Source organism: Lutra lutra, chromosome 7 (assembly GCF_902655055.1).
Source record: "Lutra lutra chromosome 7, mLutLut1.2, whole genome shotgun sequence".
NCBI classification, from domain to species: domain Eukaryota; kingdom Metazoa; phylum Chordata; class Mammalia; order Carnivora; family Mustelidae; genus Lutra; species Lutra lutra.
The window spans coordinates 39228586-39372764 of NC_062284.1; the positions used below are offsets into that span (position 1 = coordinate 39228586).

The 144179-nt window shown below is 41.7% G+C and overlaps 1 protein-coding gene across 2 annotated transcripts; it reads right to left on the reverse strand.

Annotated features, from left to right (window-relative positions):
• Positions 1–13267: 13267 nt before the first annotated feature.
• ALDH1A2 (aldehyde dehydrogenase 1 family member A2) lies at positions 13268–110553 on the reverse strand. 2 transcript variants are annotated; one of them, XM_047738081.1, is made up of 14 exons: positions 109777–110553; positions 68094–68198; positions 67774–67914; positions 64767–64896; positions 52535–52596; positions 50354–50482; positions 50114–50227; positions 27271–27373; positions 25388–25572; positions 23847–24011; positions 23022–23179; positions 22628–22702; positions 15025–15111; positions 13268–13757 (listed from the first exon to the last, which is right to left on the reverse strand). In XM_047738081.1, exons 1-13 carry the CDS (start codon positions 109891–109893, stop codon positions 15039–15041), a joined length of 1557 nt encoding a protein of 518 aa, XP_047594037.1. In that variant the 5' UTR covers positions 109894–110553; the 3' UTR covers positions 13268–13757; positions 15025–15038. The 2 variants fall into 2 exon arrangements, with proteins under 2 accessions (XP_047594037.1, XP_047594036.1); XM_047738080.1 differs by having other exon boundaries at positions 13268–15111; positions 109777–109966; positions 110278–110552.
• Positions 110554–144179: the final 33626 nt, after the last annotated feature.

The window sequence follows — 144179 nt, forward strand, 5'->3', positions numbered from 1 at the left end:
ATCCACCAGTAAACACTCCCTAGTGGGTGGCTCTGTTCAACATCCCTGGACTCTCCTTCCTGACCACAGAGAGCCTGGCCCAGACCAGTTTGGTGGCTGTGGGGACCTTCCTGCCTCCTCAGCTGAGAACATAGACGTCTGACTCAAACTCATGTAGAGCACATCTTCCAAAATCTTAATGACCTTCAAAATAGGAAAGAATTTAATTGGAGGGTATGGGAACTTCTCTCCTAGAGTAGGGCTTTAAAGGTTACCAAAACATTTCTGAACAATGTGTTGAATAGACAAGACTAAAACTGTGGTTTAGTTTCCTGAAAAGAATTCCTGACAAGCTAATTTGTTACGAAGTCCTTGATATCGCTGAGGGTAAGTGGAAAAAAAATAAAGGACAAGTGTTTCCAATATGTATGTGGCTTTGCGCATTAGTTTTATTTTGTTATCTTTGAGCGAGAAATGAAAAAAAAAAAAAAAAAAACCCAAATCAGAATCCTGGGTCATCATGGCCCTTGGGATTGAATGAGTTTCCAAGGTGGTTTTATTTTCCCTAGGTTTTTTAAGGTTATCGATTCTTCTTGTGGGCGAGCCTTATAACTAGTTTGTAAGAATAACAGTTTCTTGTGGGAACAAAACAGAACAAACAGGCAGCCAAAGAAAGTGTTCTGGGCATTTTTCAGTTTTGTTCTCTGCAGTCCTTTAGGCTTAGCTGATTTTACAAAGGCTCTTGCTTGGGGGAGGGGTCTTGTTATCAACCTCTTGGCCAGAGCCGCCCCCCAGTCCTCCAAAAGGGCCCAGGTGCAGAGTCACACTGCGTAGCTTTTGGGGGGAGAGGTGATGCCTTCCCACAATGTTACCCTTCTAGAGGTGTTACCATCACTTCCCGAGAACCTTGGCTACAGTTTAAACATTCAAACAGGGCGCCTGGGTGGCTCAGTGGGTTAAGCCACTGCCTTCGGCTCAGGTCATGATCTCAGGATCCTGGGATCGAGTCCCGCATCAGGCTCTCTGCTCCGCAGGGAGCCTGCTTCTTCCTCTCTCTCTGCCTACTTGTGATCTCTGTCTGCCAAATAAATAAATAAAATCTTTAAAAAAATATAAAAAAAATAAACATTCAAACAGACAGGTGATTCCCTCCCCCGCACCTAGGCAACCCCGTCCCTGACAAGTTTCCTTGGGTTCGGTAGCAATGATAACCACAATAATAATATTGTAATAAAAACTTCAACATAACAAACACTTATTCAGCACAAGGTGGCAAAAGCCTCTTCTAAGTTAGTGCTTGCCTCCTTCACCAACTTGTCCCAACTTGCTACGTGTTCTTGCTACAAATGGGAACCTCGACAACATCTTCTGTGTTAGAAAATCTGTAGATCTCAGTGGTAGGCAGGCAGAGCAGAACTGACTGGACACAGAACCGTGATTTTCAATGATTATATTCTGCCAACCCTCTCAGCATTCCCCAAAGCTCCTGATTCTAATTCCACCACTTAAAGCTACTGTAGTACAGGTGCCCCCCTGCCCAGCTTCTGCAGAGGAACTCAAAACCAAGGATGTGCTAGACCAAACCCAAGGGACTGTGAAATTTACCATGTCCACGGGACTATAGCTCTCCTGAATACTGATCTATTGATTCATTTTTATTAATTGCTACCATTATTAACAACCATTGCTACATTATTAAGCATTTTACACATTTTCCTATTCCACTCTCATGGCAACTGTATGAGGTAGGTAATCTTATTACCCCATTTTTCAGGTGAGGAAACTAAGGTTAATTCATTTTCCAAGGGCACACAGCTAGCGAGCAGCAAAATACTTTAGAATTCTCTTCCTTTGTCCATTGGAGAAGCTCTTCATGGTACTAACAGAACTGTTACTAATAGTGACTAACTCCATTCCTGGAATTAGAGTGCGTCAGATCTGAATTTAAGAGTAGACATGTGATGGGTGGACACCTATATCACATACACAACCATGGTTTCCAGCCTCTGTCTGACAAGCTCCTGTCCTCACCTCCCCTTGACAGGCCCGGCATGGTATTTCTTCAGCACACACAATTGAGGGCTGGGAGGGGACATGGCTGCAGGCTCTGAGAGTGCCTGCGGGCATTCCACCTCCCTCCGGGCCACTAAGGAGCATGAGCTAATGGTACTAACAAGGGGCATCTGGAATTTGTCCAATTTTACTCGCATCTTGTGTTGTTTGTGAATGAACCTAACTGGAGACTGAGACTGGAATCTCAGCTGTTCAACAAACAGTCCCTTCCCTTGGGTTTGCCAACCCATGGGGTCTTGGTCATTGCTACTTGGCCACCTTCATGGGAATCTTTTTTTTTTCTTTTTTTTTTTTTTAAGATTTTATTTATTTATTTGACAGAGAGATCACAAGCAGGCAGAGAGGCAGGCAGAGAGAGAGGAGGAAGCAGGCTCCCTGCTGAGCAGAGAGCCCGATGCGGGGCTCGATCCCAGGACCCTGAGATCATGACCTGAGCCGAAGGCAGCGGCTTAACCCACTGAGCCACCCAGGAGCCCCTTCATGGGAATCTTTGACAGTTTCTCACTCTAGGTCACCAGCCAAGAGGAACTGAGAAACGTTCTACATCATCCCTCCGTACATCGGACATATGTGCTTGGAACTGGAAAGAGAGAGGTCTTCCCAGGGTCCTGGAATCACTGCATTTGGCTCCAGATGGGGTAGGGACGGGAGCAGTCTCTATTCTTTGCAGCTCAGGAGTGTTTGGGGTTGGAGAATTTCTTTATGTTGCTCAGCATATAAAATATGAAGCCTATTACATATCTCTGAAAAGAGACTGGGGAAAACACACTGGAAAAGAGATGAAGCAACTCACAGCCACTTTGTAAGTAACATCTGCTTCAGGAGAAGGAGAAGGAAGGACAGAGACCTGCTCTTGAGGAACAAACCCAAAAAGCAAGGAGCAACGACCTTGAAACCATTAAGAGGCGCTCCTGCTCCAACGGGAAGGGGACCCAGGCCAGGCTGGTTTCAGGTTCCTCTTTGCTACATAGATAAATGGCCAAAGGAAACATTATCTAAGCAGTTTCACATCAAAGGCTACATGGCAAGCTGGTCTTCCTTTTAATCGGGCCAATAACCAAGTGAGAATGAGACAATGTGCGTGTTTAGGAAGAGGGCTCATGCGGTTCTGGAGCGGACTTTCCCATGCTCTCATTCCCAGCCGTCTCCGCCAAGGAGTGGTTGTTGTGCAAGATACTCGGCGCGGCACCGAGCCCGCGGACCTCATCATCCCCCCATGCGGTGTCTGAACAATGTGTTGAATACACAGCAGCGAAACCGGGGGAACGGTCGGAGTCGCATTCACCCCCCTGGCTCCCAGCCCCCTCGAGGGAGGCATGAGTGGCCTGCCTCCAGGACAGGAGTCCTATCTGAGAGTCAGGGTCTACCTGATGTCCTCAGAGCTGGGTGAGAGAGGACAGATTCCGGGGTCTTAGTAACTGATCAGCAAAGCAAGAGTCACTCTATTATGATATTTTCTAGGTCAGAGCTGCATGTGTGGCATGACGTCTCGGAGCAGCTGAAGAAACAGATAGTCCATGAGGTTTTGATCTGCTCACTGTACTGCGGGGTAGGCGGGGCCGGAATGATCATCTCATGGATCCCACAAGGAAGGGGAGGCCCCCCCAAGGGAAGTGACTTACCCAAAGACACACATGGCACAAAGGCACTCCAACGGATTAGTGCTGATCCCTTCTCTGGCCCTTGAGGGCAATGTGCTTTCCACTCTTGCCGCACCCCAAGTCAGCTAGGTCTGTCACTCCGGATGACCACCATGACGACAGGGAAAAGGGCCTCCAGGACCCTTCCACAAGGAGAAGGAGAGAGCCGAGCAGTGGGCCCCCAGTTGGGAGTTACAGCATTGGCCTGTGCCCTGTGCTCCCGTATCCGTGCCAGCGCCTGGCGTGAGAAATGTTCTGGGGGGAGGGGAGAGCAGGGGGCGCGCTTCTTAGGTCACGGGTCGGCAGTGCTGGCTCTTCCCTGACAAGCTCATGGCGACCCCTGTGAACAGTGACAGGACTTTGCAGAATGTGTATATTCCAGTGTCATTCTGGCCTCATCTGTTTCCCACTTTTCTTCTTTTCTCCTTCCGTTTTTAATTCATGCAATGTTGTTGTTTCTATTATTCCTGTTACAGTTTTAGCATTGTGATTAACTTGAAATATTTGGGGGATGTTAGTCAACAACAATTAAAAAAGCAACCTAGAAAAACTAAGAAGTGACTTATATAAATACATGTAACTGGCAATGAGCGTTTCCATTCTGCCCCTGCAGAGAATGCAGCCCATAGGGTAATTAAAGGCCCTAAAGATTTCCCCAGCAGTCCTGCTGTCCCTCCTCTCTGCACCTTCCCCAATCCTACCCATGTTTTGATGCTTATTCCAAGGCCAGTTTCCTCCTCCTGACCTCTGCCAGCTAATGAAACTCTAGTTTCTTCTAACTGAAGGTGTCATGTATTGATGGGGAGCTCAAGTCCTCTCTCTTTCCATGGGGCTCTGGAAATTCAAAATCTGCTAATGCAGGGCTCCTCCAACCATCCCCGTCCTCTCAGCCTCTCAGCTGCCTACCCTTCTTGAACTCTCTGCCCTGGATTTCTGGGGTGTACCTCTGACAGGATTTCCTCCCAGTTCTCTGCCCACCACATCTATTTTTTTTCACTCAGTTCCTCCTCCTCAGGCCAGTAGGGATTTGCATTATCTATACGGACAGCCCTTGCTCTTATGGTCGTGTCCCTGTCCAGTCACCTGAGGCAGGTTCCAATTTCTTATCTCCATCTGCCTGCGAGTCTGTCCAGATATCCCTCTATCACCCCCAAAATTACATATCTAAAGCCAGAAGTCAAGATCTCTCCCTAGAACTCTGTTCCCTGTGTTCAGCTTCTCAGTTCCACTTCCTTCTCAGCCAGGCTTGAAGATGTACTCATTTACTTTTCATTTTTTCATATTCAGTCATTGGGTTCTGGTGACATCCCCACTGGTTCCCTCCTCTCCAGCCTATGACCATGCAGGATCACACCAAACTCATCCTGTCATCAGTCTGCTTCTCCTGCTGTTACAGAAGCTGGACTGGGTCCTGAAGGAAGAACCAAGCAGCACTTGGAACCTTTGGAGGATCAGAGGTTTATTTAACACCGGTGGGGTCGGAGAAGAGTGATCTCCAAAGGTCTGAGCCCCGAGCACAAGCAGGGAGGGTAATTTACACCCTTCTACTTCTGCATACTTGGTACACCTTTGGTGCGTGTGGCAAACAGGTAGGGAAGAAGAACCTGTAAGGGCTTTGAGACAGGGACTGGAAATTCCCTTGCTGTTTTGGTCAACTATCTTAGAGGACAGTTTTGTGTTTTTATTTTTTTATTAATAATTTTTTAAAATTTATTTTCAGCATAACAGTATTCATTGTTTTTGCACTACACCCAGTGCTCCATGCAGTCCGTGCCCTCTCTAACACTCACCACCTGGTTCCCCCAACCTCCCACCCCCCCACCTCTTCAAACCCTTCAGATTGTCCTTCAGAGTCCATAGTCTCTCATTGTTCACCTCCCCTTCCAATTTCCCACAACTGCCTTCTTGTAACTCCCCATGTCCTCCATGCTATTTGTGGTTGCCAAACTGTGGAAAGAACTAAGATGCCCTTCAACAGACGAATGGATAAGGAAGATGTGGTCCATATACACTATGGAGTATTATGCCTCCATCAGAAGGGATGAATACCCAACTTTTGTAGCAACATGGACGGGACTGGAAGAGATTATGCTGAGTGAAATAAGTCAAGCAGAGAGAGTCAATTATCATATGGCTTCACTTATTTGTGGAGCATAACAAATAGCATAGAGCACAGTTTTTTGCTTATCATTTCCCCTCTTTGATGCCCCTTCAAACACCTAGTTCAAAGGGCATCATTGTCATCTATTATGGGCTGATAGCCCTGCAAGGCTAATATCTGGATGCTGGTGTTTTCTATGAGCTTTGCAATCCATCCTAAGTTTCCTTCCTAAGGTTGCCCAATAAGCAGTAACAGTAATAAGTTTCTGGGAGAAAGCCCAATCAGAAAGGGCAGTAGCATAAAGTCTGACTCATTAGGTGAGGGGTATCTCACCGATGATAGCCAGGGACCACGACGAACAGACGTCCATCAGTGGGTGGGGTCTCGCCAGAGGTGGAGCCGAAGTGGGTCCGTAGGGTCTGGTTGGGCTTTCCACTGGTGTGATTCATACTACTGGTGAGCCATCTTTACTCTACAGTGGTGGACCCGTGGGATCACACCTGAGACCTTGAGGGCAGTAGGGGTAGTTAGAACAACTAACTAACTACTAACTAACTAACTAGTGTGGGGCCCGGTCCACTGTGGTTTGAGGGGGTCCTTTCAAAAGCTTCTTGGAGATGCGCCTTGAGAGTTTTTCCCAGGGATTGGAGGTGTTGGGACTCTTCTAAGTCTCCAATCTGTCCGAGTTCTCCTCTAAGCCTGCTTATTATAGGGGTGGCCGGCCATAGAGCCTTTGAGGTGAATTGTAGTGAGGTAGGTGTACAGCCATGAGAAGACTAATAATTTCCAAATTGCTCCATGAGCATGTTGGACTAGGGAAGCATATTTAGAGTCGGTATAAATATTAGTTCTTAAGACTCTGGCAATTGCCAAGCATGAGTAAACACTATAGCATACTCAGATTTTTATTTCCTTTTTCATAAAACTACTACCATCAGTAAACCAATTGTCATCTGTATTTTTGATAGGGGAATCTTTTAAATCAGTTGACTAGAATAGATAAGATCAATGACCTCCAACAGTTATGCTCTATAGAAGCACAATGTTCAGGTCCAGGCGCACGGGTAGCTGGATTTAAAGTTTGACAGGTTTTGGGTGTTATTTTAAGCATTGCCTGGTATTTAATAAGTCTGCCTCCCATCATCTATTGGGGCCTTTGATCTCTTGTCTGGCTTAGGTAAACATTATTCAAAGACAATCAGAACTAAATTTAATATCCACAAAGGTGTGTTACTGAAACATATTTTTTTTTCTCTGTAATAACCCTCATTTCCGGAGATAGCCAAATAAGATGAATTTGTTTGAAAATTTGTTTGAAAAAATTGTTTGAAATTTTTGTTTGAAAAAATTGCTTGAAAATTGAAAAAAAATTGTTTGAAAAACAAGTCCAGTTTTAACAGACGGCATCATTATTTATATAAGCTCAGCAAGAATGATTAACCATATAGATCTTTTAGAATCTGCTTTGCTGAAACTTCCATAAGGAATCTCTAGGTCAAACGTTTAGTAGCCTCTCCAGGCCAGAAGCCAAGCCAAGTACTTGCCATCAGACATGCCTGCAATGCCTGTAGTTTTAGGTGGCTTCATCTTCATGATGTCCCCAATATATCCTGAGGTTCCTTCACCTGCCAGGGAGTGACATTCTTTACTCACCTGGTGAGGCTGCTGGGAACTCTGTAAGCAAAGTATCAAGCCAACATTTCCAAGGGACTTTATGGTTCCACATTTCATAAAGTCAATCTTAGTTCATTAAAACTGTTTGGTCGTATCTGAGTCTACACGTTTCTCAAATAAGACATTCCAGTCAAAGCCTTGGTAAAATAACCAATGTTTTCAATGGTGTCCTGTTACAAGGAGAACAAATTCTTTTTTTAAAAAGATTTTATTTATTTATTTGACAGAGAGAGAGATCACAAGTAGGCAGAGAGGCAGGCAGAGAGAGAGGGGGGCGGGGGAGCAGGCTCCCTGCTGAACAGAGAACCTGATGCTCGATCCCAGGACTCTGAGATCATGACCTGAGCCCAAGACAGAGGCTTAACATACTGAGCCACCCAGACGCCCCACAAGGAGAACAGATTCTTATTGAACTTACACAAAAAACTATGATTGCCATGGAAGAAAGAATACTTATTACTGAGACTTTTGAATTTTAGAGGGTTCAGGTAGAGAGAAAAGTTAAATACTTCAATTTGTTTACAAATGAATACTTCATCACATTTTTTTAAAGTCACAGATATCTTAAGAGAACTTTTTCTTAATCTGGTAGAGTAAACATTAGAGACCAGCAATGTTTCAAACCAGAGTCACAACACTATAATCATCCTTCCAGTTCATTAAGACCCATGTTACTAATTCTTTTTGAATGAAACTTTTAGTTAATTCTGGAAATTTTTACTCGTTTCGGTTTTGATCTTAAAGATACTGAATACATGTTTTTGTCCTAAGTCCTGAACTTCCTTGAAGATGAAACTCATTTTGCAAGACAGTAAGAACAATTATAAATGACAGAAACTCAGAAATAGACATTACCAATGATCCAGCATGAGAGTTCACCATGATACAACTGACGAGGAAGCTTAGTGATTCTGTGACACACAACACTTCAATAGTCGGAACATTGAATGATGCTCTTGTATTAGTACATTAAACTTTAGGAACTGCACACTACCTCCAGCATAGTTCTAGCACCCACCCAAATATAACCCAAGTCTTGTCATTTATTTAACAGTACTTCCAGAGTGACTTAGCATACCAAATAAAAGGCCTAATAAGTTAAGAAGACTTTACTTATAATTTAAATCTTGGGAAATTTGTTAAAACCTTAGAAAGTTTTAAAGCACATGCTTAAGTAGAATTAGGGATGTTAAAGACCTGATAAAGGCAAAACATAGAAACTGGTTTTGGGGGGCGGCGAAGAGATAACAACTATTTACATTTTCTTATCAAAAGCAGACCAACAAATGGAAAGAAAACTTTGTCTTTTTGAACAGAGAGAAAGCAAAATGTCAATCTTACAGCAACGTACTTTGAAACCCATTCATTTAACTTTTAGTCTGTCCAGACCAAATCTGAAATTCTGTTCCAAAGTTTTCCTCCACAAACCTTCTACGTCATTCCTTTGCATTTAGATTTTGTCCCAAGCCATTTCTTTCCAAAGAACCATCTCATTTAGGACAAAATTACCTTCTTTTACCTTCAACAGAAATACATTTCCATTCCTTATATCTTTTTTATGTATCTCCTACTTTTGTGCATACAGAATTGTTTCCCTTATTTCCATCAGTCTCAGTTACAGTTAGCAAAGTTTTGCATTTTTGCACTCTTAGAAACCTTAGTTGCCAGTGAAAACTTAGTAACCACTTGTGAACTGTTACACCAGAATTCTTTAGATGGCAAATTTAGGAATCAGTTAAGCACAAAACATGTTTACCAACAGATTTAAATATCCTTAGTTTCTCTGCAATAAGAAGTCAAAAGCACAAACCCATGTCTAGATGTCAATGATTTAGCACTTTATCTTATTTGGGAAAGACCAAGATGCCCAACGAATACCATTTACATCCAAGCAAAACTTTAACGTTTCAGGTCATCAGAGACTTTGAATCCTATCTTAATAATTACCCATGAACATTTTGATGAGACAATTAACCACCATTTTTGTCATCTTTTTGCTGACAAATTGCAACAGAGATAACATGAGGTTATTTGACCTTCAGTAAACCTTGACAGAATAAAAGTTTCACATTTACTGCTGATAACTTAAAAGACATGTCTGTCTTAATTAAACCCACAAATTTAACTTGGTTTAAATACTGAATTATGTTCCACCTGGATCCTCCCCATGGCCAATTTTCACCCGAGACACCTGGGGAAATCTGGAGTGGGCGGTGTTAGGTCCAGGGGGTGCCCTTCCTGCTCCTTGACAGCGAAGGGAGGAGCCACGGTGCCTGAGGCACCGTGGATGGTCTAGAAGCCAGTCATGCAGGCTGTGCCCAGGGAGGTGCAGAAATGGGAGTGGGGGCGGGGGGAGGCAGAAGAGACAAAGTGCCGCCAGAGGGCAGAGAAAGGGCTCCTGGTTCAGGAGCTCATCAGCTCCAACAGAGGAGCAGATGCCATGTTTTCCTGCCAACAAGGGAGGATAGGCAGTTCTTGTCGGGCCAGAGAAGACAGGGAATTTCCCAGAAACAGAGGGAGTTTCAGCAGCTGCTTGGGAATATTCCTTAAGGTCCCTGTCTTGAAGGACGCCTGGGACCATGGCCTGAGTGGAAGGCGGATGCTGAACTGACTGAGCCCCCCATAGCCCCCCACCCTGTCTTTTAAACATAAGGATGAGAGCTCCTGTTATTTTACTTTCTGTTTCTGTCAGGATCAGGTTTCCTTGGGCTGTCAGAGCTGCTAAATCAGCAATCTCCCCACAAAGGCCACTTGCTTAGAAGAAGCAGGAGCACTGTCTTCTGGCAGCTCAGCTTTAGGACCCCGGTCCGGAGGACTGCGGTCCCGTGCTTCCTGATGGGTGCATCCTTGTCTAGAGCTCATCCCCGCTGCTGTCCCCGATGCCCCGGGGCTGGGCCTCCCTGATAGGCTTTGGTTCCTTACAGCCCTTGGGCTTTTTTACTTGGGTTACAAATATCCTACTTCGGGTCCTTCCCATTAGCACAGAATCGGACTCCTGGGGGCAGAGTTTGGGCTATCTGAAGCCAAGAATCAGTATATGGGAATTGGTCAGAGCGTCTGGGAGTCCCGACCATAATTTCGTAAATGACCTGGACAGTGGGTAGGTCTTAGGGCCCCTCGGAGGGCCAGTTGGCCCATTCCAGTTCACGTAATGTGCCTAACTTTCTAGGAGACGTTTTGATCCCACAGTCTCCTGAGAATCCCTTCTTAAAATTTTTGAGCAAACAGTCTAAGACCCTAGGTTTTCTCTGCCCCAATCCCGTGGTGATGTTTCCCATGTGCAGTGGTGCAGAGACAGACAAAGGGTGGGTGCCCCTCCCAAGGAGAGACCAGTCTGATGCCTGCCTGTCCGCCCTCCCGGAGGAGACTTGGGTGTCTCTTAGCCGTAGGGAGTCCGTATAAACCCCAGACTGGCGCCCCGAAGGTGCTCGCCGTAGGCCCTATGAGGTCACCACGGAAGCAGGTTAGGGCCCACTCGGACTCCGCAGTCTCAAGACTGTGGAGCCACAGAATCAGTCTGCCTGACAAGCCAGGCCAAACTGCACATTCACTCAAGCATTCACTCCAGAAGTTATTACAGTTCCTCCCCCAACTCCCACCCCCGGAGGCCCTACCTGTGAGACCTCTACGAGGTCTCTGGGAGGTGCTAAGTCTTCCCTTCCACTCTGACAGGTGCGCCTGACTGGGTCCTGGGGCCCCAGGACTTACCGGGATCCAACCTCCGGACCAGGTCCTCACCTGTCAAGTCTCGTTTGAGTCTGGAAGGACCAACAGAGCCAGTGGGTCCCAGCCCACCTGGCAGGAGACTGCGGAAGATTGCGTAGGGCCACCTTCTCCGTTCTGACCCCTTCCATCACTGTCCCGTCGTTGCCCCCAAACCAGTGGCAACAGGCCAGTGCAGTTGGGTTTCCGGGTCAGGGAACCAAATGTTAGGGAACCTGGACTGGGTCCTGACGGAAGAACAAAGCGGTACTGGGAGACTCTGGAGGATAGGAGGTTTGTTTAATACAGGAAGGCTCGGAGGAGAGTGATCTCCAAAGGTCTGACCCCTAGCACAAGCAGGGAGGGTAATTGACAAGCTTCTACTTCCGCATACTTGGTACTTCCGGCGCTCACAGGAAACGGGGTAGGGAAGAAGAACCCGGAAGGGCTTTGAGACAGGGACTAGAGTTCCCTTGCTGGTTTGGTGGACCATCTTAGAGTACAGTTTTCCCCTTATCACTGCCATCCACTTGGCTCCAGAACAGTAGGCTCTAAATGTTGCTTTGTTATTCTCCCATCCCCAAATCACTGGGGACCCCCCCATTTTCTGTAACAGTACCAGGGAGCTCTGGCTGACCCCCGGGGCCATCGGCACTCTGAACACTTGCCCACACATGGTGCCCCCACCCAATCTCATGATCACATGACAGTGCCGCCCCCCTCCCCCAATCTCTGGGCCTCTGCAGATTATGGTTTCCCCAGAGTGCTGGCTTCCTGCTCCCTTGCCTATGGGAAATACATTCAGTCCTCAAGCCTAGTTCAAAATCCACCTCCTCTGTTAGCCTCTCCGATTGTCCTCTTTTCTTGGGCATCTTCCTATTTTATTGTGCAGTCCAGTGTATTCACTGTTTCTTTCTGTTCCTTAATCCCTATAATATTCTTGCCCTTTATTATCTAAAATGTGATAAAGCATGAGATCACCAATATGAAGGCATTGAGGGTGTTTTGGAGGAAAAGGTACAATGGAAATCTCAGGGGTTAACAGTAAAAAAGAGACCCCAGATATATAGTGCCGATGGCAAATGATGGACTGTCTCTGGGTTAGTTTCATTAGTGACATCTGTAATGCTGCCACTTGCCTTTATGTCGGTACCGTAAAGGGATGAGGTTTGCGGGACTTTATGCTTTGAAGAACCATCAAATTATGTCTATCTTACGCTGGGTTCCTCTTTTCTATAAGCTCTACGACCACCGGCCAGAGGACTTTTCAATAGTTACTCTATGCCCATCTCATTCTCGTTTTCTTCCTGGTGGCTCAAGGTAATGGACATGAGGTAAAACACAAGGAGCCCACATCTTCTGTCTCAGAGTACATCCCAGAGCCCTGAGGACTATATGCCCCAGGTTCACTTTGTTCCTCCAAGGGATGAAACAGCAGCAGCCAGAGAGCAGAACGTCTCGCCTCAAGTCGGATTCCTTTTGTGGCCAGCTCGTTAGTTTTTGTTTTGTCTCCCTGGACCAGGACTCAGGTGGAGATTCCAAGCATTGGAAGCAGGGCATGTGCGGGTCTAGAAGGGAAAAACCGCTCCTCAGAAGCTCAACTCTGAAAATGCGGAGAGAACAAGCTCTGCCTGCTAATATAGTCACGACTTACAGCTTCCTTTCTGTAGCCGCAAAAAGAGGGCATCAGGTTGTCAGCTTTCGACTTCATCTCCCCATGGTAAATAAAAGTTAAGCTACTGCCAAGTGCCATCATCAATGCGAGTTCCGTCGTGTAGCCCATGACTAGGATCAGGCCCTAAACACTCCTTTATGTTTTAGCTTTCACGGAGGCTATTTTGAATTAAAATAGTCGTTTCATCAGTTTCCTACATGATTCTACTTGTTGGCCGCGTAAAACCGCATGTGTACTCAAATTTTAAGCAGTGTCAGAAAACAAGAAGGTTGTTTACTGCGTTCTATAAAAATGCTTTCCCAGACTTCTGCTCAGTAACCAGAGAAAACCACACAGCTGAAAAACCCAGCAGCTGAGAGAAGGACCCAAGTGTGCTCAGTGTGACGCGAAGATTTATAAACACAGCCACGTAATCCCAAGGAGTACACAATATAAATGCTTTATTGCTAGCACAGAGGTTTCTTTTTAAGTAAATTAAAAGAAATAAATCTTCATTTTCACATTCTATATTGCAGTTGAAAGGTAACTAGCTGGTTAATGGACATGTTCACTTGGACACACGCTAGAGGAGGAGAGCATGACATTCACATGGGAGAACTCAGAAGCGTGGCGTCTCTCGAGGCATCGGGCCACTGAGTGCATTGTCGTTCGTAAATAACAGCGGATGGAGATTTCTTTTAAACATCATGAATAGACGAGACTCATAAATAGAAAACCGGTGTGGTTAGAAAGCAGGAACCCATTACATACAGAAGGCTATATACGCGTTGCCCATATTCCATGTACTCTAGGTTATGGTTGGTACTTTTAAATAGATGATCTTCATCTAGGTTACAGGCTGGGTTGGATTCAGCAACTGGAAAGAGTGAAGGAGGAAAGGAAGCTGACGCTGTCCATCAGCTGCTGATGCACTGGAAAGCAGAAGGAGAAGTGTGTGGCTGGAGGAGAGGGAGAGGGGCTGCTTTGTGTCCCCCACCTCGGGAGGCCTGTCGGGAGGGAAACCCACGTGTGGACGCGCCACTGGGCGTGGCGGTGGGGTGCTGGTGGAGGACGGCAAGCGTGGCATGCTGCAACTCTGCAAATGGCAACAGAACCTCCAGGCTGGGCCGGATTTTCCAAGGTTACTGCCAGTGCATTCAGGGCATGATAGGCCAAAGTAACACCCAGAGCACTGGCAGGATCGGGGGCTGTTGCAGCGGGGGCAGGGGGCAGAAGCGGCTGCCCAGTCCCACTGCAGAGATAATTCACTTCCTAAGAGTTGTCAGCCAGTACCAGAAGTGAACTTATTTCTCTAAGGCCCCCAGCATTACCTGGTACCAAATTCTTGAGCTGACTCAATTCGTTTTGGGGTTGATTGTTAAGAGCATTGGAAAAAGATCTTATCAGTCTATGAAAAACAACCCCCTTCCCGCCCCCGCTGCCTTATTCCAGAATCACCCAGAAGATAGAACACACACACACACCCACACACCCTAAAACCAAACGGCAAGCTCAGAAGCTGTGAACTACATGTGATCTCTGGGTCTGCATCTTTCCTGATCTTTCACTCGTGTCTTTTATGGATGTACGAAAGCCAGACTGGGTCGGGAACATCCCGAGCTCTCAGTTCTTGGTACATCTGCAGTGTACCAGCTCCTGGCAGTCTCAGTCTGGTCTGGCTCTAACTAAAACCATTTCATGTTTTGCTTTGAAGAAGTGGATAACATGAAATGGTAATTTGGCTGCAAACCCTTGGAAAATTGTTCCCGGCCCGAACATCTGCCCCAAATGAGCTCAGCTGAGATCTCCTTGGAGGGGTGGGAAGGGGGGGGGTGGCGAGCAGGGAGAGCCTGGAAGGGGAAAATGGAGACAATGGAAAGATGACCTTTCCTCAGGAGGAAAGTTCCTTGTGACAAAAGGCATCAGCCCATCGCTCTGGAAAGAGAGACTGGATGTTCCCGACAGCGACTCCTCCTGCCTGCTCCCCGCTCCCCCAATATTTGGTATCGTTAAGGTGATCCCTTACGGAGTGCCAGGAGACCGTGCGCACATGCTCTGCTTTCCTTATGCAGTGACTGGCCTGGCCTACAGGTCATTGTTTACATCTTTAAATAAGGACCGAGTATGGACTTTGGATTCCTGAGAGCCGGGCCCCCTAGGGAGAGCAGAGAGGGAGGGTCCTGCGGGCTGGCCTCCACCTTCCTCCTCCGCCTTCTTAGGAGTTCTTCTGAGGGATCTTTACAGTCACTGTCTTCACCTCGGAGTACTCTCGCAAGCCGAACTCCCCCCTGGAAAGCAGAATTAGGCAGTGTCAGACACCTGAGGCCGAGGCAGCCTGGCCTGAGTGATGGCAAAGGCCCCAAGAAGGGGCCGTTTAGCACCTGCTAACAGCAGGCCATGGGGTTCCCATGAGGAAATGTCTAATGAGTGGACAGCCCAGCCCTCCTCGGAGAGGCAGAGAGGGCCTCCATATCATGAGCAGTGACCATTTCTTAAAGTCAAGGGCTGATCTGTCTTCACAACATGGCGCAGGAAGGGGCAGCAGCATTCCCAACTACTCAGAAACAGGCACGCACGTTAGCTTGAGCCTGTGGTCATACAGACCCTGGACCTGGGGGTACACTGCAGACAGCAGAGGCCCAGGTCCAGACCCCCCGCTGTTGTGTCTCTACCACTGGGAGTAATGGCTCTAGAGGACAATGGTGTGCTTTCCTCCTCTGAGGAAACCCACTCCCGCCACGAGACACCCCCGATGTGTCTGTGTTCTAGTCACTCTTCCTGGTGACCTAGTCCACTTTAGCTCAAAGAAAAACCAGAGATTTCCAGGCTGGGATCCCTTCCCGTTTGTTCTAAATTCCTTTCCACTAGTCCTTAGACTTAACACATGGACGTGGGGACCCAAAGACCTGGACAGGGAAGAACACGGATCACCAGCAATGCCTCAAAAAACCATCCTGATGCGTGCTGCCCACAGCCCTACAGAGGCAGGGAAAAGAGGGAGGAAATCCAAGTAACTGACTGCAAAGGAAGTGGCCCCCGAGACTCTGGTTAAATGTTTATGGGGTGGGAGCTGGGTCCCCCGTCTCTGCAGGAGCCAGGAGATGCGCCTTCCTGGCCCTCTGGACAGGCAGCGTTGGTCTCCAACCCTCAGGGGGCCGGGCTGCAGCCAAGCCTGGTGGCTGCCATGCTCCTTTCTTTCTTCTCTCTGTCCTTTCTCCTCAGGTCATCTCATTTTAATTGCCCTTGCCCCCTTTTCTTTATTTCATTGTAAAGTCAAGCACATTTCCCCAATTTTCTCTTTTAAAAATTGACCCCCCCCCATTCTTTTTAAAGTCACTGGTCCATGAGGCTTTTTCTGGCTGTCTCAGTAGGAGGAACGCCTCCTGCCTCTGTGTTCACAGAGCACCTGGGCGCCAGTTATCACAACGCTGTCCCTTGGGAGGGCGAGAAGGGCTGCCTGAGTGGCCGTCTCTGCCCGAGGACTCAGAGCTTACTGGTCCTGCTTCGTGCCCTCCACCAAACCTCGTGAAGAGCCCACAGCTTCAGGCTCAGGTGGCCCTTGTGGGAGGGAGAGAGGGAGGGAGGGCTTTCAGCCACCCTCCCCTTCCCCAGGTCCACTCAGTAGACAGACATACCACCTCTTTCAGGAAAAAAATAAAAGGACACTTGGAGATGTATTTGAATAAGAAAATATTAATAAAGGCTGTCTTTAAAAACAGGCAAGTATGGGGCACCTGGGTGGCAGAGTTGGTTAAGCAGCCAACTCTTGGTTTTGGATAGGTCATGAGCTCAAGCCCAGCGCTGGGGTCTACACTTAGTGTGGAGTCTGCTGGAGAATCTCTCTCCCTCACCTCTTCCCCGCTGAATCTAAAATTAAATCAATCTTTTAAAAAGACCAAAACAATCATGTGTAAAAAGTAACTGGGCTTTACAATCAAGGCCTGCTGTGAGCGATTCATTCTGCTACCTTCCAGGAACCCTATGCTCTGCACAAACTTCCAATCACTTGGCTAGCAGCAGCTCTGAGCACCAAGGTCACCTAGGTTGTCATAACCATGCCCTTCCCCGCCAAGACATCAGAGGCAGCCAAGGAGAGAGCAGGGTATGTGTGCTCTTCTCTTATCTGTGTTGGCTGTCTTGCTTATGGGAACGAGAATAAATCCAGGACTGCCCCACTCAGTAGAAGTTTCCCTCATTAGTTCCTTCCAGGCCCTGAGTCTTTATTACCAGCTTAGCTCTGGCTCTTTCTGGACTCCTTCCTTCCCTTGGGCAATTCTGAAAGTGTGTCTTCATCACGGACATCATCTGCCTCCTGTTTGAAGTGCGGTTACTCCCTTCTGGTTTCCTGGCTTGTGCACGCACATGGCGTAGACCCTGAACCATTTCCTCCCACTCAGATCTCTAAGTTGGTTTGAGGGGTGTTAAGGAAGCCTTACAGAGTCAGAAGTGTGGTGGTGTGGTTGCTTTCAAGTGTGAGTATTGGGTCCCGTAATCTCTGGGTGCATGATGTAGAAAATCACCCTGCGCTGGGGGAGCTCCTCCCCTGTGTCCTGCAGAGTCATCAGCCACCACGGTCGGCCCACAGCCTGCTCCAAGAATGAAGAGCGGCCTCTCATCTGCCGTAAAAGCAAGGTTGGAGTTGGGGGTCTGCAGGCGGGCATCCCACTCAGCTCTGCCACTACCTGGTGCTGTGACTCCAGGCGAGCCTCCTCCTGGGGCCCGGGCGTCTCTCAGGCATCAGGAAGCCTAAGGGACTGTCCTTGGAGCTTGCTTACGTTGTGGACTCCTGACCATCCCCATCAAAAACTCTGCCTCGGTAGGTCTGGAGAGGAGCCTGGAGATGGTGACGCAGGTGGTTGTTTGGACCACCCTTTGAGAAGCACTGCTGGGAAGTCTCTGAGGGCCCCCCGTTTAGATTCTCCTGCTAATTCACCACCTCATTCTGGGGGCTTTCTCTCCAATCTAGCTTAATCCAGTTAAATCCCACAGTTACAGGAGAACCGTACTATAGTGCAAATGCAGACACGTCTCTCCTGCTGCCCCCCAATCTCTCCATACGGTCACCTGCTGGGTTCCACAGAGTGTCAGGGTGGAGGCACACTCGGACGCCTGTGTTCCTGCTTCTGAGCCAGACTGGGTTATATTCCCTGCCACCAACCAAACCCGGCAGACCCAGGGGCAAGGTAAGGTGCCTCCAGCCAGTCCCTGCAGAAAAATCACTCCTAAAACAAAGAGGGATTACTGTGTAGGATGTATATTTCACTGCTCTTTTCTTTGCCTTACAGCAACATTTCACGGAGCAGGGGCTCCAGACCACCTGCACCAGAACCATTCCAAAACCTGTTAACAATGCAGATCCTCTGCCTTAGCCCAGATTTACTACATCCAAATCTCTGAGAGTGGGTCCCCAGACAGGCATGCTTGGCAAGCCCTTCTGTCCGACCGCAGGTGACTTTCTGTGCATGTGCATGCTCTGTACATGCACATGGGCACACACACATGCATGCAGGGGCACACGGGTGGGAACGCACACACACACACACACGTGCACACATGCATGTCTGTATGTGCACACAGGCACACACACATGCATGCACGGGCACACAGGCACACACCCATGCTCTGCACATACACACAGGCACACATGCATGCTCTGCACGGACACATGGGCACACATACATGCATGCATGGGCACACGGGTGGGCATGCACACACATACACATGGGCACACACCCATGCTCTGCACGCACACATGGGCACACAGGCATGCTCTGCAAGTATACACGGACACACACGCATGCTTTGCACATACATATGAGCACACAGGCATGGATGCATGTGCATGCAAACTGGGAAGCCCTTATTTAGAATATACTAATAATGCTTCTCATCTTCAAAGCCTGTGTCCTCAGTTTTTAAAATGAGGTTTTTTAGAACCTCAGAACACGAGGCTCTTTCTATGTGCTCCCTATGTGACATTTACGTTATAGCTTGTCTCAGAGAGGCTTAAAAGAGGTAAGGGAGGGGATGGGAGGAGTGAAATGTGGAGAACTGGCTGCAAGGCCAGACTGAAGTGAGCTGCCCCCATCTCTGACCCTGGGAATCAGGCCAGCCCATCGGGCAACCTGTAGAGGGCAGCCCTCCACAGCGCTCTGTCGGGGAGAACACCGGGGCTCCCACAGCCTGCTTGGAACTTGTTTCCAGAAAGTGCTACTTCTCTTCTCTGTGCCTCTTAGAGGTGGGAAAAGGGGTGCCAGGGACCAGAGCTACATGGAGTTTGCAAGGCCAGGAGATAAACAGTACTGTCCAGAGGCGGGGAGTTTCTGGGATTGCAGTAGGTGCGAAGGAAGAGTGGGGGACCAGGATAGGGCAGGTGCTTTTATTTGAAGCCTTGCGACCACTCTAGGCCATTTAAGGAAGAAAAAAACATGTTTGGAGAGCAAGTAGGGACAAATTATCCAATGATTTAGACAAGATCAAGTGAGTCTCATCAAAGAGCCCTGTTGCCTAATTATTTTTAAACTGCACTGGGAAGGCCAAGTCACTACAGCACCAACGCGGTAAGTGGAGAAAGACTGCTTTTCAGTCTCTTGGGCCACTGTTCTCCATGTGGTTCTGACACAGCCAAACTGTCTCCTGGACCATCTCTCCAGGCAAGGGGAAGGTTGCTAATGGGGGTAGACTGGACCTGGACAATGTCTCAAGCCCAAACCCTGTCCATGCTGAGGATCCAGGGCGAGCCTGGGACAAGCTCCATCCAGCGGCAATTATTTATTATATTTTATGCCCATGATTCACCCTCTTAATGATCTGTAACAAAACAGCGGGAACAGCATTCCCAGAGCCAGGGACTGTCCCAACATTTCAGAGACCAGGAAGGCCCAAACACAGAGGCAGCACACAGAATATCAAGTTAAACGCATCCTGAAAGGTGGGAGCAGGAAGTGAAGGCCATATGCAAGTTAGGAAGAGACAGCTGTAAGTACACGAAACTTTATAAAAGCTGAAGAGTACTAATAACTGAGCAAAGGGGATCCAGAGTGGTTCTGGGTTCTGGCTGTAAAGCAAGTGGGAAGCACTGAAGGCCAGAAGCAAGACTCAAGCAAGAGCGATTTCCCCCTGGCATTCCCAGGGACAGAATGGAAGTTGATGATGCGGGCTGAAATTCAGGCAACATTCTGCCATACTTCCAAAGAAAGAAATGAGGAAAAAGAAGGATCACCTATGTAACACTCATCTGCTTGACCTCTACATTTCTGGAGGTTTGCCAGACACTGCTGGATATCTGAACACCGAATCCTACCATTTTATCCTCAGGGCGACCCTTTGGGGTAGGCACTATAATTATTCCCATTGTGGAGATGAGGCTTAGAGAGATTAATGAGGCTTATTCCCATTTTAGAGAAACAGAGTTTTAGTGGGATTAAGTAATTGGTCCACGGTTGCATAGGTAGTAAGTGGTAGGACCAGGATATGTATCTGAAGCCGTGTGACTCTAGAAACTCTGCTCTTAGCCTCACCGCTATGCTTAATTTATAGGTTAATGCCTAAGAGCTAGAAATTACCAGCTGATGTATCTGAAGCATGTAAATCCTCTATGCTGGTCTTACGGGTTCCCTGTACTTTGTCCCAAACACCATCCTTATTTCTCCCACAATGCCTCTACACCCTCTTTCTCCACTCCTACCTTGCTTTGCCCACCAAATTATTCCCCTCTCTCCTATTCCCCTCTCTCCATCTACCCAAATGTTCCTCTCCTTTAAAGGCCAATTCAGATCCATATATTCGACCCTATCCAAAGGTTTCCCAGGCTTCTACAGCTCACAATGATCTCCCCCACCCCTGAACTCCTCTATAAATCACGGCCTTCTCTGGAATTCTTCTACTTCTTTCATTGTTGTATATTTCATTTATCTAGCAAAATTTCAAGTGCTTTGATGAGCCATATATCATCCCCCACGAGCCAAGCACTCAATACTTTCTAGCAGACTGATCATGAACCGGCATTGGCTCACAAATGGACGCATTCAATAACAGCAGAGGGAATGGACATAAGAATGTTTCCTCTTGGGCATCACAGGATTTAAGAAACATGGAGCCAGCCCCCGTCAAGAGGAAGGAAAGTGGTATATTTAGTTTTTTGTTTTGTTTTAAGAGACAGTGAGTATGAGCAGGGGCAAGAGGCAGGGGTAGGAGAGGAAGAGAGAATCTCAAGCAGACTCCACGCTCAGTGAGGACCCCAATGCGGGGCTTGATCTCACAACCCTGAGATCATGACATGAACTGAAATCAAGAGTTGAACACTTAATCGACTGAACCACCCAGATGCCCCAGGGGGAAAATGTTTTCATTTTTGTTTGTTTGTTTGTTTGGTTTTTGTTTTTTTTATTAGGGGAGTGTGTGTCAGCTCAGGAAGACCCTGGTTACCATCCACACTCTGAATGCTGCTCAATCCCCTTATATATGAAGGCTGCAAATAACATCTCCTTGACTATAGTTTTCCTCTGCTACATTCCCTTTTTCCAGGCCCTTTGCCTCTCAAGAGGACTCTGCCCAGCTCTGATTCTGTCCCTTCTGAGTCCTGCCCCAGGCCCCGCTGCTTCCTTGGCTGGATATCATCGCAAACACTGAAACCTACGTTCAAATCTCACATCTGCCATTTACTGGTTGTGTGACCTGGGCAAGCTGCTTCGCTGGTCTAAGCCCCAGTTCCCCCCCTGAACCAAGTGGGATGTGAAGGGGAAATGTATCTATCCCACTGAATCATTGTGAAACTCAAATGAGACAATGTTAGGAGAGAAGCTGATGTATAGTCACATACAGAGTGGGCGTTTAATGAATGATTCTTATCACTGTTATTGTAAAGCCCTCGTGATGGGTCTTCTTCCTCTAGTCTTTGCCAGGACATCCTCTACCTGCCAGAAATCTCGGCCTTAAAACCTCGGCTATCTCCTCAGCTCCCATGGAACGTCTAAGCCCCGTGAGACTGGTTTAAAACAACCTTTTCACCTGTGTTTTCAGCAAGCTCCCTCTAGCCATCCTACGTCCAAACCTTTCCGTCCCAGCCTCAGAGAACCTACAGGGGCCGAGAAGGTGATTAAGGGAGGGGCTTGGGCTTGTGTAAAAACGAAGGGCTACCAATATGTAGGCCCCAGAAGCAACAGGAATGGGATTAAGGCAAGTTCTAGAGCTCACAGCTGCAGCAATTTTGCTATGGGGGAATGAAAATAAGCAAGAAATCCGTATTTTACGGAAAGCCTCTTCCTTTTTTGAATGTCAGTTAAGGGTTTTAAAAGGTTGTGAGGCAAAACGAAACATCTCTGCTGGCCAGATTTGCCATTGGGCTGGCAGTTGGTGACCTCTGTTTTAAACACCCCAAACTCCCTGATGTTCTGTATTTGTTGTGCCTTCATGCCTTTGTTCCTGCTCTTCCCTCCACGTGGAAGCACTGCCCCTAACACAGTGGAAAGTTATTTGCTCTGGGAAGTCTTCTCTGATCCCCATCAGGCAAAAACGGTAGTACTTGCAAGATGTTTGGCACACTTCTATCACGAAAGTAGCCCTGATTTCATGAAATAGATGGTACATTAATTTTTATCCATCCCCACGTAAGGGAAGGGAGTTGTGTTTTATCCGTCTTTGTGACACATAGCACAGACCTTCGTTTGCAGAAGTATGTGCTCAACAACGTGTTTGTGGAATGAGTGGGTGAGTCAGAGAGTTCCAACAGTCGTGTGCATACTTCTCTAGGCTAGTATCTGCCATCCCGGTTTCTCTGCGGCCCCAGCAACTTTGGACACTTACATTTCTCTCCCATTTCCAGACATCTTGAATCCCCCAAAGGGGCTCTGGGCATTTAAGGCATTGTAACAATTGATCCTAAGAGAAGAAAACACAGTACCATGAGTATGAATTCTGCTTGCACTGAAGTAGTCCCATCGTCATAGTATTTCTTTAAAAGTTTCATTTTCTAATTCCCTTTCTTGCATATGAAATATTTATCATTTAAAATTGACTTTTATCTCCTGGCCTAGCCAGTAAGGAGTGCATATCCTTTCTCAGGGAAGGCTGCTTGCTTTCTGTCTTTCCCTTCCCCCCAGAGGGTAAGTTTCTGTCCCTTGTGTTCGAGATTACGAGGCCCTTATACCGCCAGGGGCTTGCGTTACGGCCAGAACCCTGAGGCTGATTCTCATCTTACCAAACAGTCCCAGCCTGCATTGCCGAAGACACTGTGAGGGCCTTGTTGATGTCATTAGTGAAGACGGCTGCGACGAGTCCGAAGTCTGAGTTATTGGCTCTTTCGATAACTTCATCCATAGTCTTAAACCTCAGAATTTCCTGAACGGGGCCAAAGATCTGCAACAAAATGGTTTGGGCCACCATGGGGTGGTTGCTCTGCCACCCCCTGACCTGCTCTGCACATTTCAAAGTTTACTCCACCTTCATTATTTAAATGACACTGACGTTCAGCGTTCAGCAGCACAGAACTGTAAAATTGCCCAGACTCTGCCTGAATCGTCTAACTTTAGAGTTCACGTAGCGCCCCCTACCCTCCACCCTCCCATGCAACCCCCAATTCCGCTGTCTGTACCAAGGCTGCCTTCTCTGTGAGTCCCCAGCCACTGCTGCCGAACTCAGAGCCACCCCTCCAGACGTTGGCTGATGTGCTCTGGTCCCTCGCCCACACAAACGTGAGGTGGCTTGGATGCTTTCTCCTTCCTGGTGAGCAGCTTAGGAACCCATGTTTGAAGGAACTAGCCCATGGGCAGTGTATTACTAAGGCCAATGATGGGCTCTTACGATTGTCCTTTTGGCTAATATAATTGCAGTCGAGGAGCATGTCACCTGTCTCCATCTAGCTTACTTGCTTTCTGATTTAACATTTTCTTGAAAATGGGATTTGCACATCACTGTCACAGAATGTCTATCAAATATAAAGAGACCAAACCAGAATATCATCTACAAGAAATGCTCTGGAAGCCATCCCAAGAAAGGCAGGGCTTTCATCAGAACTCCATGTTACCTCCTCCTTGGCAATGCGCATGTCATCGGTGACATTCGAAAACACTGTGGGCTCAATGAAAAACCCCTTCCGGCCCAGCCCTTTGCCTCCACATTCCAGCTTGGCACCCTCGGCCACGCCACTCTGGATGAGTTCCAGGATCTTGTTGTATTGTTTCTTATCAATCTACAAAAGAAATTTCCCATGACTCTGTGTAAAATCCTCTATGAAAAGAGAAAGAAGTGTGTACTCAAGAATCTTTTGTGATTTTTTTCAAACTCCATTATATCTAGTCATGTCATAGGGAACTGCTGCCACTTAGCCTTTGTCCTCTGAAGAAATGGTGACTTTGCATGCTTTAACCCAATATATTGAGAATTCCATTAAAGGCCCTGCACTGAGGATAGGGCCAAATCAGCAGTACCAGATGCAGAATTAGGCAATGTTTCTAAATGATGGAGGAACTGGCTAATTGATTATTTAAATCAATTGATATTATTTAAATCAACTCATTATTTAAACTGACCGCTCTAACCAAATAAACAGTTCCCCAAGCTGTACTGATACTAAAAGATGAAAACAAGGGTAAGCTCTACATTGCTTCAAATCCTACTGGGGTGTATTTTTAACGGAGCTCCTATTATACCTTTAGAGGAAGGGGTTAAGTATAAAGAGCAAGGACTAGCTTCCTACTCCATAAAATAAGGTTAGTCTGGCCTCCCCCAAGTTGCAGTCCTTGCTCCATTATGATGGCAAATACAAAAATCTAAATTCCACTTGAGTATGAATTACTCGGCTGGAACATCAGTCATCTTTCAAATGGTCCCCAAACCTCAGAGATGCTGTTTCTTGTCAGGAAGACCCATACACTAGAGATTCAAATGCAACCTGATCCCAATATTCTTTAAAAACTCCCAGACTCTATCTAGTTTGGGATTCAACCAGAATTCTATCCAGAAACAAACCTTGATGATTGTGAAGAGCCTGCAGAGCCAAACAGTGTGGACTGCAGGGCCTTCTGTGGCCCTCCCCAGCACACCGCCTGAACATGCAGAGTAGAGCTAACCACAGCAGAGGGCCAAGTAGCTCTCTAACTCCCATGCATATGTGGGCCCTAAGTAGGTCAGGCTGGTGGAGATTCCTTAGCCACGGATGAATGGATAATGGTTTCTGAGAAAGAGAGATACCCTTTCTCCTTGCCCGTGGCATTTGTAGGGATGTCTTGAAGGCCAGTGGTTAGGACTGGGACTGGGTTCTCGGGTCAACCTCCATCTGGTCACATGCAAGTCTTTCTTTAGAGCTAAAAGACTCCCAGTTACCCTCAAAGTCCAAAGTATCTTTGAGGCAAATTTAATCCCTTAATGTTTCAGAGGTGACATTTAGAAAAGGAAAGGGAAGCATGAGGAATAAGCAATGTCTCACCAGCTACAATTCCAGCCACTAAGATGAGGCGGAAGGGAAAGGAGGGGGCGGGAGAAGGAAGTTGTCTCTGGGGTCCCAACAGAGTGTCTGGGGCTCACCAGGGATTAAGAAAAGAAAGGGAATGTTTATGATTTCCCTACCTGCGGTCCCTGCTCTGTGGTGGGATCAAAGGGACTCCCCACGATGCGCCTCTTGGCCCGCTCCACACTCCTCCTCACGAACTCTTCATAGATGGACTCCTCCACAAAGATGCGAGACCCGGCGGTGCAGCACTGACCTTGGTTGAAGAACACGCCCTGGTGGGCCTGCTCCACAGCGTAGTCCACTGCAAGGGAGAGAGTGGTGTCCTCAGTGTGGTTCACCCACAGAGGGCCCATCCATGCAGCCCCCTCCCCTCCCTCACCCAGAGCCCCAGGAGTAATGCCCCTCTCAGCCCACAGCATAATGGTGAGGAGGCAGCACGGGGGAAAGCACTGGATTGAGAAGACACCTTAGTTCAAGTTCTAACTAGATCCTGACGTGACTTGCTACGTGACCTTGAACTTGGACGACTTTACTTCTTTGAGTCTGTTTCTTCTTCTGTAGGAAGAGGGACTGGACCACACCATCTACAACAGGAGTGTCAAGTTCCAAGGGCAAGGGCCTGGGCAAATAATGTAGTGGCATGAATCCGCCAGCTAGCAAAACGGTCTGATGGAGACTCAGAAGGAAAGCCACATTTGGCTGTTGCTATGCATGAATGTAAGCCACTGGTTGCCAGATTTCCGATTTTAAGAAAAAACAGAAATCAGGATTTTTCATGTATAGTGTTCATATTTTAAAGTGCTATGTGACATTTCGACAGGGAAACATATGTATGCCCTGCACTGGGCCTAGGGACTGCTAACTTGCAATCTCTGATCTATAGAGAACCTTGTAGCTGTATGTTTAATTAGCATTATGGTGAATTAAATTGTAAAAGAAACGGATCTTCCTGAAAGACACCCAAATATCCTCTGCACTTACTGTAACTGTATAGCAGCACATAACTTTCATCTCAGAGCTTATACTTCAAGATACACTAGCAAATCTGGTGTGTGCTAGTTGCTAAATGACTGACTGAATCAACCGTTCCTTATCAGTCCATCAGTCCTGTCAATGGAGGAACTACTCCTCACGAGAAACTTAGGTTTGACAGTTCTGATCCCTCTTGACAACCAGCATGAAACTGATGCTGAACTCTTCACGGACTCCAAAGCTGGGGCTGGATGGCAAGCAATCTGCTTTCTGCTTTCTGACCTCCCAGTGGTGAAAGGGACAGCATCTCAGTCTGGTGGGATGAGAGGGAGAAAAAGAGGGACCAGAAGAGATTTTGAATTTTTATTTCCTGGCATGCTTTTCAAACCATAAAGACCATCCCTGTGCAGAATGGCTGAGAGGGCATCCTGCCTGAAGACATGGGGTTTCCTAAATTACTGCTCTACACCGCCAGAGGGTCCTACCTCCAAGGTGTAAGCACCTGACTGAATGTGCGTCGTCATTCTGGCTGAAAGTCACGGACACCGCAGAGGATGGGGGGACTAAAGAGAGGAGGAGTTGTGGGTTTGGGAAAATGTGGCAAGACTAGTGAACTAGAAATTTTTTTCCCATGGTCTACAAAGCCACCAGACACAGTTGAGTAGTTTCAGATTTCTAGAATCTAGGCAGAAGATATTTGCGGTGTTGGGAGGCTTAGACCATTGCCCTTCCCACCATGCAGCACAAAGCAGGCCTTCACCTCTTCTACCCTGCCCTGCGGCACCACAAAGTCAAAGGGGCTCAGGAGTGTCTAGAAAACAAACTCTGCTCAACTATCAACTGGCAAGCCCTCTTCCCCAGTACTAAACCAGCTGCCCCTTGGGAAGAAGTGTCCAGGTTCTTCTACTTGAAGCTTCTTCTTAGCCTCACAGATCTTTTCCTTAGTGTCCTGTCAAAAGTGGAGATACAACAGAGAGCACCAAGAGGCAGTGTACAGGGACAGGGAGGAGATCTGTTGTTGACTTACAATCAGCATCAGCAAAAATAATATTGGGACTTTTCCCTCCAAGTTCCAGAGTTACTCGCTTCAAGTTACTTCTTCCAGCTGCTTCTTGGATAAGCTTTCCAACCTGAAAGAAAGGAAATGGAAGGAGGTTTTGCACACCTAGCAGCTAAGATGGCCTGTGGCCAAAGCCAACTGGAGGCAATGGTGAGAGGCAGCAGGGATGGATCTTGCAAGGCAAACCAGCCCCGTGGATGATGCAAGAGTGGCTCCTGTGGTCAGCTTGGGTGGACAAGATACAAGTCAGCTGGGACACAATTTAATGTCTGTGCCGAAGTGAGCTGGAAGACTGCTTTAGTTTCACGAAGGGAAGAGAACTGAAAATGGGTTTTAATCTGGAATCTTAATCATTGAAAGGTTTCTCTAAAGGCAACTGGGAAGCACAATGTGACTAGAGGTTTTCCACCACTGTTCTGTGGCTTTTAGCTTTGGACTCTGCTCTTCCCCTTACACACACACACACACACACACACACACACACCACAAGCCAACTGGCTCCACATGAAAGGCATGATGAATGTAAAACAAACTTCATGGATTTATAAAACTGCCAGGTATGACTTTAATCACTTGGTTCAAAGAAAATATAGATGTTACACATTGGCCTCTACTTAGTTCTATAAACAAGAGGAGTCCAGACAGCTGAGATCTGTCTATATGTGTGCAATGCCTATTGACTTAGAAGCCAAGCAGACAAGAGGCTGGGTTGGAGATGGCATTTACCAATGTGTAAACTCGCATTTGTAAGGAAATTGGAAGTGTCAAAATGGAAACAGGGATGTACCACCTACAGCCTCCCTTCGAGGAAGAACACACTGATTGTCTCAGTGAGTAGAAATGCTGCCAACTTCTCCAGAGTCGGCCTCAGATGAAGGGTGTGTCCTTGTCCAATAGATTCCCTACCCTGGGTGGCCTATCCACTGGTGGCGGGTGTATAAAGACCCTCACTTTCAGCTCACCACAGCACGGCTCCAAAGGACCATCTGTGGTCCGCCATGCTGCCTGTTGTTGGTGGAAGCTACCAGGCCTGCATTGCAGTTCAGTTTCCCCTTGTGCCCACTCCCCTTCAGCAGGGATCCCCCATAAATAATCTGCATGGCAAACTCCATTTCAGCAACTGCTTCTGAAGACCTGAGCTGTCACAGGTGCTGCTCTACTATGGGGTAGAGGTCCCGTTACAGAAAAGGCCAAGTCCCCATAAAGCCCACATGGGCAGTTTGCTCTCACTGAGATGAAAAATGCAACCTTTGCCTGGAATCCTACTGAAAATAAAACATTTGAAAAGCTTGGAAAAGAGACGTGCTACATTTCAGCCCCTCCTGAACCTTGCTGAGATCCTCAAGTAGGGCTAGTAACTCCTCAAGGCTGCGTAGTCATGGTTGAAAGAAAAGGCTCCGGAGCCTGAAGTTCTACTGACTTTATCACTTACCAACTGTTTGACCTTGGGAAATTTATTTAACTTCTCTGAGCCTCAGTTCCCTCCTCTGTAAATGGGGCTAAAAATAGTATCTACCTCAGAATGCAGTTGTCTTGAAGATTAAGTGAGGGTACTTGGCCCTTATAACCCAGCCTGGTACACAGTAAGTACCCACACATGGTAACTATACATGGGTGGCAGAAGCCGGGCCTTTCTTCTTCCTTGTTCAATGCAGAGAAATAGAGCTGACTGTAAAAAGAGTTACTGCTGCTAGGCTTTCCATGCAGGTCTCCCCCATATCCCCCAAACTGCCTGTGCATATCAACTGCTTCAGGAAAATACTGGGGAAATGTTCTGACTTCCCTCAGTCTCCAATATTACTCATTCACTGGACTAAATGCTTTTAAGTTTTTATTATTATTCTCCCTCATGGCAAAAAAAAAAAAAAAGAAAAAAGAAAAAAAGAAAAGTAGAAGATATAGTTTCATTCTGAGGAACTCTGTGGCGGAAAGATAGTGATGTCTCTGAAAGAGCTAGAATTTCTAGAAACTAGAGAGTTTCTTAGTTTGCAGGACAATGCTAGTTTCCAAGGGGTGGAAAAATACTAACACGTAGCCCTAAAGATTACTGGGCAGGCATTAGCCCCCCAACCAGATGGCCCCTCTCCTGCCTTGCCAGCTTGTCTCATCTGTCTTCTACCTCACGGTAAACTCCCTGGGAAGACAAGCTAATAAAGACCTTGTTCCCAGGGAGACATCCTCCCTTCTCCCTCTTCTTCAGGAAGAAAATACACATATATGACGGAAAGGAGAATCTGGCTCTCTGTTCTGGCAAGAGAACAGCAGTTAGGTGAAAATTATGACTGAAGCCTGAGATCTTGAGTGAGAGTTTCAGGAAAACTGCACGCAAGGGCAGTTGGGAGAGCAGCACTGTGGGGAGTCCCTGACCAGGTGATCCCCCGAGACCGCCGATTCTAAGGAATTCTAGGGTTCTTGGCTCTCTCTGCCCTGATGGAATCCGTATGAACTGATGGTGACTCATCTTAAAGTCCAGGAAGATAAACAGGCAACTGCTTTCTCAAAAAAAGGCAACCAGCGGAATTCACGAACTTATTATTAGTTATAATTTTAAAAAACTAACATTTACTGAGTCATTCTGTGCCAGACATGTGCATGTTTGAGCTCATCTAGATCTCTTAAAAACCCTTCACAGCAGGTACTATCTCATTTTAAACGGGACCAAACTTAAGAGCTGGAGGTCAACTGGTCACTGGCAGGTCGGGGGCAGAGCCTGTCACATCCCAGGGAGACGAACACCAGGGCACAGCGGGGGGTCACTCTCTCAATGCCCCTCCCTTCCTCTCCTCCTGCTCCCCTTCCTGCCTGCCTTTCTGTATGTACTGAGCACCTACAGTGTGCCACACGCCACCAAAACCTTGTCCCTGAACTCCAAATTGATTCCAAAGTGACTAGGAATGTTACCTTTTGTAGATACAAATGATGGTCACACACCATCAGTTGCAAAACTAGCATTCTGATTTCTGATCGACATTGAGAAACAAACAAAAAGCACAGAGAAATTGCAGGTTTCATACACAGTAAGATGCTGAATAAATGTTTGGGGTTCATAACGGCAGTGATGGCCCAGCTGGCATCAGGTTTTTGTTACCCCTACCCCCTGCCATTAATCAAAAAAGTTCTAGGGGTTTGTGTGTTTTGCCACTGGGAATGTTGTCCAGTGATTATTTTCATGGCTACGGTAACTATACAAAAACCTCGCTCAGTCTATGGTCATCAGAGAATACCTAAGAATAATTTTTCCTGTGTCAGTGGTTTGCCAGCCTTTCCTTAGAAACCAAATTCATGCTAAACACTGCAAGGCAAATCTCAGATGAATAATGCCTTTCCTCTTCATCTTTGGAAGAAGGTCAAGTTGCAGCTCAGCCTCAAGAAACAACTGGATGTGTGAGGCCACGGGAGAACCATCCATCTGGAGGGGCCTCAGCACCAGACACTGAGAAAAACCCAGTTTTCACTGATCCTCCTTCGTTCAACACAGATTCCTGGTTCTCCTACTTAGTGCCAGGTGCAGTGCAGTGCACAGGCCTGTACCAGGAGCAGACTGGCAGCTAAGAGGACTGCATTATAAACCTAGCAGGCACTCAGGAAGTGAAGCTTTGAGAAGCTTGGAGAAAAAGCTGGGTCAGGTTCAACATTAGATCCCAGCCGATGGAATTAAGGTTTTGCAATACTTTGTTACGAGCTAGAGTCTGAGGGCTCTGGTCCTTATGCACAGACCTGGGCTTTGGAGAATGTACTATTGCTCATGAATTCTCTGTGTGGGAGGACAGAGGTTAAATGACCCCAGATGGGAGGCCCTCCTCATGATCACTCCCAAGAAGGGAAAAGAGATGGTGGAGAGAAGAGATACAACTCCAAGGCAGGAGATCCTTAATAGGGCAAAGTAATGCTTAAAAACAAAGAGTTCAAGTGAGAACTGACTCCATGTCGGCTTACAGAATATGACAGGTCCTGTGCGAATGAGCCTAAAATACAGAGGCTTCCAGAATTCCAGTCTATGGGGTTAGACAATTTCAGAAAGAATGAAATACAGGCACCACGCCAAGGCCTGGGATTGACTGGCCCTCCCCAGAGGAGAAAGCAGTGAGTGGCATTCTCTGGGGACGCGGGCCCCTGGTCAGAAGGCAGAAGAGCCTGGAGACACAAACGGGGCTTCAAGACACACAAGCTCTGGGAGGGGTTAAGAGTCAAGTCATTAGGGTGCATAAAACAAAGTCCTATTCCCATAAAATAGGCAACGTCTCCTGTCCTATGGCCAGCAACCTGGCAAATCATGAGCATACTGAGGGCTTGGGACTGCAGTGGGGCCCACAGGAGTGGGGAGACCGAGGTACTCCCAACTGCGGCTTGGCTCCTAGCTCCTACTGCAATGTGGGAAAGCCACTCTGGGGCCTTGAACCTCAGCTTCTTCACAGGCACAATGAAGGCACAGGCCAAGCAGTTAATGTCCGTGGTACTCGAGATGGCTGGAAGTGTTTAAAAAGACACATAGAGGTCCTGGAGCCCCTGCTCGTTCTGAGAGTCTGTCCACAATTCTGCATTCTTCTTGCTCATGGAGCAGAAGTAGCTTTCACACAAGTACCCAGCTGCACTGAGTGATGGGACAACCTGAACTTTTTTCCCAGTTTCCTGCACAGAGCTCATTATGAAAGAGCAAGTGACACCATTCCTGCCCTGTGGTTTCTTAACGTTGCAACCCCTGTAGTCCACTGGATCTGTGTATCCCAAAGAGGCGCAAGGGTGCGAAGTAGGGGGTCCCCCACATGCAATGGGACTGGGCTAGCTCTCAGCAGGAGTGCTGGCACACATCAACTCTGACTCCCACCCTTGTTTTGAATAGGCTTCCAGACTGATATGAGGAGTATTCCTGGAAGAGCCACAATGGACCAGAGCATGTTCACGGCAGCACAGCCAGGGAAAGAAAGGCAGTTTGGTGCTTTGCAAGGGAAAGGGTTATGTGGGACAAAATAACACATGAAAGGCCTTCTTCCTGTGCACTCTTTGCTCTTTCCCATGTTGCTTCCTGAACAGAGTTTCTGAAGTTAGGTAAACTTTTCTTTTTATTAATTACTGAATTGTCCATATTAGATAAGTGCTTTCTCAGAAATATTTCTTTTTATTAGTAATCACACGTATTAATAAGGGTGGATTCTTTCTCAGAGAAATGCCATGTTTAAAAAAAAATAACAAAACAGAAACATCTCAGTAAACTGGTTGGAGATGCCTGCTTTTTGGAATACATTTTCATTTCTTAAACCCCAAACAGATTGACTGTATGCTTTTTCCCTCCTCTCCTTTCTTATTTTTCACTGTGCTACTGGCTAACCATGATGGAAATAAGAATGCTGAAAATATGCATAATTGGCTATTTCTTGTCTTTCTGAAATATCTAGAAATAATAGCTCAAATCAGTCTGTTCAGATTTCCACCAGAAAGTAAAAAGACCAAGATATTTAAGCAGCTCCTTTAATTTCAGTGTAACAGCAATTTCCAAACTTTGTCCATCTTGGCTTATGAAAGCCAATATGGTCGCTAACCACCAGTTCCCCATCACACACCGGCCTCTCCAGCCACATGAAACCACTTGCCTTTCGTTGTACAAGCTGTTTCATCTGCCTAAAATGCCCTTCTTCCCCTTGCTTGCTGATAAACTCATTTTTCCAGACCTGCTTCTGCTACTTCTGCTGTAAAGCTAGCTTTCCAGACCCACCTTCCCTAAAAGTCTAATCCTCTGATCCAAAACAACTCTCACCCTGTTCTTGTCTAATAGTTGTCTTCTAGACCAAATCTGCGAGCAGAGAGACACTCTATCTGACACACATATGGAAGATTTGTTGGGCAACTGCACCAGAACATGACACCTGTTCTCAAGGTCTCTAGAAATCAGAGACTAGGAGGGCTTTAGGGAAACAAGTGAGCAATTGGAATATAGGATGCCTATGTCCAAGGTAGCTGTATTCTGCTACAACTCACAGAATAATCTTGGGTTTCCCTGTACTTATCTTTGGCTTAAATTTCATCTTTTTAATGAAGGGGGAATGACTTCATCTACTACTGACTGAACAGTTCCTGGGACTTAAAAATTTTTTCTACGTCTAGGCTCTTCCTCCAGAGATTCTGATTATTTTACTCCAATTATTTTTAAAAGTTCCCCCAGAGCATGCTTTTTTAAGAATGGATTTATTTATTTGAGAGAGAGTGTGCATGAGCAAGAGTGGGGAGAGGGAGAGAGAATCTCTAGCAGACTCTTCACTGGGCATGGAGCCCAACATGGGGCTCGATCTCATGACACTGAGATCAGGACCTGAGCCCAAACCAGGAGTCAGATGGTTAACTGACTGTGCCACCTAGGTGCCCCTGTCCCAGAACATTCTAATGCACTGCTAAGGTTAAGAACCAAGAGATTCAAGAATCTTTAAGGGCATTTCTCCCACACTTGTCTCTCACCTTGCATCATTCATTTCTTCTCCTTTCTAGTTGTGCAACCTTACTGTTTGCTAAGCACATACTGTGCGCTGTTTGTTGTCATAAGCGTTGTTTAATCTCCATGTTTCAGTGAGGCAAAACTACCCCATTTCATAGTTGAAAAAAAAAAAAAAAAGTGACTCTGGGAGGTCCAGAAATGATTTGCTGATAGGCACCTGTGAAGAGGCGGAGCCAGCCCTGGACTCTGAACGCCCATCCCACGCCTCCAGTCCTTCCTGCCCATTACAGTTTCTCTCTGTGGCTCCTGCTTTCTTCTCCAGATGCCCTCCTGGGGGTTAAGTTCCCTCTGCTAGGACGAGAATCCCAACCCAGCTAACAGGCCAGATCAGCTGTCTGGTACACTTAGCCGTCTGTCTATTAACTACACAGGACTCTCCCTTTCTATTTCAGATAAATAAAAAAGGCAAGATTTTGTTTCTTGGTTTGCTTTGATAGGAAGACACCTGGAGTACTCAAGTCAATGGTACGATATTCCCACTCACCAGGTGAGCTGAATAAAGGGCTGGGCATCTTGGGGCATCTTGGGACCTGCTCATTATCATCCCCAGCTCCCAGGAGGGGGACCCACTGCAGAATAAATAAACAATCTTGGCAAGCAAGCAGAGGCCACAGTAGACTTTTTCTTAATTCTCCAGTACTTGAGTTTTGACTTAAGTATTAAGAAAAGGAAAAAAAGAGAATTTAAAACCTGTATATCCAGAGGCACTGACCCATCGAACTGGTATTTTTGGTTCAAGTTTTTAGATGGTTTGTTTGCTTGTGGACTCATACCCCCTTAGGAAGAGGAGCATTAACTTTTTTAAAAAAGAGTGAAAACTCCAGCAGGCTGCCTCCCCCACCAACGGAGAGGTGGTGAGGCTATGAGAGGGTGAGAGTGAGAGAGAGAGAGAGAGAGAGAGCGCTGCCCCAGTTCCTGCCTCCAGCAGCAGCAAGGGCGACAGCACCGTGCGACATGACATTCCTCCCACTTAGGAAGTGAGAGGAGAACCCCGGCTGCGTGAATGAGACGCAGTGCTAATACAGCTGTTAGCTACAAACATTTGCTTGGCACGAATCAGTCTGGACTCTCCTGTAGTTTGCTTTGATGGTCTCTCTACTATCTTGTTGACTAATGATGAAATCATGGTTTGTTCATCTAATTGAATAAAGAAAACACCACACCAAGCAAAGTGCAAACTGCCTTCCTGTCCTTGCTTGAGGTTGTTTATTGACTCTGTGTTTATAAGAGCCCTTTTATATTCACTTATTAAATATTTACATGCATCGCTTATGTACTTAGCTGTATAAGGAGAAATTAATCCGGTCTTTAATCTGAGGGAACTGTTTGTTTTTCAAAGCCCTTTTGCTAAAGTAAAATGGAAAGCAGCCACCTCAAATAAGCTTCTTGTTACTGCTGCAGACATTCTGTGATGTCCCAGTAAGTCCCCTCTCCCTAGGGCAAGCAGACCAGGAGCCATGTTCTACTCTGTATTGAAGTGACATGTTTCCTCTGGAAGAATCTACACAATTTCCCAAGGAGCTACAAAGTTAAACAACAATAGATGAATAAAGAAGTAAAAAGCAAAACAAAACAAAACAAAACAACAACAAAAAAAAAACGGATGAAAGCAAGCTGAAAGGGAGTTTGAGAATTACGGGATCCTTTGATTTGCCGGTGAACGTTCTCTACCCACCACCATTAATATGTGTAATTGTAAGTTGGCCTTCATATTCTAGACAGATGCTTCTCCCTCGGGTCTTCTATGGTCTATCAGTGGTATCAATCTGAAGAAATTAGGAGATATTCCAGAGGCCCGAGGAGTGGTTCTCCTGCAAGTGAATGCCAACCTCTCTAGGGAGAGAAAGAGCAAATAGAGACCAAGTTGGAAGAAGTCAGGGAAATTTGCTCCATGCCCACTACAATGGGCTGGCTCACTGCTCTGAGTATTCCCAAGGGCAAAACTCCTCACAGGGCCACCTTCCACTTCATTCTTGTTCTCAAATTCTCATCTCTCTCTCTCTCTCTCTCTCTCTGTTCCCTCCATTGAAGATCTGCATCTATGAAAATTTCATATTTAGTTTTCAATGATCTCCTGTTAAGATAAAGAATTTCCTATGTTATATAAAGTTACAGTAATGAAAGGAAATAGTGTGGTACTGGTGAAGGGACAGACACATGATCAGTGGAACAAAACAGAACTAGGAAAAGACCCATACAAATAAGAACAGCCGCTTCCTGGGAAAGGCGCAAAGCTGATTCAGCAGGAAAAAACTGTCTTGAAATGGTGCTGGAACTCTTATTATCGACTTAAAAAAAAAAAGTAAAGAAGACTGGGGCACCTGGTTGGCTCAGTGGGTTGAGCCTCTCTGCCTTTGGCTTAGGTCATGATCTCAGGGTCCTGGGATTGAGCCCTGCATTGGCCTCTGCTCAGCAGGGAGCCTGCTTCCCCCTCCTCCTCTGCCTGCCTCTCTGCCTACTTGTGATCTTTCTCTTTCTCTGTCAAATAAATAAATAAGTAAAATCTTTAAAAATAAATAAATAAATTTTTAAAAAAAGAACTTAGTTCTTCACCTTACAACATGCACAAAAATTAACTAAAAACAGATCAGAGACCTAAATGTTAAACATGAAACTATAAAATTTCTAGAAGGGAGCATAAGAGAATATATTTGTGGTGTTAAGTTAGGTGAAAATTCCTTAGGCATGAAACTGAAAGCCTGATCCATAAAATTAAAAAATTAATGAATCAAATCGGATGTCACGAAAATTAAGAACTTCTGGTCTGCAAAAGACACTGTTAAGAGAACTAAAAGATAAGCCAAAGACTAGGAGAAAATATTTGCAAACACAATGGACTTGTATCCAGAATACACAAAGAACTTTTAAAATTCAACAATAAAACAACAAAACAGTAAAAAATGGATAAAGATTGAAACATACTTCATCAAGGAAGACATACAGATGACCAACACACACATGAAAAGATGCTCAATATCACTCATTAAGAGGGAAATACAAATCAAATCCAAAATGGGATATCACTTCACAACTGTCAGAATGGCTAGAATCAAAAATATTAGACATAGCAAGTGTTGGCAAGGACATGGAGAAATGGGAACCCTTAGGCACTCTTGGTGGGAATATAAATTGGTGCAACCATTATGAAAAACAGTTTGGAGGTTCCTAAAAAAATTAAAGATAGAACTACCGTATGATCCAACAATCCCACTTCTGGGTACTTATCTGAAGAAAACAAAAACACTAACTGGAAAACATGTATCTGCACCCTCACTGCAGCCTTCTTTACTAAAGCTAAGATATGGAAAAATCCTATGTGTCTATCATAGGATGATTAGATAAAGAAATTGTGGATTTATGTGAATAATGGAATATTATTCAGCCATAAAAATACCAAACTCTTGCTCTCTCTGACAACATGGATGAACTTCAAGGGCATTATGTTAAGTGAAATAAATCAGAGAGAGACAAATACTATATGAGTTCTCTTATATGTGGAATCTAAAATAACTATATTTTATATGTATGTATATATATATATATACATACAAACATATAATGCTTGCCATCGAGAGAAAGAAATATCAGGTGTGTGTGTATGTGTGTATATATGTATGTACATATATACACACACAACATATGTGTGTGGTGTGTATGTATATGTATACGTATATGTAGATGTAGATATATGTATGTATACCAAGTTCATAGATACAGAGACCAGACAGGTGACTGCCAGAAGCAGGGGGTGGGGAGTGGGAGAAAAGGGTGAATTGCTTTTGTTTTAGTTTAAATAAACTGAATTCTTAAAATGGGGGCTAACATATAAAGAGTAAGTATTGGAAACAGCCTGTCTTTCAGATTCTCCATCCGCAAAGCAGGTGCTTTACTCTATGGCAGGACCACAGCTGTCAATATGTCTGCACTCAGTGTTTCAGCACCTCTGATTCAGAAACTAACATTATAGGGAGGAGGGCAAGAATCCAAAAGTAAAACATGTGCAATGGAAACACCACATAAAATCAAGTACCTATATATAATGCACACACATACACAGGTGATAGGATCCTAAGAATAAGGGGAAAGACCCTCAACTGATACACTGAGATCTATAAAATATTTAAATAAAATTAAAAAAAAAAACTGAAGGAACCCACTTCCAATTATGTCACATGGTATGCTACATTGGTCTATCTCATGATAAGGTTTGAACTGATTATTACCTAATTTCAAACACCGTTAAGGATAATATGTACAATGTCTGATTTCAACCCACAGTCTGGAAGAGTCACTTATAAGCTAGTAATGGGGTTACCATATTAACAGGATCTTCTGCAGGTGTTGTCTAGTTTAATGCTCACAACCACTTCGTAAAGTAGATGTCACTCTCCCCATTTCATAGAAAACAGACTCAGAAAGCTAAAGAACAGGTGGAATTTAGCTTAATAATAATAATCTACTAATTATATATTTATGGAATAAATTTGTAGCAAAATGTTTTTAAATGGGCTTCTATAATTTTAAAAAACTTAAAATGTGGTGCATAGTCAAAAGTTCCCAAGCTATAGATATATTACCCTGAAGATACAGATGTAGTGAAAAGAAGGGCCATAAGTGTACCCCAATGTTCACAGCAGCAATGGCCACAATCACTCACAGCAGCAATGGCCACAATCACCAAATGGTGGAAAGAGCCGAGATGCCCTTCAACAGATGAATGGATAAAGAAGATATGGTCCATATATACAATGGAATATTATGCCTCCCTCAGAAAGGATGAATACTTAACTTTTGTAGCAACATGGACGGGACTGTAGGAGATTATGCTAAGTGAAATAAATCAAGCAGAGAAAATCAATTATCATATGGTTTCACTTACTGGTGGAGCATAAGGAATAACATGGAGAACATTAGGAGAAGGAAAGGATTAAGTGAATTGGGGGAAATCAGAGGGGGAGATGAACCATGAAAGACTGTGGACTCTGAGAAACAAACTGAGGTTTTGGAGGGGTGGGGGGTGGGGAGATGGGTGAGCCTGGTGGTGGGTATTAAGGAGGCCATGTATTGCATTGAGCACTGGCTATGGTGCATAAACAACGGATCTTGGAACACTGAAAAAATAAAATTAAATTAAAACATTTTTTTAAATCCCCACTATGTTGAGATAATACTACACATTTATTAGAATGGCTAAAATTAAAAAGACCAACCATACCAAATGCTGGAGAAGATGTAGGGGAGCTGGAAATGTTATACATTGCTGGAAGAAATGTAAGATGGTACAGCCACTTTGGAAAACTGTTTGGCAGTTTCTTAATCTACCATATGATCCAGCCATTCCATTTCTAGGTAATACACACACACACACACACACACACACACACACACACACAAAAACTTGCACATGAAATGTTCATAGGAAATTTTATTGATAATAGTTCCAAACTAGAAACCACCTAATGTCCACGAACAGCTGAATGGATGAACAAATTGTGATATATCCATAAAATGGAATATGGCTCAGCAATAAGGAGGAATGATTACCGAGATACACAGCAAGGATGGATTTCAAAATTAACGTGTGAGTAAGAACAACCAGACAGAAGGGTACATACAGTGTGTTTCTATTTACATGAAATTCAAAAAATTGCAAATGATCTGCAACAGGAAAAAGCAGATCAGTGCCAGGGAATGGGAAGGGTATGGAGGGAGAGAGGAGAGAGATAGCAAAGGGCCAGCAGGAAACTTCCAAGGGTGATGGATGTATTTGCTATCTGAACGTAGTAAGGGTTTCATGGGTAGATACATACATCAAGACATATCAAATTGTACAGTTTACTATATATCAATTACACCACAATAAAGCTGTCAATAAAGACATATTAAACAACGAAAGGGTTACTTTATCAGAGTAATTATGCCATTCATCTTTTTGTTTTCCTTTCTGAACTGTTGTTGGGGAAATTATATTGAATTTACTTGGCTAATTAAAATACGATTTGAGGGATGCCTGGGTGGCTCAGTTGGTTAAGCGGCTGTCTTCGGCTCAGGTCATGATCCCAGCATCCTGGATCGAGTCCCACATCGGGCTCCTTGCTTGGCGGGGAGCCTGCTTCTCCCTCTGCCTCTGCCTACCACTCTGCCTGTGCTCGTGCTCTCTCTCTCTCTCTAACAAATAAATAAATAAAATCTTTTAAAAAAATAAAATAAAATAAAATACGATTTGATGGTTTTAATTAAAGTAAAATGCATTAGGAATAAATCAATTAAATTTTAAGACAATTTGAGCTTGACAGGGAGAGAGAAGTAGTGATGAGAAAAAAAGAAACTTTTTTTTTAAAGTTCTTTTTTTTTTTTAAAGATTTTATTTATTTATTTGACGGAGAGATCACAAGCAGGCAGAGAGGCAGGCAGAGAGAGAGGAGGAAGCAGGCTCCCCGCCGAGCAGAGAGCCCGATGCGGGGCTCGATCCCAGGACTCCGAGATCATGACCTGAGCCGAAGGCAGTGGCTTAACCCACTGAGCCACCCAGGCGCCCCAGAAAAAAGGAAACTTAAGGGAGAGCCAAGGTGGTAAAAATACAGAACAGATCAGAGGACAAAAGAACTAGAAAGAGGCAACATTTGAGATAATCAGACTCAGTAAGAACGAAGCACCACACTCACTAGAGAAGTAGACCAGTTCTCATTAACCTGCATGGATGGTAGAACAGAACCACTGCGCCAAGGGCTCACGGGGCAGATAACAGAAAGGAGGGTGCTCCGACAGCAGAAGCAGCATGCGCAAGGGGCAAGGTCACAGAACAGGAAGGCACGGCACATGCAGGGCTTTGCAGGTGGTCTGGGAAGGCTGAAGATAGGGGAAGGTGCGGGGCCAGGTCATGAACCAACCTGTCCATGACCTGGAGGAGTCTGGACATCCAGGTGGAGGTGTCCACTCTGCAGTTAGAAAGCAGACGTCTAAGCTCAAAAAAGAGGTCAATAATTAGAGTGAACTATTCCAAGGAAATATTCTAAATGACATACTGTGTTGACTCCCTCATTGGATTATTTCATATTGATAAATGAAACATTAAAGGGACTGATTATGTTACTCCAGGTGAAAAATCTTTTGTACTGAAGGTCTTATAGGAAAGAAGAGTTGGAGCACGTCAGTCATAACTATTGGTTTCTGAACTTGGCATTAAATACCTTTAATTAGTTAATGCCAAGTTCAGAAACCAATAGTTATCAGTGAATGACTGAAATGAACCTGTACCCTCCCTCAGGAATAGTGCTTTTATGCAGAGAAGGGCAAAAAAAATTGCTTGTAAGAAGAAAATCTGATCAGCTAAGCCTGGAGTGTAAAGTTTTTAATCAACCCATCAGCTGATTCTCTGGGCTCCATTGAACCACCTCTGCAGAGGTTACATAGGATAATACCATGACCTTGGAGCTGTGCTAAGCCCGGAGAACCCTCTGCAGAACAGGTCTAAAGCACAGAAGAACTAGCGAAGAGAGGGAGGAGGAAGCTCATGAAGAACTCGGGGGATCTTCAACTCTCTGTGCTAGGGAACCCCAAGGTCATTTGTCAAACAAGAAGTGACATAAGGGCATCTTTACTGGGATCCAGCACATAGTAGAGAGTCCCAATGTTAACCAGATGAAAGGGGACTCTGAGTTCTAAGATTATCAAAGTCCTTTCCCTTGGGAAGCTGGCAAGCCCATGTAGGCCTTTCGGGGCTCCAGGGCTGCTCCAGGATCTAGGGAGGGTAAGAAGAAGAGTGTCATTAGCTACACACAGACGAAGTGGCAGAGGACTTGCTGCGGCGCTTGTTCCTGAGGTGTAGCTTGTGGAAATAAGAGAAGTCTTAGCTCTTTACAGGGGCACTGTGTGAGTGTCGGCTTCTTCGGAGAAATATAATCACGGCAGAACTGGCAATGAGTACCCCCATGTTCCGCCAGGGTTTCCCCGATAACCAATGCTGCTTAGTTCTGTAGTATGTGTGAGCTTTTGGAAAGGTTTGTAGACTTCTAAATAAAATATGGGCCCTTTGTACAAATCAAAACCACAGTAAGATACCACCTCACACCAGTCAGAATGGCTAAAATTAACAAGACAGGAAACAACAGGTGTTGGCAAGGATATGGAGAAAGGGGAACCCACCTACATTGTTGGTGGGAATGCAAGCTGGTGGAGCCACTCTGGAGAACAGCATGGAGGTTCCTCAAAAAGTTGAAACAGAGCTACCTTACAACCCAGCAACTGCACTACTGGGTATTTATTTACCCCAAAGATACAAATGAAGTGATCTGCACCTGCACCCTAGTGTCTATAGCAGCAATGTCCACAATAGCCAAACTATGGAAAGAACCTAGATGTCCATCAGCAGATGAATGGATAAAGAAGATGTGGTGTATATATATATATATACAATGGAATACTATGCAGCCATCAAAAACCACAAAATCTTGACATTTGCAATGACGTGGATGGAACTAGAGGGTATTGTGCTAAGTGAAATAAGTCAATCAGAGAAAGACAATGATCATATGATCTCACTGATATGAGAAATTTAAGAGACAGGATGGGGGCCATGGGGGGAAGGGAGGAAAAAAATGAAACAAGATGGGACTGGGGAGGGAGACAAACCATAAGAAACTCTTAATCTCAGGAAACAGAGGGTTGCTGGAGGGCAGAGGAGGAGAGGGAAGGGATAGGGTGGCTGGGAGCTGCACATTGGGGAGGGTATGTGCTATGGTGAGTGCTGTGAACTGTGTAAGCCTGATGATTCACAGATCTGTACCCCTGAAGCAAATAATACATTACATGTTAGTTTTAAAATATATATATATATACATACATATATATATATATATATATATATATATATATAAAATAAAATATGGGCCCTTTTTGCTGTTTCTCTTTGAGAAATTATGAAGTGTGTAGGGAAGGGTTTGGATATGATGGCTGTGCTAAACTGATTCTGAATTCACCTTTACCCCTTCTGGTGCTTAGAAGAGATACGATCCCTGGAATGAACTTACAGAAAGAGTGACACTGTGACAGCTGTCAGTTTGCACAAATGTTCTCTCTGGCACAGGTTAACAAACTCAGAGTTGTAGCTGTTTTCTTGACCAGGCCTCGGAACACGTTTTGGAGTATGACCCAACTAGTCCAACTATGTATAAACTAGTGATTCCTACAAGTTAGTGAACATAAGAATCACTAGAAAAACTTACTAAAATGAGAATTCCTGGGCCTTGTTTCCAGTTGTTCTGACTTAGAGGCTCTTGGGTGGTACCCAGGAATTTGTATTAAACAAGCCCTTCCATCATCAGCTGCGACCCCCTCCCCAATCCCCGTAGGTGAGGGAATCCTTGAAAAACTACTGGAGAACATGGCAACCATGTTACACTTTGCTGCAAAGAAACTCTCCCTGGGCTGGGATTTGGTTCCAGCAAACACAGGTTGTGGGAGCGGCCCTCGCTCTTGGCTACAACGGAATCATACACAAGTTCCTTAATAGGTACCAAGTGTCCTCTTCAAGCACACTCTCTAAATCGAGTACACTATGCCACTTAAAAAAAGAGGGGGAGATTTATAATCAGTTTATCCAAGCAAGTACCTGGGCAATCTTTCAAAAAAGTAAAATAGAACAACAAAACACCCCCACATTTATTAGAAGACAAAAATATCTGTAAACCATTTATAAAAGCCCTAAAACAAATGGAAAGTAAAACCACCAGAGGACAGCAGGAATTAGGAGTTATTCATAGCCCCTCTTAGTAGAGGAAGAAACGAGGGGTCAGAAAGACTAAATAATTTGCCAAAGGTCACATAGCAGGAAATTTGGAACTTGACCCCAGGTTGGTTGAATCCAGCCCCTTCTAGTCTACCCACTTTCCCAAGGATAAATTCTTCTATAAATTTCATTTAAAAACAAATAGAAAACAATGACAGCTAATATTTACTGGTACTTTACTAAGAATCAGGCCCTGTCCTAAACATGTTACATATGTTAGCTTATTATGTCTTCACAATCCATGAATTAGATACTTTCATCCCTTATTTCCAGGTAGGCATTCGAGGGCTAGGAGGATAAAACAATCACACGTACTGTGAACAAATCCACACCACTATTAAAGAGGCTGAAATTATGCCTAGTTTTCTGATATGGATCTAACATATCTTATTTATTCTTGATTGCTTTTAGTGTGACTTGAAGACCATGCTTGGAATTTCTTACCAAAAAAGCGATTTCGTTCTTTTGTTTTGTTTTGTTTTTTTTACCCCCTTTGTTTTTTTTTAAAGAAGCAAAGTATGGAGTTATGATGCAGTGTTCTTTCAAGCTTTCATTTAGCTAAAGAGGAGGACTTTATTTCCCTTTAAGAGGCTCTCAATAAAGGACTGAAAGAAATTAACTCAAGCTGAACGACATTAAAGCTCTAAAATTCTTAAACTAAGGTAAAGAGTCTATGAAGAGGTCTTTGTGATCATGAGACTGATTGGACTGATTACTGACGGTTTGGCTCAGTGATTAACTTTGGGTTATGAGAAGCCACTGGACAGAGATAGAGATTAATCCGGCCTGAAGAAAGGGGAGAGTAACATACTCGAAGGAGTAGAAGGATGATTTATGAGGAACAGGTACAGGATTAAACCTAATATGTTACCTAACTCTGGCACATCTTTGTGTCCTTTGAATGTGAACTACTCCCACCAGAATGCTGGGATTCAGTCACTGAACAGCTGCTGTCCAGTGTTGGTTCCCTCTACCAAGTGTTCGGGGCACTAGGAAATCAAACACACACCAACCTCTTAATACGTCGTGTCTGGCATGATTTAGGTTCTTAGGGCTATTCCCCTCACCCCATCTCTATAAGGCTTTTCACTTCCAAAGAGACTGTTAAGGATACACACTGATTTAATATAAAATCTACAGTTCTGGAACTTCAATGCCTGTGAAAAGTAGAGCTGTCTGAAATGACAGAAAAATGAAAACTACCTTTGCTTTTGAGGGGCAAACAGTGAAACCTAATGTCATATTTTACAACCCAGCAAAATATGGATTGAGCTTTTTGAAAGTCCTGGTCCTTAATATCAGGCTTGGGAAACGATTCTGAGAACGGAATGGATTCCCGTATTTGTTGCTTATCTGCCAGTATCAAGCAACACATTACTCACAAAGGTCCTCGCGCCTGGGGTTACTGTCCTCCAAGTCCTTTGTGTCCACTGGTCCCCATATCGCCACCATTTGATTCTCCCCCAAGACAAAAAAGGGAGACAGGCCTACGTTTCCACCAGTTATGAATATGAACTGTGGAATTAAGATGTAGAATTATCTTTTTCTTAAATATTGTTGTCTCTGAATGAAGTAGCTTTTCATTTAAACTTAAATATCTTGAACTAATGACATCCTGATAGTGTTGTATGGTGGCCGATGGTAGGTACACTTGTGCTGAGCCTAGCATAATCATCGCCTCTAGCTCTGAGATCTAGCCCCCACCCAATGCAGTCCTTCCTCCTTCATGGGGCAAACAAATATTTATAATGCATGTTGACTGCACATCAGATACTACTTGAGGTAGTGAGAAGAATGCCCAAGATAGACTCCAAAGAGAATGCCTCCCTAAAACCTCTGTATATGGCCAGAAATAAAATAAATTTATAAGCTTACTGACAATGATCTATCCAATTTGAGGCAATGAGGACAAGGACAAACTATGGGAATTAGAAATCTGCCTAATCATGGGGCGCCTGGGTGGCTCAGTGGGTTAAGCCGCTGCCTTCGGCTCAGGTCATGATCTCGGAGTCCTGGGATCGAGTCCCGCATTGGGCTCTCTGCTCAGCAGGGAGCCTGCTTCCTCCTGTCTCTCTGCCTGCCTCTCTGCCTGCTTGTGATCTCTCTCTGTCAAATAAATAAATAAAATCTTTAAAAAAAAAAAAAAAAAAGAAATCTGCCTAATCAGAAGATGCCACAAAGACTTCTGCTTCTGGTCATGATGGAATAATGGCCCTGAAATTGGCTTCCCACTGTAAACAACTAGAAAAATATGTGAAACAGCTTTCTTCAAACTGGGCAGTGGGCAGTACGGGACTGTGATCCTAGAAGTGAGAGAAATGAATAAGGGAAGACCTCTTTGGCAAAAGACTTTCTCGACTGCAGCATGGGATGGGAAGATCAAAGTAGAACAGGGTGGTCTCACTAAACTGAAGTAAAAGACTGGAGTTCACAGAGGCTGCGGTGGCTTAAAGGTGAGGGGCTTAGAACCAGATGGAGAGAAGGAGGTCCGGAAATTGACAAGGGGTTCCCCTTGAGTCTCTGGCTGAATGCTAAGCTGGGAATACATAGGATGAGAGTTCACGAGACTGGATAAAGAACAACAACCAGCCTGAATGACTGGGTCACCCGTCAATATAACTTGCCAATACATAACATTGTGACTTCAAAAAAACTACGGGACTGACACGTAAATGAAGAGATTTGCATGGTGCTCCTAGACAAGAAGTCAGTCTTGTACAGAAAGCACTCATCCTGATTTAGTAAAGATAGATAATGTAACAACAGTCAAAATTCCCAGAGTTTTTAGGAAGAAGGCAAAGTATTTAGAAAATCAATTTGAAATTTTAGCTGAAAGGATGGACAAGAATAGCTGAAAGGTTTTGAAAACCAAATAAAAGAGTACCTTGCCTGCCATCTTGAAACATCTTTTTTTAAAGACTGATTTATTTATTGTAGAGCAAAAAGAGAGAGAGAGAGAGAATGAGCAGAAGGAGGGGCAGGGGGAAAGAGAGAGGGGAAGCAGACTCCCAACTGAGTGGGGAGCCCAAAGTGGGGCTGGATCCCAGGACACTGAGAGCATGACCTGAGTCGAACCCAAGAGTTGGACACTTAACCGACTGAGCCACCCGAGAGCCCCTATTGCAACATTTTTTAAAACCTAGTAATTGAAGCAATCTGGCATTAGTGAAAGAAGAGACAAACTTTTGAGTCCTAAAACAAAAACATGTTTATATGGAAATTTATCATATAATGTTAATGTTGTTTTCAAATTAGCTGCAAAAGGATAGATTAGATTATTTAATAAATACTGTTGGACTAACTGAACACTCACTTATAAAAAAATAAACTTAGTCAATATCACTGATCATCAGGGAAATATAAATCAAAACCACAGTGAGATACCACCTCACACCAGTCAGAATGGCTAAAATTAACAACAGGGGAAACAACAGGTGTTGGCGAGGATGAAGAGGAAGGGGAATCCTCTTACACTGTTGGTGGGAATGCAAGTTCGTACAGCCACTCTGGAAAACAGTATGAAGATTCCTCAAAAGGTTAAAAATAGAGCTACCCTTGGGGCGCCTGGGTGGCTCAGTAGGTTAAAGCCTCTGCCTTCGGCTCAGGTCATGATCCCAGGGTCTTGGGATCAAGCCCGGCACCGGGCTCTCTGCTCGGCAGGGAGCCTGCTTCTTCCTCTGTCTCTGCCTGCCTCTCTGCCTACTTGTGATCTCTGTCAAATAAATAAATAAAGTCTTTAAAATAAAAAATAGAGCTACCCTTGACCCAGCAATTTCACTACTAGGTATTTACCCACAGAGTACAAAAATACTGATTTGAAGGGATATGTGCACCCCTACATGATTATCTACATTGGCATTATCTACAATAGCCAAACTATGGAAACAGCCCAAGTGTTTTAATTGAACTATGATTCAGTGATCCAAGAGTATGTTATTCAACTATGAAATAAATGAAGAAGATCTGTAAGTACTGACATATAAGGTGCTCTATCTCATTTTATGTATTATGATTCATTTTTATTAAAAAAGATATTGTACGGCAGAAGCCCTTAACTGGCTCAATCTGAACCACTGACTGGTTAATTTAATTAATTGATTTATTTTTGAGGAGGGAGCATGTATACAAGTGTGGGAGGAGCAGAGAGACGGGAGAGAGAGGAGAGAGAGAGGGAGGGAGAGAGAAAATCTTAAGCAGGCTCCATACCTAGCACGGAGCTGGATGCGGGACTAGATTTCACGACCCTGAGATCATGACCTGAGCCAAAGTCAAGAGTTGAAGGCTTAGGGGCGCCTGGGTGGCTCAGTGGGCTAAAGCCTCTGCCTTCAGCTCAGGTCATGATCTCAGGGTCCTGGGATTGAGCCCCGAGTCAGGCTCCCTGCTCAGCCTGGAGCCTGCTTCCCCCTCTCTCTCTGCCTGGTTCTCTGCCTGCTTGTGAATTCTCTGTCAAATAAATAAATAAAATCTTAAAAAAAAAAAAAAAGAGTCAAAGGCTTAGAAATCAAGAGTCAAAGGTTTAACCAAATGAACCACGCAGGTGCCCCATGACAGGTTAATTTTGGAAAAAAGGTCAAAGCAAGGAAAGATCCTTAAATATTTCATTTTAATTTAAAAAATATGTACATTCATTCTCTAGTCTTTGGATGTGGAACCAAGGACTTTTCTTTAATTATGGGTTTACCTTTCCTTTCTGATGAAACTATTCCCCTAAAATACTGTTTAAGATTTCTGGTTTCAGTTTCTTTAAAGTGGAGTGAAGACTTAAAAATATTTGCAAAGCCAGCCAGGTGCACATTCTATCCAGCTTTATGCTTTCCCCCAAGTTCTTATAATTGTCTTGCCCACTCCTCGTTGATTGCAGTTTTTTAGGCATCTAGCCCTTAGCAAATCTTTTCAAAGCACCGGACTCAGTTTAAATAGGAGCTATAATTTCCTTTCAGGCCCATGTTTTGGTGTATATATTTCATTAAAACTGCAAATTACTGTAACAAGTACAACTAGAATAAGAGGTTTGGAAACAAGATTAACTCTTTACGAACATAAAACTCAAGAATCTCTAACTATAAATTAACACTCAGGTTTATTAACCAATCTCTTATGAAACTTTTTAACATGAGTCAACTTAAGTATGGTTAATTGCATCTACTGATATAGTCAAGCCCTTCCAGCCCCCGTGGTCGGGTGTGGGAGTCCCGAGCCTCCCGCGGCTGCAGAGACTCACAAAGGGGCTGGTCTGCATGGACACGTGCTGCAAATGCAAACTTCATGCCAGATTTCAAAGACTTTGTATTGAGAAGAGAATGTAAAATTCTGGGACAATGACTTGTTCCATTGATCCTGAGTTGAAATATTATTTTGGAAATACTGGATTAAATAACAGACATTGTTTAAATTACTTCCACTTGTTTTGTAACTTTTTAAATGGGGCTAATAGAGAATTTTAAGTTACAAGTGTTGCTCATTGTATTTCTGGGATGCAGCTCTGTTCTAGATGTGCAAACATCCTTTGTTCAACAGGGAGGTCATCTGTGAAGTTCTAATTGAAACAATGAATCAGACCTTCTTTTTATCATCTCTGTTACCTGAATCCAAGACATTTAGAGTAGCCTTTCAGAATACATCTTTCTAAGCGGACTTACAATTCTTTATCAAGGGTCAATAAATAATGGCCCATGAGCCAAATTTGGCCTACTGTCTATCTTACTATGTCCTGCAAACTAAAAACTGTTAATGTATTTTTAAATGATTGGGGGGGGCAGGAGAATCAAAAGAAGATGAATATTTGGGGATGTGAAAAAATTATATGAAATTCAAATTTCAGTATCCATCAACAAAGTCCGATGGGCCTGTGGCCACACTCGGCTAGTACCTTCCCCCAGGCCGCGGCCTCCTAGTTCACGAGGGCAGAGCGGAGTAGTCGCAGCAGAAATGAGAGTATTGCAAGGTCTCCAACATTTCCTCTCTGGCCTTTCCCGGAGAAGTCTGCTGACCCCTGCTCTTTCTCATCCCTTAAAGCTCAAGGGCATAGTTAGATGCCAGCTGCATCTACAGGATCTAGTGAGAGAGTGAGGAGAGCGAGCTGTGTTTCCATTTTCATCTCCACTACAGATGAGTCCGGATTTCCAGCTTCTTAACCTGCTTCTGCCATTAACGTCCTTGACTCAGAAAAGTGTTTAGAACCCCAGCTTCTGGGATTGATTTTGTTTGTTTTTTTTTTTTTGCCTCTGGGAAGTGTCCCTTTTATTTCGAAACATAATAGGGTGGGGTTTTTTTGTCTTTTTTTCCCCCCTGGGACAGGTTTTCCACAGATGGCATCACGATAAACACTCCGAGACTTGCACCACTGAAAGGACAACGCACAACTTGACTTCCACTGTCGCGAGGCTTCTAGCTATGGCACCCATGCCGCCCCCTCTGCAGGCCTGGCACTCATTTCTCTTTCAGTGTCCCGCCTCTAGTGATAACACATTCTGCTTTCTTTCCAACCCTCTCCTCACTCATAGGACTGTTCCTCCCCCCACGGCTTCTTGGGTACCTACCTCCGTTGACCCTGTGAACGCAATCTTGTCTATGCCAACGTGAGACGCTATCGCCGCCCCAGCCGTTGGCCCGTATCCTGGCAAAATATTGATGACTCCCGGTGGAAAGCCAGCCTAACAAAACAGAATTGGAGGAAATGTGGCTTGTGAAAGCTGATGAAGCACATTAAATCGGATATGCCCCAGTAGGCCCCAGCCACAAGGGGAGTGGGAGTCACTCCTAAAGGCGGCTTCCCTTACCTCCTTGATGAGGGCTCCCATGTAGAGCGCGCTGAGCGGCGTTTGTTCTGCAGGCTTAATAACTACTGTATTGCCACAGCAAAGAGCCGGAGCAATTTTCCAAGCAAACATCAGCAGGGGGAAGTTCCACTGAAAGGAAAAAACTCAAGGTTGATAAATGAAAAAATATTCCTCTACCACTTTGTTTTCAAGCTGGGACTGCTCGGATTCCTCAGATGACTCCTCCACATAAATCCTGTCCCACCACAGAGCATAGATGTTTGGAGATTTTAATTCCTTCATGAAGAAGAGAATGGGACTGGCCTTGAAAATCTCTCCTTTTCTCTAGGTTCAGCAAATTACTGTATCCCAGTGACCCACCAAAAGAAATCTCCGGGTGAAAAGGGAGTCTCTGTTTTTTGCTTTGTTTTGGTTGGGTTTTTCATTGTTGTCATTTTCTATGTTTTTAAAACTAGACTTTGGTTCCAGGAAGTTCTTGGGCACGAAAACTTGTTCTTGCATTTGTGTTTTTATACCAGGAACTGCAGACGGGTTGGAGAGAACTCTTCCGTGTGGACGAGCTGGAGAAGAAAACTCTGGATGGTAAGTCCATGTGTACTGGGAGGAAGTCCCTTTCCTTCATATGCACGGAAGGTCACAAAGCACACGATGACAACAAAGAAACCGCTTCGACTGATGAGTATGCAAACCTGTTCACTTGTCTCCTTTCCATTGCAAAATAAACACATGGGATGCTGAGAAATATTGGGGAGTATCTGAATTCAGGGCCTAAGATGGTTTCAACTGATTCTGAAAAGGATGTTGGGCTCGTATTGTCACATAAGCACAGGGATGAACCTGAGTACCATCAGGTGTCATTGATAATTTCATTAAGAAAGAAAGCAGAAATCCGGGTCCCCTGGCTCCAGCCCTTGACCCAATGTGTTTCTGCCTGAATCATCTCAGCGGCCACCCGTGAAAGATTCTTACTGGCCCTGGCAAGCTTGCAAAAATATACAAGTGTCTTGCCTTCACCAAACACCCAATTTCTTTTCCCCTTGGTTGTTTATAAACTTGGGAGTCCACAGTGATGTTTTAATTCCATCTACAGAATATAAATCTTGGAGTGCGGTAATTGAGCCGGAGCTGGCTGACAAGTGGCTCTTGTCCTGTCGGTGAAAGCTGGAGCTCTGAGCTTGCCTCCGGGGAAGGGCAAGAAGAGGAGGGTTGAGCTCCCGCAGTGGAGGGGACAGACCTCACCCGGGGCCTGATCCACGGCTGATTTCCCTAGGTGGGTTAGGAGCAGCAGAACTTAACCCAACCTCTCATTTTCTGTCTCATTCGCTAGTAAATTTCACAGAAACCTGCAGCTTGTTGATCACTTAAAAAAATACTAATACCTCTCAAAAATCTTTGTATCCACCCCTCCCACCCCCAAAGCCAAAGATGACTTCCTCCTATATTTTGGAAAGAGAACACTTCTTGTCTCTACCGTTTAAGAGTTGAATTTGAGCCTCCCCCGAAATCCCTGCCAGAATGATTAGCTAGTACTGTTGGAAGATTCGATGATGTTTTATACAGTGCCAAGGCTGTGTATGAGAGAGAGAGGGGAAAAAAAGACAATGTTTAATGTTCCAATCCAAACACTAAGCACTACATCTATTTCCCTTTACAAGACATACAACAGCCCGGCATGGTTTCAATTATGACCGTGACGTTAATTGTACTGCTGTGTCTTCCGTAGAGTCTTCTATCTAGATTCTTGTGAAAAGAAACAGTGGGAAAGAATGGGATTAAAAGACCATATAAAACAATATGCCTGGAAAGATGGTGAGTCATAGTTCTAAAAAATAAACAAGCAAATATAACAAAGCATTAATTTTCCATAAGCAGAACGGACATCCATAACCAAGGGCAGGTTATTAATACACTGGGCTTTGCTTTGCTTATTTTAATCACGAGAATTCCATGGCTTGAGAACTCAACTCCTGGTAACGGAGCCGAAACCCTATTAACCTGTTCAAATAAGCATTTGCGGGGAGGCTGTTAAAGATACGTCAACAACATGAGCTCAGTTTGTCCCCCATTCCCTACCCCTCCCCCTTAATGGAAAGCATACCTCACCAAGGTCCAGGTTTTATGTATCTTTAAGAGAACTGGTTCAAATGAAAACAAATAGGAGGCGTGAGGAGATTCACTCACCGGGATGATCTGTCCACACACGCCAATGGGTTCGTGTCTGGTAAAGGTAAAATAATCTCCATCTGAAAGAAATGCCCACGGTCACTACCAGAGAATTTGGATGAGAACAAAAAAATGTAGAGGGAGAATTTGGGGGGTGATGGAAAAACCAGAAGTAAAGTTGAGAAAACATCCTACTCAACTGTGTAGGAACGCTGGTAGAAGAGCTTATCACTCGGCACAGGGTGTCTCCAGATACGGCTCCTGGACACCCAGAGTACTGATGAGGGGCCCTCAAAGGTGAAATGAAGGACAAGTTTATGACATGAGAAGCAGTCTTGCGGGAGGTGGGGGCAGGGGACAGGTGATGGGAGGAGGGGAGATGGGAACTGGAAAAACACAAATACTAAGTTTTACGTTAAGGGCTAAAATGATACTTCGCTGTATCTCAACATTTTAAATAACTTTCTGAAATATTTAAAAAAAAAACCAAGTAAATGCTACTGGGTAAATTTTACATGGTAGGGAACTAGAAAAGGTGAGTCATACAGTAAGATCTTTTTTATAGCTGAATCCAGGCGACAAAACATGCTTTCTGGGCACTGGGGGAACAGAGACATATCCGGGACTCTTTCAAGAAGGCAAAAGTCCTCTTTAAAAAAGATTCCATCAAAAACCCCAAAGTTTCCACTCAAATTATCCATGAAAATAAGGACTATTTAATAATCTTATTTTCTCTATGAGAGGAATAGGCAATTGGAATAATTACTCAGGAAATTCAAACCAAAATTTTCTTTAGGAAAATACCATTATGTTTACCTGATTTTATTTTTTAATTTTTTATACATGCATTATTTATTGAAACAGCCTATCATTAATAAATAGGTTGTTTCCAGTCTTTTGTTAATACAATATTGCAACGAATTATTTCATTTTTATATACCTGTACATATATATTTTTGATCTATTCCTTGAGGTGGAATTGCTGAATGAAAGCATATGTTCATATTGAATAGTAATAAATCTTTTTGACCTGACCTCCCTAGATATTGTATCAACTTGTACAGCCATCAACAATGTGTGATAGATTGTGTCAATAGCACTATAATTTTTTTATTTATTTAGATTTTGTTAGTTAACATGTAGTGCAATATTGGTTTCTGGAGTAGAATTCAGTGATCTATCACTTACGCACAACACCTGGTGCTGATCACAAGTGTCCTCTTTAATCCCCACCACCCAGCTAGCCCATCCCCCCACCACCCCTTCCATCAGCCCTGAGTTTGTTCTCTGTCATTAAGAGTCACTTATAGCTTATTTCCCTGTCTCCTTTTTTTCTTTTCCCCCTTCCCATATGTTCATGTTTTCTTTCTTAAATTCCACATATGAGTGAGATCATATGGTATCTTTCTCTGACTGATGTATTTTGCTTAGCATAATACTTTCTAGCTCCATCTGCATTGTTGCAAATGGCAAGATTTCATTCTTTTTGATGGCTGAATAATATTCCTGTATATGATATGATAATATTTATATCATGTTTTATTTGAATTATTTTAAACGGCTAATTGACATAACCAAAGAATGGTTCGTTCTTAGCATATGGCCCTACGATGCCAGTACTGGACAAAGTCTTTGCTTTTCCCTCACCTGCCAACTGGCCAATTCACGCATACCTGTTTTCTATCTCAAAAGCTATCCCCCAGGAAAAGTGAAGACCCTTAGCTAATTCTCCTGAAGAGCATTATTCTTAAGGATGAGGATGAAGTAGGGGCAGGAGGACTGTGTGGGGTGGGGGAAGAGAAAGGATTTGTTTATCACTGTCTCTCAACACAACGAAGCCACTCCTCTTAATCACACAGAACTGTTTTAATTAAATTCAAATCTAGGCATTATAAAATAACTGAAGGTCTCTCTCCCTCCTGGACCTCTTCCCAGAATTCACAGCTATCTGTTGCTGTGCATCTTTTCAAAGAACTTTCTTTTTCCACAACAAGTGTATGCTGCATTCTTTTATTTCTCCTGAGCTTTTTAAAAAAGTGTAAATGTAGTCATATTATTCAGTTTTCTGTATTTTTTCTTGCTTTTTTTTTCATATATACCTTACTTATTTTTTAAGCTGCTGAATGCTAGTCCACTGACTTAACAAATATTTGTAACTACTATGAACTATCCTGAGGGACAGAGAGCTTGCCTTCCATTTAGGCAATTATAAATAGTGCTTTAGACATGATAATTTCACATTATCTTTGTGTACCTGTGGAATTTCATGGTCAAAGTGCAGGTGCATTTCACATTTGGTAAATACTGCCAAATCATCCTTCAAAAAATTTACACAATTTATAATTCTAACAACAACATAGTATTCTTTCCCCATCCTTTAACACTGGGGCTTTTCAAACATTTTAAGTTTGGTCAACCTGACAGGTGGAAAATGACTTGTTTTGATTTGTATTTCATGTTATATGGCATGAATATCTTCTCATGTTTACTGGCTATTTTCAATTGTTTTCTTCAGATTCATATCTTTTGCTCTTTTTCTACTGGGTTATTCAACTTTTTAGTCATTTGAAGAACTCTACATATGTACAGTAAGGATAGGTCTTCGTCACGTGTATATGCGAAGTTTTTTCCTAATTTGGCTGCTCGTCTCCAAATTTTGTTTTATGACAATGCTTTAAATGAAAGAAATTAGGAAACAGGTAGCATTCAACAACTGTAGGAAGGAAATTATTTTAGCATATATCCCCATTAAAACAAAGGTAGCCCAGATGTGGAAACTGTCCACAGGATGACAATGAGAAGTCTGAGTAATACTTCAAAAATCAAATTGACTCTCTTAGCTTTGTATGCAGACAACTAAAGACTTTTCATAGATACCATTCTTTTTTTTTTTTAAAGATTTTATTTATTTATTTATTTATTTGACAGAGAGAGATCACAAGCAGACGGAGAGGCAGGCAGAGAGAGAGAGAGAGGGAAGCAGGCTTCTTGCTGAGCAGAGAGCCTGATGTGGGACTCGATCCCAGGACCCTGAGATCATGACCTGAGCCGAAGGCAGCGGCTTAACCCATTGAGCCACCCAGGCGCCCCATAGATACCATTCTTTACAAAAGTACAGATTCCTCTCTTTTTTCAACTTACAATCTCAGAAAAGGTTGTTGCTGTTGTTTTAACTATCAGTACCTTTTACTCCTTCACTTTGTGTGTATGTGTGGAAGATATAAATGGGATGTCAGGCTCTTCTTCCTGGAAGGTTTTTCACAAGGAGCAGTAACCCTGATCACGAGGCTAGATGGTGTCATTCGCACAGAAATCCTTCCCAACTCAACTGTAACTGGGCTAAGGTGTCGGCTCCGGGTGCATCGTCACAGACGACAGAATCAGAGTATCGTGTCAAGAAGGGGTGCAAACGGGCTGAGAAAAGGATGGGGATCTGAACTGAAGAAGATCGAGGGCGTTTACTGTGGCAGCACATGCGGGAAGCTGGAGCAGTTCCAATGAAGCGTGCCCCCCTCTGTTCTAATGGCTCAAGAATTTAGTTGTATTACATATATAATTTTATAGGTTCCTGAAGAAATGAAAGAGAAACAAAATGTAGGCAACATCTTACGAGGCTGACCTCATAAGGAATGGAACTGACTCTGTAATTGTGTCCCAAGAGAAACAGAGTTATGGGGAATGAGCACTTCCTTGGATGAACTGTCCACAGATCTGACACTTAGCTAAAGCCTGGCAAAAAGAACAGACTGAAGAACCTTCTAGCTCTACAGCTCCTCTAAGCAGGAAATAAAGAAATAAAGGATACTTTGGTGCTTGAACATTTCCTCCAAAGAATGCTGTGAGAAAGAAATAAAGGGGCTTGAGCTCAGTCTGGATTCTCATCTGGTTAGTGGAAGATGATCCCGGACAGCCCGAGTCTGACGAGGGGTGCAGGGCAAAGACGAGAGCTATGCCTTCTACGCATAGCCTTGGCTAGGTCTAATGGCACCACAGAGGTCCTTCAAGCTACGCTGACACTACCCTGAATCCCAAATGCCAATCACTCAAGAGACACCTTCATCATGTTCACCACGTCCAAGTACATCACTTTCTCTGTTACTTAATAATTTGTTAAATCATCTTTTAGAAATACATAAAGAGCTACTTGTTAGCCTCACCTTAAAAAAACTCTATGGAACAAGCAGTTTCATGAGCTAACAATATTTTCTTTAAGCCTAATAATCAAAATGAAGAATGTTCACTATTTACAGTGTAGAATAATCTAGCATGCTTCAGTGTCAAGTGGACAGTGTACTGTGCTTCTCAAATTGAAATATGAATATGAAGCACCTGGAGGGCTTGTTAAAATGAAGGTTTTGAACCAGTGAGTCTGAGGCAGGACCTGAGAGTCTGCATTTCTTCATGCTCCCAGGTGATATGGTACTTCTGATTTAGGGACCACACTCCAAGTAGTGAGGTGCAGAGGAACCGAAAGAACAAAGAGGGTCCCTGGGTATCATGAGAACCTAAAGCAGCTTTACAGCTGCTGACTTCCTGTCTTTTTATTTTACTGTGTGCCTCTCTGATGACTCTACTAATGTGTCCCAAAAGAGTATAAGTGTAGGAGAATCTATGAACCTTTTAAATATTTTACAAATACTAAAAAAGAACAAAAATGTGTCTTTCCAGAGAGCTTAACAAACGATTTTCACATTCTTATTTCATGCTCAAAACAACTCTATTAAAAAAAATCGGGCAACACTTATTATCAGTATTTTGTAAGTAGAGAAAAAATGGCACAGAAAGGTTAAGTCTAGAGTGATCTAACCTGGTTAAATTGTGGCTTCTGGACTTGAATCTGGGTCATCAGACTTCAAGTTCACTGCCCTTTGAAATATTACTGAAGACTCTTCTGGGAATAGAGGGTTGGATCTGGGTGGATATCACAAACCACAGAATCAGAGTATGATGTCTAAGAGTGCCAAGGAAGGAAAGAGTGGTAACTGTTTTGTGAAAAGTGAAGATAATTGTTTGAGGATCTGTTGTGTGGACACAGAGAACTCACATAAACTTCAGTATCTAAGAAATGAAGGGAACACTGCAGAGCAACACCTCCTCCCCTCAGACGGGGCACCCTTAACTGAGGGCTTCTCTCCTCTTCATGGAAGCAGAGTCAACTCCAAGGGGTAACAGAGTGTTACTTCTCTCTCTCTTATATACCTAGATGCTACATAATAAGCACTCTTCTCTGCCTAAGTGAAACTTACAGCCAATTTTCACACCTTTTATGTTAATTCTACATATATATGGCAAGATGACTTAAAAGGTGTTCCCTTCATTTCTCTAGCATTGTGCTATAGATATAGAAAAAAATCTTGGGGACCCTGGGTGTCTCAGTCAGCTCAGCATCTGACTCCTGATTTCAGCTCAGGTCATGATCTCAAGGTTGTGAGACTGAGTCCTGTGTTGGGGTCCATGCTGGGCATGGAGCCTGCGTAATGTCCTCCCTCTTCCTCTGCACCACCAACCCCCAAGAAAAAAAAAAAGAAAGAAAAAGGAAAAAATCTCCACCCAAAGTCAGATACTCTGTGTTAAGGTTATGCTGATCTTAGGGCTTCTTAGGAAATAAGAGATATTACAGGGAGAGTTCAGACTCAGCAAGAAAGGACTGTATTTGAGGAGAATACCAGAAAAATGTTCTGGATTCCAAATTCTGAGCCAACAAGTTAGATCATAACTATGGTGGAGAAAACTAAAGAAAAGGTAAGATACCAAAGCAGAAATACAAAATCACACCTGTGGGAATTTTATCTCTCAGCCTCTTTTCTTTTTCACTCAAAAAAACTAAAAAATACAGGGCAAAAGATACTGCTCTTGAAAGGAGTTTTAGATCCACCCAGATCCAACTGCTCTGATGTCTTTTACATTTGAATTTTTACAACTCATGAAGAACATAAAAATCTTATAATACATGATTATACCATGAATCTGGTTGACCTCTGGATCAAATTTTATTGAGCAATTTCTAGAATTATATTTTTAAGAAAAGTCTTTGACCCCTAGAAATGAGTAATAGAGTAACCCTTTTCTGTATTTGGGAAGTATCAAGCCACTGTTCTATGTTCTTGATGGTAACTTGTCAAACTAACAGGAGAGACAGCAGTTACTTAATAGAACAACTTCATTGTTCGAATTATTCCTTCAGCGTTATCCTTGTTTCTTAAGGCAGATTTTATCATTGCTTGGAATACTTCTTTTTTTTTTTAACAAAATTTTTATTCTCATAGGAATACCGGCCAATACCAAGTTCAAGTCTCTACATGAACTTGAGTATGTTTAGACAATATGTCAATAAAATCAGAAAAATCTATAATGTGCCAGAAATTGAGGGGGAATTTGTCTAACATGGACCTCCAGAAATAGCTTCCAATTACAATACTAAGCGTATTTCAAGAACTACAGCAAATTTTATATACTCACTAAAAGTGAGTTTATTAAATAGCATAAAAATCTGTAACGCAATTCAGTGAAGGGAATCTCTAGGCTGTGTTTCAAGGAGTTAGTAACCCTTGTGATGACCCCAGTGTTCAACAATTAGACCAGCTATACTGAGCTATTCCATTATGTCCCCTAGCAAATACCTATGTATTCCGACACTGAGCAGACCTCACTGAACACTGACAGCTGTAATGATAAACTCTATACATGCCTATGCAAACACTGAGACTTGATGTGAGCTAACATTGTTCCTCCCCGGACTCTGCTAGTAGTTTCCCAGAGGTGAGGTACATGTTCCTGAGTCAAGAAGACCTCCTAACTCTACCACTACTCCATCATGTGCGCTTGGAAAAAAAGTGACTTCTCCACCTCAGATTCCTTGTCTGAAAAATGAGTAGACTGGCCTTGGGACCCCTCAGGTCTTCCTTCACCCTAACTTCTCAAAGAGGTGTGAAGCAGGCTTCACAACCTCCTGTCACCAGCAATTCAGGTCCCACAAAGGATCGGGTCAAGCAAACAGCTCCTCACTCTCGGTCTGAATGAACAGAAGACCTCACCATGCCCACTCTACGTCAACACTAAGCTAGACTGAGCTCTTGAAGGCAATGCCTTGTGATTTGAGCCAATGTCTGCATGTTTTTAGCTTATTCTTTAGTTCAAAAGGTAAATCTGAAAGGGGGTGTAGTGGAAAAATAATTACATATGACCTGGGTAGATTGTTTAGCCTTTGCTATATGCTAATGTATCATAAAGCCATTTTCATGTCAGAATTCGGCTTAAAGCATGGATATTTTCCCTCCTTATATATCACACAATCAATAAAATCACTTGTTACATAGAAAAATCTTAAGTCATGCAAATCGATTAACCTCCATTTCTCCCTCAGTAAACTGAAACAAGGTTGGATCCTTCCTCCGTCACAAGGAGTCTGTGGACGTGAAAAGCAGCAGAAGATTTTGATATAGATTAAAAACAATCAAAATGGGGAAAATAATATTCCCCCTGCAGGGCTGCTATGAGATTAGAGACAATTTAATGGGCACAAAGTGATCAATAAATCACAGTAATGGTTATTATTTATCAGCATAATTAGGAGGTGCCGTAGTAAAAGGGTCAAAGCTTAGGATTTATGCTCAGAAAGAACAGCTCCACTGAATAGCATGGCAGGAAATAAAAACCTGTGTTGTCAAGAGAACAACACTGAGACACTTGTGAATCACACCAATACTGCATAACTTCACGACAGTGTCCCACTGTGGGCCTTGCGGGAGAGGGAATGGGGAGGGCTGGGAGAAGTTCTCAATTCAGAGGGAGAAGGAGCTCTCCAGTAGAAGGCTCAAAGTGCTCATGCTGTAACATGTTTCTCTTCTTCTCAAATATTCTAAAGGGAGGCTACGGTTCAACCAGAGGAGATAGAAGCATGTCCTTGCTCTAACAATGGATTATAGAATCAAAGTGCTTTCTTTTTTTTTTTTTAAAGATTTTATTTATTTATTTGTCAGAGAGAGAGAGAGTGAGAGAGCGCACGACAGGCAGAGTAGCAGGCAGATGCAGAAGCAGGCTCCCCGCTGAGCAAGGAGCCCAATGTGGGACTCGATCCCAGGACTCTGGGATCATGACCCAAGCGGAAGGCAGTGACTAAACTGGCTGAGCCACCCAGGCATCCTGTGAATCAAAGTGCTTTCTGTAAAATGCAGCTTTGATCAAGGCATTTGTCTATTTAAAAGACTTCAGTGACTCACTGCCACTTTGGAATACTGCTTGTAGCATGCTTTACCCTGAGCCCTGCCGTCTTTTCCACCTGCCTATGTGGTCAGACCCACTGCCACACAGTACTGGCCTCCCTCCACGCTGTGCACAGGCTACTGTCACCACCCGTGACAGTCCTACCTCCATCTTCACTGAACTGCCCTTCAGGGCTCATGCTGTACATCCCCCTGCCTGCTCCAGGAAGCCTTAAGACCCAGTGAGATGACTCTCCTGCTGCATCCCATCAGACTTCATGCTTCTACAGCTGAATAAGCCACGCTGTATTGCAACCGCAATTGCAAAAATTGTCTATCTTGTTTTCTTTACTGTTCTTTGACCATCTTACTTACTCACCTTTGTATATCCAGCACTTTACATGGCCAGGAAACATAGCAGGTGCTCCAAAACAAACAAAACACAACAAAAAAAAAACCCATCGAGTGAATGAATGCATGAAGGAAAGAGTGAATGACTGAGAAGCTTAAGTTGGTGCCTGGGAGAAGAGATGAAGGAAGAGTTCTTCCATTACAGGGCAGATCGCCCTGCCTCCCTAAATGGGAAGGAGTGAAAGTGACAATAGCATAATTCGTCCTACTGTCTTTGGGTCTTGTCCTTCAGTGTCAGAGATACTAGGCTGGATGAACCACTGGATGTCCTTCAGTGGAAACAAAGTAATCTTATATTTTGCAAAAAAACAAAATAAAACAAAAACAAAAAACAACAAAAAAAACCTTTCTGGTTTACTTTTTATGGGTGACCAGACAGAACTGTGCTTTTCATCCCCATATTTCCTCTGGAAGCAACAGTTTGGTATTTGCTGATTCAGTGTCCAAGCCAACTTCACAGAACATAACCACCCTGAATAACAAGAATCAAAAGTCTATTAATCTAAAAATCTGCAGAGGATTAAAGATTTCACCAGGGTTACTGGCCTCTTCACCTTCCTGTCCTGCTGGACCAACTCTCCATAAGAAGAGGGTCTGCAATGGCTTAGGCAGAAAGAGATTTGGGCTTGAATCTCAGGCCTGCCACTTACTGGTCATGTAACCTTGTTCAAGACACTAAATTCTTGCTCTCTCATTTTCCTATCTGTAAAATGGGTACAATACCTTTTAAAACCCAACCTGCTTCACAGGATCACACTCAGAATCACACAGGTCCTGTGTGTAAAAGAACATTTTACACAATCAAGTACTGTGCAAATATAAACTACATTATTCCTTTGTATTATAATTCCAAATGTAAAACCAGGGTATTTCACAAAGAAATGTATGTAACACAATAAAGATAGCAAGGTTAAGGACTAATAACCTTCCTATATTCCTGATTTTGGTGGGAAAAGCAAAGAATGCAGGGACAAAATGAAGCTCATGTTAAGTTACGGAGTTACAAAGGACAAACGTGAATGGACTGATTAAACACATTTGAGAAAAAGTAAGTGACTAATAACTGCCCCCCTTCCCTGGCTTTCCCCTATCTCCCCTTCCCCCGGTTCAGTCCAGCTAGATTCCCTAAGCCCTGAGCTAGCTGGAGGGGCAGAGGAGCTGAATTCTTAGCAGCCTATAGTCGAGAGCTGCTGCACCTACACCTGGAAAAGAGAGCAGAGCGGCCAAGTTCATGTCTGCCTCCGGCCTTCCCTCATCTGCGGGAGGCACCGCAGCAAGATCTCTTCCATCTCAAATCCCCACTAGCTTCCCAACTCTCTGGAGCCTCCCTCACCTGGTATCCCTCTAAATGCACTTTAAGAAAAATTAGGGAAACTAAATGTGAGTTAGGGTTTAAGAGAATGCCTCTCTTTTCTCCTTCATGGGCTGAACACCATTTTGTGTGTAAACGTACTATGACAGCCTCTTCGAAGTCCTGTATTTCTAACTACTACATCAATGTCCTCACGATCTCCAAAGAGCATCAGATGAAAGCAGTGAGGCCTATGCACCAAACACCTCTTGCCACATAAAGTAAAATAAAGCATCAAGAATCAGAGACTCCAGGAAATCTTTACCTAACGAGAGTGTTCTCTAAGAAAGCAAAAAACACCAAGACATTGTTAGGCCAAATAGAGATGTATGTGTTCAGCCTTCTGTCTCACCTTATTTCTTAAGATGTTTGTAAATCATAAAAGATATTTAAATGCCCAAAACATATTTTGTTTTAGTAGTGAATTGGTGGGGGGGAGGTAGGGAGAATAAAAAACCAAGGGCCTCTCATCTCGGTCTTGTTTATTTACCTTTCTGCATTGACCCAGGAGAAGCCAACCTAAAAAGGCTGACATGTGTTCTCTTTTTAACAAAGCTTTTCGTTCTCAGGCCCCCCAACAGGCTTGCTCAGTAGCCCTGCTCCACTCAGGCCATTCCTAAATCCAGCCCGTGGGGTTAGAGAGCAGGGGTTCTGTAAAATACTCAGAGCCAGGACTGCACGGAGAGCCTGACATTCCTAAGGAGCAAACTTCTCCAACCCGAGTGTGCCGAACAAGGAAAACCCCGGCATGGCAAGGAAGAGTGCCTAGGACAGCAAACCCATTTTCTAAAGACTAACATTCCCTGGGCTGCCACCATTCATGGAGGTCATTTCAAAATAGACCTTTGCAGTCTCACCTTTGTCCCCTCTCCATGCTCACGGCAACTTCCCGTCTCACCCCATGCCTGAGTGAAGGGTCATAGTAGCCCTTTGCCTGGTGCTGGTGTCTGGATCCTCTCCTCGCTGCTCAAGGCCGAAAAGCCCCACCCAGGCAGCCGCAGGCCGCTGGTTAGCCCCAGAATCTCAGGCCCCAGCCCAGATCTCTTCCAGCAGAAACTGTGCTTGGGGAAGGTCCCAAGCAATACACACATACGTCAAAGTTTGAGAAGCACCGCTCCAAGCCCTCCATCCACATGGCTAGCCAGCCTCCCCTTTTTCCGGCCAAGCAACACCTGGCCTAGGAAGGCCCAGCCCTACTTTGCACGCCTCCAACTGTACACGTGGAAATCGGGCTGTTTTCCAGAGCACAAAGGTAGAGTGCCTGGCTAAGCACTTAGCTGTCCCCAGGAGCCATGCCAGGAACACTTGTTTCCTTTCCTTACGTGTGTTTGCTGCTACCGGCATCTTCCTATCTACTTCAGCTGCTCCCTTTCCTCTCATGGTATCTTCTTCCCAGAATCTAACGTGACCATCGAGCGAAGTGATTCGCCAGACCCTAATGTCATAATTTCAGCTCTACAACTTAACTTGCCGGCGAGTCAGGAAAACTGCTTATCTTCACTAGGCCTCGGTTTCTTCCTCTGTCAGTGAGGATGCTAATAAGACTACCTTCCCCTTGGCACTGCTGAGATCTCAGCCTGGTATTAGCTATCACTGGCACCCGCTGCGTGAGCCGGACCCTGTCCACTGATGAACTCAGTCTGGACACCTCCCTTCCCCTTTAGAGGACTACAGCACTGCAGACCAAGCCACACGACCCAGCAGCTCACTGTCACTCTCCCATAGAGGTCTTTGTTTCTGCTGTGGGTTTTAGCTCCTAACCTGGATCTTAAAAGAGAGGATGGTTACAGATTGTGAAGGGAATTCATGCTCATTATAGAAAATACAGACAAGTATAAAAAAGAGAAATAAATTATCCACCATCTCACCCCTAAGAGACTGTTGTTAACATTTTAGAGTACTTTCTTCCAAACCCATAGATCTCACATTTCAGGAGGGAAAGGACCAAGTCTTAATGTTCGTGGAATTGTCCCTGACTTCCCCATGTCCGACACCCCTCTCGCTGCACCCCCAGCGTCCAACGTTGTGACTTCCACGTCCACCTGCACCTTAGCTGAGTGCCGGGTGCACGGGAGCAGCTTGCCACTGTACTTATGTGTAGACTGTCCACACACAGGAACAGGGATGCTGGCAGAGTTAGTGATGTGGTCTGTTTGGTTCTTCAGTTCAAGCTGCTGTGAGTGTGCCCTACCTGCTATGGGACAGCTAGCTGTTCGTGTTTGATGGTGAAAGTGTATTTCTGGTAAAGCCTCATGTTTCCCTTTCAATGTACTCAGATTTCACATACCTACAGGAATGGTCATCCCATGAATTTTATCAGCCCAGCCTGCGTAATACCGAAGGGTTTTGATGACCCCCTGCAAATCCACGTAAAAAGCTTGCAGGAACGGTTTGCCACCATTTAGGGATTCCATGGTCTGTAGGAAAAGAAATAGAGACAGTTTTCTAGTGATACACTAAATAATTTCTGGAGCAGAAGAAAAAAAGGAAGACAGAAGATATGAATATGAATAATGTTGTATACGTGGTCAACCCTGACTTCCCAAATAAAAAGATTTTTAGCACCGCTAGGATAATTTAGCTTCTAGTAAAAACCACAATGAATACGCATGCACATGTTCTCGTGCCTGTTCGCTCCAGGAACCACTATCCCAATAATACATAAACACGACATTTCTTCAACTGTTGATAGAGAATATTCTGCCTGTCAAACCAGCGTCTGTTATTTAATGATCGGAGCTGCATGGGGACTTTTTGGAGTCTACACCAGTAATCTGAATCCATAAAGAGAAGTGGGGACGTGGGCTTTTACACGACTGACGAGAATATAAAACGTTTTCCACCACTGCCAAGACCCCTGCTGAGAAATGGAATATCCACAGTGCACAGCGAGTTTATTTATTACCATCAAATAAACAAGATCTCCTCCAGGGAAGCTCACACTTTAACAACTCCAGGGCTGGTTTTTTGTAAATATTTATGTTAACAACCATTACCTATTAATAGGGAAGTATCTGGTCCATTTAATAAGAATAGACATGGTGTGCAGTTGTAGATTATAAATGTTACTGTTTGAATGACATATTCCTAAACTGCTTAAATCTGTAGAAACAACTAAAAAATCCAAATGGACACACTGAAATGAGAAAAGAGTATTTCAACTTGAGAAATATCAAAGGCGTTACAAGTTTAACAAATTAAATAAGCAAATACATATGTTTATAATCTGTCGTCCTTCTCTGTAACCCCTTTATACAACATACTGGTGTGAGAATGACTTGAGTGCTGACAAAAGTAAAATGGAAATATTTTCCATTTGGTGACATAAAAATACAATTACTTACAATGAAATTTACCCAGTTACTATGTGTAGAAGATGGGAATCATTTTAAGAGATCACATTACTTATCACTATATATTGGTTCCTCTTTTTTAAACGGAATCAAATTATCTCCGTGTACTTTTTAGGACATGTATACACTAGTGAGATGGGCACTACATTCTCCATGCAGCCAGCACACGGCCAGGGTCTACACAGCACTGAGTGAAACACAGTCAATAACCAGAATCTGGGCCACCTATATCGTCCTAGTGAGCTGCTGACACCAGCCAAATTCACTTGTTTATTTTCAATTAATTATGTGTACTTGGATGAGGTATTAACTTTGCTCTCTGGTCAGGGGCTCCCCTATATTTCAGAGGCTATTTCTTATTAAAACTTACTCCTCCCATGGCTCGGGAGTGTTTAAAAGGAGAAATCTCATATAGGTATAAGGGCAAAAAGGAATTGATCAGTGAGACAGAACGTCAGAAAAAGGGCTGCACTTGAATTTTATGACATGAAAATGTAACTGCAGAAATGAACTATAACATTATCTAGTACATACTATTAATGGACTTTGTAAATATTGGGTAGATTTCACTCAAATAAACAGATACTTACAAACCATCAATGTGCTGCCCTCCCCCGAATCATTTACATGTGAGGAACTGTGCTGGGCTTATAAAAAAAGAAGTAAAATACAGTTTTCACTCACGCGAAGAAATTATAATCCAGTAAAAAGATAAGCATCTTTACCAGCATTCCCTCCCAAGTGTTCTGAAGAATTCAGTTTTGCACAATATTGACAGATTATCCAGAAAAATAGTGTTGAGTCTTAAGTGTAAGTGTGAAGAACAGTGAGCAGGGCTTTCCAGGGTCTCTCATATACTCAGTGTCTTGGGAATATCTGAGAAGGAGTTACTTCACCACGGAACGCCTTTTTCACAAAACGCAGAAACACCTCATTGGAACAGTTTTCCTTGAAGTACCATATTAGAAAATGTTTTTATAGAAAAGTAAATGTTACATACAGTCAGAGTTCCAGGATTCATTTGTGTTCCCATCCTATGGACAGATCCCTGATGGGACTCAAGGGGGACAGTTGGAGGTAAGAGCCAAGATGGAAGGGACATGAGGGAAGGACCGTTGTGCTCCCCTCCCCCAGAGCAAGCCCAGTTGTGCCCTGCTTTCCTGGACAGAGGGGAGGACGCAGCATCGGTGGTTTGAATGTCTGACTGAACAAGGACGTCCTCATGTTAATGGATCACCTGCGGGTGATCGACTTGGAGATCCCTGACATATGACACGAACCTTCCCAAATGGTTCTGGTTTCCCAGAACTTTATATTCTCTAAGAAACTGACTTCTATTTTAAAAAGAGCAAAAACAAACACAGTAACCACTAGGTGAGAGAAACTTCTTTAGGTGAGAAATTGCATTAGTGAAAGAATGTTACTGTCCCTGGCTATCTCTCCTTTTTACCAGTTCTAGAACGTGGCAGAAAAACAAAAGAAGCAGACATGCTTAAAAGGCCCTGTGCTTCTGAAGGACTCTCTTTAGTCAGGAGAGGTTAACTCTGGGAAGGTTAAAAAAAAAAAAACAAAACAGTCCTATTTGATTCTCAAAAGAATCATCTGGGATTGCTTTTCCACAGGCTTCCTGGTGACTTTCCTGTTGCTGAACCATTTTTGTTTTGTGTTGTTTGTCGAGGGTGGGATACGGTTGGAAAAGAAGGCAGAGAGGTCCTTAACAGTCAAGGGAACTATGGTTTTGTTCTTCAAAATTCAGTAAGAAGAGACACTCAGCTGGTCCTGCATTTGCCCATCTGATGCCAAAGCCTACCCCTCTCATTTTTTCTGTGTTATGGACTCCTCAGCTTTTTCCACAGGTGGGCTTCAGAAAGACTGAGGAATCTGCATTTCAGTGGAATGGTAAATTTGGAGTAAAGACTTAATTTTTTTTAGGCTACTTACTGCAAGAACTGCCCTGTCTCGTTCCACCAAGTCCGCAAGCTTATCCAACAGACGGCCTCTTTCAGAAGCATCCATCCTTCTCCACACGGAACCAAGAGAGAAAGCCAGGCGGGCTGCCTGCACCGCTTTGTCTATGTCTGCCTGTTAGAGACAGAGAGAGAGAGGCACAACTCAGGAGAGATCACGTTCCAAATAAAGAACCACCTGCTTTCAGGAAAAAGGTGATGAACAAATGTCAGTGCTGGTGTCTGGAGAGCATAAGCTTAGTGCTCCATTGTCTGAAGGCAATTATTTCAACATTTTGCTCAAAAAGGACATACCTTGTCTGCTTCTTGAACTTCACACACCTGCTCTCCTGTGGCTGGATTATAGACAGGGAACGCTCTCCCGCTCTCTGAGTTCTGCCACTCGTTGTTAATAAAAATCTAAGGGGACAGACGAAAGAAGGGGATCGGTGAGATTGGTGGTAGGAAGCCAACCAATGGCCAAGTATTATGGAAGTACCATGACAGTAATATTTGTTCTCTGGCCTATAAGTTTAATGGCCTATAAGTGAAATACAGGATTTGAAACATTACCAGAGCCCCTTGAATAGCACTTAGCCCAGCGTCTCCCAGAATTCAGGAATTTATTCTATGCTATTTCTACCTCAAGGTTATCCAAAGATGAAAAGTAGTTCTTACCTTTAGTGAACCTCCAACCAGGGAGAGAGTCAAACAAAGATGGAAGGACAGAGTGTCCCATATATACACATAATACACTGAGGATAGTAAAATCACAGAACAAACTAATAGTCATCAAGATTTAGATCCTAGTTTCTCTGTCAGAGGCGTAAGTAACTTCACAGGGGAACTTGAAGGCTGCTGGAATAAGTAAGCATTCACTTAATTTATAGTCAGATTCTGAACTGAGCAATGACTGAGCAAACTAATCAGTGAGCTAAACAAGTTACATGTGCAGATCCACATTAGACTGCTTTCCCTTTGCTGGGCAGGCTACACAGCTCAGCAACGGGAAAAAGTCTTTAAAACTGGTCTCTCACAGATTTCTTTCTTTTTTTTTTTTTTTCAGAGAAACATTCTATTTACTGGATTATTATTATAGGATATGATAAAGGATATAGACAGATATGCAGATAACCATACATAATAATTTCATTTATATACAAGCACACATAAGTGTGTGTGTCTCACGGATTTCTTTAGACCATTGGTTTCCTTATAAAGGAAATGGAAGCAATGAATTCTGTAACACTGAAAAGAAATTTTAAAAAATGAAAAATTTTAAAAAAGGAAAGAGATTCTATTGAAATGGCAAAGAGACTAAGAGTTTAAAATATTATTCAAGTTAATATCTCAGAAGATTTCTAAGAAATGAGGTGAAGAAAAAGAGAAAGTACAGGCAAAAAAAAATGTAAAAATTTTTATTGATACTGAAGAGAGAAACCCAAACAAATATTTTTGGACTATGAAAGCTCAAAGAACACAAAGATATTTTACCCTATAAAATTTGTCGCCTGACAATGAAAGTTTCCAAACTTATGAGATATCAGTCAATTTAAAATAAACACAATGCGGGCGCTTTAGTGGCTCAATGGGTTAAGCCTCTGCCTTCAGCTCAGGTTGTGATCCCAGGGTCCTGGGATCAAGCCCCACATTGGGCTCTCTGCTCAGCAGGGAGCCTGCTTCCCCCTCTCTCTCTGCCTACTTGTGATCTCTCTCTATCAAATAAATAAAAAATAAAATAAACACAATGATAAACTTATCTGTTACTGCCTACCATTTCAATAGTCACAGATGAAGCTAATGAGGATATATCCACAATTTTAAATACCAAGTTCTAGATTATTCTGAAACTTGATTTTCCATTGATTTGATAAAAAAAAAAAATGAGCCTGTGTTGAAGGAACCGTCTTTTCCTGAAGGTTTTTTAAAGATTTTGTTTATTTATTTATTTATTTATTTATTGAAAAAAGGAGTTGGGGGAGGGGCAGAGGGAGAATCTTAAGCAGACTTTGCACTGTTCAAGGAGCCTAATGCAGGGCTCAGATCCAGGACCGTGATATGATGACCTGAGCTGAAATCAGAGTCGGATGGTCAACAAACTGAGACACCCAGGAGCCCCCTGAAGACTTCTTAAGATACAAAGGGAAAACTTAAATCTGCCTAAGTACTTAATTCATATGTAACAAGTACAAACACAATGACCTAGTAATTTCATAACATTTTAAGTGCACAATTTATAAACATGCTTAATGTAATGTCTTCGTTTATTCAATAAACACTTAGTTACTTCTAAACATAAGACAATCAAAGATGACTAGCAGTTCCAGCCCCCGAAGGTTCTTCCAGTCTCTCGTAGATCATTAAATATTCTAACAACCCTAATGACAGGATTTTATTATCTCTACTGAAGATGGGAAAGTTGAGAGAATGGGAGGTTAAGAGTCTGAGGAAGCAGGTTCTCATTGTGCTCTGAGGCAGTCCACTACTCTCTCTACTACATCAAAGTTTGCAGGATTGCCCAGCCCAAAGAAATGCAACTAGTTAGCGGCCAAGCCTGAATCAGATCCATAGTTCTTGGGCTCCTGGTCTAGTTCTCTTTCCACTCCGCTTATCAAACTTCTTAATAGTTCCCAGCTCATCAGATCTGCGTACTCCTTTTAGACACAATATGATCTCTGAGGAAACAAAGGGAAAAAAATTAAGAGCTCGGTTTCATTTCTAGAGCATTGTCAGGTTTAAGGAAGAGGGGTCTTGTCACTCTTTCTTGTTCCCTTTCTTCACAATTTGAATGAAACTTCTTAAACTTTTTAATCCACTTTATTTAACTTTGGTACCGAGCAGTTCCACCTAGATGTAAGAATTGATATTTCATGACTTTTTTCGATTCTTAGAGGTCTTCCAAAGATCAAGGAAAAAAATTACTTATTTTTTTAACAGGATGAAATGGATTCATTCTCTTACTGTTTTCATTTAGGTACATGGATCATCTTATCCATTTAAGATACATGATATGACCTTAGTGATCTTTCCCTGTATCCTGAAATATTTTGCTGTTTCATCATCCTAGGAATCATCCCATTATCACTCATCTATTTCCAACCATGCTAAAAAAGAACAAAACAAAAAATTATGGCACTGTCCAGAAATGAATAAACACATCATAACTATCTCATCATCCTTCAGTTTTCTTATTGCGCTGTCCAAATGAATGGAGCATCTTTCAAAACCACATACAAAAAGTCTGGAGATACAATCTTTGTCATATTCTTTTTTTAAAATATTTTATTTATTTATTTGACAGACAGAGATCACAAGTAGGCAGAGAAGCAGGCAGAGAGAGAGGAAGGGAAGCAGGCTCCCCGCTGAGCAGAGAGCCCAATGCGGGGCTTGATCCCAGGACCCTGGGATCATGACCTGAGCTAAAGGCAGAGGCTTTAACCCACTGAGCCACCCAGGTGCCCCTCTTTGTCATATTCTTTACACTTTTTATTGGAAAGCTAGGAATTCAGGAATTCTCATCCCAGCCCATGGTGAGAAAGAGAAGACTAACAGAGAGAGGTATTTCACAATTGCAGATGAGTCAGAAGACAAAAGGCAAAGAGACAGACACATGGGAGACTCTATGGATGAGGGTGAAGTCGACAAAGCAAAATCTTGGACTATGAGTCTTTAAGATAAATCAGTAAATTTTCTTAAATTCAAGAATCAAAAAGCAAACATAAATACACAGAAAAATATGATATTCTAACTCATTCAATAAGATACTTAATTATTTACTATTTTGCAACAAGAACCTAGATGAACCTGATTTGCCAAAAGCATGTGTAACAATTGCTTTAACTTTTATGATATTTGTAGGTAAAATTTACTTGTATGATTCATATATAAACAAATGCAGATATTATGTAGAAAAGAAAAATTTCATTGGATTGCTCAATCTGTTTATAAAACTAAAAAAGGGAACATTCTGTAATTATGGAATAAAAAGATAGCCATCCTCTTTTATACAGAATTATGAGCACTCAAATTTTTCAATACTATTACATTGTGAAACTGCACATGCAAGAAGAACCAGAAGTAACAATAAGCTATAACCTATTACAGGTGGGCTTAAAATCTGGAATCAGTATTTATGACACCAATATTTCCTATTTCATACATAGCTGATGAGCAGATAGTTACATTCGAAGGTCCTTGCCCATTTCAGGGCAATACCTCCAAACACCCAGGAAAATATGGAAGAAAAATGTGGTTTGCTATGTTTAAATTCTTATTTTATTGGTTTCACTATTTATTCTTACTTATGTAAATTTTTCAAAAAATAAATTTAAAAAGCATAAAGAGTCCACTGGGCCCAGAAGGTAAATGTGAGGATTATTCTCCCTGGTACACTGAAGGTGAAAATATTTGGTATTTTTATTTTTATTTTTTAAGATTTTATTTATTTATTTGACAGAGATCACAAGTAGGCAGAGAGGCAGGCAGAGAGGAGGAAGCAGGATCCATGCTGAGCAGAGAGCCCGATGTGAGGCTGGATCCCAGGACCCTGGGATCATGACCTGAGCTGATGGCAGAGGCTTTAACCCACTGAGCCACCCAGGTGCCCATATTTGGTATTTTTACTAGGTTATTCTTTTTTGTAGACTGAGCCTTATGACATTTAAAAACAGGTACTGATAACTTTGTTGGTACATAGGCTAACAAATACCTCCAATACTTGAAGGTTTTCAGCTTCTCTAGGTAATTTCAAAAGTTTTGAGTACTGTCTAAAGTGTTCTTCTCTGACCAGGGATCATTGGAGAAATTGTTTATTTCAGGGCTGTAACTGGAAAAACAGAGGATGACCCTGGAATACTGCAGTGCTGGAAATCAAGTACATACTCAAAAACTGATGGCAACATACCAAAAAGATACAGGAGGTGATGTGAAGGGGCTCCCAATGACCAATACCGGGATAATTTAAGCAACAAAATAAATGATAGCAGTGGATTATCACCCACAGAATGAAAAAAGGCATCCAAGAGCCCATAATTATAGAAAATTTTTAATGACTATGTAAGTGGGGGATAAGGAAAGCTCTAGTTCACAAAAGAATTCCCACTAATAGCTGTGAAGGAATGATGGAATTAGATAATCACCATTTGTCAAATACCACAGTAGTAATTGCTGGAGGCAAAAATCATCAATGGGTGGTAAAATCAGTGGATAAAAATATAATGAAAGACTGGAAGTTTTTGTAGTCTCAAAGGATCTTCCCTCACGATACTTAGTAATTACAAAGGGAAAACAGGTACTTTATGTTGAAGAAACTTAGCAAGACAGCACCTTAAGCAAGCGACCAATGTTAGTATCACCAGTAATGGGACAAATTAATTGTTATTGACATTTTATCTTCTTGTTTTAACAATAATTAGAAAGCTATGTTGAAATTTCTTGCTTTGGTATTGGATTTGTCAATATATCCCTTAGGGTCATCATTTTTATCTTTATAGATTTTAGGTTATTTTTATTAGTGAATACAAGTGCATAACTATTAAGTCCTCTGGTTAAACAGAAACATCAATATGAAGTGGTCTTCTTCATTACTAAAAAAAGCTTTCTGTATTATAGCCTATTTTGTTTAATATTAGTAAAGCTACCTAAGCTTTTGTATATTTCTGTAATATTTCTCTGATAGATCTTTCCCCATCCTTTTACTCTTAACTATGTCTTTACTATTTTGCTGTCTCTCTTTAACTGGTATATGGCCAGATTTTATTTCAGTCAATATAAAAATCTCTGTCTTTTAACTGGCAAGTTTAATACATTTGTATTTATTGTAATTGCATTTTGTGTTATATACTGTATGATACTTGGACTTGATGCTTTCAGTTTGTCTTGCTTATTTTATGTCCTGTTTTCTCGTGCCTCTTTTTTTTTTTTTTAAACTATTGATGTTGGCTTTACAATGCAATTTCTTCACTTTATTGGTATGGAAGATGTACATTTTTTTTTTCCAATGGTCACCCATGATATTTTATCATGCATATTAACAACTTGAAGTTTAAAGTTAATATATATCTTAACAGTCTTCCCAAACAATTAAAATAGCCTTAGAATACTAAATCTAATTGCTCTCCTCCAGGGGTTTATTTGTTATAAAGTCATTATTCTGTACAGCAAACAATTTCTTATATTTAAGTTTTTTTTTTAAGTTTTCATTCTCATGATTCCTTAGAATTTCATTTGGTCGAGATTTATTGGGAATAAAGTCTCAATTCTGAACATATATTTATCACACCCTCATTTTCAAAAGACATCCCAGGAAGGTTATACAATTCTAAATATAAAAATATCTTCTCATAATACTTTGAGTAGATTTATTATTCCAGTATTTTGTGTCTTGCAATGGTGTTTATAATAAGTCTGCTATACGTCTCTGATTAAAACTTCCTGTTTATGAGCTGCCTTTTTGGTCTGGTTGCTTTTCAGATCTTGTCTTTGTCTTGGTGTTCTCAAGTTTCATCATAATACGTCTAAATATCAATTTCTTTACCTCAATAGTTAAGCATTATGCTCATAGTGTCTGTGAAATTCTGCCTCATAAGTTCTGGAATATTCTTACTCATTATCATCATTTCCTTGACTATCATTCTCTTTACTCTCTTTCTCTGAAACTCCAAGTGTTACATCTTTTTAGTCCACCCTCAATGTCCATTAACCACTCATATTTTCCATCCCCCCTTTTAAAATCTTTTAATATAAAAATAGCTTTATTGTTTTTGTCAATGTGGGATATATTCTTCTAAACAATTTAAACTATACAAAAAAAAACAGAGGAAGTAGAAAATCACCTCAAATTTCATTATCCACAGACAACCGAAGTTCACACATTCATATCTCTAGGCCCAATACATATACATATATTAATAATATGTATATAATTTTATAAAACAAGATCATATCTGCATGAGTTTTACAACTTGATTTTAAAAACTTAATATGCTTACAGACATTTTTAATGGTTTCTTTATATTCCAATATGTATGTTTACATGTATATTAGGGGACTGTGCAGGTTGCACGTATGTGTGTAGCTTTATTTACTTACTCACTTGATTTTCTACTGAAAAATGCTTCTTCATTTCCATTCATCTCCTTTTTTCTTTATGTTGCATTTGGACTGTTTCTTCAGTTCTGTTATCCAGTTCTCTTTACCTGGGTCTAATCTGGTAATTCCAATGTCTATTTTTATTTCTAAAAGTTATGCTTTGTTCTTTTTCAAATCTGCCTGGACATGTTGTTTTGGTTTTAAAAATTAATACTTTGGGGCGCCTGGATGGCTCAGTGGGTTAAGCCTCTGCCTTCGGCTCAGGTCATGATCTCAGAGTCCTGGGATCAAGTTCCACATCGGGCTGTCTGCTCAGTGGGGAGCCTGCTTCCTCCTCTCTCTCTCTCTCTCTGCCTCTCTGTCAAATAAATAAATAAATAATCTTTTAAAAAATTAATACTTTAATATTTAGAACCATTCTGAATTTGTAGAATACTGAGCATACAGTACAGAGATGCTCATATATCCCTATGTTCCCCTCCTCAGTTTCTTCTCTTTTTAATATCTAAAAGATATCTTTGATATCATTTTTAATATCTCAGAGTGGTGCATTTGTCACAGTTTATGGACTGGTATTGATATTTTATTAACTGAAGTCTATAGTTTAAATTAGGCTTTACTCTTTGTGTTGTATACTTCTGTGGATTTTGAAAAATGTGTATCACATATCCACCACTGCAGTATAATACACAAAAGTTTCTTCACTGCCCTAAAATCCTGTACTCTCATCAATTCATCTCATCCTCTTCCAATAAACCCTTGATAAACACACCTTTTTTTGTTTGTTTTACTGTCTCCATCAATTTACCTTTCCCAGAATGTCACATAATTAGAATCTCATAACAGGCAGCCTCTTCAAACTAGCTTTTTTTCACTTAGTAATCTGCATGTAAGTTTCCTTCATATTTTTGTCATGGCTTGTTAGATATTTTTTAAGGCTGATCATATTCAGTTGTATGGATATTCCAAAATTTATCTACTTACCTTTTAAAGGATATTTTGATTTCTTCCAGTGTAGGGAAGTTATGGATAAAATTGTTATTGTGTGCAGGTTTTTGTATGAACATGAAGTTTCAACTGATTTAATTTTTTAAATTTTTTATAAACATATAATGTATTTTTATCCCCAGGGGTACAGGTCTGTGAATCGCCAGGTTTACACACTTCACAGCACTCACCATAGCACATACCCTCCCCAATGTCCATAACCCCACCCCCCTCTCCCAAACTCCCTCCCCCGAGCAACCCTCAGTTTGTTTTATGAGATTAAGAGTCACTTATGGTTTGTCTCCCTCCCAATCCCATCTTGTTTCATTCATTCTTCTTCTACCCCCTTAACCCCCCATGTTGCATCTCCACTTCCTCATATCAGGGAGATCATATGATAGTTGTTTTTCTCTGACTGACTTATTTCGCTAAGCATGATACCCTCTAGTTCCATCCACGTCGTCGCAAATGGCAAGATTTCATTTCTTTTGATGGCTGCATAGTATTCCATTGTATATACCACATCTTCTTTATCCATTCATCTGTTGATGGACATCTAGGTTCTTTCCATAGTTTGGCTATTGTAGACATTGCTGCTATAAACATTTGGGTGCATGTGCCCCTTCGGATCACTACGTTTGTATCTTTAGGGTAAATACCCAGTAGTACAATTGCTGGGTCATAGGGTAGTTCTATTTTCAACATTTTGAGGAACCTCCAAGCTGTTTTCCAGAGTGGTTGCACCAGCTTGCATTCCCACCAACAGTGTAGGAGGGTTCCCCTTTCTCCGCATCCTTGCCAGCTTCTGTCATTTCCTGACTTGTTAATTTTAGCCATTCTGACTGGTGTGAGGTGATATCTCATTGTGGTTTTGATTTGTATTTCCCTGATGCCGAGTGATGTGGAGCACTTTTTCATGTGTCTGTTGGCCATCTGGATGTCTTTTTTGCAGAAATGTCTGTTCATGTCATCTGCCCATTTCTTGATTGGATTATTTGTTCTTTGGGTGTTGAGTTTGCTAAGTTCTTTATAGATTTTGGACACTAGCCCTTTATCTGATATGTCATTTGCAAATATCTTCTCCCATGCTGTCAGTTGTCTTTTGGTTTTGTTAACTGTTTCCTTTGCTGCGCAAAAGCTTTTGATCTTGATGAAATCCCAATAGTTCATTTTTGTCCTTGCTTCCCTTGCCTTTGGTGATGTTCCTAGGAAGATGTTGCTGCGGCTGACGTCGAAGAGGTTGCTGCCTGTGTTCTCCTCAAGGATTTTGATGGATTCCTTTCTCACATTGAGGTCCTTTATCCATTTTGAGTCTATTTTCGTGTGTGGTGTAAGGAAATGGTCCAATTTCATTTTTCTGCATGTGGCTGTCCAATTTTCCCAACACCATTTATTGAAGAGGCTGTCTTTTTTTCAGTGGACATTCTTTCCTGCTTTGTTGAAGATTAGTTGACCATAGAGTTGAGGGTCTATTTCTGGGCTCTCTATTCTGTTCCATTGATCTATGTGTCTGTTTTTGTGCCAGTACCATGCTGTCTTGATTAGGACAGCTTTGTAATAGAGCTTGAAGTCCGGAATTGTGATGCCACCAACTTTGGCTTTCTTTTTCAATATTCCTTTGGCTATTCGAGGTCTTTTCTGGTTCCATATAAATTTTAGGGTTATTTGTTCCATTTCTTTGAAAAAAATGGAAGGTATTTTGATAATTGCATTAAATATGTAGATTGCTTTAGGTAGCATAGACATTTTCACAATATTTATTCTTCCAATCCAGGAGCATGGAACATTTTTCCATTTCTTTGTGTCTTCCTCAATTTCTTTCATGAGTACTTTATAGTTTTCTGGGTACAGATTCTTTGCCTCTTTGGTTAGGTTTATTCCTAGGTATCTCATAGTTTTGGGTGCAATTGTAAATGGGATTGACTCCTTAATTTCTCTTCTGTCTTGTTGTTGGTGTAGAGAAATGCAACTGATTTCTGTGCATTTATTTTATATCCTGACACTTTACTGAATTCCTGTATAAGTTCTAGCAGTTTTGGAGTGGAGTCTTTTGGGTTTTCCACATATAGTATCATATCATCTGCACAGAGTGATAGTTTGACTTCTTCTTTGCCGATTTGGATGCCTTTAATTTCCTTTTGTTGTCTGATTGCTGTGGCTAGGACTTCGAGTACTATGTTGAATAGCAGTGGTGATAATGGACATCCCTGCTGTGTTCCTGACCTTAGCGGAAAAGCTTTCAGTTTTTCTCCATTGAGAATGATATTTGCGGTGGGTTTTTCATAGATGGCTTTGATAATATTGAGGTATGTGCCCTCTATCCCTACACTTTGAAGAGTTTTGATCAGGAAGGGATGCTGTACTTTGTCAAATGCTTTTCAGCATCTATGGAGAGTATCATATGGTTCTTGTTCTTTCTTTTATTAATGTATTGTATCACATTGATTGATTTACGGATGTTGAACCAATCTTGCAGCCCTGGAATAAATCCCACTTTGAAGTTTCAACTGATTTAAATAAATGCCTAGGAGTGTGATTGCTGGATTATGTAGTAAGATTATTCTTAGATCTGTAAGAAACTGTCAAACTGTCTTCCAAAAGTGGAGTGTTTCATTTTGCATTCCCACCTGCAATGAATGAGAGCTTTTGTTGCTTCCCATCCTCATCAACACTTGGTCTTGTCAGTTTTTTGGATTTTAACCATTCTGATGTGTGTGTGGTGGTATCTTGTTGTTCTAGTTTGAAATTCCCTAATGACATATGATGCTGAAAATTGTTTCATATGCTCATTTGCTGTCTATGTATCTTCTCTGCTGAGGTGTCTTAGATCTTTTGCCCATTGTTTGAGTTGTTTTCTTGCTGTTGAATTTTGAGAGTTGTTTGTATATTTTGGATACAAGTCCTTCATCAGATATGTGTTTTGTAAATATTTTCTCCCAGTTTATGGCTTGTCTTTTCATTCCCTTTCATAGTGTCTTAGCAAATAAAAAAAAGTTCTTCATTTTCATGGATCATGCTTTTGTTGTATCTAAAAACTCAATGCCAAACTCAAGGCCATCAACATTTTCTCCTATGTTATCTTTTAGGAGTTCCCTGGTCAGTTTTGAGTTAATTTTCGTGAAGGTGTAAAGTCAGTGTCCAGATTCATTTTTTGCATGTGAATATCTAGTCTTTCCAGTATCAGTTGTCAAAAAGACTACTCTTTGTCCATCATTGCCTTTGCTCCTTTGTCAAAGATCAGTTGACTATATTTATGTGCATTTATTTTTGGTCTCTCTGCTCTATTCCATTAATCTATTTGTCTATTCTTTTGCCAACACACTGTCTTGATTACTATAGCCTCACAGAAATCCCTGAAGTTGGGTACCATAGGTCCTACAACTTTCTTCTTCTCCTTCAATACCATTGGGTCTTTCACTTCTCTCTATAAACCTTAGAATTAATTTGTTGAAATTGACAAAATACCTTATCATGATTTTGATTGGGACTGCATGAATCTACAAATCAAAGCGGAAAGAACTGACATCTTAATAATATTGAGTATTCCAATCCATGGAATATCTTTCCATTTACTTAGATCTCTTTTGATTAATTTCATCAAGAGTTTTCCTTATTGGGGCGCCTGGGTGGCTCAGTGGGTTAAAGCCTCTGCCTTCAGCTCAGGTCATGATCCCAGGGTCCTGGGATCGAGCCCCACATCGGGCTCTCTGCTCGGCAGGGAGCCCGCTTCCTCCTCTCTCTCTCTGCCTGCCTCGCTGCCTACCTGTGATCTCTGTCAAATTAAAAAAAAAAAAATCTAAAAAAAAAAGAGAGTTTTCCTTATAAAAATCTTATACATATTTTGTTAGACTTATGCCTATGTAGTTCTCTTTTTTGTGGTAATGTAAAGGTATTGTGTTTTGTATTTCAAATTCCAATTGTTCATTGCTGGGATATAGAAAAGCAAATGACTTTTTTTTTTACATTAACCTTATATCTTGCAATCATTTATTAGTTCCAGAAGGGTTTTTTATGGTTCTGGGTTTTGTTTTTGGTAAATTCTTAGGGATTTTCTACCTAGACAATCATGTCATCTCTGAACAAAGACAGTTTTATTTCTTCCTTCCCACTTTCTTTCCTTTTCTGGGATAACTGTATTAGCCAGGACTTCCAGCACAATGTTGAAAAGGAGTGGCAAAAGGGAGTTTCTTGTTCCCAATCACAGACAGAGAGCATCTAATTTCTCATTAGGCATGATGTTAGCTATAGGTTTTATGTAGATGTTAATCCCTGAGTTGAGGAAATTCCTCTTATTTTTAGCTTGTTGAGAGTTTTCACCATGAATGGGTGTTAGGTTTTGTCAAATGCTAATTCTAAATGTATAGATACTATCATAAGATTTTTTTCATTAACCTGTTGATGTGACAAATTGTATTAAATGATTTTTGAATTTTGAACCAGTCTTGTTTACCTGGAATAAATCTACATTGTTGTGGTGTATATATTATTGGATTTTATGTGCCAATATTCTTTAGGGTTTTTGCATTTAGGATAATAAGAGGTACTGGTCTGTAATTTTTCTTTCCTGTAAATGTCTTTATCTGGTTTTGGTACTAGAGTAATGCTGGCCATTATAAAATGAGTTGGGAAGTGTTCCTTTTGCTTCCATTTTCTGTTAAGAAGATTGCAGAGAATTGGTATGTTAGTCATCAATGAAACCATCTGGAACAGTGCTCTTTTTTTTGTAAGTTATTAATTACTAATTCAATTTCTTAAATTTATATGGGCCCATCTAGGGTTAGCCAATAGGTGTTTCCATCCTCAGCTTCCACCAACAACCATTCCTTTTTGGTGTGTCATTTAGGTCAACCTCCCAAGAAGAGCTTCTGATTAGTTCCAGCACCTTTTTTTCAAGTGCCCCCAGATGTAAATTAAATGACTGTCCCTGGGTCCAAATACAGGAAACCAGGAAGAAGGTCATGTAGTATAGTCTGAGACCATTAAAGGGCCAAGTCCTTGATCGGGATAATTTCTTTTTAAAAGGACTGTGGAGCAGCAGGCAAAAAGTGATGAGTATCTCAGAGGAGTGGATGCCAATTTAACAGGTGTTGAGATTTTAAGAATCTCTGTATTTTTTAAATGTCTTTGGTATTGCTATCGGAGTAATGATGGTTTCAAAGAGTAAAATGGAAAGTATTCTCTTCCCTTCAATTTCTTGGGAGAGTCTCTGTAGAAGTAGCACTATATTGTCCTTAAATATTTGGAAGAATTCAGCTGTAAATGTATCTGGGCTTCGAGTTTTCTTTGTGAGAAGGGTTTTGTTTTTTTTTTTTTTTAACCTATAAATTCAATTTCTTTAATAAATATAGCTATTGAAGTTATCTATTTCTCCTTGTGTGAGTTTTGGTAGAATGCCCCTCTCAAGAAATTGGCTCATTAGTTATCAAATTTGTGGGCATACAGTTGCTCACAATATTCCTTTATTATCCTTTTAATGTCCATGATGGTCCCTCTTTCATTTCTGATATTAGTAATTTATGTCTTCTCTCTTTCTCTTTGTTAGACAGGCTAGATATTTATCAATTTTATTGACCTTTTCAAAGAACCAGCCCATGGTTTCATTGATTTTCCCTAATGTTTTCCTGTTTTCAATTCCACTGATCTTTGGTATAATTTTTTATTATTTTTCTTCTGCTTGCTTTATATTTACATTACTTTTCTTTTTCTAGTTTCCTAAGGTAGAAGCTTAGACTATTTCTTATTTTCTATATATACATAACACAATGCTATAAATTTTCCACTAAATAGTGTTTTCATTGCATCCCACAAATTTGATTAGTTTTATTTTCATTTCATTTCTCTTGGGACTTATTCTTTGATGCATGTGTTATTTAGAAATGTGTTATTTAATCTCCAAATATTTGGGGATTTTCCAGTGATCTTCTGTTATTAATTTATGGTTTAATTCTATTGTGGGCTGAGAGTATTTTTTATATGATTTCCACTCTTTTAAATTTGTTAAAGTATGTCTTATGGCCTAGACATGGTCTATCTTTGTGAATGCACCATTTGCACTTGAGAAGAATGCATATTCTGCTGCTGTTTGATGGAGGTTTACTTTGCTGTTCTAAGAGCTGATATTACCATTTACTTTTATAGAAAAGCCAGGTTTTGCATTTTCCTTTTGCCCCCAATTCATTTTAAGATCAGTGTTCTTTCAATTAATCAATGTATTAAAATTAATATATGCACTAATAGTTTTGATCTCATGTTGTAATAATATTTCATGTTATACCATGTAATAAAGCAAGAAAAAGAAATGAAAGGCAAAAAAGGTTGAAAAAGTAGTATTGTCTTGTTTTTCAGACATGACTGACTGTATAGGAATTCCTAAGAAATCTACCAAAAAAAAAAAAAAAAAAAACAACTGAAGGTATAATTTAGCAAAGTATCAGGATACAAGATCAATATATTATCAATAAATCATTGAAAAATGAAATTTAAATGCATATATTTAAACACATACATTAGTTTGTGCAAGATCTTGTTGCTTTGTGACAGAAGATCCCTCTAGAGTATATAGTTTACTTTAATGCCAGAAGTGGAAACACTGGGCAGCAACTATTAACATTTTAAATTATGTGAATTTAAAAAAAATAATCTAAGAAAAAAAAATAATAATCTAAGAAAGAGTCTAAAGAAGAGTTATGGTTCTTGGGTGCAATGTAACCATGTCACAAAATTGAAGGACCTGCAAAACTCTCTCCCTTCCAACCTCCTCTGTAGAAACAGGTTTGACAGAAAAAAAAAAAAAAAAAAAAAAAAAAAAAAAGCAAGTTGGAACTAAGAGAGAAAGGAACAGCTCAGCAGAAATTTTTATAGAAAAAACTGCTAAATGTTTACTAAAAGCCTATTCTAGAGGCACCTGGCAGGCCCAGTCAATGGAGCATGCAACTCTTGATCTCAGGATTGTGGGTTCGAACCCCACACTGGGTGTGGCGAGTGCCTAAAATTAAATGTTTAAAAAAAAAAAAAAAAAAGAAAGCCTGTTCTAAACACAGTTGTTTGTAGGTACTACTGAAAACCCACAGAAGACATGTACTTTGCTCTCTGCTGTCCTGGAACTTATAATCACATTTCAAAGACAAGATTACTTTCTGAAAAGTTAAATTATGTAAGGTACTCTACAATTTATTGCCAAGATGAATGGTAGAGATAACCATGGCAGGAGCTGGCCTGAGACAAGGGAGATATCGGTGTGGGCTGACATGTTAGAAGAACACTTCAGGAAAACAAGAAATAATGAGGGAGTATGACCCAGGGTAGGGAACGGATAAAGTAGAAGAAAGAAACTCTATCCCTAATAAACGATTCAGCTGGCCTGATCAGCCCCTCCTCCTTGACTTCAGTTCCTCTTTGAAGATGATCTGATACCCTGGTTTAAGGAGGGTGACAGAGAAGGAAGAAATCAAAGTCCAGCTGCTCTCCTTCCCTCCAGGAGTCCCTGTACCCAGCCAGCAGCTCCAGGGCTTGAGGGCCCTGGGATCCCAGTCCCACACTCTGCTGCAGGAAGGACTGTCTTCAGAGGAAGCAGGGTGCCTCCCAGCAAGCAGGCCCCCCAAACCACGAAGACCCACAGGGTACATAGGTCAGAGACTCATTAAGCTAGTCATAGTCACAGACAGAAGGGAGACATGAGGGAAGATTCTTTCAAATGTTGTAAGTTGAAATGTTTAGAAAGAGCTGTGATTAAAAGGCATGAAAACTATGGCAGATTCTAGGAAGAAGAGGCTCTGAAAGGATAAGGAAACTAAATACTGAAAAAAGTGTTAGAAAGCAAATATTTTTTAAAAATACAGTTGTATTAAAAAAAACAAAAATAAAATAAAAAAAATAAAAAAAATAAATAAAAATACAGTTGTATTTAAAGACTGTGAAAAATAAGCCTTAGGGATTTCCTACTAAGAAACAATGAACTGAGAAGGGAACCAAAGAGAAAGAGAAATGGAAGTAGAGGGAAAAAGAGAGGGTCCAAGAGGGAAATTAGAAAGAGCTAGAGCTCATCTCCTAGGAACGTTCCGGTATTCAATATTTTGAACTAATAAATACTGGATAACTAGCTTTCTTTCCGTTTTCCTTTTCCTTTTTTGCCATGAAAATGCAGTTAGAAAAAAGCATTAAAGCCAGACCAGCCAGAAAACATACGCAGCCCGCGGTGGTAGAACAATGTGAGAGCCACAGACTCGTGTCATCAGAATCCTGCTCTTTGCAGACACGGATCATGTTCGTGGTTTTGGTCAACATCTGCATTTTGCTAGTAGCCCACACAATGGGATTACCCTGTAGGGGAAGTGTGGTATTCTTGGGTAGCATAATCCTGCTATCCTAAGTATGTGTACTTGGGCCAAAGGGTTCTCAGAAGCCATGCAAACAAATGCAGAAATAAAGACAAGGAGTCCCAGGCAATCAGTAGGGACAACTTTGTTGTAAAAAGTCTAGTCTAAACACAGATGAACTCTTGAGGGTAAGTCTCTTACAAAACGGGTTTCCAGGCTCTCTTCCTATTAGCACCCCCCCATCCCTGCATCCCTTCCTTTATCTCCCTCGGTAGTTTTCACGAAGCACCTATTCGCTTCTAGGCATTGTGCCTACTAGTGTCTCCTTAGATTTCTAGATTTTCTTTCTTTTCCAGTCTGAGCAAATTATGTCTTTCAGGCTAAATATGTCTGCCTGTCTCCAGTCCAGGATGCCAAGAGTGCAAGAGGGCCAAAGGGGTTCTGGTGCCAGTCATTCCAAAAGACAAAGACCATCGCTTCCATGGAGTGCATCAAAACACACCCAAATAATTTTTTAAAGGGGAAAAAAAAATCACTTCCATGATAGATTCACTTGGAGAGAACAGACTTGGCTAAAACAAACTCAATTATATATAATCAGTCCTACCTACTCTACTGCCCCATGATTCCCATATCTGAGAAGGCTCTTAACATCTGTTTTAGGAAAAAATAGTACGAAACAGCCAACTGGTCTGAGCGGCCTTATCAGAGCCACGTTGAATTAGAGCATTTGTTACTCTGTTGAAGCAACATGGCATGAAGGCCAAGTACACACCAATGTCAGTTGTGACATATTCCCGAATTACAAGAAACTTTTCTTGCCGTCAGCGTGGTGGTAGAAGGCAGTGGGAATCGCTACTGGTAATGGTTAATGTTCATTTCTTCCTGTTCCACTTTCTATAAACAAGGTAATGCCTATACAAGCTCATTACTGTAAACTGAGCACATTTAAATCGGCAGTAAAACCAGAGTATTTACTCTAGTGCACATATAAAGTGCCTCATCCAATGTTTTGGAAATGTTTCAAGTTTTGAAACCAAGCAGCTGGCAGCTTTACAAGCCAAACCTTACACTTAAATCACTCACTCTGGAAGGGTTTTCGGTGTCCCGTGTCAGGTAGTACCATTCAGCAGACGTTCATTCCCCCACCCCTTGGATTCTTTTGCAATAAATTTGCATTCACAGGGCTCTTATAACTCTTCCAGCACCGCAGACTCCGATGGCTGTTGATTAAATGTATATATCCTGTGCATTTAATCTGACTTTCATTATGGCCACTTCGTAAAAACGCCACAGACGGGACAAGCGATGACACATAGCGAGAACCTGGAATCCCTGCAAAGCCTCAGATTAGGTTTTTTCTCCTTCTTTATTAATAGTGACCATTTTGTGGCCTGGCTCTAAATCAGCCAAAGTATTTGACAGCAAATGTTCCTATCTATGGATTATATATAACCTGTCCCACGCACCAGATGAAAAAGGGATAACCCTGGGAAAGGAAGGGCTTGCTTCCATGTAAATCATGTTACAAATTGGACAACACCCAGAGAGTTCATTGTTCAGCCTCAATTGTGAAGGCCATTCCCATTTACTATTCCCCTCGAATCGATGTTAATTAAGGCAGACTGAGACCATAAATCAGCCTGGGAGTTTTACAGTGTAATTCAGCATTAAGCATATATATTTAAATTAAAAGTAACTGATTAACCACTAGAGTTTTTCCAGAAGTGGCTGGGGCCATTTCTTTATAACGAAGATGTGTCACCTTTCATTTTTGTGAAGAGAGGACACGAAAGAAATCCGTACTATCTTCTAAAAGGGGGAATTAAGGCTAGGAAGTGAGTCACAACACTGGTTATGGGGAGAGGGGAGCTGGAAAGAGAGAGGGAAGAGAAGGACAGCAGAGAAGAGCTGCATGTCAAGGGGAAGCAGGTGGCATCTTCTCTCTGCCTCCCTTCAACTCCTTAACTCTTCCTCTAGCCCCGATCATTGGCTCCACACCTACCATGCGTTAGGCTCTGTGCTAGGAATGGGGAAAGACAGAAAGAAGTGAGAATCAGCACGTGCCCTTGGAATAAGGGTTTAGTCCTGTAGAGGGGAAGACTGTCACAGTAACCGGCTGCCACAAAAACGTTCACAAGTATTTGTGGAAGACCCACTATGAAAATGCTTCCAAGACAACATACTTCATATTCCAACTCTAGGAAACACTAGACCAGTCATGTGTGTGCCTCAGAGAAACCCCACCAAAGAACCACACCCGCCTGACAGAAGCCAGGAGAACATCCTTGTGGAGGACAGGATCCAGGCTTCATCAGAAAAAGCACCGGCTCTATGAGCCCACGGCTGAAAAGGCAGGGTTGTCTGATGAGGGGGTCCTTCTTCAAGAGCCGTGCTAACAGAGCCCATCTGTACACGCCTCACTACACGGTGAACAGGAAAACAACCCACAAAGAGAGAACCTGGAACAGGAATTTGTTTTAACCCAAAGCGCGTGCGTAACGCACAGGCAGTGAATAATTCAGATATTAACATCGCTAGATGCCCACAGTATCTGGAGCATTTTCACTATTTCATTTAATCTATGTCACAAACCTGTGATGTAGGTATTTTCCTTCCAGATGTGTAAATGAGGTCTCAGGTTACAAGTGCACGTTTATACTGCAAATAATTTACAGGGCAAAAAGTTGAACGTAGGTCTCTAAATGCTAACTACAAAGCTTTTCCATTCCTCTCAACATTATTGGTTCCCCGCCCCCAACCCCACCCCTTGTCTCTGCTAAACTATAACTTTAAGTTAAAGATCTGTGTTCAGTTAGGCCAAAAGCAAGAACGCTGCCCATCAAGTCAGAATCGAAAACCCAACCAATCAAGAGAATAAAAGTTAACATGTGATAAAAGTTAACATGTGAGTGCTTACTATGTTCCAGGCACTGTTCTGGACACTGTCCATGTATTAATTTATTTAATCCTCAAAATGATCTCATGCGATAGGCATTATCATTATCCCTGTTTTATAGAGGAGGAAGTTGAAGCTCAGAGATATGAGGAGCTTGCCCAGGGCTAAGCATGTGGTGGAACTGGGACTCAAAACCCACACAGTCTGACACGCTGTGGGTCGAACTCAGCCTCAGCCCTGGACCCTGATGAGTGCCTGGGTGCAGTTTCCTTTGCTGCTGCGTGACCTTCCAGGGGACATTTGTGCTGTTCCAAAGTAAATATGCATGTTTCTTCCCAAGGGGTCAGATCCTTCATAATCTGGTCCCAACCAGCCTTTCTGGTCTCATCTCTGGCCATCTCTCACCCAAGCATCTAAGCTGGAGTAACATCCACAGCAGGATACCATTCCTGTAAGTGCAAAACAGCTCATGACAAAACAACACCGTGCTTCCCATCAAGGATATGTCTATGTCTAGATACACAGTCGAGTGGTGTCTGTGGAGGAAACAAGACCGACCTTGCGTGTAGTGTGCCTGAGAAAACTGAGAAGCACAAGGATATAAGGATATAAAACTGTAGATCAAAGTTCTTCCCATGCCCCCTCTACTGAAATCACACCAAACATGCTAGAAAACCTTGGAGCCTGCTGTTCTTCCCTCCCTTCTTTACCTGACACATTAGGATTGTGGCCATCCTTCAAAACTCAGTTCAAATACTTGAGAAAGCCTTCCCAAATCCCTTCAGAGCTAACTGCTGGCTCTCTGACTTCCACCTGTGTATCGTAGTGTCCTGTCACACTTTACCCATGCCCCCTCCCCCCAGACTGTTGGCTCCTTAAGGACAAACACCATGTCACTAGGTCATCTTTGTTTTTGTATCTCCAGGACCTAGAAAGGGAACAGTGAAATGGTAGTTGCTCAATAAATGTTTAGACGTATTATTTGTATTTCCTGAGAAGCAAATGCTTTCTTTCACAAAAAACAAAACCATGTGTATTTTAATTCCAGGAGCCAGATCCTTGGACTCCTAGAACCATCTTCATCCATCCAGAGAATCAGGCCCCCGCTCGGCACTGAATATTATCCCACTAATACTACATGCTTCCTTCTTGTCTGGATTGAGGCTATGACAATCAGTTTTCACCAGCACATGGTTCTGGGTAGACACTACTACACCAAGAAAATGGAGTTATTTACTCCCCTAAAAAGACCACAGAGCCACAGGACCTTGTGAAACCTCTTTAGGAGAAAGGTGGTTCAGAAGGAACCCCTTTCTCTGGCACCCTGGATAAGGATACCTGAGCTCTCGTGAGTGATCTCAACTGCAAAGGGTCCTCATCTGACCATTACCGATTATGTAATGTGGTTGGTTACTCAAACTAAGCCAAGGGGCTTCTTTGTAAAGGACATCACTTTAACAGCCTTATTTTCTCCTGCAGCAAAAGAAGGAGGCAGAGGTAGAGCGCTAGTGTTCTGCTCTCAGTTTCACACTAACTGTTCAGCAAGTCTCCCAGGTCTCTAAGCCCTCAGCGTCCGTGTCTATGACGGTCTCACTCCTGGTCACTGAAGACAGACTAACCTAGCATACTTATGATAAAGTCTTCTATCCAGCCCCTTGACAGATATTGATAATCGATCACAGTATCTTCCAGTTGGAACTTCTAAATACTTTCAACATGGCATGTTAGAAAGCTAGTGCCATCTGAATGGAAGATGTCTGCCCTAATGGCTTACAAGTTCTAGTGACTCGGTTCATCTGAGGTACTGCGTATCCGACATGCATGGCCACCAGTGGGCGCTCAAGAGGAGTTTATCGGAAGTTCTGTGACACCACAGCCTTGTCTCGCTCCTCCTCCAAGCATATGCTGATGTTTCTAGAACCATTTCAACAAGGTATCTCTGTGCCCACGGCACAGTCCATCCTCTGGGTTCAGAAACGGCGGTCTCCTTTTCCAGTTATGTCTAGTACTTGACTGTGCAACTGATGTACTAAAAAGACACCATTCTGAAAAAGGGAAATTGAGGTGGAAAAGAGTTCTACAACAGACATTTTACAACTTAAGCAAGGTCAACACTGAGCACAGCTGGAAACTGCCCACCTCCCCCAAAGCACTGGTTTTAGTGTCTTGTGAAACTATGCGGTATACCACCATCATTACTTTGGCAGCCAAATCTTATTAAAAGCACAATTTTTAAAATGCAATAATGAGTGAATATCTTTTTCTTGGTCTAAACATAGTGAGTGGAGGTTGCTTAGGTTAGGAAGAGACAGATCCACAGAGCTGGAAGGGGTCTTGGATATAATCCACACAAATGAGAAATGTTACTAAGTAAACTTCTCAAAAGGAGTCCAATTGACCTGCCCAAGGTCACACACCAGGCCAGTAGCAGAATAGAGACTAGAACCCCCATATCCTGATTCCATCCTAGTGTGTTCTCTAAATTCAGTCTTCGCTGATGCTCCTACGCAAAGCAGATGTGATGGCTGCCCGGGTCACAGGAGCAATCCTCACTGCATTTCGTTCACAATGTCTCTTAACAATTATTCAGCACAAGGAATGTTGCTTGAGTCCCTTTTTCCTTCAACACAATCAAGGCAAAGGACAGCAAAATAATTTTTCATTTCCTTTCTTGAAAGCTAAACGTGTTCGGGAAGCAGTGATGATTTCTAGTCCTAATGTGATTCTGCTTAGAGATGAGGTCCTGGGATATTTTCTGCAGTACCCACCCCTACCCCCACCCCAGGAACAGAAAAATGAATTTCTGTCAGAGGACAGGCAGCAGCCGGACTACTGTGATCTGCAGGTAGGAAATTATTTCTTGGGCTTATTAAAGAACAGTTTTGTGCTCTTACCACCACAGGGCTATGTTTGAGGTCCAGGATGGGTCCTTCAAAACCATCCTAATAACCTCCCACAGGACAGTTGGTCTTGGATGAGCAGAGGAGAAAGGGAATGACCAACCTTGACTGATTCAGGAGCTGGTAACAATTTCACTGCATCAAAGTGACTCTTTTTTCATGTGTTCCTTTCTCTGTAGAATCTAGGTATCCAAGGCTGAATAAGAAAAGGGCATCAAATGCCAAAGTCTTTATAAAATTGTCACAGCTGTTTGGCTCACGGTTCCTTCGCCCAGCTAAGGGAATTAAAGTAAAAATTCATAATGGCACTTTGTTAGGGACCCTCTACACAGGCATTTGGGGAAAATATCTGTAAGTATAATTTCCTCCTGTAAATATTTCATGGTATCCTAGATTCTGGGCAAGAAATGTTATATAGTTCCCCATCTCAGAAATGTTATCCCCTTCCTGATGGAATGTGTTTCAGAACTCTAACAAGTAAAATACTCCACTACAACAAAGGCTTCTGCCCAACAGAAGTGTCCTGTCCCAGATCTGAAAGGAATAGGTATCTCAGGGTCCAAGTGGGGAGGTTTGAAATGTGAACGGGGTATGCACTGTGCCTCTGGATTGAAGCAATAAGGACCATAAAGACAGGCTGCTTGAAAGCCAACTCAAGGTGACTAGGCTGGTTTACACATTTTTTTTTTCAAATGAGACCATCAGGATAACAAAGCAAATTGCGAGTCTTTTCTCCCCAAGACAAGTGTAGAGACTACCGTTGCTTAACATATGCAATCACTGTGGCAGAGTGTTATGAGGGCTATGTTCGTATGTCAAACAGAACAGAAAAGTAAGGAAATCCACTGATGACTCAGGTGATTAATCTTGCATGTATTCCATTATCTTCCCTGTAGAACCAACCAGAATAGAGTTACGGGAGCTGGAAGATCCCCGTGTAAATAAAGACCTATCTGCCTTTTACCACTTACACAATCCTGAGCCCTCTTAAATAGACTTTCAAACTCTTTGAGCTTTGTTCCCTTCTCAGTAAGAACAGAAATAAGGCCCATCTACCTTGCAAGGCTGTTGTACAATTAAGTGAGATAAAATGTGAGTGTGCCTAAAGCTTAGCTGACTAAGATGGAAGTTTCTTCCTTCTCTAAGTTCCTTGGAAAAAAAGCTCTCTTGGCTTCGTTTGGTTTCCCCTGTACTCTAACATAGCACTTAATAAGCAGCCAGTGTTCAAAAGTATAATAAATCCTATTACCAGGAAAAGAAATGAAGATGGGGCAAGGAATTCAGATGGGCTGTCCACAGGAATCCGAGTCACCTAAACGTGGCTTTATGTTGTTTTATAAATCTCAGCAGTTACCTGGATAGAGATTTAAGACAGTGAATTCAGCCACACAAGCCAAGCCATATCACTTGGCCACTTTTGCAGCAGGAAGATAATCAAGGACAAATCAGGCTTGCCATACTTTTCAGCCCACAGCAAAGTGGCTGTGACGATACAGAGAGGCTGCCGTGAATTTTCTAATTGGGGAATGGAAACCCCCATGGAATTCCAAAGCAGCAGGCATTTATAGGAGTTAGGTGTAAATAATTTCCTATCCTCAATGAATCTTTGACATAAAGCTGCCATGTTTTATTTCCGTAATAAAATGTTTTGTTTTTTATAATAGTAAATGCTTCAAATGATTTGTATTAAATCCTGCAGTGGACTGTGCCTTGGAGAGTTGAATTTTACTCAGCTTGCCACGTAAACTGCTTTGGGCTCATCAAACAAGAGTACCAGATAGCAAATCAATAACCAGACAGATCTATCTACAGAAAAAAGTTCCATTACTTTTAATTAAGCAGTACAAAGAAGTAATTTAAGGACTTGTCATATGTTCGTTAGCTTCTTTTACATGACTACTCTATTGTTTCTACTGATGTACTCTAATTGAAAGGGAGCTGCGGACGACACAGATCACACGGCACTACCATTTAACTGTACAGAATTAAATTTCTCTTGTAACCCAGAATTGTACTGATGCTCACCTCAGCGCACTACTCTGCGAAGCTGGTAGCCTTTGCATACTATAACCAAAGGCGAAAAGGTTATTTTTAACTCTGATGAAAAAATATCCCCATCTTATTTTACTTCTAATTAAGAGGCTACCTATGAAAGTAAAAGACTGAAGCCAATGCTCAGATCGTTTATGGGCGAGAACCTTCTGTTGAACTAGGTAGTTAGAGCAAAAGTGATTCTGTTGACTTCTATTCTTTGCTTTGCTTCACGCCAAAACATCTGGCTAAAAAAGTGGAAAAACACCCAAATGGCATTGGAGAGGAAAACGCCTAGATGATTGATTGCGTTTTTCACTTAAAAGTCGGGGTTTTGATATTACAGAGACACGGCCTCCGTTCAATAGATGTAATCTCTTACGGGCAAAAGCATGGTTTTACAAAGCTTGCTTTGACAATGATTAACTTATCAATTCTAACTTTAAGTCAATTAACTATTTCAAATAATGGTCCCAATATTGTATGCTTTGAACCCCACTTACCCTGAGTCTTAGCCTGAAAGGCAGGAATAGGGAAAAGTCTTCACTAGAAAAGACTGCAAACTAGACTTTCCTAGTATGCAGACAGCACAAGGTCAAAAGAACGGAGAAATGAGAGGCAACATTTAAAAACAGCTTTAAACTATTAATCCAAAGTGATTGTGTCAGAGTGTTTAAAAATGAAGGTGGTATGCGCAGCCCATTACACTCATGTGCAATGATTACACGACTTGTGTTAGTGTTGTAAACAGAAGGAAGTTAGGACCTCGGCAATTCTAGGTAGCGAAGATCCACCCGGCTTTTCCTGTATCCATCTAACCTCAAGGTCTGTTTCTGAAAGTGAAAGGACACTGATGAGAGTCCAGAGACAAAAGGTCATTCATTACTCATGTTCCCAGAGGACAGTTCAGTTTGGGCAGCCTTCAGGGGACAAGGCTAGATCTGAACGAACTGGGAGGTATGGTAAACGGTGGGGGAGGCTGGCCTCTTTTCCTGAAGAAGGCTGCCTGGACAGTTCAGTTTAAAGGGCTCCGGGGTAATTCCAAGGACCTGTGATTCAGATTAGGGAAGACCTAGAGTTCCATTTGACTCAGGATTCCAAAGGGCATGGCAAGATATTTCTACCACAGACCAAAATGGTCTGGTTTTCCCAGTCCTTTATCAAATGACCGTTTGACTAGTACATAGTCAAACAAGGAAGTCCTTCCTTGTGGTCTTGTTTAACCACAAAAATGGATAAAAGTATCCTAAAATCAAGTTCTGCCTCCGCACTATTCTTATACCATATATATACACACACACATATGTGTGTGTGTGTGTGTGTGTGTGTGTGTGTGTGTGTGTGTGTGTGTATAATGGGTATACTTCTTATGTGTAGAAAGATTACTAGATGGTATGACTTGGAGTATGCCCTTTAAACTTTCTGGGGCTCAATTTTCTCATCTGTAAAATAAGATAATAAAACCACCTCACCCAGTGGATGTAAGAATATTTTGGACTACTGAAAAGTCTGCAATAGTGTCCTCAAACTTTTAATTGATTCAGATTCTGAATGTAAACAACCAATTCAAGGCACTTTATAGGTGCTCTTAAAAAGCTAGTCACTGCTTGTTCTGTGTTTGCTTGTTTACACATTTATTTACTCTCCTCATTGCGAGTAACTGAGTCCCCTTTGACAAACCATCGAACAGGGCAAAAAGATGGGGGAGATGGTAAAGATGTTGTGAAGGCCAACCAGCATATGAACCGGTCTCTTCGAGTTTTTGATTGCTCCTCTCTTCTTGACTCGCCCATGAAGGAAGACAGGGCAATGCAGGCTGGTTCAGACATACCCGGGTTGCCCGGCCCTGAGAGGGTCTGAGCAGTGGGGTGGGAAACCTGCTCTGAGAAGAGGAAATTCAGCAAAGGGCTTTAAGGCCCTCCTGTCAGCCTTGAGAAAGCGGAATGTAACATGATTTCTTTTGTCTTCTGCTTAGAAACAAATGTTCCTTTGCCTATCTTCCCTAGGTTTAATTAGTCTTCTGTCTTTCTCAGAATTCAGCCTGTTCATTTGCAAATGGCAGACATCAGAAAGGCTAGTGACTGTGGGTGTAGGTGTTGGGGGGGAAGGAGGCTGAAGTGTTTATTTTCAAAGCCACAGGGGTCCCCATTTGAAAAAGCACCCAGCTTATCTCAATGTTTTTGTTTGTATGATTTTGAATTAAAAGGTTGGAGCAATTCATTTAGGAGATTAAGCTGTCTTTACAATGGGCCTAGTTGCCCTATTTACTCACTAGTGTTGCTAGGGTTTTAGAAAAAAGTCTTTCTACTATACTCTTCATTATTCTGGTGCAAGAATTTTTAAAGATTCCTTGAGTCTTTGATTTTTATTGCCAATTAATTTTACATTAAAGTGATGTTTATTTGCTGGTCACAGATAAAAATCACAAGTCATCTGTATAACAGTTTAGGTTTGCCAGTTTTAGCAAATGAAAAAATACACGATGCCCAATAAAATATGAATCTCAGAAAAACAATTAAATTTCAGTGTAAGTATGTCCCAAATCACTGGCAAATCATGGGGCATTCTTATATTTAAAAAGTATTCGTTATTTACCTAAAATTCAAATTTAACTAGACGCAGTATATTTTATCTGGCAATCCTACCAGGTTTTCATGGATGTTGTGCACGCTCCAAGAATGCCAAGTGGAAACTGGGAGAAATTCCATTTCATTATTTCATTATTACACTTAAACTTGCTCCTTGCAGAGTTGAAGTACTTCATCAATCAGAATAATACTCCCCAGTTTATGAACAGATAAACAGATACCTCAGGGAAATCAACTGAACTTTGACTACAGGTTGAGACCTACTTCTAACCACCAAAGCCCATTCATTTATGGTAATTTTTCTCATTACAAAAAAGTAAAACACAAAAGGAACAAGTGGTATCTTTGGTTGAATTAGAACTTCATGTCATGAACTACTACATTTAAATGCCAATATCATCTTTCATTTATGTTACAAAGCAAACATCCTGTGTAAAGAGAGGCTGAAATATCCCAGCGCATATCCTAACGTTGAAGAGGCCTTTGAAACAATAAATGAGTGATTTCTCCACAGGAGACTAAACATTTGCTTGTGACAGTAAACAAAAAGCAAGCTGAATTTTATATAGCACGATCATTTTCGTGTGTCTGTTGATATAGTTAGATGAAGAGAGGGATTATTGGACTTTTTCTTTTAAATAAAATTAAAATTATTGCCCTTGACTCAAACGTTAGCAAATGCTTTCAAACATAATTCTGTCTGTGTTGTAAATGATTAAATTCTTCCTCCCTCTCCACCATTACAAATATGCAAAAAGGTCTGTGTGATACCTTCTTCTACCCCAGGAACTGGATTGCAGTATTTACAACAGTTCATTCCTAAAACCCTGAGTTAATAAAATGTGATGATGAACTAATAAGTCTAATTGTGCATACCCAACACAGTCAATTTCATTACCCTAAAGTCACATCTAATATCTAGAAAGAAAAGTTTTTTGGCAGACCTCAAATCACCTTAATTTTTCATTTTTTTTTCTTTCTTTTTAAAATAGACACCTTCTCCACAAAGGGGAAAGGAAAGGAGACATCAGATGAAAAGCTCAAATGAACCTGCAACTGACTGAGCAAGAAATCCCTATTTGCCATTTAAACAAAATATTAGAAAAATCTTGCGAGGACTTGATTTTGAAATGACCTCATGCTCAAGGGAAGTCTGGCTAAGAAACACCACCGAAAGCTGCCACTTGACCCGGAATTCCTCTCCAAGAAAAACTAGCCATAACTACATGTGAGACCTTATATGAGAAACTGCCGGAATGTCAACTTCATTTGCAGCGGCCCCATATGGCCTGATCGCTCTCTCTGGCATGATAAATCACTGGCAGAATCCTTACCTTCCTACGTTTGATCTCTGCTCAGCAAGATGTGGTTTTGATGTGAAGAACTCCAGATCTCTTAGGTCAGAGACAAATAGCAGTGGCACTGACCTGCAAAGCGCTAAGTCTCTATTAGACTCAAGCGAAAAGCCGAAGGCCCCAGACAAGCATCCTCGCCACGGAGTTTGCCCGACCCGGCGTGGTTTTCATGAGCTTACGCTGACAGAAAACCTGCCGGGGTGGGTTGGAGGAAAAACGTCAACAAATCTTTTCTTTCTACCATCATGACTGGGGTGCTAACATCCACGTTCCCTACGATTTAAAGAAGGAATTCTCTTGGGAGTCACTGCTCCAAAATTTCTAGTACTGTAAGTCTTTAACAAACACGTTTTCTATTTCTGGTGGATCTTTATGACATGGTTAAATCACTCATTCACGGAAAGAGAATCATTAACAAATTTCTGTGGACGGCTCTCTGGTAATTATAAGGACATCCTTGGGAGAATACCTGAAACACAGCTTCGACCAAAAATTTGGGGTCCCAGAAAGACTGCAAGGAAGACGTACAAACAAGTTCAGTATTTTCCTTCTGATCCTCATAATCCCAGGTTTGGGCCCAGGAAATGAAATAATTCTGAAGAGTCAGGGTGGGGATCAAAAAACCCTTACAGCTCTTCCAATCCAATCTTTTAATAAGTAGATAGGTTCAAAAATAAGCATCTTATTCTGCCCTATCATTTTATAAGTAATAAAACTGACGTCCAGGGAATTTAAGTAACTAACTCAGTATCACCATAGCATTTTCATATCTCCAGAGCCAATATAGAAGAAAGTACTCAATGAGTTATCAAATAATCTGTTCACTCAATTCCACAAATCTATATTGTGTGCCTCCACATACAAGGTACACATATGCTGGGACCCCTCCGCCGCCTCATTCACTTCTCTATGATACACCCTATAGATTTTCTAATTCAAAGGAAAGGGTAGGTAAGTGGGACTGAAGGAGGAGAGTTTTTCATCCTAAAGTGTGTGTGTGTGTGTGTGTGTGTGTGTTGCTCTCACTCTAAGAGAGCTATTCATTTCAAAACATTCTACCTGGAATTCACTTTCTGGTCCTGGCATTTCATCTATCACTAAGTATGCAAATGAAATCAAACAGTTTTCTTTTCTAGGACTCATATTCCTTAACTCATTCATTCAAACACAAAGATGTGTGGACCATACTTTGTGTCAAAACCATCATGATAATTAGCTTTTATGAAAATACAATTCTAGGAAGAAAACTAGTCTAGGCATAAAGCAGTGATTGGATCCCTTGCTTTGGTATTATCAAACACACAAGTTATTCAACAGTAATAATAAAGATCTGAAACCAACCTAAAACACACACACGCACACACATTTGAAAGGCTCCTTGCAACAAGTTCAGAAGCTATTTATTATAAAGATAACAACCAAATCATTCCAAGAATTGTAAGACTCAAATGAGTATGAAATTTTCGTTGGCTGAAATGATGAAGAGAAAGCAAAGAGAGGGCTGAGAAAGCAAAGAGAGGGCTATCATTTTAACAGCTGCATTATTTCAACAGCCGCCCCCTTGATACCACTCACAATTAGAAGCACTCATAAATAAGCCCCTCGTTAGCTCTCTGTACAACTAAGTTGGTGACTTCGCAAATGTTCATTAAAAGCAAAAGTTTCGGTTTCTTTTTTTTTCTTTTTTAGCTACATGTAGTTTATGTACCTGTCGTTGTACGTACATGTCTACTCTCAAAGTTGAATACTCTCTGTCCTTAATTCAGATCATCAAGAATTCCAGAAACCACTGATTTGTGTACTTCCTTTCCAAGCCTTCTTTTTTTCCCTGTTGGAATTCCTGGTAATGGTACCAGAATGTGGGCAAACCTCATTAGTCTCCCTGCTGTTTACAAGACAGGATTTATGCTCAATGTGCTGAACACAATGACACACATCACTGAATGGCTAGAACTACCACCCAGGCTCTAATCTGAGAAATTTTTCACTCAGTACAAATACCTATCAGCATGGAGAAACATGGAAGAACAATTACAGCCAACACATGTAGTCTTTTAAGAGTACACCAATAAATACCCATTTGTGAAGGTTAATTTAATGCAACCCAGGCTGTTATCTGGAATAGCGTATGTCACCAATTCAATCCATTAAGTAATTACTAAATTCTCAGGAGGGCTCACAGAAGTCAAATGTGGTTATTCCAGGTTCATTGCTTCCGGTGTCCCAAAGGACCGTGCAAGCCAACAGCTGGGAGAGCTGACTACAAAGGTTCCCAGGCAGAACTAGGCATTTTATGAAAACAGGTAAATGAATCTGACCAAGGAATGAGGGTCATCAAAGGCCAGCCTGACAGAAATACTTAGGGAGGAGGAAGAGAAGCAGAAGAAATACTCGGAGAAGAGAGAAAGATGGAAAAGGTGAGAAGAAGGAATACCTCTGACTGAGAAGGAGAGGAGCAAGAGAAATGTGTTCTCTCTAACGGTGAAGACCGAGAAAGCTGAGGACTCTCCGATCTGGCTTCAAGGAGACAACTTGTCAGTAGATTCCTGAGGTAGGATTTTTGAGCCATTCACAATAAAACATTAATTGTGCATCCCAACTACCCCCTCCTGGCACCAAAACTCTGGTAAAGTAGAGATAGCGCATGAATTTCTGGGGCCCATTCTCTATTTCTCTATTCTGCATCCCCAGTGTGGCTGCATACAACAGACGAATCTAATGTGGTAAGCCTTCGTGAGAAATGAGGGCTCCTTAAAGGCAACGTGGAGCATAGCCCCCGACTCTTCCGGCATGCATCTCTCCCACACAGGTTATAGTCAAGTTATACTAAATGAAGGCCAATGGAGAGAGAGGAAGCACTAGAAAGAATGTGAAATATATTCACTTTCAACGGTTCCACACATACTCACTCCCAAGTAGATCTAAAGAACCATAACAAAGGAAAGCACTTGATGAATGGGGGCGGGGAAATATAAATATATATATACATACATACATACATACATACATACATACATATATATCTCAAGCAGGACTAAAGGCAGTGTGCGGCTACCCAGCCAGTGGGGAATCCAAGAACAGTTCTTTACCATAGTTTAAAGCAGAGCTATAGGCCAACAGTTCAAATTGTGCTTGTTCCTGTTGTATGAGCAGAGAAGGAAGAAGACTGAGTCTTGGAATTGCCACCTACTAGCTGTCAAGCCCAGAGAATTTATTTAACTATATGCTTGATTTTCTCACTTATAAAGTGAGAAGATTAATGTAACATTCACATCATAGAACTGCTGTAATTATTAAATGTAATCACATGTGAAAAGCACTTTGAAAATTTTCTTTTTTTTTTTTTTAAGATTTATTTATTTATTTATTTGACAGAGAGAGATCACAAGTAGACAGAGAGGCAGGCAGAGAGAGAGAGGAGGAAGCAGGCTCCCTGCCGAGCAGAGAGCCCGATGCGGGACTCAATCCCAGGACCCTGAGATCATGACCTGAGCCGAAGGCAGCGGCTTAACCCACTGAACCACCCAGGCGCCCCAGCACTTTGAAAATTTTCATACAAATATTAAAAAGAACTATTAGTGGCCAATAATGACAATAAAGTGTAACAAGTATTCATTTCACTGTAAGTCACTGAGCTAGATGCTTCAGAAATACTAAAATGAGTAAGAGTTTATAATCTAGTACCATTTAGGAGGAGGGAATTACACAGAAAAATATAATCATACAAGGCAAAAAATTGTACCTTTAGGTGTAGTGCAAACAAGTATTATAGGCATTCAGAGAATACAGGTTCATCCAAAAAAAAAAAAAAAGTGTGGGGCCAACTCTGTCAGGTATTACATAAGCAATTTGTGCAAAAGGGCCAGATTCAGTTTTAAGGTTGGAGAATTTCGTTCTTCCTCCGTAGCCTCTTCAGTGCTAGGGGTACAGATGCACAGATCAGTGACTTATGAAATCCAAACACAAAAGTGAATGTGCAACACCCACTCTGAGTTTAAAACACAGTAAGTTAAAACATTAATGAAATACAAAGTAACGTCATTTTCAAGCTTGGTGCTAAGGAATAATTTAAATTCTCTAAACTAACAGGATGAAGCACCATATTGAATTAGTTATTCAAAAAAAGCTGTATTGGAAATTCTTTTTCACATTGTATTAGTCACCATCCCTCTAGTTGTTCTCTAGTCCTATATAAACAAATAGCACACAGTGTAGAATTTACCTATTTACCTGGTAATGCTCCTTCAAAAAATGAGTGGGGTGTGTGTGAGAGAGACAGAAAAGAGAGAGAGAGAGAGGACAGTAGCTAACATTCAAGCACTTACTCTGTTCTAGGTAATACAAGAAAGGTAAGGAAATAAATCTTGACATGAAAAACTTATAATGATCATATTATCCTAAAGTTTTACACAAGGACTCCTTAAAGATAGGTTTATAGAATGCACTATTGTTCTTAGTTTAGGGAAACCAACACGTACCAAAATCATCATCCACCAAGTAGGACGAATCTGAATCTCATAATCTCATTCCAGTATTGCATGGAATACAATTTTGAAAAATTCTTTATATATTAATATCATTTTATTTTTCCTATATGTTACAGCATTTGTCCTTAAGATTTATCTGTATTCTTACACATACACAAATACCAATTACAGGTGGATCAAAACACAATGAGAAAGATCTGTTTTTTAATAATGAAAGTAAACCTTCAGAAGTCTATATAAAAGAACACCTTGAAAAACTCGGAATAAGGATGGATTTCTTTAAAAAGACACCAAAAGCACTAAACATGAAGAAAAGATAGGGACACCTGGGTGGCTCAGTTGCTTAAGTGTCTGCCTTCAGCTCAGGTCAGGATTGAGCCCCACATCAGGCTCCCTGCTCAGGGGTGTGGGGTGGGGAGCCCGTCTCTCCTTCTCCTTCTGCCATTCCCCTTGCTTGTGCTCTCTGGCTCTCTTTTTAAATAAAAAAAAGAAATATTCCTATTTGCATTTAAAACCATATGGCATTACGCTTAAAAAGGAAGAGGAAGAAAAGACACAAGGGGGCAGAAATTTTTCACATGGTACATAACTGTTAAAAAATTATAATCCCAAGTACATAAAAATTGCTATAAGTCAGTAAAAATACACATATATGCAAACAGAAATGAGCAAATGATACACTAGCCAGTTCACAAAGGAGGACAGCCAAATGGCCAATAAACATATGGAAAGATACTAAATCTCGCAAGAAATCAACACAATGCAAATTAAAATGGCAATGAGATACCATTTCACACAGATTGACCAAATTTAAGAAGTCTGAGAATTCCTAGCGTAGGTGAAGATGGAGAGTAGCAGGGGCTGTGATAGACTGCTGGTGGCAGCAGAAACTAGCGTAACAGTGTCGGACAGAAATTTGCAATCCCTAATGAAGATGTAGATCCACATACCCTGTGAGCTGGCGAAACCACCTTTCAGTATACACCCTAGAAAAGCCTCTCACCCAGGCGCCTAAGGAAATATGCTTAGGAATATTTAATGCAGCATTACTGTAACAGCAAAATGCTGGAAGTACTTTAAATGTCACTAGCAGAATGAACAAAAAATTGTGATACATTCAAAGAATGGGATCTGACAATGAATGAATGAATGATGATGAATGAATCGCAAATACATCCAATAACATGGAGGAATCTTGAAAATATGCTATGCAAAGAAAGCAAATTGTAGCATGGTGCCATCTATATAAAAAAATTAGCGTGCAAAACTAGAGTATATATTGTTTATGAATACATATAGATATATAGGCACGTAAACCTATGGGAAAGATAAATGTCTCTGATGAAGGAAAAGGGAAGAAATGAGAGGAAGGTCACAGGCGGCGCTTCAGTATATCTCTTACAAAAAAAAAAATAGCAGCAAATACTGCCAAATGTTAAGAACTAACAAAACTGGGTACAGGGACAAAACATATTGGTTGTATTATTCTCTATAATCTTCCGTATGATTGAAATGTTTCATTTCCTGTCACATAGGTCTAACAATACAGCGTGCTGCTGGTTTGGGGAGCCTGAAGCCTCTCTTTCCCTTCTGAATGCTCACACGGCTTGTAGGATGATCGTCTCAAGCACCGGCTCATCTCCTGTTATGCACCACAGTTACAGGGCGCAGGTCCTCACCCCACATCCAAGTGGGAACCCTCCCCAGCCTCTTCAGGGCAGGGCCCACATCTCTAGATCTTTTCATGCCTGAACAGTGACTAACAGTGCTTTGTATACAAGTGGCCCAAATAAATGTCAGAGGAGTAAACAAATAAATAAATTCAGGTAAGCAAAAGGGTAGCTCTGGCTGTACAAATAAAAATGACCTCAAGATACTACATACAGTGAGATACCCTTCCCTGTGAAAATCAAGTTATATTGGTATGATTCAGATTCTAAAACATAGATGAGAAACCAGAATTCACTGCTTTCGGTGTGCTCGGGAATTTAACCAGTCATACTGATTCCGGGTCTCCTCCCCCAAAAGGATCCTGGCAAAAGTCCAATTTTCACACCTAGGGAAATAAGATTTTATGTTATCCTCTGTAGTCTTCTATAGACACTTCACAATTTTGTCTTATCAGACAAGGTCTTCTTGTGTCCCCCTTTCCTTCCCACCATAAACACTCCATCATTACACACGTATCAGCCCATAGATTAGGTGTATGTACTGGTTATGGGGACTGGAGAAAGAATGAGCTTTTTTCTGTTACTTGGTTTACTTAAATCCACAATATTTAGTAAGATCTACTTACTTGAAGGTAGGTTTCATCATATCTGTGAGAAGAGCCCCTAATTTATACCATTTTTTGGACTAAGTTTAATCTTTAAGAAATCCCTAGAAATGACCTGAGACAAAAAACCCTAAGAGTCACTGGACTTAAGATCAGAAGATGTAGGCTAGAGGAATGAAAAGAATGCATGAGAAAATTATAAAAATATAATCTTTAATTATTTTGAAATTTTCTCCCTATATTTTACAATCAAAACTGAAAAGTGTTTGGAAAACCCTGATATCCTAAATTCTTTGCAAATAAGAGACAGGTGTGCCCAGTTTTAGCTGGACAATAGGTTTTATCTTTCCAGAGATCTAGGGCTAAATCAACTGTTACTCTGGCTCTCCAAAGGTCAGCTTATGATGAGGGAAGGAAACAAAGCAGCTAACTACTTCTGGAGGTAACAGAGCTGAACTGAAGTAAGAAGCAAGCTTCCTTCTGTAATAAAAATTAGAATGTTCACTCATAGACATTCTAATTTTTAACCACATTCTACAGAGGTCAATAAACCCTCGTGTTTAGCCCCAGGGAAATTTTGTTGAGAGCCCAGCAAAGTCTAGGTGGTAAAAGCACCCAATTATTATTCCAACTGGAATTTTCAAAGGTTGGAAGTATTTCCAAATCATGTGACCCAACAGAGACATGCTGTAAATAAACTCATTAAGGATTCAGATTTTGAAGGGAAACATTTTAAACATTATTTCATCTTAAAGACCAACAAACGAACAATGGAGAAATGCCAGAGGTAAGAAATTCTCAATTTGGATACTCTCATGTATCTGAAAGGTAAAATGGAATGGAGCTCAAAGATATATCTGGAAAGGCAATTAAAAATTATCCAAAGTGGGGTGCCTGGGGTGGCTCAGTCGGTTAAGCGCCTGAACTCTTGATTTTGGCTCAGGTCAGGATCTCAGGGTCGTGAGATGGAGCCCTGTGTCCAGCTCCACGCTCATGAAATCCGCTTGAGATTCTCTCTTTCCTTCTCTCTCTCTCAAAATAAGATCTTTTAAAAAACTATCCAAAGTAACATTATGGCAATCGTTTTTATAATACATCAGATGTGGTGTCTGAGGAGAAATGACTGGCTTTGGGATGATCTGTCACAGCAAATAAAAAAGTTAGTGAAATGCTAGAAGGGCTTTCAAAATAGTCACTGCATAGTGGTTTTACTTTCTGGAAGGTGAAGTGCTCCAACACTGGGCAGTGAACACCAATTAAAATCTGTTTCATTTTAAATTATATGAACTAGGATACCTTCCCCCTTCTAAAAGGCATATATACCTTCCGAGAATGTCCCCAAATGCTGCTATACCTCCCAGATTTATGTGCCGAAGACTTGGCAACATCTTTGCCCAAACTGCTTAACATGCCAGAAATGGCTGCTGGCCATCTGACACTTAGGGCTGGCCACTTGGGTGTGCTGAGGCACATTAATGCCAAATTTTGGCACAAGTGTCAGGTATTTAGTTTGATTATCAAAATACCGGCTAAGAAATTGTTTGATTCAGTGACTTCTTAGTAAAGAGAAGATCTAAGTAGGGAAACCTCCAAGGGATCGCATTTGATAAAAATCCAATGTAAACATATAAAGGATCCATAGCTTCCCAGAATATTAAACTCTTACAGCTAATTAAGATAGTACACAATGGCCTGTTTTATAAGATTTTATTGACTGTACAATTCCGATCTTTCTTAAAATGGGCCTCGGTTCATCCATGGCTCCAAATGTAAAAATGAAATGGAGTTAGCCCTTGGCTGAATGTCACCCTATGGACTTTCACCCAGTTGTTCATTTAGTCCAACAACAACCCGATAAGGTAGCTACTATTATCTCCCATCTGGGAAATGGAGCAATTGACACTCGTGAAGAAAGTCCTCAGCAGGAGACCACATCCATAGCTTGCTTACCATTGCGTCTCCAGGGCCGGGGGCACACCCGGCACTGTGTGCTGAGTGGGCGTTGACAGCCCACACAGCTAATAAGTACGTTTGACCAAGGTTTGAACAAAATCCGAGCCTTTCTTTTTAAAATCAAGGGCTTAGGAACTTTTTCTAAAATGTAGGCCATATGATCTCTGTTGCGACTACTTGACTCTACCACTGTAGTCCAAGAGCAGTTCCACGCTAATATGCAGCTGAATGGGTGTGGCCTTGTTCCAATAAATCTTTATTTACAACATCAGGCAGATCATCTGCAGTTTGCTAACTGCTGCAAGCTGTCACTAACGTAATTATAAAAGACAAAAATATACATCACTATTTCTATTTCATTATCAGCTAAGAAAGACTTGAGACAGAACTGCATATGCTGGTATGTGAGATGATTTTGGTCCAGTCCATGGTCTGAGCACCGAGTGTGGGTAATGAAATAGAGAATGTAATATGCATGCCTGGCTTCTCTTCAGCCTGGCTACAAGGAAATCAGTCCTCACCAAACAGGCTCCTTGGAGGATCTTCTACCGTCAAATAGAAAAACTATCATTCCTCATTTTATAGAGGTGGAAAACAGGATTGTCTTAGCAAGTAATGATTCCCAGTGGTAGCATGAGACTGTACTGAAGAAGGCATCAGGACCCTAGGAGAGTTATCTAATTCAAGCCCTGTAATTAAGATGGTTAGCTTCTCTAGTTTAAATGGCAATGACACAAACATCAAAAAGCTATACAATTATGAAAAAGTATTCTTTGAAAATCTGAGGTTCCTATAAACATGGAAGTGTGATTCACAATTTATGATCAAGACAGTCTTGATTAGAGGTTTGGGAACAACTAGACCCAGACCATCTTTTAAGAAATAATCCCTGGGATAGGCAAGAGTCTTGCCCTAGACCTAACAGCAACAACAATAACAAAAATTCAAAGGCACATCAAAAATAGTAATTTAAAGTCAGGGAATCAAAAGCCATGGATATAGCTACTTCTTAAGAAGAGTGGACCAGCACATGTTTGCCCCATCTTTGCAATAGAAGCAACACAAAGAATAAAGATTTAAATTCTTTCTCTCAAAAAACCATGCCAAAACAAAACAAAAATCCAAAAACAAAACAAAAACAACTATGTGACTATTAGGAAAAACAAAACATACGGTGAAGCAAGTTCCAGCAGTTTTTTAAAAGTCAAGGCCAAGGTCTTCCTTATCAATTATTTCTACCCCTTCCTATTCTCTCTCTTTCAAAAGGTTTTGCAAGGATCAAATAAGATACACATCAAAGTGCTAAGTAAACCATTAGGCCCCATAAACAATGTAAGTGGCATTATACATTTTATTATCATTATTGTTATTACACTGATCGACTGAACCACTGCCATGCTGACAATTAATTTTTGGTACTCAATCTTTTTAATAAGACCCTAACCTCCTAGAAGGCAAATGCCCAACTAGTATAACAGAGAGCACTGTTGTTAGGAATACTAACAACACTCGCATGCCACTCAAACAGCCTTTGGACTGAATTAAAATTGACCCCAGAAAACAGCAGATGTTCAATAAAAAGTTTTTAAATGAACAAACAAATAAATAAATAGTAGTTACTCAACACACATTAGCTCTGATTTTCAGTTGATTTCCTTTATTTTTTTCTCTTCTAGTTATTAGGTCAGCACTCCATAAATGTTCCCTTCCTCCCTCTGTTCTCGCTCCCCACAGCATCAGATGCTGGAAGAAAACACAACCTCTTATGTTACTGTTAGTTAAAGGCATAAATGGTCACCAAGAAAACACTCAACACCAAGACAGCACAATGTGTGTGTGTGTGTGTGTGTGTGTGTGTGTGTGTGTGTGTGTAACAGGGAGGAACCACTGGAACCAGAGAGATGATAGAGACAATAGAGAAAGTACGGGGGATAAAGACCGAAAGATTCCAAAGACCTTCTGGGAATCTGGAAGAAATCTCCCCTGCAGTTAGGGGCAGTCAGTAAAGTGCTAGCCTTGATTTTACAATGTGTGAACTCCTATAATATATTCAGCCATACGAAGTTTTAAAAACCAGACTGATGAAAGAGAAACAATTCTGAAAAGCTTTAATTCATAAAAACACAGCTAAAAGCAATCAGATTCCTGCAATAGCTGATAAGCAGTCTTCTCAGAATACAAGCAAGAGAGCACATATTCTCTTGGCTTCAAAGTGGTCCCCTTGCTACTTCTTGCTGGTGGACTTAGCACTCTTTCTTGAATAACACAGACTTTGAAAACAACCACCACCACCACCATATTCCTTAGTAAGGAATCATTTTTAAAACTTAGGATCTAGTTCACTGCATTAAGGAAATCAAATTAGACATATACCAAAGTTGGTACTGCCATTGATCCTTAGTCTAAAATGAACTTCAGAGAGGGAGGCTTATTTTTAAAAAGAAACATAACTGCATGAAAGCCAATACAGGAGCACAGCTTTACCCCTTTCAGCATCCATGGAGACCAAACTGTAATTCTGGAGTATTTTCACTGAACCTTTGACAATGGTGTAACTTTTATTTCTGATGCTCTCCCCCATTCCCCCATTTATAAAAAATGCAAAAATTCTTTTAGAAGAATGGTGAAAAATACAGGAAAATACGAGATCACAAATGCAAAGTTTTCTGAATGTATGCTACTTGAAATTCTCATAATCTGAGCACTTACACATAGGTAAGTGGTCAGTGACTTTATGTTGATCCCCAAAACACATTTAAAAAGCCTGTTGTAATATCCTTCCCTAAAGGTGTATTTGTTTAAGAAGACAAAAATGATGAAGGACCCGTCTTGTTTACCTCGTACTACTTTGTGAGACAAACACCGTATTTGTTTATGTGTTATTCAACAAGCCCTCCAGCACAGTAATTTCTAAGTCATTACTCTTTTTAAAAATTCCTGATGAATGAAGGTACTACTGCTCTAAAGGACGAACTGTCCATTCTTTTTCATTCTTCTGTTGCAAATTATCAATACCCCTCACTTCTGATCATAAGTGAATTTTTAGAAACATTTCCACTAATCTTATTTTCCTCTTAAGCAACAAATCATTACCAGTTACCCTCAGCTACCAAGAGAGCAGCTTCTGCTCTTCACATTAAAAAAGCTGCTCGCCCATGATGCTTGTCTCAGAAAATTTAGAAGTCTCGCTAAAAAGCTAAGGAGGAAAGCTGCTGGAAATGTTCACAGATACCTGATTTAACAAGGTTCTGTGAAAAGAGCTTGCCTTTAGATTAGCATTACTCAATGTTTACGAGGGTTGTTTGTCAAGCCAAAAATAAGGTGCCTCCTCCCCACAAATTAAAGAGTCAAGTTACAATCCATTATTTCATTTCTGATTGTTTTTCTTTGTAATAAGTGGGAAAGTGGATACTGGTTAAAAGTCTCTCCGGAGCTAAAAGACTCCACATTAAAGGCTTCAATTAGCTATAAATCAGTTGTCTTTCCTACTGGGGGAGAACAAGAGAAAAAGAGAGCAAGGGTAGTTGGAGAAAAAGAAAACTGGAAGAGCTTCCAAATTAAATTCCGAGATACCTACTGCATACCTAAAACCCCTTTCCCGGGCTGGGAGGAAAAGCCAAACAAAAGTTAAGACTTAACTCGAACCCTCCTAAATATGAGAGTTCGGTCCTGTCTCACGGGGAGATCTTGGATCTGAAGACCTTTAAAGAGAGGCTGATGAGGTTAGGGACCCTCATAAAACAAAACGTTTATGCTGTACACTTTCCCTGCTTGTTCCCAAACCCAGATATATGCCCCCGTTGGCACTATTGTTATGCAAACAGTGTCTAAATGGCTGTAACCATTAACGACCTCCCATTAAAATGGCTTTCAAAAATTTGTCACACCATCTAAAAAAGCTAACAGGTACATCAAACCCATCATAAACTGGGCGTTCAGAACACGAATCATTTTGATTTGTATTCTAAAACTAACAAGGAAAATTTCAATATTCGGATTTAAAAAAAAAAAAAAACACTTCTCTTTCAACCATTAAGCCAGAACCAATTTACTTCTCGACAAATTTAGTTTATCTTGTAATAAGCATGATAAAGTTGTAATAAACAACGTTAACCCTATTGTGTGCGCGCAGTGTGTGTTTAATCGTGAGAAATTTGGGGTAGAAATCAACTGAAAGGAGAGAAAAATCAACCAAGAGAACTGTAAAATGAACTCCAGGGAACATGACTTTAAATCCCATCTATCTCTTCCCCACTCCATGCTTTAACGTTATAATCACCCCCGTGTGTCTAATTAATATACTTTTTCTATGTGGAATTCGTAGTAAGTAAATTCACTTTCCATTAAGGTAGAGAATGCATATTCTTTTCTATGTGGTGCTAACAGCAACAGATATTCCTGCTTGGCAAACCCAAGATGTCAGAGTTCGTTATAAAAAAATGATTTCTTTTCAGTCCGAAGGCGAGCCCGTTAATTTGCACACATTGAGAGAGTTCCCGAGTTTTCCGGGACAACTGCCACTGCCTACAACATTCGAACGAAATGCCGATACCGGAGCCGCCCGTCGCCGGCAGCCAGGTTTCCGCGCAATCTGCAAAGGCGGCCAGAGCGCCGCGCGCCGGGTCAGTTCCTCCGGGAAAGCCGCTCCGCACGCGCGGGCTTCTGAGGACCGAGCGGGTCGCGCAGCCCAGCGGCCCCTGAAGGCGCGGAACCGCCGGGAGGAACGGTCCGGCTGCGTGGCCCACCTGGCGGGAACCCTTCCTCCCCACTTGAGGAATCGAAGCCGGGTCGACGCCTTGCCGGAGGCAGTCCGGACCCCGAGAATCGGCTCCGAAGGCAGCGGCAGGCGCGGAATGGGCAAGGAGCCGCTGACCGCGACCCCCGGCGCCGGCTTCAGGTTGGGGCGAGTCCCCTAGGCGTACCCAGACCCCGGCAGGCCTTCGGATGCCCCCAACCCCGAGGATGGGGGCGTCCCTCCGCTGCGCGGGTATGACAGGCAGGCTCCGGCCACCCCGGCCCCTTGACCCCGTCACGCCGCCCTCGCCCCCTCACAGATCATGGACAGGAAGGAAGGTTCTAGAAAGCCTCGGCGGACGGCAGGTCTTCGCCGGCCGCTTACCTTGGTGTACTTGATTTCGAGGTTGGGCGTGGGCGATGGCAAGAGGTGCAGGGACGCCATGAGGGCGGCGGGGTCAGCCTTCACCTCGCCGGGCATCTCTATCTTACTGGAAGTCATGGTGGCGGGCCGGGGTCTCGCTCGCCCGCGGCGTGGGCTGTGCGCGCGGTCCGCGGGCCGGGGGCGCGCTCGCCTGTATATAGGCAGGTGTCAAGCTGGGGCTTTTCTTATTGGACGTGAGGGCTGAGGCGCGGGGGGCTGGTCCATCCTACCTAGGACGCCGGGGCGCAGCCCCGATTTACATAAAGCCCGCCGCCCGCGCCGCGCGGCCCGTTCGCTCGGCACCCACGGTCAAGTGTGGCCGGCGACACCCGGGCTCGCGCCCACCCCGCCGGCCTCGACGGCCAGAGCCGGAACCCGCGACGCGACCACGCAGGGCTCGGAGAGCGGGACCGGCCTCGTCCCGGCACGGTCAACGGTCGGCGGCGGCGGCGGGGGGTGCACCTTAGCGGATGGCGGGCGCGGGTCGTGGCCCCAGAAGCAGAGCGGGCGGGGGGCTGATGGGGTGTTAGCGAAGGGAGCTTCCGGGGCGCGGAGGGCGGCTCTTCGGACGCCGAGCGGACTCGGCCGCGGATGGGGCGGGTCTAGGGCCCCTCCCACCCGCGTCCCTGGCCCAGCGGAACACGCGTTCCTCTTCTCTCCCCGAGACCCGGGGGGCGCCCTCAGCTCTCCTTCCAGGGCCGGGCGGCCCGGCACACGGCCACTCCCCACCGCGGAGTCCGGGGCGCGCCACGGCCGCAAGGTCCGGGACGGCTAGTGATGAGTGCGAGTTCTTCGACCCACGCTCAAAATTAAGTATCCCCGCAAGGCGGCCCTCGCCCGCTGCTGCCCGCTGCTGCCCTCTGCCGGCTGGGACCGCCCCGGGCGGTCTGAGCTGCGCCGCAGGATGCGGGCTGTGGGTCCTTACAGGCTCTTAGGAGTTGCATGTTTCATCGGCCCGTCTCTCTTCTTGGATCCCCCTTCCCGCCCTTAACTCCTCGCCCCCAAATAACACAATGGTATATTTGCTTTGCTTTTCTGTTGTTTTTCACGTCAAGAGCTATCATTCCACCAGACATAGGGTTCCTCATATGGCTGCCCCTTAGGGATTGAGCTTCCGTGTCTATACCCCCCTAATTTAGTTGTTCATGTAGCTCCAACCGGCTTTCTTCTAGTTTGTGGGATCCTAGAGGTCAGCATACAGGTGTATGTCCAGTACCCAGAGATCCCATCCCAGGATGGGCTTTGGGCTGGGTGGTCCAAATCTGGGCTTCAGATAAAAAGACCTTTATAGGTCACTTCTCCTCTTCACTCCCAGTGTAAGATTGACAGGGCCCTTCTAATTCATATCTTTAATGCCATATTCAGAGCCCTTACAACCTCATTTCTCCAGATGTTAAGGGTCAGCCAGAAGAGATCTTGCCTTAGATACTTTCCCTTACCAAAAATACCTAATACTCAGTGCCTGGGAAATAACCAAACAGACAAAAATATTCCATTTTAGTATTAGGTTTGTAGAAATAAATTCCAGCCTCTCAGAACCAAAGTAACTTCTGAGGTTACCTAAGTGAATTACCTCAGCTTTAGGCAATAGAAAGATCTCAATTCACAAGGGGATCGCTATGAACAAAAATTGTGTTCTAGTAACAGGCTATGTCCTTGAGATACAGGTGTTTTTTTTTGTTGTTGTTGTTGTTTGTTTTAAGCCTTGGAGAGTTGGAGATATAATTGAGGAATAAAAAATAAATAAAGCCCCAGAATGAGTTCAGGAGAAAGGGAGAAGATGGTAGCAAGGGGGAATCAATGACACTAGGGGAAAAATTCTGCCAACATGTTTTGTAAAGCACAGTACTGGAGACTGGGTTACAAGCAAGGTGGGCAGCCCTTAACATCAGCAAGCTGTAATCCCCTCCCCACAGGGAGGTAGATCACTGACTATGAGGGGCTGTGGGGAAAAGTTGCAACAGATCATCAGCCATATGATCTGGGGTTCCACTAAGGAAGAGGTCAGTTCTCTGGGAACGCTGGCCTTTGAGTTGGGCCTTAAAAGGAGAGGCGAGGCATCCACAGGGGAGGAAAGGACAGAGTAGGTAGTAGAGCCGCAAGATCAAAGTCATATAAATTTGAGGGGGACATCGATGTGACTGGAGGAGCAGCAGACGAGCCTGGCAAAGCAGTTGACTCAGGTTGTAAGGACCTTAATTCTTGAGACACTGAGAAGCCATCTAAAAATTCCAAGCATGAGAAAAGGGAAATCTGTATAAATTAGGCTGATAAGTGAATATTGTCAGGAAAGGCTCTCCACAAACTGTAAATCATTGAGCTATATTCTTCTCCAAGCATAAGACAGGGTTGTCCTCCCTTGACCTACTTCTTGCTTGCTAACTCCGGCTCTAGCACCATGGCTGGAAAAATCTCTCCCAGGGAAGGAGCAGTATGATGGAACCATTAACATTCGTTACACAGTGACATAGAGCAAATAAAGAGATTCCCTCTTTTCCAGGTAGGAAAAGGAGAATCTCTTAGCTTGTCCTCATATACGGCTCCAAAAGGTCTAGTGCATTTTGGGGAGGGAGTGTCCTATTCAAGATGGGGGACAAGATTGAACAGAAAAGAACGTGAATTATAATGACTTCTTTAGTCTATATTTTCTTCATTTCTATTCACAGGACTTACTCTGCTGCTACTTCCTTGTAAGGCTGCGGGACCTCTCTTCTCACATTCTTAGTCTTTCCTTCGCTTCTCTTTCTTTACTTCTCTTGTCTTCTCTTTGTTCTACTACTTTCTCATTTCCTGTATGGATTTCACCATGGTTAAAGTGGCCATCTTCCCCACAACTACCTTCAGATGTCTAGCATTTTGAAATTCACCCTTTTCCGTGATTTGGTGAAGAAACATTTTTTCTCACCCTTATAATGTTTCCTTCTCCCCCCCCTCCCATCTGTAATTATTTATTGTTTAGGATACATCTTGTTTATAAAACCCCTTGCACAAGGGAACACAAGCTACAGCGTGCTCTATTTCCTTGTGAAAACAATTAGGCCTGGTGGAGCCAATATCCTGCAGTTGTAGAGGAGAAAAATAAATTCTTGCCTCATATTTCCTCACCTAAATAACAGAATGCAAAGTTGTAATTTTAAGGCATCCGCTTCATATGAAGTTAGATTTTTTTTTTTTTTTTTTAAGGTATGAAACTATAGCAGCCTGGGCTTATGTTTAGTTTGCACTTACGGAGGAATGAATTGAGAAACATGCTTTAGAAAATCAATGAAGGAAACTGTTCCTCCCAACCAAGAAACACTTGGTTTTGACAAGGACTATGTCCAGCTTGAACTGTAGACTTCCGTGTTCAAGTGCTGTTTCAGCCTCAGGTGGCCCTGTTTAATTGCCTTCCTGTTCCCATTACTAACCATGCTGACAGCCCACCTTTTCTAACAGATATACTTGCATTTTAATTTATCTGCAAAAATAAATCACACATTATAGCATTTCTCTCTTCTGGGTTAATTGAATCAGTTCCTTAAATGTCCCTAAGTCTAATGATTTAAAAGGAGCACATTGTTTGAAATATTTAAAAAATTAGGGCCCTTGGGTTGTATGCGGAATGATCTCAGTGCTTATTTCAGATATAAGTGTTTCCTAATGATCTCATTCATCTCAAACGGGATATGTTCAGCTACTTCATTTAAAATGTTTCCTGAAAACTCTAACAGGAAAATATACTTTGCTTAGTGCAAAGTATATTTATAGAGAGATGGTATTTAATTTAGTAACAAAAGCTTATAAAGAGTGTTATATGTTTTTTTATCCAGAAATGCTTAATGAAGTATTTTGGACCCACTCTGAAAACTTCTATAAAACAAATTCACTTATATTTTTATTTAAGGTGAATATTAACTTTTTATTTGGGATCTAAACACTCATTTAATTTTCCTGTTCCTTCCAACATCTAGAAGAAAAGAGGCTGAGATTGTGGCATTTATTAACCATAAAAATTCTCTACATATTAAGTCGCTCATACCTTAGTGTGGCCTCTGGTCACTGTATTCTATGAAAAGATGCGGTTGCAGGGATTAGATTCCTAATTGGTTATGACTCCAAAAATAATTTTTTCATACAAAACACAGTTCTTTCCTTTTAAAATATATCCTCTACTTTTTGGGAGCACCGAGAGACTGTTTTGAAAGTGGAAACGAGATTTCTCTTTGTTGGAAAGCCCAGTTCCACCTCATATATGTTTTAGAGGCTTCAATCTAGGGGCAGGGATGAGCTCCAGACTTCATCAATAGTCACACTTAACAGGCACAGGGAAGAATTAAAATCCCAGCTATGCAGCCTTGTCTGCCAGGCCTGAGAAAAAAGGCATTAGCTCCCTCTGCAGTTGATGGCATGTATGTGCAAACGAACATGAAATTGACTACTGTCAAAAAGCAATAGTTTGGATGTAGCGTATTTTATCTGCTACTGTTTGGAGATGTTACCATTTTAAATTGAATTTAAAGGCTGAAGAGGAGAAAAATCTCCAAACGCAGGTAAATTTCAAACTACAGTTAATTTAGGAGAGGGACTTTCATTAAAAAAAAAAGCCTTTTGACTTTTAGGAAAAGAATGATAGTGCTTATTAGCCGAGTTTAGCACAGAAAGTCAAGTGCTTAGACCCCTACAGTCCTGCTTACATAGGAGTCCAGAGCATGTGCTACCCCTGAGCCAGTCACGTGGGTGTGTCTCAGATCAGGAGCAACTATTTTTATCGTGGTGGGTGAGGAAGGGTTACTTAAAAAAAAAAAAAAAACTCCTTTGGCATGTAACTAAGTTAAGTTTGCCTTTCTGTTTTCCTTTCGTGTTCCTTAATTTGCAGTTTTCCTTTCACTTGTAAAATTCTTCACATCTACATGTGACTCTTAACTACTGCTACTTACTTTAGGGCCCTCCCATTCTTAAATCCAAGCTCCTTCCCCACGTCCTCTTCTACTCTTGGGCTATCAGTCATCCAAATGGTCTTTCTTCAGATGGAATGGTTGCATGAACTTTGAGGATATTTGGGACAGGGATCCATATCCACGTTCCCCAGAAGACAAGGCTCATTGGACAGTTACCGTCTCCCTCTTACATGCTAGAACGAGCCACTGAAAATCTTCTGTCTTTAGATGTCTTGACAACGGGGGGGGGGGGGGGGTGCCACTTCTTTCTTCTCAATCACAGAGTTCAAGCTGTGAAAGACACAGGGCAAAACTGGGAGGTGTTCGAGCCAGTACACTGACATCCAGTATGGACACCCTGCCCCAGACTGCAGAGGACAGGGCAGCAGGACTCCTGCTTCAGGCACACATACTCCCCCTTTCAGGGTGTCTGTGACTCCCTGGCTACTGGCGCTAAACACAGACTTTGTCCTCTCTCTACTGGTGAGACTAGCTACCGGTGAAACAGCTATTCCCCGACACTCTATTAGGAGCCAAGCATTGACGTAGAGTCTCCGAAGAAGAAAAAAGAAGTGTGTGGGTTGACGTGAAGCTAGTCAAGGGCCGAATGAGACAGGTAAGAAGTCAGAAGATGCGGAACACAATGAAAGCGAAGGGTCGTGGAGGACAGAGCACAACCTGTTGGCAAATCCCTTTGTCAGCCTTTCCATGGGCCTCACGCTCTTCTAGGAGCTATGTCAAATCTCCCAAAACATGGCCCCCAAAAGAGCTCCTTTGACATCTTTTAGTGTAAAGCCCACTAATGTGATTGGAGAGGTTAGCTATTTCTAAGATTGCAACGCCCAAAAGCAAATACTCAAGAGCTGAGTTTCCTCCCACTTCCCAAATCCAAGTTAAATGTTCTCAAGTATAAGACCGTCTGGTACAGACCTAGCCAGAACAGAATGTAGAGGGACCAAGGGCAGCTGAATTTTTTCCTTCACTTAGGAAGAAAAGAAAGCATTAAGGATGACATTAGGTCATGTTTCTAATGCTTACATACCTACCATGGATCGATATTGCCACCTTACTCCTACTTTGGGAGACCAGACACGCATGGAATGATCCATCTTCCAATTATAATCGTGTCCGGAGCCTTAAAAAATATGGAGGCCTGGTTCTACCTCCGAAGACTTCAAATAGTCTCACATAGTGCCCAAGGCACTGCTATTTTTTTTTTTAAGATTTTATTTATTTATTTGACAGAGAGATCACAACTAGGCAGAGAGATGGGGGGAACCAGGCTCCCCGCTGAGCAGAGATCCCGACGCGGGGCTCAATCTCAGGACCCTGAGATCATGACCAGAGCCGAAGGCAAAGGCTTAACCCACTGAGCCACCCAGGTGCCCCGGCACTGTTATTTTTAACAAAGCTTCCTGGTGTCTCTAAGACACATCCTATTTTGAGAACCACTGGTTAATCCCCAGAAGGTTAACTCTGGAGTTCCTTGAGTCCACTCTGGCTTGGAAGAGTGGATTCCCTGCTTCCTACTCTGTAGTGCTCTTAGATTCGCTATTTTTAATTTACTATTTGAAAAACACATCAAGCCTCAAATGGATTGACCTTTCTGCTAATGTATTTCACCTAAATTAGCAGAGGCAATTAACTAATTTATATCGGAATTGTGCACTTTCCACTTCACATTTATCAACTCTTAAATGCTCGATCTGGTGTTGCAGTTTAAATTTTTTATTATTACCCTTTAAATCTGAAGAAATGTCTTACATCTAATTAGCCAAACTTACATATTCAATTAATAGATTCATTATGGGCTAATGAATATGGAGGCAGCACGAGGGCAACATCTGCTTGCCAGTTGAAAGGACCCAAACTTTTCTGCCATGAAAAAAGAAAAATCTGTCATATAACTAAAACAGCTTGAACCTTCAGTTTTCAGATTTCTGCATACAGTAATGCCTGTAAGGAGTTTCGGGGGCCTGTTAACACAGGAAAGACAGCATGTTGTCCAGAGATAACTGCCTTTCCAGAGAAATACAAGAATCAGAATTGCAAAAGAAATACACTTCCGCAGACCCTTTTCAATATAAAATCCATATAGGTCTAGATTTTCACCTCAAATTATTGAGGTTTTTCTAACTTGCATTTTTTCACGAAAAATGCTTAAGAAAATAAACTCAATGGAAAAATTAATATCACAAATGAAACAAAATCTTCACCTTGCTGTCATAAACTTTAGGATCATTCCAAACTCACGTGACTTTATAGATTTAAAGATATGACCAGACATTACCTTGGGAACTGGATATTTCAGTAATCAGTTATATTTGGAATCTAGGTAATTCAGAGACCTAAAATGAGTTTCCACAATATTTTCAATTATTGAAATCCTGGGTTTTTATTTCTCTGGCTATGAAAAAAGCAGACATTTTTGGTAATCACGAAAAAACCACGAGTTTCAGGAAAGGTGGCTGAGAGCTAGAATTCATGTGAAAGACTCTTTTTAGAGGTGGTAAGATCATGAGGGAAATAATCAGAAATCCCTGGTCCCCAGTCAGAAAAAGAATTAAACAAGCGACTTTGGACTCAGGTCTGTGATGTGACAGTAAGAGTATTTCAGGACACATGCACGCTAGGATACTGGGTCATTTTAAGTCTTTTTTTCTTTTTTCATTTTAGATGCCTTACATTCAAGCCGACACAGGACTTACGAAAAGACCACATCTCTTACTTTCAGTGATACAAGTGCACAGTCCCAAAATCCTTGCTACAGCATCAACTGCACATTTGTCAAATATTTTTAAAATGAATTACTGTGATATTCCTTATATCTATTACTGATGGCCTCTTAGGTGCCTTGCACTGGCCAGACTCCCTTGGGGGTATGACAAAGAAAACTATAAGGTCTGATCACACCTCAAGGAATTAATAATTTGATCCTCATAAGAAAAATCTCTATAATTGACAACACATAGACCCAGATCCACAAGATTTACTGCATTTCAAGGGTGGTTTATCCTCTTTGGTATCTGAAAAACAGCCCCTGCATGAGTAAATTTTCCCCCATGCTGCTCCCAGTAGAAGCAGAGGGAAAAGAGAAAAAAATAAAAGTCCCCTGGTCTGCTCAGGGGGCCTGGAGGGAGAAAAGGTAAGCAATATTTGAGTCAGAGGGATGTCTGCCCTAATACCCTAGCTATCGAGGGCCCTGAAGTTACAGATACAAAAAGAGCCAATTTAATAAAAATACCCAGGCGCCCAGGTCCTTTAAGATGTGGCTTTCAGGGTTAGTCAGCCCTCAACATCCCCTGTCACCACTAACACAGTTCAGACCCCGACCTCATCTCTTGTCCTGTGTCCTGAAAACAAAAGACAGCATTCGAGTGCTTGAAGATTAGCGCATGAAGCATTGTCCTCACAAGCGAGCACACAGGGAGGGTCTGAGCAGTGATAGCATGGAGATGAGGAAAAGGGCAAATGAGGGACGCCTGGATGGCTCAGTGGGTTAAAGCCTCTGCCTTCAGCTCAGGTCATGATCCCAGGATTCTGGGATCAAGCCCGGAATCCGGCTCTCTGCTCGGTGGGGAGCCTGAAAAAAAAAAAAGAAAGAAAGTAAAGAAAAGGGCAAATGAGCTAACTTACCAAGTCCTCTCTCTCAGCATGAATGTGACAGGCTTCCAACTTGGAGCATTGTTGCCTGAGAGTGGCAAGTGGCCATTTTCTTGCTTCTCTTCATATTCCAATAGATGGTTTCTGCGTGTAGTCACAAATTAACATGGTGTTATCAGTTGTATGCATTAACTGGGGAACATTTTGCAATATTAAACAACTTGTAATACTCCAAAACATGTATGCATGTGGGTCACGACATAACATACATTAAGTGTAATACTGATTCTTTAACTTGGCAACTAGCTGGATATTAAGCTCTAGAATTTCTAACAGGTTTTTTTTTTTTAATTTTTAATTCCAGTAAATTTAATTCCAGGGTCATATTAGTTGCAGGTGCACAGTATAGTGATTCAACACTCCCATACATCACCCAGTGCTCATCGCAACGAGTGCACTCCTTCATTCCTGCCACCTGTTTCACCCATCCCCTCCCACCTCCCCTCTGGTAGCCATCGGTTTGTTCTCTAGAGTTAAGAGTCTGTTTCTTGGTTTGTCTCTTTCTCTCTCTCTTTTTCCCCCCTTTGTTCATTTGTTTCACTTATTAAATTCCACATAGGAGTGAAGTCCTATGGTATTTGTCTTTCTCTGACTGACTTATTTCACTTAGCATAATATTTCCTAGCTCCATCCGTGTCATTGCCAATGGCAAGATTTCATTCTTTTTTATGGCTGAATAATATTCCATTGTATATATGCCACATTTTTTTTATCCATTCATCTATGGACGGACACTTGAACTGCTTCCATAATTTGGTTATTGTAAATAATGCTGTTATAAAAAATAATAAAAAAAATAATGCTGTTATAAACATAGAGGTACATGTATCCCTTTAAATTGGTGTTTTTGTATTTTTTGGGTAAATATCCAGTAGTATGATTACTGATCATAGGGTAGTTCTATTTTTAACTTTTAGGGAACCTCCATTCTGTTTTCCACAGTGGCTGCATCAGTTTGCAATCCCACCAGTAGTGCAAGAGGGTTCCACAACTTCACCAACACTTGTTGTTTCTTGTGTTTTTGATAGGTGTGAGATGATAACTCATTGTAGTTTTAATTTGCACTTCCCTGATGATGCATGATGTTAGCATCTTTTCATGTGTCTGTTGGCCATCTCTGTGTCTCTGGAGAAATGTCTGTTAATTTCTTCTGCCCATTTTTAAATTGGATTATTTGGTTTTTGAGGGTGTTGAGTTTTATAAGTTCTATATAGATTTTGGCTACTAACCCTTTATTGAATATGTCATGTGCAAACATCTCCCATTTTATAGGTTGCCTTTTAGTTTTGTTGATTATTTCCTTAGTTGTGTAGAAGCTTTTTATTTTGTGTGCCTGGGTGGCTCCGTCATTTAAGCTCCTGCCTTCTGCTTGGGTCATGATTCCAGAGTCCTGGGATGAAGCCCCACATCAGTCTGCCTGCTCTGTAGGGAGTCTGCTTTTTCGTCTCCTCCCCAACCTCTCCCCTTGCTTTCTCTCTCTTGCTCATTTTCTCTCTCAAATAAATAAATGATATCCTAAAAAAAATCTTTTTTATTTTGGTGTAGTCTCTATAGTTTATTTTTGCTTTTATTTCCCTTACCTAAGGAGACACATCTAGAAAAATGTTGCTACAGATGATGTCAGAGATGTTACTGCCTGTGCTCTCTTCTGAGATTTTTATGGTTTCAGGTCTCACATTTAGGTCTTTAATTGATTTTGAATTTATTTTTGTGTATGGTGTAAGAAAGGGGTCCATTTCATTATTTTCCATGTAGCATTATTTTCCAGTTTCATTCCTTCACACATTACTGTCCAGTTTTCTCAACACCATTTGGTAAAGAGACTGTCTTTTTCCCATTGGATGTGCATTCTGCTTTGTCGAAGATTAATTGACCATATAATTGTGGGTTTATTTCTGTGTGTTGTATTCTGTTCCATTGATCTAGAGTCTATTTTTGTGCCAGTACATACTGTTTTGGTTACTATAGCTTTGTAATACAATTTGAAGTCTGGAATTGTGATACCTCTAGATTTGCTTTTCTTTTTTAAAATTGTTTTGGCAATTCAAGGTCTTTTGTGGTTCCATATAAATTTCAGGATTTTTTGTTCTAGTACTGCTAAAAATGGTGTTGGTATTTTGTTAGGGATTGAATTAAATATGTAGATTGCTTTGGGTAGTTTAAACATTTTAACAGTATTTGTTCTTCCAATCCACAAGCATGGAATGCCTTTTCATTTCTTTGTGTCATCTTCAATTTCTTTCATCAATGTACACATATTTCACCATTTTGGTTAGGTTTATTTTTAGGTGTCTTATTATTTTTGGTGCAATTGTAAATGGGATTGTTTGCTTAATTTCTCTTTCTACTGCTTCCTCATTAGTGTAAGAAATGCAACACACTTCTGCATATTGATATTTGTTTTCTGTGACCTTACTGAATTCATTATCATTTCAAGGAGTTTTTTGGTGGAGCCTTTAGGGTTTTGCATATATAGTATCATGTCCTCTGCAAATTGGGAAAGTATTTCTTCCTCACAAAGCTGGTTATTTATTTTTGTTGTCTGATTGCTGTGGCTAGGACTTTCAGTACTAGGTTGAATAAAAGTGCTAAGGGTCGACATCCTTGTCTTGTTCCTGACCTTAGAGGAAAAGCTCTCAGTTTTTCCCCTTTGAGTATGATGTTAGCTATGGGTTTTTCATATATGGCCATTATTAAGTTGAGTCTAACAGTTTTATTTTTATAAAAGTATTTTATGAGATGTAATTGTATTTTTAAAAACTAGGTAATTTTATTTAAATTTGATACTCATTGATTAAATTTTAATTTCTATTTTGCTTTTTAGTAGAAAATTTTAATTAGTTTAGAAAAATAACTTTGAAAGTATCTACGAGAAATATTTTAAAACTTTCCATTTTTATTTAACTCACATTTCTGATGAAATATAGTCAAATTTTTACACTTCAAATATAATTCCTTCTTAAAAGAAACTTTAAATCATTGCTATCAATATCATCAAATTATGTGAAAATCTTTCTTATAACAATACAGTGATTTTGATGAAACAAAGGGCAGAAGTTGCATTTTGTGTTCTGAGGAATATATATATAACTACAAACCATGCTGGTCTCTATTTCATTAGTTACCCACACATTGCTGGCATGTCATCAGAATACTAATACAGATACAATATGTCTATGTTTACTGCAGAATTAATTATAATAGCCAAGAGATGGAAACAACACAACTGACTATTAATAGATGAAGGGATAAAGAATATGTGGTGTGTATATAATGGAATATTACTCAGCCATAAAAAGAACGAGATCTTGCCATTTGTAACACATGGATGGATCTAGAGAGTTTCAGGAGCCTTGATATTTTGCTTTCGGTCAAATAAAATGCATAGCTTTACATATTTAAAAATGTTGCCGTCATTAAGTTCTACTTGTTAAAGCAGAAAAGAATCATATTTAACAATTTCTAAGCTTAGTTAAAAATTATAAAGTATTTAAATGTATGGTATTTGGGTCTCCACTTGTCCCTTTTTCTGGACCCCACACATGTTAGGGGTTGGCCCACATTATAAGGAGCTGCTTTTCTCCAGGGGCTTAAGAGATTGATGTTTCTTTGTGTTTTGATTCCTTATGACTGCTCAGAAACCTTCCACTAATTGGCAACTGTTTTCTTTTGTTGACTATCCTGTGATACTTCCCTTGCATATTTTTAAACTTTTCTCTGAAAAGGCATGTAAAGTATTTCCAGAAACATTGTCTGAATTTGAACTGAATAAGTTAATTGCCTTTTTAGTTATAAGTGGTTTTCATGCAACAGGTTGAATCGCCTTTACTGAGGTTTTCTCTATCTCATGATAATTTTTTTTTCTATATTCCCCATGCTGCACTTCTCATCTCCATTACTTATTTATTTTATAACTGGAAGTTTTTACCTCTTAATCCTCATCACCTATTTCCCCTCTCCCCGTCCCCAAATTCCCCTCCGGCAACCACAGGTTTGTTCTTTGTATTTGAGTCTGCTGGTTTGTTGCTGTTGTTGTTTGGTTAATTCTTGTTTTTTAGATTCCACATGTAAGTGAAATTATATGATATTTGTCTTTCTCTGTCTGATTTATTTCACTTAACTTTATATGCTTTCTAGATCCATCATGTTATTACAAATGGCAAGATCTCATTCTTTTTTATGGCTGAGTAACATTCCATTGCAAATACATACTACGTATTCTTTTTTTTTTTTTAAAGATTTTATTTATTTATTTGACAGATAGAGATCACAAGTAGACGGAGAGGCAGGCAGAGAGAGAGAGAGAGAGAGAGGGAAGCAGGCTCCCTGCTGAGCAGAGAGCCCGATGCGGGACTCGATCCCAGGACCCCGAGATCATGACCTGAGCCAAAGGCAGCGGCTTAACCCACTGAGCCACCCAGGCGCCCCATACTACGTATTCTTTACCTATTTTATTTTATTTACCTATTTATCTATTGATAGGCATTTGGGTTGTTTCCATATCTTGGCTATTATAATTAATACTGCAATAAACATAGGAATGCATATATCTTTTTGAATTTTCTCTGCATAAATACCCAGTAGTGGAATTACTGGATCATATGTTATTTCTATTTTTAATTTTTTGAGGAACCTCTATCCTGCTTTCCATAGTAGTTGCACCAATTTACATTCCCACCAACAGTGCCCAAGGGTTCTCTATTCTCCATGTCTTTGTCAACATTTGTTATTTCTTGTCCTTTTAATATTAACCATTCTGGCAGGTATGCAGGGATATTTCACTGTGGTTTTTGTTACATTTCCTTGATGATTAGTGATATTGAGCATCTTTACATTTGTCTGTTGGCCATCTGTATGTCTTCTTTGGAAAATTGACTATTCAAGTCCTCTGCCCATTTCAAAATCAGATTATTGGGGGGGGTTGGTGTTGAGTTTTATAAATTCTTTGTGTATTCTGAATAGTAACCCCTCTGGGATATATCATTTGCAAATATCTTCCCCATTTGTTAGGTTGCATTGTTGTTTCATTGATGGTTTCCTTTGCTGTGCAGAAGTTTTGATTTTGGTGTTTATTTTCATGATAATTTTTTGTTTGTTTACCTTACTTTAGTATGGAAAGGGCACTGGATCAGGATTGAGGAAACCTAAATTCTGTTCCTGAATATTCCCTTACTCACTATGCTTTAGCCATTGAAAGGTCCCCTGCTTCCCCCAGTAGAAATGTTTATACTAGTGTGAGCATATCCTCATGAGAAAGTGCCAAAGTTTGTATTAGGAGATCAGCCTTTTTTTTTAAACTGCAAAGGAAAACAATGTCAATTTTCTAAGTTACAAAACAATTCCCAAAACTGTGGAATAGGGAATTAGGTTATGGTTGGGCAAAACAAGTTATGGTATATGTGAAATATGATTATTACATCTCCATAATCCAACAAAAATAACTACAGCACTCAGGGCTATAAAGATACATAACTGTTGCCTCAGATGAAAGCTCTGTGTTCGAGCCAGCAGGGAGCGTAGTGGTGCTCTAACAGGTGTGCAGTGCTACAGAGATCAGAAGAGAAAGTTGTTATGTCTCCATGGAAACCAGAAGATGGCATCTGAGCTGTACCTACATGGTAAGGCACAGAGGCAAGATGGTGCAGATAGGGTGGTAGGAAGACTAGAGCAAATTTTGGAAAAGTGTAACATACCTCTAGACAAATGGTAAGGATAGAGCCTAGACAATAAACTAAGAAATCAATTTAGTAGAACAGGGAGCTAAAGTACTTCTCTCTCTCTCTCTCTCTCTCTCTCTCTCTCACACACACACACACACATACGCACACATACACACACAAATCTCTTTACATGAGGATATTACCTGGGTTAGATAGATGGTAGCAAATTCTAGAGAAGTATGATGTGTAAGTATTGCCATTCAACACTGTAAACAGCCAGGCGAAAGCAGAAAAAGTTTCAAAAGGTCTATGCATGAATTGAAGGATTCCCAGATATGAGGGAAATTCCTAGGGTCACAGGAGGGGGAGGCAAGGTGATGAAAAGGAAAGGGTTGTGAGATGCCTGGAAGTGTTGCTAATAGGGTGGTAAGAGTCACTCCCACCTCACTGGCTGCAGTACCTTGTAAGGTATGGGCTGGTGTCTGTGTTAACCCTCTCCTCACCAACTTCTGTACCTTCTAGCTCACTACCATTCTCTTTGTCCCGTCCTTTCTCTCCACTTCTATGCTACTGCATTGGTCCCGCTCCTCCCCATCTCTTGAATAGCAGGGGTAGCTCTGCAAAAGTCTACACTGACAAGAATGAATTTCAGTTAAAGTTAAGTGATACCAGGTTAGTTCCTGTAGGATGTGGGAAGCGGGAATGCTCTGAGACCCTGATAGGAGAAGAGAATGCCTGGGCTATTATAATAATTTGTCCTTACTGCTTCTGGTTTTGTACCATCCTTCACGCAGTTGATGGAGGGATCTTTCAACATCTCAATGATAATCATGCCACTCTTCTCCATAGTGTTTCCCAGTGCCTACAGGATGAGGTCCAAACTCCTTGATGTGGCCTAAGCTATCAAAGCTATGACTTTGGAGGGTTAATTGTATAACCAGGTGTGAGAGTAGACCATTCATTCAAACCCAGCAAGAGAACTTAAGGTCATCTAGCCTGAGCCTTCCTTAACTCCCCTCATCACTCATAAATATAATAGACTCCCAGGGTCCTTCCAGACCCACTGGATCAAGGAAGGACCCAGGAGTGTGTGTGTTTAACAACTGGAGCTCTCCCAGAACATTCTTATCTTCAGGTGGTTTGGGGAAACAGTGAGAGAGCCCACCACCTTTTACAACAGATGAGGATAGGTCATATTCAAGAATGGAGGGATCCAAAAGTAGGAAGTTGTGAATGAGACTGCAGACCTTATGATCATGTCACCAACGTGTCTATGCCAGAGCCTTATCTAAGGTTCATCTTGGGACTCCTGGGGGTGTGTGATGCTGGCAGGTAGGGGCCTCTCTTCCACTCCCATCAGCCTTGTGGAGCCACAACAACAGGAACTTTTGGGCAGCAGTGGCTGGAGAAGGTAGTAGAAGAGCAGGAGAAAGAGGAAACTTCTAGGATGCTTTCCCACGGAGGAGCTGGGATTAGGCCAAACACATGACACTTTTGCCCCCAGCTTCTAGTTGTTCAGAAGCAGCTGAAAGTGAATAAGATCTGACTGAAGGCAAAATTGTGACTGCAGTAGAATTTGTTGCTGGTGTTTATAGCCTTCCCTTCTTGCTCTCTTTCCCGACTTTATTAGTGTCCTCACCTCTCCACTGCCTCAGTGAGTCCTTGCTCTCAACCTTCTCTTCTCTAGATACCTAGAAATGGTTTTGTTGTCATCAGCCCTACTTTGACTGAGGTGGTGTTTTGCTTTCACCAGGCACTTGTACTATCCAGCTTTTTCTCTCTTTATCTCTCTAAGGCTTAAAAGAGTAAATTATTTCAGGCAGCAGTAGAAATAGAAAAAAAAAGTAATTGCACTAGAAGGTCAAGGAAGACACCTTGCCCTTGAAATGATAATTTTTCAAAGGTTGCCTTAAAAGTTTTTTTCAGCCATGAAACTCACATTTAATGAGTGGGGGACCTTGTTTTAAGCAAGCACTGTGTTGAATATTTGGCAACCGGAAGAGAACAGGGAAATATGCAAATAATAATAATAATAGTAGTAATAATTATAAATAACAGGGCTTGGTCTTTTTCTTTGACTTGCTCACAGTCTGGTGAGAATAAAAAGTCAACCCAATAATACTGTAAAACAGAGATATGTTTAACATACATAGGATCCTAGGGAACAGAATATTTAACCTTCTCTGGGCTAAGACAAAGAGGCTTTACAGAGATGCTACTGTTGAATTTGGACTTGAACTGTGGGAAGGTTTCTCCTAGGGAGTTAACATGGAGAAGAAAGGACATTCCAAATATAAGAAATAGCATAAACAAGGGTACAGAGGCATGGAAAAGTTTGCCATGTTCAAAGAAAAAAAACTAAGCAAAACAGAAGGTCAGTATGGAAAGTGTAGAGTGAGTGGCAAGGAGTAGAAGGACGTGTTGCTGAAAGGGTAGGTGGGAGGTGAGGGTCTACCATGTGGCACAGTGTATTTTTCAAGTGATACTGTTTCTCAAAATGACTTCATCAGTATGTATACCATCCCACAGGATCTGCAATCCTCCATCCAGAGGCGAGGTCTTAGTTCCGTCTCCTCGAACCTGAGCTACCTTTATAACCTCCCTGACCAACAGGATGTGGCAGCAGTGAAGCTGCCTGACTTCCATGGCTGCTTCTAAGGCTAGTTCATAGAAGACCATACGGCTTTCCCCACCCGCCTTCCTTCCCTCCTTCCTTCCCTCTCCTCCTACCTCTCTCCCTCTCTTTCTAGACCCTTGTCTTTGGAAGTCAGCAAGTTTTTGAGGAAGGCCAGGTCCAATGGAGAAGCTAAGTGTGGGTATTCTGGCCCCTGGCCCCAGCCAGTCCCCAGATGTGAGATGAACAGGACTTTCCAGATGACTCTGGGCACTGAGTCTTCTGGCAGGGCCCCAGACATTGCAAACAGTAACAAACCATCCATGCTATATTCTGCCTGAATTTCTACCCATAGTGACCCAAGAGACAATAAATGATTATTATCACTTTAATCCACTTGGTTTTTAAGCCAGGGAAGGTGTTTTCATCAAGGAGGTAATATAAGAACTGCAAATTTTAGAAAGATAGCCTTGGTGCAGTATGGAAATAGGATGGTGGGGAAGGGGTGGTTTAGAGGCTGGAAAAACAGTTAGGAGGCTGTTACACTTATCCAGACCAGAGCAAATGGTAGGGCAGGAAAGCACTTTTTATTTTTTAGGCAAACATTTCTAATTTTAATTTGGCTTAGGAACTGTCTTACTTTTATGTACCCAAATGGCCACAGTCAGTAAGGACAGCAAAATGCTTGAGCTCTCTCCTTGATCCCAGTATTTTTCTCTCCTTTCTTATATCCAGATCCTGGAAATTTAGAGTCTATTTTCATGGTGTCCCCATTCCTTCCTAATGATGTCTAGTGGCCAACAGCCCACTCCTCCTAGCTGGTGTCTTCTTGCCTTCTCTCCAGGTATGAAGGTCATGGTGCCAGTCTTATAATCTCGGGTTTCTGCTGCCTCTAGCTCACGGGCATCTGGGTTCAGAGGAAAGCTTAGTCCTAGAGGTCTGTAGGGGGCATGGGAGGACATGTTTAGGGGAAAGAGGATCTCAACTGTTGGGGAAGTAGAGCCTGGCTTTTTCAATTTAGATGAGTGAAATAAAGATAATCCTGAAATTACATGATTTATGATTTATGATAAATGATTTATACTACTGAGTACTATTTTGACACTAAAGATGACTGTAAATACTGAAGGAGTAATGATGTGTTTTTAAATACATATGGTGTTGGTCATAAAGTGTTCACTGTATAATATCATTCACCACTTTAAAAAAAATACTCTTTAACTGTTGTCAGTTGTCAAGTATATATTGTAGAATGTGAAATCTAAGAGATATTAAGAAAAACAATACAGGCCAAAAATAAAAGGAACTAAAATTTTTCTTGCATTTCATTTATGCCTCATTCTTCCTGCTAAATATTAGACTCATCTCTAAATTTATCTAGAGGTAGTTGGCAATAATATCTTATGTGAGCTGTCATGCAATTTTATTCATTTTGTTAACATTTTTGTTTCAACTTTTTCGGAATTCCCCTATTGAGAAATTTCTTTCTGCTGGGGTCATTCATAGTCACAACTTTACTCAATCCTTGCATTAAGCTAATGCAAAGTATTATTTTCTATCTATTTTATAGTTAGGAAAACTTTCCTGATTCTTTCTTATTTTTTTAAGATTTTATTTATTTATTTGAGAGAGCTCAGCAGCGGGAGAGGGAAAGGGAAAAGCAGGCTTCCCTCGGGGTAGGGAGCCTGATGCGGGGCTCAATCCCAGGACCCTGGGATCATGACCTGAGGTGAAGGCAGAGGCTTTAACCCACTGAGCCATCCAGGCACCCCAGCTTTCCTGATTCTAAGTTAAGCTACATGCTCAAGGTTAAATGGCTCTCAGTAATAAAGCAGAGCCCTGATGCTAGGTATTTTAGCTTCCAAATTCAGAATTCTTTTCTTTTCTTTTAAAGATTTTTATTTATTTGACAGAGAGAGACACACAGTGAGAGAGGGAACACAAGCAGGGGGAGTGTGAAAGGGAGAAGCAGGCTTTCCGTGGAGCAGGGAGCCCAATGCGGGGCTCGATCCCAAGACCCTGGGATCGTGACCTGAGCCGAAGGCAGACGCTCAACTACTGAGCTACCCAGGCACCCCTCAGAATTCTTTTCACTGTGTACCAGAAAGCATGATGGACTGAGGCCTTATCTTTACAATGGCTGTCATCAAAGGCAACTGCCTTTGTTGGTTATGATCACTTAATTTGTTTTTATCCACACAGCAACAAATCGACAGTTCATACCCAAATGGTTGGTTGGATGTTCAGCTCTGGGCTGCAATGCCCTCTAGTATGTGGTCATTTTCACCAGCTCTAGATAGGAGCTGTGGTCTCTTACTAGTATTATGTAAATCCCCAGAATTTCCCAGGGATATTGTTCCTGGCAGTTGGAGACCTGCATAGACTGCTGATTGAAGTATGACAGCTTGTAAAATCCTCTTGGGCATTCGGCTGGATTTCTGGGAAGGTAAGCGAGAAGTAAAGCCACCCCCAAGAGCCCCCTCTGTGACTTGTCATTGACCTGCCAGGTGCTGCTATACGGACGGTGGAACCCAGAAAGTGGATCTGCTGGAAAATGCCAAGATTGATCAGAGTATTTTCCCTGGGTTTACTCTGAAAATTTTTGACCATTGAACTTGAAAATAGCTGTAACTTGGCTTTTTCAAGGAAGCAGTCAGTAGAAGACTGGAGCAGAAAGAAGAGAGGGAGGGTGGAGGGAGCAAGCTAATCTAAGCTAAGCTGGCAGGGCACGAAAACTAGGTTCACATCTCTTAGATCAGTCAGCCCTGGAGGCATCGGAGGTTGATGTGAAGGGACATGCTCCTGTGGGGATGGGTATAATCAAATAGCTCTAATCACCCTGTTGCTCATTTGCAAGTGGTTTTTCTCCAAAAAAAAAAAAAAAAAAAAAAAGTCATTAACATAAGGAGAGGGAGGTGCAACCAGGGCAACGGGTAGTGGAGTCAGTGCAGTTCAGTATCAGCGATCTTCAAAGCTATCTTGTCTGACTTCCTGTTTTCCCAGAATGCATTGCTGTCACTCCTTCTTTTTCTCCTCCCAAAGTAGCCTTCCAGTTTGATCAGGAATACTTAACGCTTCCTCACCTTCTCTTTAAGATTTTATACCCTTAGGGATGCTTGGGTGGCTCAGTCAGCTAAATGTCTGCCTTGGGCTCCAGTGATGATCCCAGCGTCCTGGATCAAGCTCTGTGCGAGGTCAGGCTCCCTGATCAGTGGGGAGTCTGGTTCTCCCTCTGCCTCTGGATGGGCATTCTTTTTTTTTTTCTTTTTTAAGATTTTATTTATTTGACAGACAGAGATCACAAGTAGGCAGGGAGGCAGGCAGAGAGAGAGAGGGAGAAGCAGGCTCCCTGCCGAGCAGAGAGCCCGATGCGGGACTCGCATCCCAGGACCCTGGGATCATGACCTGAGCCGAAGGCAGAGGCCCTAACCCACTGAGCCACCCAGGTGCCCCGTATTAGGAATTTTTTAAAAAATCTTTTTATTATGGAAATTTTTGAATATACACAGAAGGAAAAGGAGAATGCTAACAAACCCCAATGTACCCATACCCACTATTGGTGTTATTTAACTTGTTCCCCTCTCTCCTGCATTTCCTGTAAACTGGTGATTGGCTCTAGAGGCTTGATTATGTTCATGTCCAAATTTTATAGACAAGAATGCTTCATAAAGGGTGCAGAGTTAGCAGTCTTTTGAGAATGACTAATGATGTCTTTTCACTATTTTACTATCAATCTCAAAAGTCTTCTTCTGCCACAAACCCAGGCATATAGTGACCATCATGGTAGTTCCATTCACTGGACCACAGAACTCCTTTAGCTTACATTGCCATTGAATATGGCTGTATTGTTTTGTTGTTGTTTATTTTTTTTAAGATTTTATTTATTTATTTGACAGAGAGAGAGATCACAAGTAGGCAGAGAGGCAGGCAGAGAGGGGGAAGCAGGTTCCCTGCTGAGCAGAGAGCCTGACATAGGGCTTGATCCCAGGACCCTGAAATCATGACCTGAGCTGAAGGCAAAGGCTTAACTCACTGAGCTACCCAGGCGCCCCTGTTTTTGTTTTTGTTTTTTATAAAAGGCTATGATCTAGTACAGTTTTGGGAACTATGATGCCCCTAACTCTAGTGAACCAATTACTTTTGTTAGTCACTCTCCATTTACCACCTATACATAGATATTTAGTTAGAGGTAGTATTGAGTCACAATATATTAAAAAAGAAGAGTCATTGTCTCAAATTAAATATGATAGAAAGGGGCGCCTGCATGGCTCAGTCTTTTGAGCATCCGACTCTTGATTTCAGCTTAGGTCATAATTTCATGATCCTGGGATCAAGCACTGTAATGGGTTCCACACTCAGTGTAGAGTCTGCTTGTCCCTCTCCCTCTGCTCCTTCCCTGACTCATGCTTTCTCTCTTTCTCTCAAGTAAATAAATAAAAACTTTAAAAATATATGCTAGGAATTAGTCAGAAGACAATAATTATCTTCTCTATGGTCATACCCCAAATTAAAAATAACTGAAGTTTTGGATTCTCAATAATTTAGAATCCCAAAATAGCTCTACCCCAATTGTCCAGATATTCTTTTGAAACATTGAGTCATTCACATGATTTCCCTCAAGTAGGTTCACAGATATATATTTATACAGCCCTACTTTGAGTAAGTCAAGTTACTCAAAGGTGTAGTAAAGTGTAGCAAGGTGCTACAAGATAAGAGATCGTTTCTGCCCTCAAAGACTAAGTTTGGTAGGGAAGACAGTGAGTACATACATATTTATAATGTAAAGTATGTGTTGTAAGAGCGACAAAAACAAAGCATGCATAAATTTAGTTTAGAAAGGTTATGCGAAAGTTTTTGGTGGCATTTGAGGTGAACTGTGAAGATTTGGAAGGTTTTGTTTGGTCCTTGAAAGATGGAAAATGGTAGCTTTGGTAGGAATGGAACATATGAAAAAAGATCTAATAATCCAGGCTTGGGGATGCCTGGTTGGCTCAGTTGGTTCAGCATCTGTCTTTGTCTCAGGTCATGATCTGAGTGTCCTGGGATTAAATCCTGCATGGGGCTCCTTGCTCAGCAGGGAGCCTGCTTCTCTCTCTGCCCACTGCTCCCCTACTTGTGCTGTCTCTCTCTCTGACAAATAAATAAATAAAATCTTTTTAAAAAGTAAAAATAAAATAAAGATTCTGGCTTGAAATCACTGGATATGGTTTGCCTCCAGTTAAAAAGATAAGCAGAGGGGCACCTGGGTGGCTCAGTCTGTTAAGTGTCCAGGTCTTGATTTTGGCTCAGGTCATGATCTCATGGGCCATGAGCTAGAACCCCTCATCAGGCTCAGTGTGCCTAGTGGGAAGTCTGCTCCTCTCCTCCTTCCTCTCCCTCTCCCTCTGCCCTGCCCCCTACTCATGCTCTCTCTCTCTAAAAATAAATAAATCTTAAAAAAAAAAAGAGAGAGAGAAAGAGAGACAAGCAGAGATTGAGACAGAAAAACAAATCCATACCTTTCTTTCTTTTTCTCTCCCTCTCCCTTCTTTCCTTCCTTCCTTCTTCAGAAGTAACAGAAAAACCATTAAAGTACTATGACATACAGTGATGTCAAAGCCAAAAGAAGGAAAAGTTTTAAGATGAAGAGAAGCCCCATTATTCACAATAGCCAAAAATGAAAACAACTCAAATGTTCATCAACTAATGAATGGATAAACATACATGGTATATCTGTACAATGGCATATTGCTCAAGCATAGAAAGGAATGAAGGGCTGTTACCCATTACAATATGAATGAAACTTGAAAACATGCTAAGTGAAAGAAGCCAGTCACAAAGGACTACATATGAAATTTTATTTACATAAACTGTCTAAAATAGACAAATCCATAGGGGCAGAAAGCAGATAATGGTTGCCTAGGCCTTGGAGGCAGGTGGAGGGATTGGAGGTTGACAACTAGAGAGTGGGGTTTCTTTTGGGGTAATGAAGTGTTCTAAATGGATTGTGATGATCCATGCATAACTCTGTGAACATACTAAGAGTCATTGGATTGTATACTTTATTTGAACTGTATGGCATGTGAGTTATAACTCAGTCTAGCTGTTTAAGAAAAAAAATAATGAAGGGAGTGGTCCATTGTGTCACTTTCTACAGGAAGGTCAAGGAGAATGAATATTGAGTAAGGCTATAGAATTTGATGATTAAATGTTCATAGGTAACCTTAGAATTTGATGATTAAAAGTTCACTGGTGACCTTTAAAGGGGAATTTCTTCTTGAAATGTGGGAGTTGAAGTGGGTGGGTGAAGAGGAAGTGGAAGCAGACTTGCCTTTTAAGATATTTGGCCATATGGGGTGAGCCATAGGACATGACTGCTTCAACTTCCCCCTACTCACCCTCATCATTTAATTTTTTAAAATCATCTCATTAATATTAGTTATTTCTAGAGAAAACCATTCTTTTGGGCTGGGGCTTAGCTTTTACTTTAATTCTTGAGCTTATTTTCTACTCTCAGTCTCAAAATGTTGCCTCGTTTATTGTGTTCTTGCTCAGTTTAATCCTAAGGAAGAATCACACAAATTCAAGTTATGGGACATCCTATAAAGTAAATTGGTCTGTCGTGATTAAAAGTGTCAAGATCAAGACAGTCCAGAAAAACTGAGGAACCCTTCCTAATTGAAGGAGACTGAAGAATTAGTGTGATAACTAGATGTGACACATGATTCTAGACTAGCTTTTTCTGTTATAAATATTGGGACAATTGCTGAGACATGAATGGGATCTGATGATTAGGTAATAGTAATATATCAATGTTAACCTCCTGATTTTGATAGTTGTATCATGTCTACGTGGAACAGTGTCCTTGTGTGTAGGCAACACTAGGATAAATGGAAGTGATGGAACATCACTTGGCAACTTACTTACAAAGAGTTCAGGGATACAGTTTTTTGTATAATTCTTGAAACTTTCTGTAAATTGGAGATTTTTTCAAAAATATAAATGTAAGTATCACTGTGAAGTAAAAATAAACTGAGCCTGTAAAGATCATCCTCCCAGCAACCTGCATAAGTAAGCACAAATCCTTCCTGAAGAAACAAAAGTTTAGCCTCAGTCTCAAAGAATTCCCACTTACGAAGTCATAGTTAAAATCACAGGACACAAGAGAATAAGTTATCAGAAAAAGCCAGCAGAATCGATACATAATACAATTAGAGCCATAAAGTCTTCAGATATTGAGTTAGCAACAAATACAAAATTCATTCTTAATATGTATTAAAAACATGTTTAACACACTTTAGGAGGTAGAAAGAAGATTTGAAAATATACAGGAGACTATAAAAACAACCAAGAAGATTTGAGAAAAAAAAAAAGAGCCAAATAGGAATGCTAGAAAATAAAAATATGATCAAAAGTAAAAATTTTAAATTTGATATTAAAGAAAAGATTAGACAGAGTTCAAGAGAGAGCTAATGAACTTAATATAGTGCCAAAGAAAATTTCCCGAGTATAGTTCAAGGAGATAAAAGGATGGAGAATATGAAGGAGGTAAAGATCCACAGAGACTAGATTGTGAAGGACTAATTAATGTATGATTGGAGTTTCAGAGAGGAATATGAGAATTGGGAAGAGTCAGTATTTGAAAAACCATGAGGATGAGAATTTTCCCAGAATATTCCCAGAATATTCTCAGAATAATCAACATTATCTAATATGGCATCACACTTAAATAAATGAGAGATATTTAATACTCATGGTTTAGAAGACTGAGTATTGTAAATATGCCAATTTAGCCCACATGATTAACATGCTCAATGCAATACCAATGAAAATCCCAACAGCAATCTTTATGGAACTTATTGATTGGGTCTAAAAGGTATGTGGAAATACAAAATACCCAGGAGATCAAAGGTACTCTTAAAAATGAACTACTTGGGAGAACTTGCTCTACCATGCATCAAGATTTATAATAAAGATAAAGTAATCAAGTTAGTGTGACAGTTGTTCAGGGATAAAGAAATAGAACACTGGAATGAATATAGAGCCCAGAAACAGATCTTTGTGAGTACTGACAGAGGGCACACAGGGCAGTGGGGAAAAAGAAAGACTTTTTAAACAAATGGGACTGAAACAGTTATCTATCCAGATAAGGAAAAATGAAGTTAGATTTCTTACCTGACACCATACAGAAAAATCATTACTAGATGATTAAAAATCTAATATAAAAGGCAAAATTAGAATTCTCCAAGAAGATTATATAGAAGAGTATCTTCATGACCTTAGGATTTAGGAAGGATTTTTTTAAAAACAGGATATAAAAAAAAACACAAAAGAAAAGACTGATAAGTTAGATTCCATTTAAAGTTAAGAACTTTGAGTTATTAATTTTGCATTTAAAATGTTATACTCTCTTTCTTAAAGAAGGCACCCAAATTATGTATCTTCACTCCCCACAAAACCTGCGTCCACATCTAGTCCCTTCAAGCAATACCTTCTTCATTTACTAAGCATAGTTTATTCCCAAGACAATATTCTAGATATAGATCTTTTCTATTTTCTCCTTCATTTTTATGTTTGTAATAATTTCATTAAGAAATTTCTCTTCTGGAACCCAAGAAGGATATCATAGTCTCTTTATAATAAAAACTGCTATTTTTTTATTTGTTCATGAATATAATTTAATGATAGACAATTTTATAGAAGAAACCAGATCTCAGACCATGGTCACAGCTGACAAATCAAACAAAATCAGGGCCAACTTGAGAGCACTTGAGCCTCTGAGCAGACTACGTAATTCTAAAAGCCTTATTCATTCACCATTACTTCTCTTGTGCCTAGCAACAGCTCAAACACAAAGGGGCTTATCTGGTTCTTCCTAAATGGGCACGCAAGAAACTCACACATTAGTGCTTTGTAGCCCAAGTAGAACTATCTTTACAGTCTAAAGTCATGGTTGCTAGCTTTGCTGATAAACCAAATAAAAGCAATGAACATTGTTCTATAAACCAATGCTTAAAACACCTGTACCGTGAAGCTCTGCCTATTTTGAGGTGAAATTTTCCTGGAGCTCTATGACGTAGTTCCCAATAACCTAATCCTTGTTCCAGCAGGGCTGAAGCTGAACTGAATCTGTGTAGGCCAAAGTCATACCTACCTAGGTCATAGGAAGATTCATATACTACATGCACTTAATAAGGCCATGCTGTCCCCCTCCAGGTATAAATAACTACATAGTTACAAAAACTCGCCAACCTACAAATTCCCTCAAACTGTCAAAGGTAAAAACCATGTGACTTCAACCTCTGAAGTCTTCTATTTCCCCACATGGATGCCCCCAGAAGCCTCAACAACTATGTGATATTTTAGACTTCACAGTATCAGTCCTTAAGCCTCATATAAACAACTAATTGGATAAGTGTGTTGGGTATATAAATATAGGTCTCCTTTTCTGCCTGTTTGCTTGAAGATTTCTCTCCTCATCAACTAGAAATGCCCTTATTTGTCATTCTGCATTATTTTTATTGGTGTGTATGGTTTGCCTTTTCAATCTGAAGATTCAATTTTTCATTTATTTTAGAGACATTTAAAATGTTCTCTGAGAACTCTTTTATCTCCGTCTTATTTTGGGGGTTTTCTAATCGAGATAGCAATTATTCTTATATTGGATTATCTCCTTTGTTTCCTTCTCTCTAATTGCTTTCTTCCCCCACCCCTTTTTTTGGGCTTGTTTGTTTCTTTTTGGTTCACTCCAAATAGCTCAAAAGCCTGATCTCCAGAACTGTAATATAATAAATTTGTTTCAAGCCATGAAGTTTGTGGTAATTTACTATAGCAGTTAGGGGAAGTGAGCACACACACAGTCCACCAGGGCCCATCCTCCTGGCGGCGGGGGGGTTTTGGGAGGAGCACCACTTCTGTGGATGCCAGTTGACTGTCCCAAACCCTACTCAATGCCCCAGATGATGGCAAATCCTGCAGTCCCCCCAACCTTTGCTAGGGCTTTATGGTGACCGGGTAGAACATCGGCCATCATGGCTTTTGGTTTACTTTTAGGAAGGCTCCTGGCTTTTTGCTATAGTACCTTCCTTACAAGTTGTGGAGACTATTCGTGAAGATCCTTAGGACTGAGTTCACTCACCTTTTCCCTTCACTAGGCCTCCAAGAGGTGGGGGCCGGGCTAGAGCCACACTGGACTGCCTCTCCATGTTTTCTTCAGTAATATTTGCTGAGTGTTGCACTCCTTCCCTGATTGGTTGCTTTCATGAACCTTTGACCCTTTATTTTTAGTTAATTTCCTAAGGAATTGCGGGAGGAAAAATGAGTGATCTTATTTTAGTCCACCGGGTTCACCTGGAAGTCTTCACTATGGTTTTTAAGTTTTCATCTCCATGCATTTATTTCTTGATCTCAGAAATTCCTTCTTTTGCTCTTATGTCATCTTGAAATCATGAATTAGAAATTATCCAAAGTTATCTTATTTTAGATAAGAAGCTAATTTTTTTAAAAAATTAGCTAATTTTTTTATGAGACAACATTTGCTCCTATTACATAAAGCATTTTTTTTAAAGAGCACAATCTTTTCATATGCCTGGTGATTTTATTTTGTTTTCTATTAACATATCCTTAAAGATGGCTATATTTGTCCAAACTTATCCTTGGACAGATATAAAGGAAGAATAAAGAATTTTAAATTTTCATCTTTCTCTTTATCATTCTAAATATATAGCACCCTAGGGAAGGTTTAGGAAGAGAGCTGGTGCCTGGTGCATTTCAGAAGAAAGCTTTGCTATGGCAGCCAAGAATTAAGCATGCCAAGGCCTCTGTTTGGAAGGTTAATGAATAAATGTGCTGCCACCTACTCCCTCCAGGTGCTTCCTCTAAACAAAAGCTAGACTGTATGTTCTGTGAGCATATGACCCATGGCATATGCATTCACCACCAGTCCTCACCACTGAATATTTTATGGATTTCCATCAAAGTGTCCTTTTCAGTCTAGTCACTTACTTGTTTGAAAAAAAATTAGAAGTTCCCTCTCATTAAAAACAAAAAAACCCTGCATCTCTTAAGGGTGAGTGGAATTTTTATAAAAACAGGACCATGAGACAATAAGAAACAGTGGAAAGTGAGTACCCACATTACCTTTCATTTCTTCTTTTCCCATTAGCACCTCAGATTGGCCTGTAGACTTCATTCATTCACTCAGTATTTATAGGCCTAAGAGCCTGGTTATGTATTGGGCACAAAGAACTCAAAGACAAGTAACATGAACTCCTGGTAAGATAGTGGTTGGATCCTTGATGGTCAACAAGATGTAAATATTATAAAATAAATCAACAGTAGACACTTAAAGAGGGTGGCATTCAAGTATTAGATACTGTAGAGGATTTTTGCTAATTAGAGTTGATACAGGACTAGATTAAGCAAGGGCCGACCTTTGGCTTTCCTCGTGTAGAAACCAGCAGTCAGCCCTCAAGTCATTCAAAGGCTTAGCAGCCTGAAATTGGTCAAAAGAGCTGAAATCACTTGGGAGGAGAATTCTGCTCTAGCTTGTGAGAAGCAGAGTCCCCAAGGAAGTAATGGCAATGATGTGCCTCCATTGACAGCAGTGGCAGCAGAAGGAGACAGGGCTTTGCGGCACATGTAGTGCTAGTGGGGGAAGTTGTGATGAGGGTAACAAGAGCAAGATGCCTCCAAACCCACCAGGAAGAAGGGTCACAGACCATTCTGTGAATCCTAAGTGGGTCAAGTCATATATCTTTGCCATTGAGCCCTAGACAGGCATGGTATGAACAAATCAATGTTCCATTCTTAAGGGAACTCAAATACGCCTCCTTATTAATCCCACCCCTTGATCCTAGTCCTGCCTCTGGAGCCATATGCTTTGTCTTCCACATCAAAGCCCCTTATACACTCAAAGACAGTTATCATGTCCCACTCTATTCTTCTTTTCTCCAGAATACACCTAGGCAGTTCTTCAGACTCTTATCAATAATTTTCAGGTCACCTTCCTCTGCAGACACTTTAATTTTGTCAGTTCCTAAATCAGTTCCTCTTCTCTTTCAGTTCACGTTGGAGAGAGGTAGTCAGCCTTTGGTTTAGTCTCCAAACATGGTTCCATTTTAGGGTTTATCTGTTTCATTATTTGTTTGTGCTATGAATCTAAGTGTTTCAGGACCTTGACATGGGTTCTACTCAATTCGATTAGTTGTCTCTCTTTCTGTTGATGGTATTTGGGTGGTTACTCAAGGGAGACCAATATAAACAGTTTAGAAACTTAAGCTTCTTGGGTCAGAGGTGCAATTTCCTGCCAGGTGTATAACATGGGTGTTGGCCAAAAATAAGAATTTGGATGTGCATACATTAAATTGGCATGCGCTTGCTTCTTGATTTGGAATTTGAAATGGGTATTGTTGTTTTTTTGTTTTTTTATCAGGACCATTGTGTGTCTTCTAATCCTCTTAACTCTCTGTGCCCCTGCAAACTCACTCATTCAATTTTGGGAATTAAAGAAGGAACCAGAAATCAAAGTGATGGCTAGAAATCTGAATGGTTTACATTCTTTAAGATAATTTAAAAGTATGATATGAGATACGCAAAACATGTGCTAGCAAGTTCTTTTTGTAACAGTGGGCATTTTTCAAAGTTGTAAATGACAGTAATATGTTGTAAGAAGGTTCCCCTTTCTCCACATCCTTGCCAACATTTGTTGCTTCCTGTCTTATTAATTTTAGCCATTCTGACTGGTGTGACGTGGTATCTCACTGTGATTTTGATTTGTGTGGAAACGAAGTGATTTTTTAAAGCCTTCTTTTTATGAGGCTCATTAGAACGCTAATTGAAAGTCTCAAAACTCATCAACCTAAAAGGTTGAGTCCAATAACAAGTTTAGACACTTTTTTTTGTTGTTAAAAAAGTCTAGTATGACTCCCCCTGCAGAATTAGTCAATAGAGCTCATGTTTTGCAGCTATTGGTGGTTTATTTTGTATTTTGCATCTTTGTATTTTGGAAGTTGTGGAGAGGCTTTGTCGCTTTTTTTTTTTTTTTGCAATAATTGTTGATCGTGGAGTTTGGGTTTTTTTGTCTAGTCATTCTCTCTGTTTTTATGTGGTGAATTGGGAGGATAAAAGTTATGTTGCTATAGCCACTTTAAATGTGCTAAATTTTGGGCCAGGATCCTAAGAAAAAGTTGGCTATCAGGAGAAATAAATTGTAGCTTCTACTATCCAAGAGCTTACAGTTTAATAAAGGAGACAGAGGGGTGCCTGGGTGGCTCAGTCCTTAAGCATCTGCCTTTGGCTCGGGTCATGATCCCCAGAGTCTTGGGATCGAGGCCCTTTGGGCTCCCTGCTCAGCAGGAAGCCTGCTTCTCCTTCTCCCACTTGCCCTGCTTGTGTTCCCTCTCTTGCTGTGTCTCTCTCTGTCAAATAAATAAATAAAATCTTTAAAAAATAAATAAAAGAGACAGAAAAGCCCAAGGCAATTAGGATGGGTGGTGCTGATGGCTCTGTGTACATGTATTTGTACGCAAAAAGAGAATCCCCTCACTTTGTGAAATAGAGGGGAGGAGATCAGGGACAGTCTTCTGGAAAAGCTAACATTAGAGCCTAGTTTTGAAGGACAGTTGGAAGTTAAATAGGATGGCAGAGTCAGGGAAGCTTTTCTGTACCAGAGAAATTGCATGGGCAAAGGTGCAGAAGCTGGAGATGACATGGCATGGCTGGGTACCATGTATTAAGCAACGGCTGTGTAGGAACCTTGAGCAGGATTCCTAAGGAAAGTGAAGATATATGAGCCTAGAACAATAAGTGAGCTCCTGAGCTAGTTCATGAAACCTGAGGTTGTAAGCTGAGGGAAAAGATTAAGCTGAGCAGGCATCACTTACAGATAGGAGAGAGCTGTGTGTTATTGTCTCACAGGATGACTTTCTCTGCCTTATTGCTCAGAGAAATCACTCCACCTCTGACCTCCACGCTTGACCCCTACCTGCCCTTTGTAAATAAATAAATAAATAGATAGATAAATAAATAAATAAGCCCCTGTGGTCCCTACTAATCTTGGGCCATTCAGCTAGTTTGTTTATGGGTTCACTTTTCAGATTTGCCCCAACTTCTGCACATTCTCTGGCTCCGGCTTCTTTATCACCACTGGTTCCATTTGGGACAACTCTGTTCATTCCTGGCTGTCCCATCCTCACTCATCAGATCTGACTGTAGGACAACTTCCCACCTGGCTCCTGGAATCATTACAGCCCTCATTAATTTATTCTTTTGCTCATATATTAATCTTATTAAGCTCTTAAAATGTTCCAATGAGATGAATAAGAAATTCTCAGGCAGTTTGAAATCCCTCCTAATGCAGATACTGAGATGAGGATTAGGGTACAGTTAGTTTACTTGTGGGGTGATCCCAGGGAATATAAGGCATAAGATCATGGAAAGCCATGACAGGGAAGGGATGAAAGCCAGTAAAGTGTACATTACTGAATGAGTGATCAGTGTGGACCACTGGGGCTGAATCCTTCTGTGATTCCTCTTTGGAACTATGTAGAACATGCCTCAGAATTGTTCTATCAAGGGCCAGGAAGCTGGGGCATTTATCCATAGATTTCTCTCACTCATTGGTTGAGATTTTTCTCCTGAAAGCAATACATCCTTGGCATTCCAGCTCTGCAGAGAGGAGCAAATTCCCTTGGCACAGGAGAAAACCTCAGGCAGCAAAGTAGATCAACATAACCCTTGAGGTAGGAAGATGTCAGCTTGCACAGTAGCTGTCAGCTGTAGCTTCAGGGAAACTCAGAGTTAGCAAAAGGGTCATAGGACAAGGCATCAGCATGGTCTGCTGCATAGTCTTTGCTCTGAAACCCTTTCACAGGGTTTCTTTGCATAGTGTGAGGCCACATAATGTGGCCTCATTCAAAGGATTGAGAGTAGAGGAAATAGTGAGGATTCAGGAGTGCTGGTCTCTTTCCCTTGTCTCAGCGATGCAGGCAGGAAATGGGACGTAGAAGAATGAGTCATTGGAAATAGAGTCACAAAGAAAACTGGGTTCTCAGAGAAAAGACAATTTGCAGTTAGAGCCAAGAAGAGAAGCAAATGGAGAAGGTAAAGGTGGAAGGGTCCTGTTATCAACCAGGGGATTTGCCCAGAGTTCTGAAGAGAATTGTACAAGAATTTGTCCATCCACTTTAACCAAGCCTATCCCCAGTTGATAGAAAGAGGAAAAGATAAACTGGGTGTGTTTTCAACTAGCTATAAATAAACAACACCTTATTTTGTACTAAAAATAATCCCCCCTCTTCGAATTTTTCTAAATTGTGCCTTCTTTCCATCCCTTATAGGGGAGAAAACCTGTGAAATATCTCCTGGGCTTTTAAATATCAGAGGTTGAAATAAAAATGGTTTTATTAGTTGAATAAAATTCTTTTAAAAATTCTTACCCATCAAACTTTTTTCTTTGTGTATGTCACATGATGGACCATATTTCAGAACAGTTACTGTTGGATAGTGGAGAAAGGACCAGATAGAAGGACACAGTGTATTTGTGGATGGGGAGAGGTAGAAGAGGTAGAAGGAGCTCTTCTTTCATAAGCTCCTCTCGGTTTTTTGAGGAATGTAAAAGAAACTTCTGCCCTTAGAATACTTGCTCATCCTCAGCTAGAGATAATTCATGATTATAGTTTTGGTCAACAATGACTCTAAGGCTTCATAAAGGAAAACATTATGGATGATAAATGACATGAAGGAAAGTCTTTGATAAAAAGGAAGGAAATTACAGTGATGGAGAGGACTGAGTCATGAGGTTAGGTGTAGCAGTTGAACAACATGAGCAGAGGCAGAGCTGGGAATAATAATGCATTCTTAGGAGAATGATTTTGAGTGTCTCACATTGCAGAACATTGGGGATGAGATTAGAGAGATTAATTGGGGCCCACTGGCTAATAGCCTTGAATGCTGGACTCAGAAAGTATATTAATCTGATAGGTAAGCAGAAGTCATTGTAAATTTATGCAGAAGATGACAAGATGAGAGTGATGTTTGAGAAATATTTGTGTGAGTAGTTAAAGAAGCCAGTTAAGATAGCATATTGGGGGCATTAACCCCTGTGGTAAATTGAATAGTGCCCCCTAAATCTTTCTAATATTCTAATGCCCAGAACCTGCGAATGTTATCTTATATGGCAAAAAGGACTTTGCAAGTGTGATTAATTAAGTTAAGGATCTCGAGAGGGCGAGAATATCCTGGATTATTTGAGTGGCCCAATGTAATCATAAGAGTCAATCTAATAGGGAGGTAGGAGATCAGCACAAGTAATAGCAGATATGGCCGCAGAAGCAAGAGGTTGGAGAGATGCAAGGAAGGGGCCACAAGCCACAGGGTGCAGGTGGCTTGTAGAAATTTTAAAAAGCAAGAACACAGCCTCCAGAAAAAAATGCACCTCTGCCAACTTTGATTTCAGACTTGTCTCTTGTCTCTTCCAGAACTGTAGGAGAATAAATTTTGTTTTTTTAGGCCCATGAATTTTTGATAATTTGTCTCAGTGATAATAGCAAGCCAGCACGTTTCCCTTTGAAAGACTGATGAAAACTTATTTTACTTATTTTACTTAGAAAAATGCATGTATGTCCTAAAGCAGAATACACAATCTTTTCTTTTTTTTTAAGGATTCATTCATTTATTTAAAGATTCATTTATTTATTTGAGAGAGAGAGAGAGAGAGCATGCAGAATGAGGGTCAGAGGGAGAGGGAGAGAGTGAATCTCCAGAAGACTGCCCTCTGAGCACGGAGCCCAGTGTGGAGTTCAATCTCACAAACCCAAAATCATGACCTAAGCCAAAACTGAGTTAGATGCTTAACTGACTGAACCACCCAGGTGCCCTGAATACACATTCTTTTTAAGTGCATGTAGGACATGCTCCAGAATAGATCACACACTAGGTCACAAATCAGGCCTCAACAAGTACAAAAAGACTGAGATCATACCATGCATATTTTCTGATGACAATGCTATAAAATTTGAAGTCAACCACAAGAAAAAATTTGGAAAGATCACAAATACATGGAGGCCAAACAGCATGCTTCTAAAAAATGAATGGGTCAACCAGGAAATCAAAGAAGAAATTTTAAAAATACATGGAAATAAATGAAAATGAAAATATGACAGTTCAAAACCTTTGAGATGCAGTAAAAGCAATCATCAGAGGGAAGTATATAGCAATACAGAGCTATCTCAAGAAGCAAGAAAAATCGGGGCACCTGGGTGGCTCAGTAGGTTAAAGCCTCTGCCTTCAGCTCAGGTCATGATCCCAGGGTCCTAAGATTGAGCCCCACATTGGGCTCTCTGCTTGGGGAGGAGCCTGCTTCCTCCTCTGTCTATCTCTCTCTGCCTGCCTCTCTGTCTACTTGTGATCTCTGTCAAATAAATAAATAAAATCTTTAAAAAAAAAAAGAAGCAAGAAAAATCTCAAACAACCTAACACCTAAAGGAGCTAGAAAAAGAACAACAAATGAAGCCTAAAGCCAGTGGCAGAAGG

Coding starts and splice junctions, on each gene's coding strand:
- ALDH1A2 (XM_047738081.1), bottom strand. CDS start 109,893: ATGACTTCCAGTAAGATAGAGATGCCCGGCGAGGTGAAGGCTGACCCC. Junction 68,199..109,776: donor TCGAAATCAAGTACACCAAG/GTAAGCGGCCGG, acceptor CTGTCCCCTTAG/ATTTTTATTAACAACGAGTG. Junction 50,483..52,534: donor TGTGTGGACAGATCATCCCG/GTGAGTGAATCT, acceptor TTTTCCTTTCAG/TGGAACTTCCCCCTGCTGAT.